The sequence below is a fragment of the Indicator indicator genome, chromosome 21, assembly GCF_027791375.1.
Source record: "Indicator indicator isolate 239-I01 chromosome 21, UM_Iind_1.1, whole genome shotgun sequence".
Lineage (NCBI taxonomy): Eukaryota > Metazoa > Chordata > Aves > Piciformes > Indicatoridae > Indicator > Indicator indicator.
The window spans coordinates 8,459,126-8,603,304 of NC_072030.1; the positions used below are offsets into that span (position 1 = coordinate 8,459,126).

The 144,179-nt window shown below is 40.5% G+C and overlaps 1 protein-coding gene across 1 annotated transcript; it reads right to left on the reverse strand.

Moving 5' to 3' along the window:
• Positions 1-4,475: 4,475 nt before the first annotated feature.
• On the reverse strand, positions 4,476-100,484 carry TEAD1 (TEA domain transcription factor 1). The gene is made up of 12 exons (XM_054390345.1): positions 100,337-100,484; positions 45,301-45,365; positions 42,417-42,479; positions 34,589-34,600; positions 33,261-33,395; positions 33,028-33,074; positions 32,072-32,133; positions 30,041-30,165; positions 17,978-18,151; positions 7,097-7,237; positions 5,567-5,719; positions 4,476-4,589 (listed from the first exon to the last, which is right to left on the reverse strand). The coding sequence occupies exons 1-12, from the start codon at positions 100,482-100,484 to the stop codon at positions 4,476-4,478; spliced, it is 1,239 nt and encodes a 412-aa protein (XP_054246320.1).
• Between the last annotated feature and the right edge of the window lie 43,695 nt (positions 100,485-144,179).

Genomic DNA, 144,179 nt, shown 5'->3' on the forward strand with positions numbered 1-144,179 from the left:
GGAACTGCTTCAGAAGGCAAGTATGGCCTAGGACTTGTAGTGGGAAAAATAAATAGGTATGGATTAGCACATCAAATGTTGTATCTGCCTGGAGCTGGCCAGTTACTTACATTCAACATTAATGTACACCCTTCATTATTTCAAATAGCCTATACCGTGCAGGTTGTAACGGAAGAAGCTACTGCCAAACTTAATGAGCTGTAGCTCTGGTAGAAAGGGAAGGTGAGCAATAGGCATTGTATCTGCAATTCCTTCAAAATAGTGGTGCAGTACCTAAACAAAATAATTTTGGAATTCAAGTAAGTAAAACTACATTTGTTAGTAGTAATTTTTGACAGCCCCAAATGGTACCATTATGCTTGGTTTAGTATTTTAATGAGGCACAAGTGTAGTTTATCACAAATGTCAACTAGTACAGCTGAAAGGTTTGGTAGGAACTGAAATGATATGCTCTACTTGTGGGGCAAAAGTGCCTTTGCCCTACCTCAGTCTCATTGAGTTCAACAGGATTACTTGTCTTTTAGAGGTAAGTGAGATTTAGACCTTGAAGGAATAACAAAAATAGTATTTTAGAGACAGGGAACTTGAATTATCACAATATTTACCACATAGTGTCACAATATTTCTATACATAAAAAGTTAATCTTAGTTTTCATCAAATACTTTAAAAATCAAGGTAAAATTGTATTCACAACTATATAATCCCTCTGCCAGCTTTTGGTTTTGCTGTTATTTCTCGTTTCTAACGTAGTTTCCTTAAAATCTTGCTCCTCTTCTCACCAGTTTTAGTTGCAGTGTACAGTATGGCCCCCGTTCACAGAAGGTATGAAATACAGACACTTTATTAAGAGGAGCTAGTTGTTTGGTTTTTTTTTTTTCCAAGACATCATCTGGGAGAAAAAAAACCCCAACAAAATAAAACAACCCTGTGTTTTGAATCATGCTGGCCAGAGTTCCTCTAACAGCACCTTCATCCACAATGCTCACGCTCAACATTTCAATGCTTAAAAGCACACGATTGCATTTCCCCTAGCTATTCTCTGCTCTCCATTTTCTTCTTGCTTCATGCATCTGACTTTCAGTGTAAACAAAATCTTCTGTCTAAACAAAAAAATCTTCACAGATATCAAAATATTATTAAAGGAGAACAATAAAGTCACATTTGTCCACTGTCTGAAATTCTGCAGTACACGGATCTCTCATTATGCAGATGCATGACAGGATGAAGGGAATATAAACGTGAATCATTTTCACTTTTATGTCACAGACAAATCAGGTGCTGGTTTGCAATGCTGTCAGAAATGGCAAACAGTAGATTATTCTTTAGCAGGCTGATCACTAGCAAAATTACTTTGCTGTGAATGGTGCTCTCTAGTGAATGGAGGCCTGTAGATTCAACTTATTCCAATAAACCAAAGGCATTACGGTGATAACTAAATATTTTTGGTCTCTACAAATTGTCATTATTATGGCAGCACTTTTCTAAGCTGGAATTTCAAACCAAAGGCACTTTCATGCTAGAGTGCAGAAGAGTCACAATTAATTATTTGGTCATGAAATTTAAAAAGGCAGCATTTATTAATACAATTCACTTTTCAGGGAGAACTAAGACTCTGTAACCTTTCCTTTTGGTATAGGCATTTAACTGCGTAGTTATGAGACTGACTTGTACAGAAGGTTGGTTTAGACCAAGCAGTCAAAGAGTGTTTCTGTGGGGAAAAAATACAGGAATTAAAAAAAATGGAACCAATTAATAAAACAATATATAAAATTTATGTTAAGAGGCTAAAGGTACTTCTAATATAATGCTAAGGCACTGCATATTGTAATGCTTTGGCAGCTCAATTAAAAGGTTCCTACAAAAAAGTAACAGTAACAAGATAAGTACTTCCAGCTTACAAAAGAGCTCACAGTTTACAGGCAGCCTGTTGGACTACATACCCCACACTGAACAGTTGAAGGATTAAGGCTTTTAAGAATGAACATATATAGGGTATGGATCTTTTACAGAAGTGTAAAGAAAAGACGATGGAAGTAGTTTCCCTAGCATTACATATGTGAACACCAATAAACGTAGTGACTTTTTATACCCTAGAGTCATGGCATATGTAGTGTGCCAGATTCTATTAAAAAACTGTACCTGGTTTTGCAGATTGACTTACATACTTTATATGCCTCAAAGAGTTTGCTTGTTATTAAAAAACAAAATCACCAAAACCACAATTCAAACCCTAAATAAAAGACAACTTTAGAACAAAATACAACAAAAAAGTATTTTTTGACTTGTAACACCAAGTGCTTAGAATAAAGGGCTACCGTTAGGCTGTTACAATGCAGTGCTTTTCCTGATGTGATTTGTTAGTGTTAAAAATGAGTGTTAAAAGAGACCTTACCATGGACATATTCCTCTGTTCAGTTCACAGAATATAAACTGAAAGATCATCAGCCCTAATATCCACAAGAAGGCAACAGCTAGACATCTCAGCAATCATCCACCTGCTAGAGGTGATCTGGAGTTAGATCAGAGGCAGGCTAAGGAATTTCAGCAGTCACCCTTCCCCTCAGTGATGTCTGTATTGTCCACTAACCTGAGTCCTCAGTAATGTCTGATGCAGAGGTACAGCAGCCCATTACCTCATCCAGGCTATGTGCTTGTCTAGATAATCAAACAGCAGGCAATTCTAACAGCAAGTGCTATGCAGAAATAGAATATAAAAAAATAAGACTGACTCTTTTGATGACTACAGCACTGTGCCTGGGCGTAAATTCTAGACTTAAATTGTGCATGGACACATATCAGTAAAGGGTAGGAAGGAGGGAACTGCTAAATGTTAACTTCTTTGACTCAGGGCTGCAAAAGACCTTCCCGTGAACACACTTCGCTGATACCTCATGACTGCTCTGTAAGGTGGCTTGTGCTTGGCTGGGCAGCCCTCAGCCTTTCAAATGTATGTTTCACATGAGAGCCTACTGCTGGCCCAGCACCTGCTGAAACAACTGCTGCCTAGACAACTGAGGGGCAGTGCTGGGTGTGCAGCAGAGCAACACTCTCTGGTGTAGCCAGGAGGAATGAGATTTCTCTCCCATATGCACACCTCAGACAATCACCCACACCCACATCCATGGTTCAAATCCTTACAGCATTAAAATATCTCCAGCTGTACTTTACTTCCTGGAGTCTTCCCTGAATATACCGGAAGGATGAATACTACCACATCTAGATGCAGAAGGACATCAGACCCCATGCGGTACACACGTGTTTGTCTCATATAAGGTCTTTGCCAGTTGACCTGGAGAGACAACTGGGAGAGATGTAAGAGCACCATGATAAAAGAGGAAAAAGAGAAAAAAAAATCTCCACTTCCCAATCTTCTTTGCCTGATGTTGGTGGTGATTTTTCTAGCATCTCATAGATATTAAAGCTGTTGATCCTTTCAGAGGTGTACGTATTCTTTCAAACACATTAGTGTTTTGCTTTCGGTTTCCAAACTACTCGATGCTGTTGCAGTGTCAGATGTTTCCATTCATCTGTTCATTTCAGAGTTGCAAGTTTGTCGTTCAACTTATTCAAAAACATAGTTGTCCATATAAAATATAACTGCACACACAAGACTACATATAATGCGAGTCTAAATCTTCAGTATTTACCTACTTATTGCAAAATGAACCATCTTTTTTTTCATTAAATAATCAAATTTTCATATTAGTACAATACAACTTTATACTCTTTTTAAAATAAACTAGATATGTTAGGGATAAGGGATGATGTTTTCTTTTTCTGCAATACCTGTTTGAAAGTTTAATGGATTAGAAGATTAGTTTTAGTGTTGAGAAAAAAAATACAAAATTTGCCTAATTTTAGGACCTGTCTGTTTCTATCAGGCATTTCTTAAGGCTATATTTTTCATTTGGTTTCAAACAGAAAAAAAATGTTTCATTTTAAAAAATAATTTAGTGAATTACATTCGTCCCATATCTTCCACCCTAATTAGTTACAAAGATAACTCTATAAAGGTTATTCACTTTGTGTACTCATTTACAGTTACAGCTAAAGATTCATTTCAGTTTCACTTGCATTGTAAAACAAGTATTTCATGTTGGAAAAAAACCAAAACAAACCAAAATAAACTCTTATAAATGCTGTCAATTTTTCCCCATGGCAAATGCTCTGTCATACATTTTTCTATCAGAATTAAAAATATGCCTCCACAGAAGAGGCGTCAGGTTCTTAAATACAGTCTTCCCAAAAGAACTGTGGTTTACAAATTTGAACACAGTTTTAGAAATAATTTTTACAACTGTACCAGAATTTCACAGCTACAATTATATATGAACACATTAAAAATGACTTCACTAAAACAGGCTTTAGAAAAATGTGGGTGAAAGTTGGGCCAGAGGCACTGCCACTTAGTGTTGAGGTTTACAGTCTGTGTTTTGATAAAGAAGTGAAATGAAGTGTATATATAAATAACTGCTCAGTCCTTTACAAGCCTGTAAATATGATGCTGTGCTCCATGTTCGCTGTTCGACACTTCAAATACACAAGCCATGCAGAGCAGGGTTTCTTGTGTATCTCTGTTTGTTACCACCTGTGTGAGGGGAAGGAAGAGGCAGACAGTATGTTACAAACTGGGAAACACCCAAATGAGAAATGACATTGGCTTGATTCAGACACTCTTTAACTGTGACTGACTGAAACGTGTCCCCTCGCTTGATGGCAATTCCAACTGACTTCCACGACACTGCTTGCATGCTGTGCTCTGGGGCTGAGCTGTGGGGCAGTCGCTCCCAGTGGAGGACACTGAGACAGCCCACCCCGGCTGCTGGAACATGAATTGCCATCGTGTGGTTTTGGCTCAGCCTTCCTCAACCTGAGCCCCACTTCAGGAAAGGGAAAGCAGCGCACCTTTGCTACCAAAGGCAGCTGAGGGGGAGCACATGGCTCTATGCTTGTGGCCCTGCCTCTGCCTTGGGCCACCAGCCCTTGGTCCTGCTTGAATCCTCTGGTAGCAGCAGCAGCGCATGGCTCTAGGTGCTTGGCTGATGTGTTGCTGCAGACACACAGCAAAAGCAAGCTGATTAGCTGGATGAAACTGGCTTAAAGGCCACTGTGTGGCCCATTCCTCAGGCTTTAGATCACCTGTTGGGCATGCCCAATTACTGCATGCTCTCCTGGCCCAGGAACCAATTCACACCACTGACGTTTACAGTATTATAACTGACAGCTCAGTAAGAGCACATTAGATGAACGGGAAGGTTCAAAGTTACTGCCTTGGGCTCCCTGCAAACGCCAAATAGAGCCCTGTATGCCAAAGAGAAGTAAGTTGAATTTTTGGAAAGTAACAAAGAAAGATGTTTGTTTGTATTCTCAGCCAGCTTGGCCTTTTCATCCTTAGCGTCTGTAGTGCACAATTCCAAGAGCATTACTCTGAAGTCAATAGGGTGATTTGTTTAGTAAGCAACATGACTAAGGATTCAGAAACTGGTTCTAAATAGTACCAGTTAAGCCAGACAAACAAAGCCTGAGAGGTTCTTAGAAATGCAAAAATAAAAAGTGAGTCCATACCAATAAAATTGTGAAGTTTTCCAACACACTGTTCATCATGTATTTCTCTGGTAAATGCTTCAGCTTGTGGATGAAGTTGATCATATATTCACACATTGGGGAGCGATTTATTCTGTATACGAATCGGCCGTTCTCAAACCTTGCATATTCAGTCTAAAAAGAACAAAAAGAGAGCGTTTAGAGTAAGATAATTCAGAAATAGGAAAAATTAAGAATTCTAAATCTGTGTAGACAGGAAAAAAGAGAGTGTGTCTCAGACACACACCCCCACTTGCTAACTTCCTGCCTGAGCTATGCAGTGTCTTGCTAAAAATGCAAGAGCCCTTAATTACTAAAAGCTCTAATAGAATGGCTTGTTCTCTAACCTGTGAATTAAAAAACTGAACAGATGAGAATTATACAAAGGTTAAGATCAAGTCAAGTAAAAATTAACTAAGCAGAAAACTCTGTGGTAAGATGGTTTTACAGTAGTTTCGAGGCAACTGTCTGCAAAAGGAACCACAAAAATAAGCTTACATATTTATGCATAAACATACAGATACAAACATAGCTGTATTACTGCATGATGTAAGAGGCAATTTATGAAGTGCAGAAAGATGCAAGACTACAGCTGGAAGAAAACCAGCCTGATTTAGATTGTGGGAGCTCACAGGGAGGATAAGGCTGTGACTCTTGGACTCCTGCTGCCCAGCCACCAATTGCTCAGATGTGGGGTTTTTGTTTTTGTTGTTTTTTTTTTTTTTTTAACCCTCTATAAGCTTGGGATTATGGAAATGATGGAAAACTTTATAGTCACCTGATTCAGAAAACATATTTAGTTAACCACGGACATGAACAAGTGCCTAGGACATATAAAGGCTCAACCTGCTTTTCTAGGCTAAAATTCCCATACAAAAAGTGTCTTGCAGACAACAGATGTGGGTGTGGGGCTTAGTACACTGAAGACAAGTGAAATAGCTGCAGTACCACTGCACAATAAAGCAGCTAGTGACCTGACCACACCATACAGTTCTGTGCTTAGAAAAGGTAAAAATAAATAAAAGTATTGCAGAGCTGCTGGTGTCCGGGCAAGGCATGCCTTCCTGTCCATGAGATAACATAACCATGGGTGTAGATGAAACATAATACCAGCAATGACTTTGGATGTTTACAAAATCTAGATGATAGATAGACTAGCTTGTCACTGCAGTATGGTTGTAGATGTGGCTGGTCAAGTGTTTGGAAATGGGAGCAAAAGATTCAGCTATTTTCTTGCCACATGATGAAAGAGGCAGCACTGATGTCAGCTGCAGGTTCCTGACTGTATGCTACCGGCAGAGTGGAGCAGGGTTTCCAATGCAACAGGTAACCTTAGTGTCACCATTCACGTGGTGATTTAAAAGGAATGCAGACACTACTGGGAAGGAAAATATTCTTCCAGGAAGGAAGGAAAAGCTCGATAAGAGCAAAGTAAAGATAAGAGAAAGAAAAGCCCAAGGAAAATGAAAGGGAACCAGAGAATCATCCCACACATCCCAGCACAACACCTACCTCTACTTTTTCTACTACTTGCTTTCCGAATGAGCAGACTTTGGTGGAACAGGTGATTGTCATGTTTTCTGAGCTCTCATACTGACTAGTGACTCCATAAAATGCTCCTGTATCATCTTGAATGTTGCAGTTTAAGTCAGCCTGTTGGGGAAAAGTGATAGCTGTTGATTTTACTTTCCATTTGGCAATGTCAGTAGCACACACTGTAATTAGCTCACCATTATTTTCAGAAATAAGGGAGAGAGGAAGGAGTTTTATAGTGACAACAGTGGAAAATGTCTGTCAGGAAAGTGGCAGTAAAAACCTTTGGGAAGAGGGCATTTCTTCAAACTTAAAACAACAAAAGACAATCCAGTATTTCTCTGGGCTGCATGTGATGTTCTCACCTGGCAGAGAGCTGATGAAGTCCCTGGAGCAAAGGAATGATCATTTGCAAGGAGCTCCAGAGCTGCCTCCTGGAGGGAGCCTACCCTGTGGCCTCAAATTCAAGCCATCCTGGTCCTGTGAGGTCATAATTCACTTTCTCCTTTTCCCTTCTTAAAGCAATAAAATCCTCATGGCAAAGGGAGACAGCTGCACAACATGGAATCAATGTCTGGTAAGACTCTGTCAAGCCATATGGCCCTGATTCAGCAAAATTCTTGACTTCATGGAGCTGCATGATGCAATTCACAGGCTGCTTCACCTGAGCTGTGTGTGCACAGAGCCGTGCCTACTCCACCACTAGAACACTATGGGAAGGGTTTGATTTCTTTCAGTATTTCTCTGCAGTCTGAAAAACTAACCAGCTGCCTTTGATATCAACCAACAGAGATTAAGACTTGGAGGATCAAGAAAGGAACAGTGCTACCTTGAATTATTTATAAGCAAATCCAAGTCCTGTGCACGGCATGATTAATTTGGCTACAAAGCAACAGCAGAGGTCACATGCTGAATCCAGCCCCCCCCGCCCAGGCCTGCAGCAGCACTGAAGCCGTTCTGCCACTGTGCTCTTTGTCATCATGAATTCATTTTCAAAAGCCCTCAACTTAAAAGCACACTAATATGGATACAGGCAGAGTCCAGGGATATCCACAGCTGGGTTTGTTGATTCAGGCATTAGCTTTGCTGACATCTTTGATGCCCAAGGGGAGAGTGGACAGGGTTGTCTTTTTATGTAGAAATAGCTGATCAGCTACTGCAGCGCAACATCTAAGAATTGCTTGAATGTTTAACTTACTCTGAGATGAGCATTTTAGCAGGGAAATGCACTTTGGCACCACCAATTTCACTTGCAAGCCTAGCTCTGCTTGCTTTTAGTGCTAAACAGGAATTTAACACAAAAATTTTGGCAGACACCTTCATGTTCTTTCTACCTTGAGACTTTTTGCAAACCCCGTCTACAGGTATGCTCATTTACTAGTTAGTGTAGAACATTTATAATCCTGCCTGCACTATAACTCAGGTCATTTGTAACTGCTATTTAATTTTTAACTAGGCAACAACTCATTAATTCCACTTAGTGTCTGCAGTCCTTATTTGTGGTACAATGCTCCGAGGCGATATGCTGATAATAGTGCACGCTGAGTACTTTGTGGTTCAGAGAAGACACAGGTCTAAGATTACTTCAGTCTGGCTTTGGTAAATTAATCAGTGGAGAAGTCTCCTGAGGTTTGCACACAGCAACACAAACAGCCCTATAGTCACGTCTTTTGCATAACAGAAAGAAATCCTATCGCTATTACACCTTGTTTCTTGCACATGTTTTGCATGAGGTCAGCAGTTAATGTTTAATGTACTGCTTTAAATCTAAAGCAGCGCGTTCCCAGTGAGCTGTAAGAAATTGTTCCAAGCTAATAGTAAATAAGCAATTTGCCATCACAGCTGGCTTGCAATTGAAACACAACAGACATCTAAACGTGACAAACTGTAACAGCCATCGGCCATGCCACAGCTGCTCCACTGGAATTTCTGAAGAATAGGGATTTCTGAGAAAACAGTTTCATTGTGGTAAATAGCAATAAATAATACCACTACTACTAATTTTAAAGCAAGTGGTGACTCCTGATGCTACCATAATTATATTTTTACTATCAATTTTTCTTTTTCCTTTTCAGATACAGGCAAAAAAAGTTAAGAAATTCTAACTAAAATGCAAACAATTTTATGTTGTCAAAGGAGTCAACCACACAGACCTCACAGTTCAAGCTGCAATAACAACTGTTGACAGACTAAAAAGAAAACCAAACAACTTTTTATCTGCTGTCTTCTGATTTGGAAGCCCACTGAAAAAAAAAAATTAATTGTTGTATTTACATGCTGACATTTAACCTGGAAAAGTAACACATATGGCCACCTGGCACCCTCTTCATCACTTTTACAGCTCTTCCAGCTCTTGCTGAACTGACCAGGAGTCCTGTGCACACAAAAAATACAGGCTGGGGGCATGATGTTTGAATGAGGAACACCTGAAATTATCACTCAAATGTCATGATTTACTCTTATGCAATCACAACATTGTTGCAAAAGCCTTGTGATAGTAAGATAGCTGTGAATTATCTTCGTTTGCTTTATTTCCCCTTTGATTTTTTTGAGTCTAGCACACAATAAATGTGTTTTCAGGGAAGGATGTGATCTTCCTTTTAAATAAAAGTTTCCATGGTCATCAAATTACAAACTGCTGAGAACTGAAGCTTTAGGACTCCTCCAAAAATTATAACAGCAACATAAAAACATCATTAAGAGTTGTCTACAGCAAATAGACACAAATGAAGGCTTCACCAAAGCTTCATTTAGCACTGAAAGAATTTTGTCTGGTCACACTTGCTAAAACAACTCTTTCCCCTCAGTCGAGGTTCAAACCTTTCACTAGCAGCTGCATACATGAACACTAGGGATGAGTGTATATCACCATGAAGAGGGAATAGTCACGTAAAGGAGTATTCTGAATCAGGTGCTGAAAGCTTTGTTCCATGCCAAATACCTTTAGAAATCAAGGAAAGAAAATCACTGCTAGTAAAGTACTGAAGGACTTGCTAATTCTGTGGTTTACAGAGTAAGGGGTTCAGCTGAACACAAATACCCGAAAGGAAAGTTGCATTTCTTGAAATGATGCAAGCTGATCATCATTAAAATTTGTTTGTTTGGGTTTTTTTTTTTTTTCCTCCTAAAAAGGTTGTGAGAATACAGCACTGTGTGCTGTGGCTATGAGAGTTGGAGATGTGGCTTTGAGCGGGAATAAGGTGATGCTTCAGTTTTAGCAGGCTCCTTACTAGAGTATTGATTCCAGTTTTTGTGTCTACACTTTAGAAAGGATATTGGAAAATTGGAAAGTGTTCAGAAAAGAGTTACAAGAATGATTTCAGGTCTGGAAAACATCCTTTGTAGTGAATGACTAATGAAACTCCATCTACTTACTTTTTCCAAGGGAAGTTTTTCCACCACTTTGTCATAGCCTACAAGTTGCTACATGGGGAAGAGTCTTCTGATAGATTAAATCTTTTAGAAACGGACATTAGAAGACAAAAAGCTAAAGCTATGCAAAAGCTAAATGAGAAACAAAGCAGAGGCTGGTAAGCCTGGTGGCAATAAAATGCTGGCATAATTTTCAAATGGTGGAATCACCATTGCTTAGGGTCTTTTTTAACCAAGCTAAATACCTAACTAGCAGGGATACTCTAGTTCAAATGGGTTTATTGTTTGGAGGCAGACATTACTTAGTGATGTTCACTGCCTACATTACAGAAGACACAAGACTAGATAAATATAACAATAGCAAAATTGAAATATAGGAGTTTATCTTATTAACCTTAATTAACCCTCTTCCTTATAATTTCCTTTTTCAAGGATCCCTGTGAAAAACATGACCAGTCAAGCTTCTGGAGTGCTGTGCTTGCAGCCTCTCATGCTGCAACGAACTTTGTCTCATTATTTCCTTGGTAGTCTGTCTCTAGATGGTCTCTTGCATTTCAGACTCTCATTGAAAATCTTTCCAGGCTCTAAAGCAGTTTTCCCTTCTGTACAGCTTCTCATGCAACTATGCTTGGAACCATGCCTCCAGGAATTGGGGTTAGTGAGCTCTGCTGCAGCATGTGCAGATATGCCTTTCGAATGGTGATTTCAAATTTGATGGCACTTCAGATATTACATGTGATGAGCAGAAGTCCATTTACTGATCAAATTTGTAAATTATGAGACCAATGCAATTTAGGGGAAAAACCCAACAACTTAAAAACAAAGATTTTTTTTTTTTCCTTTTGAGAGTAAATGTCTAACTCTGGTTTATTTCTAAGAGCTGAGATTTATATTAGCTGAATGCATTTGGAGGCAGGAGAGGCACTCAGCTTCCTGGCACCCTGTCTACAATGGTTGTGTAAGAGCATGATTAATTCATTAATAAAGCATAGCTTGTCAATGGGTGGCACTGAAAATATTACATATTAAGAGCACCAAGTGTTTGACACTGCATGGAGAAGCCTCTGCCAGTGTGCCACAGCAAGCACCAAAACAGAGCTCATTGCAACCAAAAGAAAGAATGAAAAAAAAAAAATCTTCACATTCACTTCAGAAGAGCTCTCAGGCTCTCTGCTAAAGACAGGGGGCAGAGGGCAGAGCGCTTGTGTAATACTAACAGCTTTGGCTAACAAAAAGGCAACTCCAGCAAAACTGCTGAGGAGAGTCTAAATCATTCCAGCTGAGTAGAAGGAAAACAGCACCTACTGAAACAGTGGGACTTGGGAGGGCCAGAACAATTTACACTGGCATTCAGTAGTTAACATTAAGCACATAAGGTCACTTATTAACAACATCTAGGTTTTAACAACTGCTGACTTCAGGGAGGTGTGTTACTCATATGACCACATCATGCCTCCCCTCCTCCTCTCCAAAGAGTGATCAAAGAGCTGAGATTCCAAATTGTGAAGCAATTTTTTCCAAGGGCAGCATCTGGGCTGTTGGCACGTTTCACCGCGCGTTACACAGCAGCGCAGGAATTGCGTCCAGGTCTGCCACATGGTTGGGCTCGTGATGGACAGGCCAAGCTGCTCCGGCTTCCCAGCTGCTCGGCCCCTTCCACTCATTATCCAGCCTCAAACGCTAATGCCCTCGCATCAGATTGCGAAAGGGTCCTCCACAAGCACCACGTGAGCTCCCTGCATCAAGAGGGTTGTGATGGGGAAAAGAAAATGGATGTCTGCTTTCTTCCATATCTAATTTGTTTTGCATACATTTGCATGCTGGCCATAGACCCATTCACATTACATTTGTGATTGCAGATCATTTGCCAGTCAAAGCTGGTGAGTGTGTGTGTGTGTGTGTGTGTGTAGGGAAATCCAAGATTCAAGATTGTGCAACATAAATTACATGTAAAAACAGAAAGGAGCAAAAAAAGAGGAAGACAGTGGCCACAATTGTGTGTGTGAATGAAGGACACAAAGAATCTCCACACCTTTTAAGACGGCTGTAGGCACATGAGGATAAATTCAGGAGGGAGTGGGAAGTGTAAGCCATTTCTGAACACTGATTACATGGGTAAATTGTTTGTTCCAGTATATCACAAAGAGAAAGAGCATTATTTTTCATGCCGCAGCTGTTTTGAATAAGAATAGGAATAAACTTAACCATCCTCCTCATGTTACTTACCAGTAATTATGGCATATATTTACATCTATAAAAGAGTGAAATTTTGGGGGGACATAATTTAATACCCCTTTATTGTGTAGATTCCTTTATTTCCATCCCACATTTGAATTTCAAAAATGTTTAGGACTTCAAAGCATCTTTAAAAGCTTGCCCTGATTATAATATGCATTACTTTCTAAACCTCCTAGTTTGCATTGCAGATTCCTGCAAACAGAGGCATTCATTTTAAACACCAATTAATATCATCCATGCATCTTCAGATGAGTTTGGGTCTTTATTTCAAAGTTGCACCGAGCTCTGACTAAGCTTTCCTCAGTTTGAAGAACAGTTCAAGCTACTGTAAACATTTAAAATGAAGCCAGTGGATCAGATCAGCAGAAAGCCTGACAGCTCAATATCACTTTCTATCTGCTGGTTTTCTCCTGTGTCACTAGTTAGAAAACAGCCCTCCTCCTTTCAGACATACTTGCTTCCCACATCTGTTCCTGCAGCTGCAGAAGTCAGAGTTCAGGCTTGGCACAGGGTGTTTGCCAGTGTCAGAGACACAAAATCCATGGCTACATTACTGCAAGGTATGCTTACACCAGCACTAAGGAGCCCAACAGAGGCATGGACCCACCGCATGGTACTATAGGTTATGTAGAAAAGTCATGTAAAAAGGAGAATCTCTGCCTCAGAATTTGCAGTCAAGGGTTGAGATGAAACAGGAGAGAAATAAGTAGTAATGCTTTAGACAGATGTTTTTGGGTAAAGTTGGATATGCAATCCATTGAGTTTGAACTCTCTCAGAAGGCCTAAGTGTATTACATAATGTAGGAACAGTAGTGAGTAATCAGTTGGGATAGCATTAGTTACTGAAGTGAGTAGAACTTCAACCAATAAAAGAAACCCACAGAGGCAATATCTGTTGGCTTAGCTTTCAGATAGGCTAATCAGAGCTTCAAAGACCAGAAAACGTTGGGGCTTTTCTCAAGTCAGAAAACCAGTGTAAGTACAAACTAACCAACAGGTATGTTGACCTTACTCAGATTAACGTTAGATGGCAAGAATCATATCTGAGATTTGGCTTATTTTTTGCTAGTGACCAAGGTAAGAGAGGCAGGGCTGTGCACTCAACTTGCACCCAGGGAAAGGTTTCATCTGCAGATATCCTGCAGTCTTGTTGAAATTCCTTGCCAGTGTTCTAGGAAATGACTTTAACATTTATTAAGAACACTTTTGTTGTTGTTGCTGGGTTTTTTTCATTTTATATCCCTGTAATCTCAAGTTCATATCGCTGTCACACATATTTCCTGTGTCGTGTTGTTACCACACTGTTCCTTGTTTTCTCATTGTACTGAGCACACAATATACCAAGTACAGCTCCTTCTATCTGTTACTGTAAAAGTCTGTCTCTGGAGTGACTTCTCTGAACCTTGGTTCTCAGTGACTACTTGGGATAAATTTAAGAGTCACTGCATTCAGGGTGGAAGACAAGGACCACGAAATTGCTTTGCATGTCTGTAAAGGCCGGTTGGTGGTGTAGAAGTCTCTTCCTTTTATAACTCCTGCACTACTAGGTAGGAAGAGGCCCAAAGGTGTGACATCCAGATGCGTCACCAGGGCTGAGGCCAGAAGCTCATCCATTCCCAGCATCAGGCTGTATTTCACAGGAGATATGATCTGCATGAACCAATAAATCTCTGCAAAGCAAAGCAATACTCCGTACCTGTGTTGCTTTGCAAAGTCAACTCAACAATTGCCAAATGTCTTCTTTCAAGATCTCAGACCTTTCCCTCCCACTGTTTTTGCAATTAAACCTTATTACCTTTATCACAGGGAAAACCATGCTGCTGAGAAATCTCAAGCAGAACTAAATGGGAAAAAGCAAGAGAAATACTTGTTCCAGAGTTCTACCAGAGCTAAGATGAATTCTGCCTTACTCATCCTCAATGTGAATGCTCATCTCTGGTCTTCCTGTTTCCCATCCTTCCTCCCCACACTAGATTTAATGTCTAACAAAATACCCTTTGTGCTGTCTGCAGCAACATGCCAACTCCTCTGTTTACAGGCTCACCATCCCTTCTGGCATCAGCTCCTCACCTTTGCTTTCAAGATTCCACATGCCATGACACCTGCCCGCTTTCCTTCTCTGGCTTCCCTTGACTTCCCTCACTCACAGTCCCTGGTTTTATTTTGCTGATCCTCCTTACAGTGCTTGCTCACCAGTATTTATTTGCCCAACACAAAATCATGTTCCTCTTTCACACACACTACAATCAAACTCCACTGTAAGGAGGACTGTCACTGGACACTGATGCTCAGATGCAGTCACTTACAGTGCTGAGCACACTATTGATTGTTAAATGATAATGAAGGGAGAAGACAACAGCAAGGCTGGGAAGGGGGAAGTGGTTAAATAAAGGGTGAGAGGGAGAATTGTGAGTAAACAATGACTATGCAACATGGAACAGAACCTGGGAAAATGCAAACTTTCAGAGGAGGAGGATAATAAGGAGAGAGTGGATACTGATTCAAAAGTAGATATTAACTTAAAAGGACAGGAATACAACAATTAATCTACTTTCACAGTAATAAACCTGAAGTTTCTAGTAAGATAAAAGGGATTGTCAGACTTTTACCAGGTTTACACTGGTAATATATGACTGTTTAAAACAGTTTAACACTCCCCAGAAAAACGTACTTTTTTTTCTCAACAAGTGTCCTATTGAAGTGAAGAAAATTAAGGACAGTGAGCTGACAGTTTAGGATCTAATTCTCATGACTTATTACTTCTGATTTTCCTGTACATATTTTTAGATGAAAGGTACTGGTGTGTAGTTTACTCTTATGAGGGGATTTGTTGTGACTGGTGCTATACCCAAACACTGCCCCAGCACCTTCTCTCTGCCTCACTCAGTGAGAGAGAAAATCCACTGGCCTGCTTTTAGATCATCACTCAGGAAGGCATTCACATCACATTTTTAATGTATAACTTAGTAGAATATTAGCTTTGTATGTTTTTTGATCTCTATGTTAATATAACACAAAATTGTATTATAAGACCATTATGTTGGAAGACACAGTGAGGGTAGGAAATGTTGAATTGGAGTTGCCTGCACAGCCTCACTGCTCAGCAGCATCTCTAGACTGCACACTCACCCTCTGAGCATCTATCAATATTTCTTTGTCTTCATTATCCAGCACAGCTCAATCCTTAGTTCCTGCACACTACTCAATATCTCTACTGAACACAGAATTATTAACTTATAAAGGTTTTCTTCATGGCATTATCTTGATTCTTTATAAACAGCCATGAGTTTGATTTCTCAGTGACCACCTGAGGTGAAGTGATGGTGCCACCCCCATATTACAGATGGGCAACTGAGGCAAGAGCGTTTGTAGGAGATCAAGCAGAGAAGGCTGGTGCTTGAATTTTCAAAGTTGTGAGTACAACACCGACTTTAATGATTCAAAGATCTCTACTGGCTTTAGATAGATTTTTGAGCATTTAGCACACCTGAAAATCCATTTCCATACTGAGAAAAAGCAGAACATACACCACCTCAATGACTGTTTAGCAAATCTCTGCTGCTTCCATGTCTAACATAAAGGCAGAGGCTTGTCATTCTCTGTGGAAGCTGAGAACAGGCAAGTGAGGTGACATTCTGTTTGCCAGTGGGTTTCACAGATATTTACTACACAAAGTGGATCAGTGAGATGAAGATGCTCAGTTCAAGCCCAAGTCTAGCCAGGAAAGGTCTGTAGTGGTCACAGACCCTTAACCTCCAAGCTCTATTCCTCTGCAGCCAGATTTCTTCTGCTCTTTTGCTTGCTCTGCTCCTGCCTCTCACATAACTATTTCAGCTGTGTGTCTTTACCTCTATGTTTCTTCACAAGTTCCGTAGCTCAAATGTTCCCTCTTCCCACTGCCTCCCTCTTTCTGACCCTACATCATCACTTACCTTTTCCAGGCTCCTGATGCCTGCTCTATCCCAGCTCCCAGTTCTCTGCTGCCTCCTGTTTCTGGCCTCTTTGCTCAGCCAGCCCTGAAATGCTTTGTCTACAGCTCCCATGCTCAGTATTAAGCCCCAGGAATTTCTCAACAGATTTCTACAGCAGTCCAGCAGAGCTCCTGCTAGGTGGTTTACCCTTCTACACCCAGATTTGAGAAAAGAGCCTCCCTCATTCCCAGTTTCCAGTTCCAAATCTGGTGCCACAGCAGCTCTTGGCAAGATATGACATCTGGGGTGGGTACAAGGTGGAGAGTATTTCAGGTCACATAGATAAACTTCAACTGAAAGTAATAAACACCAGGGAATCTGGTCATAAGCAGTGGTTCCAGATGAACCTTTTATGATTTCAGCCTCAACCTGTACTTAAACTCTAAATAGGCACTTTTCACTGAGGTTTTAAAAGACAAATTTAAAATGTTTAAGTGGTAATTGTTGCTATGAAAAGAAGTATAGCACAAAAAACCCTCCAACAGATTAATTAGTAGAAAAAGCTTTAGTATAGGTCTAAGATGCAGCCTGGAGATTTGATGATCCCTTTGGATGAATCTTTAGCATTGCTAAAGTGAAATTTTGTAAATACAGCGTGAAAAATCTGATGTATCAATGAAATTAATCACAACTAGATCAACATACGACACTTCAAACCTTCCATTCAAATTCTCTTTTCACTCTTGCTCACAACTGATATGAACAGATAAAACTTTTGGAGTAGAGTCCCATGGCTGACTGACAAAAAGGCAAGGGGAAAGCAGGTATGCTCTAGCAACCACAAAATGTGTAAGAAAAACTCTGGAGCTCTCCCAGGCTCACAGTCATCCCACTGCACACTTAATTCAAATCCTGCTTGGTCTTATCTGTGTAAGTGTGGAGTAATTGCAGGACTGGTACTTGTACTATTTGCATTTGGCAAGAGTTCAACATCTGAAACACCAAAAATCAGCTTCTCCATTCCTGCAGCTCCCCCGTTTTTCCCTGGACCACTAGATGGCAGTTCCCCATCTTCAAATGGGTCCTGGTACCTGCTTGCTCCTGCCCAGCAGGTTTGTCAAGCACAGCTGAGGCACACATATGCCTTTGCATATCATCTGCAACACAGACCTCTTGGGGAGCTGTCAACAAGAGTGGCTCTGGGCCAGCCTCCTACCTGAAGGATATACAGCTCTGTGTTTCTAAACGACAACAGAAGACATTTCCACAAGCACCCTGAAAGGTGCTAAACCACAGGCTTTATCAACAAGATAGGTTCTCCACATCATGTCTTACTCACCCAGAATTTTACAAGGAAGAAAGCATTTTGGGGCCCCTTCCCGAACAGTTCCTTGAGTCCACCCTTCTTTTCAGGAAATTTGTCATAAATCTGACGAATGTCCACGGATTCAAGCAAGGGGTCACTGTAAGAATGGTTAGCGTGTCCGATGTGTACGAAGAGGTGCTTATTGTACTGCAAGAAAGAAACAGGAAATTCAGTGCTGTACAAAACCAGAGGTTTATCATGGCAGGGGTCTGTGTGTGCTCCTGCGCAGGGCAGTTCACTTTGAGGGATTAAATGACTCACACATTACTCTGGGGACTATGATTTTCTGCACTATGATTTCCATGAACAACTTCAGTGATTGTACTGTAGCCCCTTGTGAACATGGGTAAATACCAAAAACCCTGCATCCTTACAGCAGACCACAAAATATGGCCATCTTCAAGGGTGTAACTGACCCTGAAAGGCACAGTGGCAGCATGGTGATGAAGAGCCCTTCACACAGCATAATAAGATGGATATGCTCACAAGGAGATCCTATTTCTACCTCTGTTTTAATGGCCCATGTCCTCAGAATCTGTATTTCAGCTAGCTCCACAAAGTACACACATCTCCTGTTAGCCTATTAAAGCCCCCCAAACCTCTACCTAGAGCATATGTAAATACCACTTAATGAAAAGAGAAGGAAGAGGTTTTAACTCCAGAATCACAATAATGAGAAGTTACTCTGTGTTACTACAGAAGGGTCCTCACTGTACTTCCTTCAGTACTTTAACCCTTGTAATATTAAAGAGACAAACATCCCTGGCTCTCTAGACGACCATCTCTGCCAAAACACCTTCAACTTTAATTTCCTCCTTTTTAACTTCATACTATTGCACATCATTATAGTCATGGAAATCACCTCAGCAATTCCTTTCTTGCCTGGGAGAAGTCCTCGGCCCACTGAAGTCCACAGCACCCCCTACTGACTCTAATTTGGTCTTTTAGGGGCTGACATTTTTCCAAGACAAGAGTACCTTTCAGCACCTGAAAGTGGAAGGATGCACCCCAAAGATTCTCCATCAGTGAATCAGCAGCTCACAGTGTCATGTGAGCAGAGAGAAGGAACTCAAGAGTCGCAGGATTAAACTCTGGGGTTTTTAACCATGCCAATCACAAAACATTTTGCTAACTCAATTAAAGGAAAGCTGACATGCAGTCAGTGAACGCTAGAAAATGCTGTCTTAGTGAACAGATGCTGTATATAAGGGGCAATTCCCAAAAGCTAATCACAAATAAAATACTTAAAACCCTAAAGCAGACCTCATTTAAGCTATTTTGTTTACAATATACCTGCTGAATGAACAAATTGAAACGACAAATCTAAATTAATTGGACAGCCACTCAGAGCTTTCCTTCAGTGTAAGCAGAGTCTTCCCTAGCAGATGTCCAAAACTCTGGGGAAAAGGAAAAGGACTGGCTAGATTTCTGCACTTAGGAAATTAAATTGAAATCTGTTTAAAAGTCATCTAGCACATCAAAATTTGAATTTACAATCAGAGAACACTCATTTGTGTATGGGGCCAAAAATGAAATATGGTCCATGCTTTTTACAGGGGTGCATTTCTTTTTTTAAATGTTGTGGAAGGACAAAGGAAAGTAGAACCCTTTATTGTTTGCACAAGCAAGCCCAAGTCTGAGAGCACCAGTTCCACAGATTTTCCTTGCAGTCCTCTTTCAAACTAATGCCATCCCAGCTTTATCTGTGCACAAGTGGAAAACTTGCCCAGCTTTTAGTTAGCTGCCCCAAAAGAACTGACCCAAAGAAGCTGTTTCTACCTTGAAGAGCAAAATGGTTGTGACAGAGACGTAAACAGGTGGTGGGGAACAGAATGCTTGTGTGCAGCAGTTGAGTGTGCCTGTGAATGTGTGCCAGCTAATCCTCACTCAGCGCCAGCTTGCACAACAATCATTCACACACAATAAGGGAAATCACTGTGCCTACTACAACAGCATCCGAGGGCAGGTTTTGTAGACGAAGGAGAGATTTTAACATGATGGAACAAACAAAAAGTAACAAGGAAAAGCACCACGGCTCCAACATTGTTTGGGGGGTTGTTGGTTTTTTTTTTAATAGTTGTCACCTGTTCAGTTTGCAGTACTGTGAGGAAATAAAAATGTTCAGCATGACTTTTAGTTACGTAGCTTGCTGCCCAGTGAAAATGTGTCAGTTCCCAATACACCTGGGAACCACCAGGAATGCAAGAAAGGGAGTCCAGAAATCTGCTCTTCTTGTGTTCCTAAGGGACGAGGGATGAAGTGCAGGATGAGGCACGGGCTGGGTCGTTGAACATGGCTGTCAATCGAAGCCTAAGACCAGGCAAACATCTCCATTTTTCAAGCAGAATTATGAATTATCCCTCGTTCAGAGTAAGGGCTTGAAAAAACATTTCCATTTATTTTGAGCTTGTTCCCTCTCACTCTTCTCTGCCGGAGTTTTTCCAGGTTGTGCAAATAACCAGATTTTTATAGGGACAGAGCTGAGAGCTCAGTTCTCCTACATCCAGGAAAGTGTCCTTCCCAAAAGACACTCTCCGAGGCCCAAAAGTGGCTGTGGAGTGAAGGGGGAATGGAGACCTATACTTTAGTTTGGCAACTGCAAATTCCCAAGACAATTCACACACTGTACCTTATTCTGCAAACCAGGAAAATACACAAATTGCTCTGTTTCCAAACTTCAGTAAAAGCAGACACATTTACAGGAACACGGAGCATGAAGTCTTAATACTGTTGAAATATAACAGCGAAGTTAAAGGCAGCTGTAAAGCTACCACAGTTGTCTGTTGAGCTCGCCAAAGTACCAGATGCTGCTGCAGCAAAATTTCCAAGTGGGTACAGTAGGACAGATGGTATGACATCACCTGACAACATTCTTAGGACAGAAATGTTTATTTTGATATTGCAATGTGTGATTATTTTCTCCTTATGTTGTAGCAATTCCTATGCTAAGCACAGTCATTACTGACCTAATTAGATATGGCATATTTCTGCAAACTAACAAATGATAATATAACATTCAAAGCAGGGTAAATAGACAATAAATGATCCCTATCTTTTTGTACAAACATACTCCATGACAGAAATTTATGCATAGATAAAAGCAAAAAAGCCAAGTTTTTCTGAGCCCGTTAGAGTCTGAAAAGCTTAAAAACATCCTCATTATATTAAGAATTCACTATTATTTTAGAATAAGTATTCCAGAGTCATTGAAGGTGCTGAGGAATTTACTACAGCATTTAAAGTATTTGCATCTGGCATTAGGGTAATAACATGCTTTAGATGATGTAAACATTGTAAGTAAAATCCTGTATTTTCTGAGGGTAAAAACTACATAAAAATACAAAGAATGTTTTCAGCTGTGTCTTCGATGTCTGCATTACACGACATGCCCTGGAGATGGCCATCTCTTACTGAGCTCCTTTCCTTGAAAACATTCTAACTATCCAAAGAATGCAGTAAAGCCATGAAATATGACTGTTGTCAAATAATACCAGAAAAATTATAATCCACTTAGGAATTTAAAAGAAGCAAGACAAATTGCCAATGGCAGGGGATGCAAGCACTTAAGTTGGTGCAGAACAAAGACAAACCACCTACATTTGTTTTATCAGTCAGCATATATAACAGCTCCTCACCAATTCTGCACTTACATTCTAAGACAAACGCCTCTCCAGTCCATAAAATGCAGGTTTGTAAATTGCTGCATCTCTCCCTGACACATCCCTGTGCTTTCTCACACCTGTGGAGCCTTGACAAGCCTGTATTGGACCAAGTCTTTTATTAAACAGTGATGGCCAAGATGGGGATGGCAGTGGTACCAACCCTCTCACACTCCTGGTGCAGGCAAGCTGGGTATACCAAGCTGCTGGGGTACCCTCCCTGGCACTGCTCCTGTTCTTTAGGGCTGTCAGGCCCTGCATAACTGTATTGAGCAGGACACAAAAGTGCAAGTGGGCCTGCTGAGGCTGGGTGACATGGATGCAGAGCAAGAGGGAAGGCAGATGGCCTGAGAGTGCCCTTGGCAGCTGCTTCTGCAGGGGTGACCTTGCTCATGGGCACAGCACTCTGACTGCAAGGGCACTGTGTCCTCCTGCTGCTCCCAGCGGCACAGCTGTGATTTAATCCCCAGGAATCACACTCATATGCCTCGGAGTCATCCCTACACCAAGGCAGGTGGTGTAAGCTCCTCTGAAAACACTTCTGGGCCTGGAGCAGAGCAGTAAGCTGGTGGTTTGCTGGACTTTGCACACCCATGGGACAGTTGAGAAGGGCAAGGAGGTAGGCAGCACCTTGCTGCCTTGTCTGCCCCACATGGTGTAATAACGCCTTGCTAGCTGGGCTGCTTCATGAGATCTGTGGGTTCCTGAAATGTCAAGCAGAGCCACCACAAGAGTGAGGCCATCTATGTCACTACTCGCAGCAAAGTACCATGGGGAGAAGCTGGCCACTTGAACAGAGCAGTTTTGTGTGACCAAAGACACTCCACCACCCAAAGGAAAAGTGCATTAAAAAGACTCTGCTGCAGGTCTTCTCTCTCCCTGACACAGGGACAGTCTCTCATCTCTCTTTGGACCAAATATAATCTGTACTGGAGGTCAGATGGACAACTGCTGCAGCTCAAAGGGACAGGTGCGAGGAAGGAAGTCTGAGCTTTCGCTGATAGGAGAGAAAACAACACTGCTCAAGTGCCTGGCATCATGCAGTGACTGCCTCTGTACCTCCACAGATCAGTCCAATCCATCTTCTAAAAAGGTACTGCTGCCTGTGCAGCCGCTGTGCTTTTGGAGAAAAAAGAAGACAGGTGGGGTAGACTAATTGAAAACCAATCACTAGTGTATCAGCAGTCTGCATGTGGCTTTAACCTGCACCCTACCCAGCCACAGCTCTGCTGTCTCACTGTATCTTGTAAATCTGACACTCTTTAATTTCCTGCTGATGTAAGAAAATCGCTTGGTCTGCCAACAACTTTTTTCTTGTTTCTACCAAAACATTAGTAACTGCATATTTCATTCCTATTGCTGTTCTCCCTGCTGATGCAGACTGGGAGTTACAACATTTTAATGCTATAACCAACTCCTGTAGTTAATCAAACTTTCTGTGCTTGAATGCTATGATAAATCTGCCTGGTCATCCCAGCCTTTCAAGGACCTCTACCCATTCAGACTCACGTCTAGATCTGCCCAGAGACTTAATCAGGAATGTGAAGTAAAAGGAGACATTTGGCTACTTCATGATGGCAGAAATAAGGACGAAGGTGGTGAGCAAAAGCAGTTCTCAACCTTGACAAATTAACATTGCCCAGCACTTCCCAGCTACTGCCACAGCAGTCCCAGTATGAAACTGGGATTTGCTGGTTAGGCAAAGTTCTCACATAACATTTTCATCAGCTTTCCTCCAACACTGAAGATGCATCCTTCAGTTCTGGCCTGTCTGATTTGAGACACTGCAGTCTCAATTCCACAAGTGCTGAGTGCTCAGATGGGGAAATTACGTCTGAATATAGGAAGCTCTCAATAACGCTAAGTATTCTGCAAAATCAGGCTCATGACAAATCAAAGGGGACCCTCAAAATCAGTGTTCCATTCATTCTTTTGCACCTGAACTTCTTGGTTTGTCAAATGTGAGTAATAATGGTCCTTCATCTAAAAAAATGACTGCTAATACATCTGTGAAATGCAAATGGGGCATTTATTAATTCTGTTTGGAGGAGAGGTTAGACAGAGCACAGGGAAAAGGGCACCGGGCCACGCATTTCAACAACAGAAGAAAACAAACTACTGAATAGTTGCTTATCAAAGAAGGGCCATCTACACTGAATGAAGCAGGAACAAATAAACATGTGAGCATGTAATTAACTGCTGCATCGTAGAACAGATGCATGAGGACATTTCCCAAATTCTGAGAGCTTGACTTTACAGCCTAGCTACACCATTTTGGGGTGGGTGTAGGGGTGGGGGAAGCTGCAATGGAATGAGATGGGAAGATGTGGGGCTCAGGCACAGCCAGGTGCAAAGCCCCTTGGGCCAAGCACAAGGGCAGATGCTTGGAGTTCAGCAGAGGCAGCTGTGGGGAGATGCACAGCTGCAGCCCACCACAATGCCAATGCCAGCCCAGCCCGCATGTTGTCCCACTCCTCTTGCCCCAGAAGCAACACAGTGCTGCGTGAAGCTCCCTACTAAGATGACTCCCCTGATTCTACAGCTCTCCTGGGCTCACCACAAGGGCTGTGTGCCCCATAGCCTCACTCTCTTGCTCTCTGATTCCATGTTTCCTGGGCCAGGGCCCTGTGTAACACTGGGCAGCTACCTCTATTGTGGCTATTTCCAGCTCCCGAGATTTGGGTGAATGAAGGTTGGGACACTGGCAGGGCTGGGCCCTGGCAGAGGGAAGCTGCCATTGCCACTCTTCTTCAGCCATGCAAAAGTGTCACTGAACATTTTCCTGGGGATTTCCAGCAGCAGTGGTGGGGTTTGAGGAGAGGGAAAGCAGTGGTGGGGTTTGAGGAGAGGGAAAGAGTGTGTGTGAAAGCAGCTGTGAGAGCGCAGCCTTTTCGCATCCTTGGTGCTTAACGTGGGCCAGCTTCGAGGAGTAAACTGTGCTCAGCCTCTCTTAGCACTCCACTGCATTTTCATCCCAGGACCCTCCTTTGAAGAGCTCATGTCTTGACCCTACAGCTAGGCTGGGGGAACTGGCCCAGGCTTCCTGCACCTCTCCATGAGGTCCCCTAGGAACAGCACCAGCAAGAGGTTGCTAAAGGCCATAGTTTCAGGATGGGGGCTGAAACTGGATCCTGTTAAAGTGGCTTCCTGGCACTTCCAACTAAGGACACCTGAATTTTACAAAGTAGGACATTCATTTCTCAGGGCCAACACGTAGCTCCCCACCACCACCACCAAATAAATGACCCTTGCATTCAGTTAAACTTTGATTTCAGATTAAAATTACTTCAAATCCTTAGACAGGCACTGTAAGACATTCATTCTAATGTGGGTTTGCTTCCTTTCCTTGTTTCCTTGTCCTTTCACATCACAAAGACACTAAACCAAGGACCTCCTTACAGTTGAAATGCTGAGCTGCTTTTTATACTGCTTCCAGGGAATAGGAAAAGATAAACAATGCTTGTAACAATGGATATTGTTCAAAGATGGAGGGCTTCTTTTGAAAAGATCTCATTTATTTTTCATCACTTAGGTGGTTTGATTAACTTTGTTGAATTTTACTGCATTTGGCTAACGATAGCAGGCTGGGTTTATGGCCCTTGAGCAATTGCTTTCACTTTCTGGTTCTCAGGCATAATTCTCCCTAGGCTCACAAAGCCCTTTTACAACAACAATAAAAACCAAATTAAAACATAAAGAATATTTTATTTCTTCACCACTTTTAAAAATACATTTGGAAATCTAGATCTAACACAATCTGATAGTTTGGATAGGTAGATTAATACTGAAAATGCCCATCAGCCATGTTCTTTATAGCCACATATATATATATACATATATTTTTAGATGTAAAGCTGCCTGAAATGCTCACAGCCAAAATGAATGTGGTGGCAAGAGTAAGGAACCTAAGACAAGAAAGTTTTTTTTTTAAGTTGGGTGGTAGCAGAGACTTTTCCCTAACTGGAAAGCATGCCTGAATCTATCAATAAATCTATCTATCAATCAAAATATATATAATTAAATGATTGAAATTACTATAATTTCAGTTTTACAGTCTTTGAATTTTATAATTACTTGTTTAACAGTCAATATTTTAGATACCTTTTAATCTGCTTGCATACTCAGTTGATATACGTTATGGAACATGGGATTACTAGGCTTAAGCATTTCTCCTGAACTTTCACAGAACTACAGTTACAGTAAAAATGGAAAGCCCCATTAAGGAAACGATGTCTTGAAAGCAAGAGATGGGTGCATTAATTGTTAATTTGTTGAGAATGTATAGGGTAGGCAACAATTAAAGGTAACTAAATTGCTAATGCTTGAATCTACAAGAGCAGCTTCTATGCAACATTTGGGAATTGTACTTGAGCACGAAATGCCACAAAAGGAAAGTACAGTTGGATATTTGTAAAATGAATTGATTTTCATGTAAAAGCAGGAGTAATTTTACCCATCTTTAACTGCAGACTCAGTATTTCATGATTTTGCAACTCTGCCATCTTTCATCTCCCAGACTAACTTCTGCCATGCAGAGTTATGGTGAGAGCTGCTTACTGTCTCCTTGATATTTTTCTTTTGTAAATGGAACAATTTTTATGGTTAGGCAAAGGAATTAAGTCAACAGCCCTCCACAAATGACAGAACTCTGCGGAGCACACTTCCAACCCACCAAAATGCCACTCTAAATTAACATAACTGCTGGACATTGAGGGGCTTTTGTACTTTTAAACACCAATTGCGATTGGAAGAACCCTGGAAATGTTTAAGGCAAAACTCCCACAATGAATTCCCTGTGGGTGGATCTTTGTGCCCATGCACAGCTCCACTGAAATCGCCAGGAGCCACCAAGGGCAGACTGACCTAAATTTTTAATTGCTGTATAGGAATATAGAGCACAAGGGACCTCCCAGGATCATTGAGTCCTGGCCCCAGGTGCCATTCAAATCAGCCTTTTTCAATAAACTTCCAGCTTACATTCTAAGGGAGAATTGGTCAAGTTGCATCTGTTACTATGAGGCTTTCTGGCTTGGCTTTTGTGTTGGAGGACAGAGGGAGGAAGGATAATATGCTTTTAAATAAAACATTGGAAATACACTTGATTAAAATATTATCTGATGTAATTTTTGGTAAAAAGCAGTGTAATGAACATGAAACTATCTTTTTTCAGAAGATGTGTGAGAACTCTTCCACAGCTCTCACCTAGCAGCGTGTGTGTGTATTCGTTTCTGAGGTCAGCAAAGGCATACACAGGACATGCTGCAACCACAGCACATGCCTACATGACATCACATACACATTGTGCAAAGCACACATCTTGCCTGGCTCACTGGTTTTGTTATTTAAAAAGTAATAACCCCTCATTGTTTCTATGCTGAGCAAATCACATCTGCAGTAAAATGTCACACCAACCCAAAGAAAGATGTAAAAACCACAGGCAGAATTCCCATTTTATCCAGCAGCACTAAGTGAGGCTAGTGGCTGGCTCCCACTGCCGAGGAGGACTTTCAGTGCTTGCTAGAAAAAAATCTGTGAACTAGAGATGGGGAAAGCTGGAAGGAGGCAGGGTGCTTCTGACCTGTCCCTGTGGAGAAGCGTGCACCAGTGCCTCTGCCCAGTGCCTCTTCAGCAAATGTCCTTCTGTGTTTGCCCTGGGAACTGGTCCCACTGCCTTGGTTTTTTTTTCCTATGACCTTGTTTAAGATCCAAATAATCAAATTTTATCTAAACAATGCTTCCCCTTCTCCTGACTCTCCTCTCCCAGCAGTGGTGGTGGCACATTGCCCATGGGGGCTCATCACTTGGCTCCCCATGGTGCCTGCCCGGCTGGATGAAGCTGCCCCCTGCACTTGAAGCATGGATGTAAAGAAAAATCTACGTTGGGAATAATGCATGACTAGGAATTGACTATTCTTTGTGTTTTGTTTTTGCAGTGTTACAGCACACAAGTAACTGTGTTTTAAAAACAAGTCTGAGTAGTTTGATGCTCTTGCTTCTCTGGTAAACTCCTGCATAAATGCTTTGCATTTACAAAGTGCAGTTTCTTAGCAGTATGCTCGCAAGCTGGGACAAGCTCTGATGGGCCCTGCTGCACCCTCAGCAATTCCAAATAATATTAGTTTCCTCCAAAAAAGGCTTTACAGTCTACAGGACTGCCCTGGGTAGCTGTGTTTCTATTTAGGCCTCCACTCTTCCTATGCAATGCAAGGGGGATGTGGTGCATCCCCCAGAGCCTGCACCTGCCTGAAAAATGAGAGTCCCAACACATTCCCAAGCCCTGTCTCAAACACTATGTGTGGGCATGACCAGCTCCAAGTTGTGCCATTGTGGCAGAGTGAAGCCCATGGCTCCTTCCCTTGCCAAAGTAGCACCTTCTCATTTTCAGTCTGTCAGAAATGTTGCAAATATATTCATGTCACTCAACTGGTTTCATGTCGCAAATACCAGTTGTGTGATGGGCAACTGGATGTGAGCTGTTCAGAGCATAACTTAGTTTGCTGAACTCTTGTTCACTCTCTTCTTCACAAAGCCACACAGATACTCTACACCATATTAGTCTCGCAAATTGTTTTGCATTATAAAAAAACAAGGAAAAAGGACAATTAGGTGGTATACTACCAAAACAATAAATCAGAATAGACTGAAATGCCATTTCATCCATACACAGCACAGTAATGCCGAGCATTACATGGCCACATCCTGTTTTCCCAATAACCTTGAGGCACACACGTAACATCCTGATGTGCAGCAGTCTGGATATGGCAGACCCCATAAATCTGCAGGACACATTACATGGGGTCAGCAAGCCAAGGACTCCAAACGCTGTGTATCGATAAGGATGGCTGATGTGAAAATCTGGAGGTTGTGTTTCTGCATGAGAAATACACACTGCTCTCTGGATGAACTTAGGGCTGGGGATGAAAAAGGTGCTCCAGCTATGGATTAGTCTGGAGAACACTAAAATAAAGCTTTAGCCCTCCAGAGCCAGGATTGCCAGGAATCAGGGCCATGGGAATCAGAGGGATTCCAGGGAAACTATGCAATACCTAGCAGTCAGGTAAGCACTGAGATACCCGTGCCAGCTGCCAAACATCTCCACCCTCACAGTTAATTCAACCTGGCAAAACATGACATTTAGTAAACCAACACACTGTCACGTATTTAGTATATGAATAGCTGAGATATGGTATATTTTCACTGGGATGTTTCTCTGCCAGGAGCATTCCTCTGTTGTAAGGTTTCTGGGCTATGTCTCCAATCTCCATTATGCAGGGTAAACACTCCCTGGATAACACCCCTGGCCAGACCCCATAAATGCTATGGTTTCCAGTGCTGAATTATAAAGAGCAAGTGATAGCTTCTCTCTGCTCCAAGCTGCTGTATTTTAGCAAGAATCTGAATAAGACTGACCCATATATATCATCCATTCATCACAGCATTTGCTTTTCAGAAATTATCTCAGTAAAAATTCTCATGTTTGAGCTGAAAAAAAGCCCTTTTGATTTATTTGCAATGCAGTAGAAACAGTGCTAGGCTACTAACAAATGTTCTTGGCAAACACATGATTACTAATATCAAGATTCAAGACTTACTGGAGTAACTGAAACAGCAGAGCCAACCTCATAAACTACACTTGCAGGTAGAGTATCCAGACTAAATATCAAAATAAAACAAAAAACTTCCTTAAAAAATACCAAAAACCTTTTTTCTAAACCTTGGATTGGACTCCACAAACAATTAAAGAACAAGGAAAATCGAATCATTGGACATTTAGATAGGTAATCTCAATTTGAAAAAAAACCAACCAAAACCAACCAAGAATAAACAACAACAACAAACCAACCAAACCAAACCAACCAAACAAAAACCCCAAACCCCCCAAAAAACCCCAACACCAAACCCACCATAAACCACAAACAAACAACACCCCTCTCCCCCCCAATGTGATCCAGTTAAATGGCACATACTTGAGAGGCTGGAATACTTAGAGGCTATCCCAAATGTCAGATACTGAAAATTGCATGCATACGTTCTATGCAAGTCCTTATTTTTGTTTCTGTTTAGGCTTCAACTTAAAGAACTGAAATGTTGCCAAAAACACAATGCAATTTGGTACAACTGCTAAATTAGGTTAACAGTGGGACAGGCACCACAGAGAAGTGTGGCTGCTTTCAAAGGGGGTTCCCACTTCTGCAAATGGTGGAAAAGTGGGCAAGAAAGGGAAACACAGTGCTACTGTGAAAAGAGTATTACACCGGGCAGTAGTGAATGCAAACTCTGGGTGTATTCCATCATGCCTAACCCTGGAAAACATCCTCAAAAGGTGGGGAGCAATGAAGATAAGCTGCAGATTAGCAGATGTGAGGGCAACACTTACTGATTCAGGATCCCTCTGCTGTTCAAGGAAAGCTGAAAACTCTACCAGCCTGAGCTTGGTCGTACCAATCGATCGGCCCTGCCATGCAGGGACTGATGGAGCTGGAGCTGACGTAGGCTCAAATCCTAAACAAAGGAGAAATTTCCATGAAGATGTTGACAATTCCTCAGTTTGTATTTTCTGAATTAAATATAATTGGGAATTATGCATGTAGCCCTTGGATGTTTATATTAATTATAGCAAATAATGAATTCAGAATGAGTTAAAATTGGAAAAGCAAAGAACAATATGCAGAAAAAGAGGTCCCCACCCAGCAAGCTAAAAGAGTGCAAATAAAAGATCTGCTGCTTTCTTTCCTTGGGGCTGTAACTCACTGTAGATTTTTTTGTTTATATTTTATACTAAATTATAGAGAGCTCCCATAGACTTACAGATGACCCTTCCTCGGAAACTGGCAGCTAGACTCACAGGAGATACCACTGTCTTGGGAGTCAAGAGAACTGGTCTTCATTTCTGGCTCCTAATGTGCCACAGTTACAACTAAATCACCTCTCTTTTTGCCTGTTTCTTCTGCCACTCTCAATTCCCCTCTCCTATTTAGAGTGTAAGGCTTACAAGGCATGGACTGTCTCTTTTACTACGTATTTGCACATTGTGTCTTTGACTTTTGGAGCTTTTAGGCAGCATTATATTACAGATAATAATAAATAATTACTTTAGAGAGCTGAATCATACCCTAAAAAGTAAAAGAACATCTTAAATTGATAATAAAGAGGGAATGACATGATCTAGACAGAGAAGAGATGTTAACCACCATGTCTAATTCGCTTCAAGAGAAAGAATAAATGCTATCTCTTGCTCCTCATCATGGAAAATTAGATAAGGAAACAAAACGGTAAAAGAAAAGGGGAAAAGCAGAAGCTCAAAGGCAAAACCAATCCTGGGAGAGACACAGTCACAAGGAAGGCAGAGGAGAGGCACCAAAGTTTAGTAAACAAAGATAACCCTGAACTAGATTGAGAACCAGTGAGAAGTCACAGGTAGTGTGTGTCCAAGTCTATCATAGAATCACAGAATTGTTTCTGCTGGAAAATACCTCTAAGATCATTGAGTCCAACCATCAACCTAAGACCACCATGGCCATTAAACCATGTCCTGAAGCGCCATATCTACCTGTTTCTCGAACACCTCCTTAGAAAACAATGTTTTCAAATATTTCAAGAAAAAGGAAATAATCAGGTATGCAGAAAGATAGCCTTAAGTTTCAAGCATTAAATAGCAGCAAGTTAGAAAATCATAAAAACTGAGTAAAAGTCAGAAAACTGCTGCTCAAACAGAGGCAGAAGCATGCTGTCATTTGGCAAGGGAAATCTAAAATTAGCTATCATCTGCGAAGAAATAATGACCTTTCCTGAAATTGCCATGAAACCAGCCTGGGAAAAGGGGTAGAAAAATAGCTATGGGAAAGGCTTGAGCAATGGAAGTCAGAATAAACACTAGGTACTTATTGAAGTGGTACCAGGCAGAGCAGGAACTTGAGGAGCAGCAAGATTTACCAACAACCAGACATACAGATATACCCTCATATTTTATACTTAAGGCTAAACAAAAACAGGTTTGTAGGAGTTTTCAGCCTCAGTTTAAAATAAATTAAAGCTTATTCTTGTTACAGATGGAAACAAGATTTAAGCTATTAAAAAAGAAACACGTATCCTATTACTAATTTTTTACTAAGTATTTTCCTACAATATGGAATGCTGACTGGAGATCACATATCAGAACTCCTTGAGTATGTATTAGTGCTTTCTACCTTAAAATGTGAAAAAACCTAACCCAAGAAACAAACAAAAAACCTCAAACCCAAAGATTTCCCCTCAGATATAATCAGATACTAGGACATTGGACTTGGTGTTTGGTTTGGCAATGGGGATCATTAGATATGGAGTAGTGGCTCTGTCCTCAGAAATTAATACATCACACTCAGTACACAATTCAAGTCTTTTTAAAGATGAGCAAAAACGGAAGAATTACCTGAAATGGGAGCTGTGACTGATGGCTGTATAGGATAGGCCTGCTGAACGAATGGCTTTACACTGCAATAAAGAGTTCACACAGATCATACACCATGCCATCCACAGTAAATCCCATTAAGAGTCACAAAGCATAAGAAAATAATGATTAGTGACCGTTGCCCACAAACATGTCTCTTCCTTAGCATAGTTAACAGACAGGCAGGAAAGAGGTAATAGAAAGAGAGGGATGAGAATTACACCCAACACCTTAAAGGAAAGACTTCATCTGTGCTCAGTCACACAACGGGAAGCCTGACCTGTCTGTTGCAAGTGTCACTGCAGACATGGATGGTGATTGCTTTGCCTCCTAATAAATCCAAAGGATACTGAACTACAGGGGCACAAAGACCCTTATGGACCTCATAGGAATAAGGTGAGGAGAAACTGAAAAATAAGTCTGGGAAACATGGCTCCAGAGACCACCACAGGGCTGAAAATGTAACACCTGACAGTGGGCAAAAGCTTCCTTCCCCGTGTGGTGCCATCACTACCACAGTGCTGAAGGGCAGTAACCCCACTAACGGGCCTCGTGTAGTCATCTCCTGGCCTGTAGAAAAATATGTCCCACTTGCCTCCAGTATTACTCATGTAATTTAAAAGAGGATGGAAATATTTGTGCTGGAAATTTATTCACAGGCAAAACCTTACCAGTTGCTTCCTTAGCATTATTATAGCATCTCACTATGCTGTGAGTGTCCATTAGATATTCAGCCTTGCCTTTTAGGTCTGGGATCCCTTATAACTTTCTGAACGCGAGTTCACATGACTGTAAAGGCTCTTCCTTTCCATACAACTACCTTTTCCTCCTTTTCAGGAAAATTTGCAAGTTCTTGCCTCATTGATATCTTCTGGCAGCAAACTGCACAAGCCAGCCCCACACTGCATACAGAAGCATATTTTAATTTTCAGACTTACTCTTGTGAGGATCCAGGCTGCCCCGTTTGAATCATGCCCGGCCAAAACTGAAAGAGGAAAAACAAACAAACAGACCCACAATTGTTTTCTTTGTTGAAAGATTTTGGGTATTTCTGAACAAGCATGATTCCTTTTGCAAAGTAAAAGCATTAATCCATTCATTCAGCCTTAGTTTTCCACTGAACATAGTTAGAAAACACAGGGATTTTTCTGGGACTTAGCTAACAACTTACCCCAGGTGCCCCAGGAAATGTAGGACGGGGAATTCCTGGCAGGCCCAGTTTGTTGTGAATAGCAGTAGCTGAGACTATCTGAGCTGATGACATTGCTGCCATGTGCTGGAGTGCTTTGTCCTTTGCTGTCTGATCCTTTAACATGACAATTACATGGAGTCTTAAAACATTTGGCACAACAAATGATGTTAAATAACTGCAGCTACAAGCACATAACTAAAAACTTAAAAAGCGACACAGATAATGCAAAAATAGCAAACCATGCAGGAAAAAAAATACAGCACGGAGGCTAACACTCCAACTACCTCAAGGCAAAACCTCCTCTCAGACATGCATGGTAGACCTGAATTCTCAGTCTCCTCTGCCAAGATGCAGGAAGCTCAGGGAGAGCAAACTACTGCCCACTTGTTTATCTGGGCAAATTCTGCTGATTTTAAGTCAGGCTGGACTAAATGAAGACTGCTGCTAAGACTCTGCCTGCAGGATAGGGAGCACTGAGATTTGAGCTCTATCATTTAGACCTAAGAGAAGTTTGCCTTCCATGTTACACTGTAAAATGAGAACTCAGGACTGTGATTGACTCGTAAACAATGATGGATTTTTTTCTTCATGTGTACAGATTTAGAAACATTTTGGATTCTGTTTTACAACAAGTTTTATAAAAGTTAGTTCACAAAACCGTGCACGACATTCTAAACTTCCAATTGTGTTATTTTGCTGATTTACAGTGTTCCCAAAGAAAACAATCAGCCATAAATTTTTTGCTGTTTTCAAGCATATAGGAACAAATTTAGGAAAAGATGAGTTATCGATTACTTCTATTAGAGCAGCACTTGGGAGTCCTAGTCACTGCACATCACATATGATCATAGAATAGAAAAATAAAGTCTCTTAAGGCAACAGAATTAACTAAATGGATACGTTAGGTCAGGTAAAATAAGTAAACAAGAGATTGTTACTATCTGGTAAAGTGAGGTTCTTCATCCAGTAGTACTGTATTAATAAGTGCTAATATTCAGGTATGTGGCTTAGAATGAAGGAACACAAGCAGTATTAGGCAAGGATATTTGGGGTTTTTTTTCCTGGTTTTATTTTACAAGCAAAGTAGCAAGCATGCTGGCAAGGGATGCATGCTCTTATATATGGTCTATGACTGCACATACGCTCCCCCTTAAAAGCTTATATGTAGTAGTACTATAGGTGAGCAGTTTCTTCCTTTGAATAGCTCCTTTAGAAACAGCACAGGCTGAGAGTACAGGAAAAGCTAGCCAAAAATTCTGCCAAGCACAGCTAAGGTACATAATACTTGGTTTAGTTAAAATACTTACCATGCTTGTTACCTGGATACAACAACAAACAGTTTATTAAAATGCTTGTGTAGAACAGTACATTTTTAGCAAAATATGAACAAAATAGTAAGAGACAAAGGAAGAGCAGTTTGCTCAGCATTAAATATCAGCTCAAAACAAATGCATTATTTTCACCTAGGGACTGATTCATTAAAAGCAAAAAGAAAGTATCAAAACCTAACAACAAAACACTGGGGGTTAGTAACTCCCAGCTCCCTGTGTGAAAGCTGCAGATACTGAATGAAGGGACTGTTGTCGAGCTTGTTTCCCTGAGCTGTCAAAGGAGCCCCTGTGGGTGCGCCTCTATGGGACGTAGCCCAGGAGAGCGGCAGGTGGAGCAGGGGAGTAGCTGCTCCTGCAGCACCTTGCAGGATGAGAGCAGGATACGAGCCTGAAGTGAAACCTGCTGTGGTGCTGCCTGCTGCAGCATCAATGCCTGCAGACTCACCTGCACTGCCTCCTGTGCAGCAGCACTGGACCCTGATGGCTGACCTGTCTAAGCCTTACAGAACAGCTTCTGTCCTGCTGCTGCGTGGCGGGTGGGAGCGCACATATTCATCAGGGCATGAGCAAAATGTGATCATTTCTTCAACTTGTAGCACCAAGCAAGAGCTGGAAGTCAGCTCTGGCTCTGTCTGCTACTGGCATTCTCTGCCTGCCCCATCACAGGAAGGAATACAGAGGTTTCTGCATGGCATGTTTTACTGGCTGCGTTTGGATGTCTGCAGACCACTGGGCTGAAAAATGCTTTGGTGGGTGTTAAGAGGTGGCAGCATCCAGAGATTCATGCAGCTCTCCAGAAACCAACCCCTCTACACTCCCACACACTAAGAAGGACTCTCCATCATGAAAATATGAGAATGAGGAGTTGTCCTTAAGTGACATGGAGATGCCAATCTCCTGAGACTTTTCTGTGCCTTCCCCCCCTCTTTTTTGTTAAGTCAGCTGTCTTGGAAATTCCAAGCCATGCAAGTCTCACCTGCAGTCTCCTGACACATAACTAAATCAAAACATACAGGGAGCTGATACCATGATTCAAGAGATGTGTGTCTCTGGTTCCTTGTAACTTCCAAAACTTCGTAAGCACTGTTTTTGTGGCTACCTTGTAATTCTCCAGAACTGCTGTGGCACTATAGCCTCCTCTCCTGCACTGCCTCCTGGATGCAAACAGCCATGCCAGGTCCACCACATGAAAGTGCAGCCAGTGCCTGTGCTCCTGTCAAGTTCCCAAACTTGTACTGTTCTGCTGCTATAATGGCCTTCAGGTAGATCTAAACTAAAGGAGAATTTACAAGTAAAAGCTTTGCTAGGGATATAAAAGTCCATACTTGGGAGCTGCATGAGCAACAAATTCATCTTGCTTTGCATTAGCCATCTAAAGTTTCCAGCCTTGCGACAGGGCTAGCCTTGGAGAGTTTCAATGACTCCAACAAAGTTTCCCAATGGTGACAAAGCTGCCAGCTCTGCTGAAGGTCAATAGATACAGGCCAACACAGAGCAGTAGGAGGTTTCCTCTTTTGTAGGCTTAGGAAACTGCATAATTGAAAGATTAGTTTTTCTCGAACTAACTGAAACTTCACATATGAATATGAAAGAAAACAAATTCAAAATCAAATACAAAAACATAAGAGGTCCTGACTTTCATTGGAAAAAGAGCATCTTCAGCTCCAGGAACATTTTGGAGAGCTGCAAGGTGTTGGCCTATGTTTCTACAATCAGGCAGACTTAATAGTCTTCAAAAACAAATGGGGAAAAACTACATTTAAAAGCCATTTATTTAAATTGATGTATTAGCTCGTCTGTCACTTTAAAAAGCCAAATATGTGTTGGGGGGTTGTGACATTGTAGTGTAGTGGAGAGCGATTTTAACCAGGAGGGAATGAGTCTTTCTACCTATCACTACAATAAGGCTGCTTCTGGGGTGAAACTTGGTAACTGATTAATAACACACAATAGTATTACATCACAGTTTAGGCAGCAAGAAAAGTAAATATATCCAATTAAAACGGCAGGGGTAATTTAAACAGGCAGATTACAGTAATTACCCGGGTTGGAATTGGGCCAGGACAAGTGGGTTAACCCTTCTACTCTAAACAGGAACGTTGTGGGATTTCTAATGACCACAAATAGTTAAGACTTTGATTTCCTATCTTGTCCAAAACAGAAAGAGTTTGTTTTTCCTCTCACTTCTGCTGCTGTGCAAAGCTGAGATAAATCCTTTCAAGTCAATAAGGTTTATGCTGATGTACATAAAATAAAACTTTGGCCCAGCGTGCTGCAGAGTTCCGTGTTGAGGTTCAGCAGAAGCTTGTGGGGACAGAATCTCCTACTGAATCATTAAATCCTACTGGAGTTTAAGGTATTCCTTGGATAGGTCCCATGTGGCCCTGACCTGGCTTGACCCTATTTAATTTATGAGCTCTGATGGGATTGCTACTGCCCAGGAATGACGCTGTAGTAAGCAACAGACCGCGCTCTTACGACTGTTGCCTTCCCCTTCCTTTTTTATAAGTCTTCTGTGCTGTGGTATGTAGTTAGTAATGAATGTTACTAAGGTGGATTTAGAGTACAATCAGTGGAAGTCTGGTCAAGTTCCACTAAATCCCTAAAATATCATCACTGTAATGGAGATCAGGATTTGCCTCATGTTTTAGCTGACTGCTTCCGGCAGCAGTAGCAAACACTTAGCTTTTGGAAGGCGCAAATGCTAAGAGTCTAATGCAATAGAACTTTTAATGAATCAGGCCCTCGAGGTTCACTTTACACCCATTAGTTTTGGAATGCAAAATACATAGTTAAAATAGACAATAATAATTTCCCAGTATCATCCAATTTTAAATCTTAGTATCTATAAAAGCACAACATGAAACAAGAGTTCCACATGACAAGCACAAAAGGATTTGTGCTTGACTTTCTTTTAATCCAACATAAACAGAAGAATAATTCAATCAATCAGTTCAAACAAGTCCTACAGCAAAAAAAGAAGCTGTTATCCTAGAATAATACATAGGGCTCTGAATACCATGTTATCTATTACTATATGGGAAAAAAAATAAAATCTAAGACAATATGAGGAGAAATAAGCACAACAGAACACAGTATTAATTCGAGAAGCCCTGAAACCTCTACCAATATTTAAAATACAGAACTTTTCTTGCAAGGAAAAAAAAAATTATGTAGGAGAAGGAACAACAATTTGCTCACAAAATGGATATTACAGTTACACTGACATAAAATAGATTCCTAATAAGCATTTTTGCAGATGTTATTTCTGTTCAGATCTCATATTGATTTAAATAACCTTTGCAATAATTAGCTGTAGCTCAAAAAAGATAAACAAATCATGAAAATATACAATTGTTGTGGACAAAAGATAGAGAGCACTTCAGTGTTTCTAGCCCTGATCTCCAATTTGCTTATTATTAGAGAAGACAGGAGTAAATACAAAAGCTGGCTATTTCAGCCAGGCAATAGCTAATGCCAAGAAGAGAATGCGCATTCAAAGCTGTCCCAACTTGCTGCCTAATGAGTAGCAATTAATCCATCTTATTGTATTTCAGAATGCTGAAGACTCCATTCACATCAAAGGGAATTTTTCAAGGCTTTTATTATTGTTCATTTAAAAAGTATAGAGCTATCTTTAGCATTTTATAATTGACAACAATATTTTCTTTTTATCCCTCAATGCAGAATGTAGAACAATGGATTTAAAACATGTAATACATATGAACTGTAGGTATTTTAATGTTTCTTTTTGTCTCTAATTAATCTTGCACTGAGAAAAAATACCTGGAATGAAAGTCTAAGATAGATTCCTGCTGTGAAGACCTGTACTCTCTACTTATGCACAACTTCCAATCTATCTTTTCTCCTGAATGGACAGAGGAGACTTTGGCTCCCTGTCAGTGCAAAGGCGGGAAGTGCTGCAACCTAACACTATGGACTGCTGTATTTGACATGGAAACACGATGCTAGATCATAAAAGCTCTGCTTTGCCTCCTCCAATCTCTGCATGAGAGGAAATGTCACAAAGGGGAACTGCCTTTCAGATCTGACTCCAAGGACAGCTTTAGCACAGCCTTTCAATTTTCATGAGGTGAAATTTCTCTAACTTCAGAAAGACTTCAACCGCTTTAGACAACTGAGACAGAAATACCTAACCCAAGAATATTTTCCTGCTGTAAAATGAATTAAAATGTGTAACATCCCTGGTAGGGCTGATGGGACATTCTTTACTGATGCTCTTGAAATGCAGCAACAGTATTTACAGGCAAAACTTTTATTTCTTGCAGGCTAAGGATCCATCCATCCAGAGTGACTGCAGGCATTTATCATCAAAGAAAAGGGACTTTGCTGGACCAAGCAGACTTTATGGAATGCAGGTGGGATTTTGGCTTATTCATAAGCTTCAGTAATGCTCTATCCCATGCTATGGGTGCAGGTTACTCTGAAATCCTTCCATCCATTTGGATTTTTTGCAAAAAATAAGCACTAGAAGATTTGCCCTTATCCTCTCCTTGTCATGAGCAGAATTCAGACTAAGGTAAGACAGAGATTTCTTGGTATAAAATATACCCAAGCAGGTACTTAATGAAGAAGAGTTATTTGTGCATGGAGGTGCACAGAGAGGATGTCTGGTGGGAAAGAAAAAGAACCATGGGAGATGGAGATGGCCTCAGGTCAGAGCTGATTGAACTCATAGCTACAGACTGCCAGGAAGGACCTCTGCATTAATACACAGAGTGCTTTCCCCTCGTGCCATAGGTAGCAAACTTGACAACAGAGGCATGTGGGGTTTTTTATGTAATAACTGCCTCCCAGGATGCCACCAATCACAGGTTTTAAAGAGTAATTGCAAGTGCAAGCTCAAAACCACAAGAGTGGGTTGTATCAAAAGCAGTGCTTTCCTTGGCTATCTTCTTCTTAGTCACCCCTTCACCAAGAAATGTGAGCAGCACCCACTCCAGGGGAAGGAGAGCCCATGATCTTCCTGAGAAGTCCATTATCTTCAGCCCAGGCTGCTGCCAAAATGGCCCCCAGTGAAACAACGGGCACTCTCAGATGCCAAAATGTATTCACTTTGCTCTCCTTTCACATAAGTGAAAGGACATTCAACCATAGAGACAGTTCAATAGAGGAATAGTAAGAGAAATGAGCATTAGGCCTAACAAAATATCTCAAGGAGGCCATGTTCCATCTTGGGCCCAAGACCAGTGGCTTCTTCCACTTCCAGGGAATAACTGCAGCCAAAAAATATGAGGGCTCTCTTTTCTCATAAAGGTAGCACCTTCTTGTGTCAAGGTTTCATATCTTCCATGAGGAGAGAAAAAGGTCTGCGGGAGGCTGCCACCTCTCCCAAAAGGATCTGTGCAAGGTGGGCAGATACCATTCCATGGCACTGTGTTCACTGAGACCAAAAATGGCAAGAAAAAGGGGAGGTAGATGGATAGAGCCTGGATCCTCTGCTATTCAGACTGGACGCGAGGAAGAAGTTCTTCACCATGAGAGTGGTGAGAGCCTGGAATGGGTTGTCCAGGGAGGTGGTTGTGGCCCCATCCCTGGAGGTGGATGAGGCTCTGGCCAGCCTGATCTAGTGTCCGTGGCAGGGGGGTTGGAACTAGATGATCCTTGTGGTCTCTTCCAACCCTGACTGATTCTATGATTTCTAGGCACCCCTTTAGGCTGAAGGTTGTGGAGGAGCCACCAGGGTCCTGTCAGGGCTCCTGGTGGAGCTAAATCCTGGGGACAGCGTGAAGATCCAGGAGCAACAACCCAGGACTCACTGGCCAGCAAGACCTGCAAGGGAAGGTCTGGGGCAGCTTTTGTCATCAGTGATGCCTGGAGGGCAGCAAGGACAGGTGCTGGCAAACATCTGTCATCAGTGTGCATTCTGTCCTCAATATGTCATCAGTACAGAGTAGAAGCAAATGCCCTTTCTGAGCATCAGGGGCGTGTTGGTGGGGGACTCTTCCTAAAGCAATCAATTCCTTGCACCAAAATGGCAGCTCCTCAGCTACGGAGGAGCTGCAACACATTGATGGGTGGGAAGGAGCAGCAAGGTCTGAAGTCCTTATAAATGTTACCCTATCAGATCTTCTATTTTTTTAGGTGACTTTTTAAAGGAAAAATCCCTCTGGATCTCTGTTTACTGCAAATCTAGGCTAGAGGTCTCAAATATATTTAGTGTTTGGCTATCTTCTTTCTTCCTTGGAAAGCTTTAATAAAAATCAGACAGCAGGTGCAGTACCTACAAAAAATTTTTGTTTTGTAATTCTCTTCACATTTTAAGCTATTTGGGGCATTCAGAAAGGGAAATATTTCTTAACAGTCAATCAAATATTTTTGTCAGGCTTCTAAGCCTGTAATTTAATATCTAAGTGGGCTTCCTGATTTTTGTAATCCTGAGTGCTCACCAGTCCTATAAAAGTTCCTGAGAGCTGCTGGTGCTGAGCACCTCTGAAAGTAAGGCCACCTATTTACTTAATCTTAGGCATCAAGGATTGACAATTTAAGCTTAAAATGCTACATATCTCTGTATTATTGCACCTTCGGTTAAAAAGCAGTATGTTTAAGTTGTCTTAGTTGTTCCTTACAAACCCCAACTGCTCAGCCAGTGCAGCTAAAAAGCCAGCCACCAACAGCCATCAAGCTTGCCAGCATGCTGCCCACTGCGGACGAAAAACCCAGTGCTTCTGTCAAGGAGGCCTGTTACAAAGCCAGGCTGTTATTTATATGCTGCAGTTCCAGGATTGTGGTAAGCATCTGCAGTGCTCACCCCTTAGCATTGTGAAATTACTTTCTGAAACAGTTATTGTTTTTTAGCTAGAACAAAAATGTGATTTGTTCTAAACTGGGGGGAAGGGGAAAGATAAAAAAAAGGAGGGAAGTAAAAGATTTACAAGTTCCTTCATTTTTCATTAAAAAGAAAAGAAAAAAAATCAACAGCAAAAACTGCAGAACTCCCTCTTCCACTTTTAAATAATGTGAAAACAATAAGGGTTCCAAGATCACTGCTGGAAAACTTGAAAAAAACCCAAGCAATCCAAGAAACCCCTATTAAGCATTTCCAAGAGTTTCTTTTTAGCCTTAGAATATATTTTATGGGAAGCAGGGAAAACGTGGACATGTACAATTCATCATGTCAGATTAAGCAAACATGCTTAATATTTCCTGAGCAGGACTCGGACTGAGACTCTCCAAAGATTAAATGTCAATATTTTACTTGGAGAAAAAAAAAATTAAAAAATCAGGGAATCTTGCAAAGAGTACATAACTTAGGTGATTCTAGATTGTACTCTAGAAACACCTTATAGTCAGAGCAATCTTGGTAAGTTGTGCTCTCTGGTAGTTGGAATAAATTATCTATTTTAAGTATTCTTGATAGTGTTTCAAAAGCACGGGAAAAAAAAAAAACATTTTGAAATGGAAAACAACTGCCCCAACTACCCCTCTGGAAAAAGCAAAAAATAAAAAACTTCTACACGACTGCATAAACCCCCGTGTATTTAAATACACTCTTAGCATTCAACTGTTAAAAAATAAATAGAGTAATGGGTTAAAAACCAGGTTTAGGTGCTGAGCTGTTATAAAGAGTAGTTCACTTTGCATTTGGACAGTGTTAAAATAATGTTTTTAATGTAGATGCTAGTGCAGAAACCAGAGATTAAACACAAAGAGACACAGACAGCTACCGCATGCAGGAAAACGAGGTTACAGGCACGGCAGCACCAGGCACTTGCCCATCACCACGGGGAGGAGGAAGGGACAGGCATAGCAACCACAAGCCCAAAAGCAGAAAAGCGCATACCTTCAGCTTGGAATGAAAATCACGAGATTTCCTTCTGGCAAGAACCTGAATGTGACTAGACACCTGCAGGGTAGGGGAAGGGAGGAAACAAAGGAAAAGCCTGTAACCATGGAGATGAAAAGCCCCCTACAACTGGGCAAGCCAAACGTACCTTAATGGCGGCTTGAATTTCTCGAACTTTCTTTCTTGCTAAGACCTGTATGTGACTAGACACCTACATTGTTCAGGTTTATAGGGAAAAAAAAAAACAACAAAACAAACAAAAGAAAAACAAAAAGCAAATCAAATTTAAAATGTCTAATTTTTTCTTTAAAAGAAAAAAATAACGTTTCCAAGGGAAGGAAGTTATTTGCATCTTCAGTAAGCTCTGCTGTTAAAGATACCACATTCCCAGCCAGATACCAAGCTCTTAGCACTGAGGCTTAACAATACAGGTCATCACTGCAGTGACTTAAGGGGGGGAAAGAAAAAAAAAGAAAAAAAAAAGCGTAACCCACCAGTCTGTGCAATCAGCTACAGGACAGAAGACACAGTTCACAGCTGGACACAGCCATGTGCTTTGGTACCGATCTGTGGCTAGGTCCTGCGCTCCTGCGTGGGCAGTCGACAGGATTTCTACCCCATCTGCTGGAGATGCAGATGCCCACTCTGACCACTTGCCACTAGCCTAACTTGGCACCAAGAAGTTTTATCCATTGTTTATTTTGTTCTGCTGCTCCAATGAAGAGCCTCAGGCTGCATTTTGACCCCACTGAAATGTTTTAAATTCTGGCACAAATGATAAAATACTGGCACAACACAGGTCCCTGAACATGTGCTGGCTTCCTCAGTAATCTTGGCACCAAGTCTGCTCACAAAACACTCATGAAAGTGGGGACCAGTAACTTGACATCAGCTTGAGTAGTCTCCAGGTTTGGCCCTTTATCATGATATTTTGTCAAGAAATTTGTGCAAACCCAGTCTTGCACTAGACCACTAATTGGTCAGAAGTTGTTGCCTCTGCAGTGAAGGACCTGGTCCCAGGTTCACTTTCCTGTCTACTTGGGTATATACTGAATTCTATGCTATTGATGATGGGGGTTTAATGATGCTGCCCAGCATCATCACATGGTAGTGCTTAGCATCCTACAGCCCTTTGTTGTGAAAGTTTAAAACCTTCAGTGATGGTAAAAATACCACTGAAGAGAAATCTGTTCTTGTTTGAGCTAGGGCATACCATATCAGGTGGTATACATATTCCCTACCTTAGCTACAAGTTCTCTCTGAAAAGAACAAAGCAAAAGAAAAGGTGAAACAAAACTTGACTTCCTTCCTCTATAAGACTATTTCATGACAACTGTACCAAAAAGCCTGTATTTTTCATAGGGAAGCAAACAGTATTGCATAAATGAGCATAGCCCCTGAAGACCACCTTGAGGGACTTCTTTGGGAAGCAGCTTTGGAACGAGTTTGCAGTAATTCAGTTATACTATTGCTTACTAAGCAATTTTGTAGTTAAACACATAGATCAAGTTTTTACACATCTTCATTTGTTTTGTTTTCAGTGGGATATTAGTGGTGTTAAAAGTTATACGAGATACACAATTGTAACATTTAATTGCTCAGTTAAAACTCAAAAGTAATGACAATCGAAGTTCTCTAAACACTCAGTATAAAGTGATTTATGAATCACTATAGAGGGATGGACATGTGCAGAGGTAGAACATCACCACAGCTTTACCAACACATGCTGGGCAAGGACCTAGCCCCAAGGTTTGCATTTTGACTCCTGATGTAACTTTGAGATCCCATCATAACTCCTGACTCTTGTGAGCTTGCTTTGGCATAGCAGGGTAGAATGTGAGACTTTGGATTTTGTTTCATATTTCTTAGCCAATCTTTTGTTTGTTCCTTCTTTATGTGCTGTGGTTTCTCTCCTTTCTCATGTCTTTTTTCATCCCTTGTACACAGGTTTTCTTCCTGACAAAAGACACCACCCAGGACAAAATATCAGCCAGTTCAAAGTGCTGGCAGCAGGCCATCTTTGTGTGTGCCAGCTCAGTGTCACCTTTCCCTGCACTACAAAACATGCATAGCACGCAAGTGTACAAGCCGCTGCCTTCCCTTTTGTCACACACATGGCTGAAGAGAAGGGGAATCTTGCACTTGATGTTACAGAGAGTGAGTGGACTCTGCAATTTGCAAAGCATTTTGAAACAGTATAAGATTACTAAGTACCACATAAACCACACAGAGTGTGCCTTCTGTGAGGCTTCTGATCACTGTGGATATTATAAATTACAGGATTTAGTCATATGAGGTAAGGTAATAGTGATGTGATAACCATCTGAAAAAGACTTAAGATTGGTTAGAGTTTTATTCTGACTCTGATGAATGAAATCTTACCACAGTCACAGACCAGGAGCCTGTAGTACCTTAGGAGAGTTTTAAAATTATAATTACAGTCAATTTTGCTAAAAAGTTTTTATTTAGTTACTTCTCATATCTAAGGATCATAACCTCTATTACACAGGCAAATTGGCTGGACTTTCAGAAGTTCCATTATTCACCATCTCAATATAATCATGATATCCTGTAACTATCCTTATAGAGAAATAAATGCTTCATACTTCTGCTTTAACTTTGTATATTTTTTCCCCAAATACAGGGGACAATAGCTTCCTATACACAAAGGTCAATAAAAACTATGTCCTCAAACTGTCACTGAAATGATGCACCACATAAAGTAACAGAGTTTTAAATATTTTCTAAACAGTATCTAATTAATCTGAACAGTGAAGTCACTACATCATCTCAGACTTGACGCTCAGAAAGTCCCTGCAGCCAAAAATGCCACTTTTTTGTCACTCACTGACATGCAAACTTTCCCACTGGGTTATTTTACCTGCTTCCTGGTCCGTGTCTTCCCTGTTCTAAGTTTGATGTATCTGGCTATCAATTCATTCCTACCTGAAACAAAGAAAAATTCATGATAAGGGACAAGCAGCACCACACCCATAAACACCATCAAAATACCACATTTAAACATGTGAGCTCTATGCATATGAGCCTCATGTCTTCATTTCATCTACTCCACTTTTCCTTTGCAAACTATTAAGCAGTATTTCTAATTGTTTGTCAGTACTCTCTTCCCTCTCTGTAACAGACACTCTATGTGCCATACAAACTATGCAGCGGGCTACAGGTTCAGTGGTTTCCCACCAAAGTCCTGCAGCTGTTTGCAGGTGAAGAGACACCTCCTTGACCAGGTGGCACCCAGGCTGATCTCTCACTGGAGAAGCCCCTGTGCTGAAGGCTGACATCAGTCTGGGCTCCTCTGGTTTTGTGTCTGACTGCATCAGAGTCAGATTTGCCCATGCAAACTCCTGTTGGCAGGATCAGCTGCTCATGAGAAGGTTGTGTGCCACCCAAGATGAAGTGTCAATCACCCAGGTGTTACAGTTTTACATCAGCTCCTCCCCAAGTTTTAATTCTACTAGGACAGCAAAAATCCATCCTTTCTGCCAGGAAGCACCCTGTCTCCTTCACTGATAGAAATCTCTGTCCCAGTTCAGGGGGTTATCACACACCCTTAACTTCAGAGGAGAGTGATCACCCTGCAGTGCCTAAGTTCCTGCAGCAGTGGGGCTGATCAACACTGTGGTTTGTTATTCAGAGCTCTATTTCTCTTGGAAACATACAGTATTTCCAAATTGCTAAAATGGCTATTGGGCTCTTCTTCACATTATGCTGCCTTGATTGAACATTTTCTTTCCAAATAATTTCCTTCCTAAATATTGTTGACATATAAGATAACACAGTTTTATGTGGTGTTCTGTTTGTTTTCACTGTACATTATGTTATTTCTCCATGACTTGTAATAATTTAAAGATACTTGCTCAACAAGTCCTATGTTATGAAGCTATTCACACTCAGCACAGCAGATAAACACCCATGAGTAGAAAATGAGAAGGACTGGTTCAGCAGCAAGCCGAAAACAAGGAGGTTAAAGCAAAAAGTACGTAAGTACATAGCTGAGGAGTGCATAAAGTTATTGTACCTATTGTATCAGCCAGGGACTCAAACCCTGTTTTGATGTTGTGGAGGATAGAAGGGGAAGCTGCAAAATACCCTGCCTATGACTGAAGGGCATTTTGTTGACTGGAAGACTGCATGAACACTATTGGTCAAACTAGACTTTTAGTCTCCTCCTTTTTTTCTTCTGTCTCTCCTCTATGGACCTTATTTTTACTCCCTTTGTATCAAATGCCTCACGGATCCTCTCTCTTCTGTGATTTGTTTGCAAAACAGGTACTAGAATATGAAATATCAACATGCTTCAGAGTAGAGTTGTGTTTTCTCCAATTCCTTTTTTGTTTTGGTCTGGACCATGTGCCAGGTTTCCTGCAACAGAATGTTGTAATGGTGATATGGGGTTTGTAAGGCTTAAGCAGGTCTCTTCAGGCAAACTTCAAGAGGTAAGTGGTGTGTGAGCAGCTACACAAACAAGCAATATTTCTGCACACAAATGAGGGATTTCCAATGTAAGCAGAGGACCAGCGAGTTACCCAATTTCATGCAAAGACCAAGTCTTTTGGTTGGACAGAAGTTCTGTAGCTTGTCATGGCCTCAGGGTTCTTACTTGCCATTTGCAGTGAACAGGAGCCTTTGTATTTATGAGGTGAAACTAGGAAATGCTCAATCTCTGTATTTCTCTCTTCTCATGTTCTTTCTCATAATCCAAACAGTTCACTTCAAATACGGTGAATTTTCATAGTGGTGACTGTCGCCCTATGTCCTTATGCAGTAATAGCAGCTACCTCTCAGTGACAGAATTGCAAATTCACTTGCAGGTGTTGGGTATGGACAGAAATGGAACTGCTCTACTCTTAATTAACATTTGTTGGAAAAATTCTACAGTTCACATAATTTGGGAAAGGAACTGACAGGGCAAGAGCCTGAGGCCATGGCAATGAGTAGGGAGAGGAAAAAGTACACCAATGATGGCACATCATACCAAAGGTGCTTTGAAGAAGATTTTCCCTAAATATTCTTGCTTGGTAATTTTTATGCCTCTGCAGTGTCCTTTTAGTGAGTACTAGGCTAACAGACAGCAAAGAGGTACACAAAAATTAAAAGAAAACCAAGAAGCTGTATTTTACCTGCCAGTGGCGAGCCTGAAGAGGTGTTAGCCTGCAAGAGCAGCCCTCTGCTGTGTGGTGAGATTCACAGATCACCATAGCCTTCCATCACTTGGTATGATAAGAAATCTGCACATTTTGATTCAATGGCACAACGGCTCCTTTCCAGAAAGTACCTTCTTTGCATATCGTTAAGTATGTGCATACATCGAGCACCTAGAATAGTTTTTCTTGGTGCAAAAAGCATTGTCAGGTTGTCCTTATCAGCAGACAGTGACTCTATAAGGTGACATAAAGGATGTATTGCCATCTTCTGTTCCTCCATCTATAAGTGGTCACAGCACATGTCCCTCCAGTCATCACTTGTCCATTAAGGCAGCCCTATGCAGCCCTCAGCCATAGTGAGGAAGGAAGAGTTAAAGTGTATGTTTCGCAGTTTGCTTCCCTGTCAAGAAAGCTAAAAATCTATTTTAAAAGGAACGATCAGATTCCCAGGCAGCTGCTTGACCGGAAAAGCAGCTTCGTAAAGGACAACAAGCACTGAAAGTCTAGACTGTATTATTCAAAATACCAGTCAAGTGCTGTCTCCAGTTGAGCCCCAGTTCATCCATGAAGTGTTTTGGCTTGAATTAGTATGGGGTTTCTCACTAGCTAGCTCAGCAGGGGTATGGCTAACAAGCCTGTTATTTTACAAAGTGATCTCTTCCCCTTAAGGTGAAGTCTAGCTAGAATCTAGCTCAAGAAGATCCAACAGTGGGAAAATCCAATTTAAGGTAGAGAGAAGGAATTCTACAAGGTACCATGCAAAGGGGCTTAGGCAACAGCCTCATGTTTTCTTTACAGTCATGCTTTCAACACAGCAAATAAACATGCATCAGTTTTAGCCAGAGCAGGAAAAACTGTAGCCTCATGAGGCTCACTAAACGAGCTGGGCTCTGCTCAGCCACAATGATCTGAAAAGACATAATCTCCTTTTTTGACTACCAAAAAGCCATAAACACAAACATAAACGCTGCCTGACAAATGCAAGTTAGACAGCCCCGACTAAATGTTTACATCCTTTATGTTATCTACCAAACACTCATGCTCTTCTTTACCAACTCTGGCTAATACTAACAGAAAAGATCTTATGTCTTGATCAGGTAAGGCCCAGAGAGGATTTTCAAGAATGGAAGGTCTAATAATCGCAAGAACTCAATTTACTGCTCTTCAGAATGAAAAGAGACTGAAACAGAGAGTCAAGGAACTTCTTTAATTTGCCATTAGAAAACATAGATTGAAAACAGCTCATTAATAAATAGATCTGTTTTCCTCTAAGGATAGCTCAACTGTGGAAATACTTTTCCACAGATGCTCTCCTTCTCTTTCCCTGTCATACATATCTAGGAAATTGCCTGGCAGGAGAGGTCAGGTTTATGAACTGTTAATGTTCAGCTCCTTCTTCTTGTCATCATACTTTGACAGTCTCTTACTTCGAATATTTTGGTACAGGTATCAAAGACAGGTGTGGGGAGGTGCCCTGTCAGATAAAACACATTCACAGCACAGGAATCTTTCCCAAGGATCTTGAAAGGATCAGGGAAAGATCCCTACAAATATTTAATATAAGCTGCTTCTTGTGCTTTTGTTTTGGGGTTTTTTATCCTTTTAAATTCAGGGTCTATTTGTCATGTCCCTCTCTACTGTCAGTGCAATTGCAAACTATAGGTCTCCCTGGACTAATGCTGAGGAAGAGGCACTGTACACAACAAAACATCTTTTATAATGCTGGTAGAAAGTAAAAAGGGAGTTCAACTAGAAAATAGCACAGATGCTAAAAAACCCGCAAGGCTTCACAGGTTGCCGAAGCTGCACTGTGGCCCCTCTGAGTGGGCAATGGCCAGGTCCCCAGGGCAGCCCAGCTCCTGCCAAACAGTGGGACACAGGCTCCTTTTGCCTTCCCAAATTAGTGCCCCCATCCCCGAGGGGCATCACCCTAAACAAGGGAGTGTGTGGACTCACAGGCAGCATGAGGACTGACATTTCTGCTCTTCTTAATCAAAATAAGTAGAAGCAGCTGCAAAGTGGGGAGGCTCACACCCGCCTCTCCCTGGGGGAGGCAGTTGTTGTTCTAACAGAGGGCCCTTGTGCAGGGAAGCCTCCTCCAAAACCGGCCTGAAGGAGACAAGCATTAGCCCTCACAAAGGCCTCCAGAAGGCTGCAAGACGCCCCCCTTGGTCACACTTGCCCAGCATGGACCACTTCCCTGAAAGTGAAAATCACTCCTGGGTGAGGAAGGCATAATCAGCAACCCTTTCTGGGGTTGCAAATGGCACTAACACCCCTGCAACAGAGCCACCACTGGCAGGTCTACCAGAATCTACACTAGTTATGGATGCGTCCCCAGCCATGGCAGGTCCCTTTCTACAGGTCCCAGCTACAGAGGACACTGCTCAAACCCAGTCCCTACCAGTGACAGGGCAGCGAGCTGGCACATCACGTCCCTTTGGAGCCACCAGCCACATGGCGGGCAGGCATCTTTATTTAGAACATTAATGACAGAAATTAAACCTCCGTCCTCCCAGCTCCCAGTAATAGGCGCCATCCATATGTGATAAAAATAGGCAAGTGTGGGAAATCAAGCCAGTTAGCAATTTGGAAATGAACAGCTCATTTTAAAAAGTTTTCATACTCCACAATGTAATTCCAGTAACAACCAAGCAGAAAAGCCTGTTCTTTTCAGATAATGACATGCTATGGATTTCTCCACATTCTATGACACTGGGTTGAAGCAGGAAATTCATATCCTAAGTGCAAAGCTTGGAGACAGACCTGCACAGGCATTCCATCTCACAAGTCTTACACATGCCTGTATTTTCACCATGGTACAGTTTTTCAGCTGGTTTTGGTAAATTCTGTTTCTGGGCGCCTCTGCTCAAAGTTGTTACAAAGGCCTGGTGAAGAAAAAATGCTGTACATGTGCCCAGGGGCCAAATTTGGTCAGCTAGTGGGAATTTTGCTTGCTGAGGAGCCTGCTGAGGAGCTTGCTGCACCTCAGGCAAGCACACTCCTGGACAGCCCCTGTGTGCAGCACTGAGCCCTTTGTCTCACTGCTGAGCATGGGCTGGATCCAAGATCCAGAACCTGTGTGCGGATACTGCCAGGTGGAACGGGCTGGTTTGAACACTTTCCTCTGTCAGAAGGTGGCCATGTGGCCCTTGGGCAGCCTGCAGAGGAAGAGCTGCTCCACTGCTTAGCTGTGGCGCTTTTCTGCTCCATTTTGCTTTGGGAGAGCTTGCTAAAATTTGCTGGTGCTGCTTTCTGAGGATGTTTTAAAGGTAAATTGGCTAACAAAAAGCCTCTTGTAGATAAAAGAGCTCTGCAAATCAACAACTGGCTAAGCAGTTTAAACCCCTAAGTAAGGCATCCTCTATTTAAACGTTATAGGCAAATCTAATTTAAGCTTTTAAAAATATTACGGGCAGGTGTTTAAGTCGTCCACACACTGGGTTTTGCAAGGGCTTCAGAGGGGGCTGGGCAGCGCTTCCCAGGCGGGCAGCATTTTGTTCAGACAAGCTTTCTGCAGCAGGCCACGTGACACAGGCCAAATAAACAGCATCTGGGGATTTTCAATTACAGACCTTCACCCAGCATGCCTGCACTGTAATCTCTACCAGATGAGGCTCAGGCCTCACTATTTTCAATAATTCACACACTGTGTACACATAACATGACAATAAGGGCATTCATGCAACCGCCTGATTCGCACATCAAAGCTCCCAAATGGCCAGCTGTAAGCATGCTTACTGCTGAATAATTCATTCTTTTCACAGGCTTGAAAAAACGCTCAGCGGGAGTTGGCAAGCTTGTGTTCTTTCCTGTGTGGTATGCTAAACTCAAATTTTGAAAGAGGTACAGCCCCACTAAAAAGAGTCAGAGATCCAACTATTTAAATGTGCATTTGCAAGCTTTCGGATGGCTGCTCACAATAAGAAAAAAAAAAGAAGAAGAAAAAAGAAGTGCTACATCTCCAAGTGGGTAGTGGAGATAAGATGAAATTGTCTACATGTTTTCTAGAGCAGGTGTTTAACAGAAATAAAAAGACGAAACTGTTTTCCAGATGGTAAAATGTTTGGTTTTGGATTTTTTTAAAATAGATATTATTTTTCACTAAATATCTTGGATATACCAGAGGTATAATAGTTAACAAGTTTAGCAAACTTGAAAATTCAACATACTTAGCATAAATTTTCTACTATAAAGCAAAAAAGGGTTTTAGCTAAGACTAACACACATGAAGAAGGCAAACATAGAATCACCAGAGCTTATTCTGTAACTCCTATTTACTGCTCTCACAGATACGGGTTGAATACTAATTTCTAGGTGATATTTTAACAACTCTAAATTTGCAGCCGTCTCTCTGAACACCTCGCTTGCAACCAGTCAGTGTTCCAGATTTTAAAAATACTTTGTCTTTACACAACAGAAGCATAATTGCTTTAAGAAAAAAAAAAAAATAAAAATTAAAAAAAAAAAGAGAGAAAAGGGTCTGCCTCTTGATATCAAGTTTTCTTGACTGTCAATCTAATGCCAGAACCAGTAGGATCAACTAGTCATGACCTCTCCTTATAGCAAACACATGCTGCTTACCAGCTGTGGACTGTGTTTTTTACACCCTTTTCTCTATCATTCAGAATGGCTTCCTCCTAATCACAATAATCCCAAAAGTGCTAAAACATATCAATCGTCCTTTAAGCCCTGCCTACAAAAGGCCAGCCGTCCAGCCTTTATGGGCTTGTCCAACAGCAGCTGATACTTCATTCAACTACAAATCCAATTTAGCAGTTACAAGAGGTTTAGCATCACTGGAAAAATATTGGTGTTGATCCTGCACTCTTAAGTCAGCAAATATTCCTTTGCCATATTGTTTAGCTTTTTCTGCCATATTTACACTTCTGATGGATTTCCCTGAATGACTTCAACAGCAGCATTTAACCTCTGAACTGGTAATATTTACTGTTGATCAAACAATGATTTCTAAAATATGTTTACCACAATTACAGAAACATAAGCCTATTTGTATTCCAACTGTTACAATTCTGAAACAAAACAAAACAAAACAACCCTAAAAACCCAAAATAGTTATTTCATTCAAAACCATAGAGAAGAATTTACGCACTAGTTAACCAGGATGTTATTTGTTATAGCCCTTTGGGCAAGTTCGTGGCAACTGTTTCACTCACATATTTTTAATTGCCAAATGCAAACAATTCCTTGATCCCCCTTCACTTTTCCTTTTTCTGTTGTTTTGTTTTCCTCTTTAAGCAGCAGCAGATGTGATGCCTTAAAATTAAAAGGGGAGACCCTGTCTAGGAAATTTACTATTCCCTAGCCCAAATCTGAAAATCTGTGGGACCATTAAGTTTGGGCAGCTTTTAATAATGGAAATATGTGGCAGGAGATAGCTCCTCAGGCTGTGTGGAAGAGAATGGGAAGCTGCTTTTCACTTGTTTTGTAGCATAAATAATCAGCCTCAAAGCTGCATCAAGCACAGGATTCCCATCTCTCTGCATAGACATGCATCAGAGGGTTGGGGCAAACGTAAGGATGCAGGCAGGTCTCCCCACAGTCCCCCAGGGAATGGGGTGGGGGCAAAAAAACCCCACCCAAATGAGTGTTTTAGACTTGTTGGAGCTTGTTGTTTAACTCTGCACCAAGCTCTTGAGCCAAGGCTCAGGCTCTGAATTTAGGTAGCGACCATGCACGAACATGGCCATCCCAGGACAGGACTGGGAGGAGGGAAAGACCGCAAGCTTCCTAAAACGGGTTGTAAGGGCTACCCGAGTGGTGTGTGCGTAAGCCAGCATACACTCACAAGATTACAATAAGCCACTTAAGTATTATTATACGCAAATTAACTGCTTGCAAAGTGTACAGTAACTGGTTTGCCCAAGAGGACAAGGAAAAGAAAAAATCCAAGAAACAAAATAACCTAAATAATCCTGTTGGATTCTAATGAGTCAACAATTACAATGGCTCATTGAAGTTATATCATAATAATACTTCCAAAGAAAATAACTTTTTGTGCATTGTATTAAAATCAACAACAATAAAATGATCCTAGATTGAAGCAATACCACAATTTAATTTATACAGCAAAAGGGAAATGATCTAATAGTAGCACGGAAAGACATTCTCCTCGTGCCAAGTCTCAAACTTGTGGGTTTTGTCCCAGCTCCAGTTTTAAAGAAAACAACAAAAAAGACCTATGGACAAATGTGGTTCAAAGTCTTCTTTGACTCTAATGCAATGCCTTGGATTCTGTTCGGCAGGTCTTCATACTGGGAAGTATTGCACATAAGCAATGTTCTTCTGAGTTTTTTAAAACACAGAACATATTTAAAAGAGAAGTGATCCAGAAATCTCTCTTGAAAATCCAATAATATTTTGTCAGTGTCAGAAGGTTTTACAATTCACCCTAAGCCCCATTTAATTAAACTTTAAATGTTACAAGAGTATATGGAAATATTTTACTCCCCTGTAATTATATTATTTTCTACTTACTGTATTTTACTGCAACCAAAAATGCATTTCAAAAAATCAGTGATTTTTTGGCTTCAGAATATACAAAGAAATGCCCATTGGAAAAAAAAAAAAAAATCCCCAAACTTGACCTTTGCCATGTCTCTGGATCAGCTACAGATGTTTAGTAGATTATACAAAACCCTACATGTCCTTAATCTGACATTCTTGAGTTTTTTTTCCCCTGCTCTGATAGGAACTCTTAGTAACCTATCTGCAAAGGCCCCGTGTGACTTCCACATGCATATGTAATTGCTGTGTTGTTTTCCAATGTAGATGCAATTTTTCTGAGACATGGGCAGTTCAGAAAGGAAAAGACTCTTTCCCAGTGCTACTGACAGAAAGTCTGATTTGGACAGGAATCCTTCAAATACACAGACAATGGGCTGCCTGACCTGTCATGCATGATGGATAAGTTAAGGGGATTAAAACCACTATTTGCATTAGAATAGACAAAAATTAGCAAAATAGAATTTATCACTAGGTGGCTTCGGTTCTGTTTGTTCTCTTAGGCAAAATGAAGTTCATTTTTAAAGGAATTACGATTAAGTAATGCTTATTTGCAGAGGAGAAATTCTGGATGCCAGTTTGCTTTCTAGTGTTTATTCTTTAAGAAATCCACTTTAACAATCACAACAGCAGATCCTTTTCTTCTTATGTTTAATAGTAAAACAACTGCAACTTTCTAATGGCTTTAAAGTGTATGTATATCTTAATGCTTACATACTGCTAAGCTGCATATACCCCAAAAAAAGTATTTTGAGTTCACAGAGGTGATCAATAAGACCAAAAAATTACTTTAAATTGTGTGTTGATGCTTCACTGACGTTCTGAGTACAAGCCTGTGACTCAAGAACACTAAGAGGCAGACACTTGAAATACTGCATGCTTCCTGTAACTAGATTTATACTGCACACAGTGATGGTACTTAGAAGAGTCCAAGATGGCTGCACAAAGTTACATAATGAAAGACTTGCCTTACAGAATAGCACCATATTATTTATACAATATAACTTTTAAAGAAATCCATATGAACAAGTCAGTAGACACAAGCAAGCAAGCACATGTAAAAGCTCCAGAAACATCATCTCCCCTCACTCCTGTAGAGTGCTATCAAGATTTACCAATCAAACAAGAGTTGCAAAGAAATGGAGGTCCTCCTCTCTGCAAGCCTCACACATTCAATTTGCAGACAGACAGCAGACTCCACAAAATCCAGCACATTTCAAAATACATCTGCATACTGCCAAGTAAGTTTCTGAATCCCTCACCCATTTTAACGGTGAACTGCAGTCAGACTGGTGATAGATTCCACTATGCCCTAAAGCGGCATCAATAGAAAGCAAAGCTGAGGCATTAAGGAGGTAAATTTCCTCCACTGATGACATTACAAACAGGAAAAGCTGTGACATGATTTCTCAACTCAGCATTTACTATAATGAGATTTTAAGAGAGCAGGTCTCTTCTCTCACTCAGTGATGGGGGTTCTGGCCAGATCCAGAGTCTGTATAAACCAGGCCAGTGCCAGAGCCTGCAGCCAGGGATGGGGTCTCACCACAGAGCTCCCGGGAGGGCACATTCATCTGCGTGCAAGGGAGGACCCCATGAGCTACCTTCATTTTCAGCTTCACAGGCCCTGTGCTGGCATTTCATTCAGTTCTTTGCAAAAATTGTTTATTTAGCTTATGAATCTATTTGCTACCTGTGTTCCATGCAGTTAAGATGCTTTGTTTTCACAGCAGGTGCAAAGAGAAATTTAAATCTGCATTATGTCCAGGGTACTTGGACTCAGTTTGTGTTAGATGACAGCTTCTGACAGCAGATGGGTCAAGTGGAGAAACGTTTGACTGGCATATGAAAGAGCTTGGTATACATCCAATACTAACCTTGGTTTCCAAGTTATTTCACAAGCACAATGTAACATTTTGTGGAGACTTTATAGCTAACAATGTCATTCTAGCTATACTACAATAAATATTTTCCTCCAATTATGAAGCCACAAGACAGACACAAAACATACTCAAGCTACAGGGTAAGTCATTCATTGCAAACCCAGTCTCAAAGCAGGCTTAAAATTTGCACTCCTTTAACTCACTTTTAGCCTGAAGAAAAACCCGTCCATGCTTCCAGATGTGATACAGACCTGTCCAGATCAGTTACGCATTCCTGCCTCGCTGCTGATCCCATCCGGGTCACTGGTGTTTGAGTTAAAGTGGAGAACAATATCCCTGCACTTCTGAAGGATCCCTGGGACACCAGCCCAAGGGTAGAAAAAGAAACCTTAATGTCATCTTGAAGTCAGGTATAAGAACACAACAGCTTATTTTGAAGCTCAGCTATAAGACAGCATTGAAGAGCAAGTAATCAAATAATAGTGCACCATAACACATTTTGTTTAAATTTGGAAGTGTTCCTCATAACCTACTCATTCATCAGAGTGAAAAATGCCTGCTTGACTCCTCCTGCACCTGTCTCCCAGGCTCCACAGCCTCCAGCAATTCCAGCAGGCCACAGTACATCCCAAGCAGTGTAAATACCATGTTGCTGATCTCATTATCATTGAAAATACCTACTTGTGCCTTTCAAAATCTGCAGCTTTATCTTGGAGAAGAGTAAGAAAATTTTGCTTTGTGTATCTGCCAAATGCAGTAGAGTCCTAATGTTTCTAATTTTTGCTATAAATTTACTTAAGAGTGGTTGCTTTGGATGATGGGAGGGCTCTCTTAAAAATACCTTTTAAGGTTTAGGACGTGTCAAAGAACCAAAATAAATTAGAGTTATTTATAATCTTTTTACCATTTATTTGTTTCTATAATAAATCATTACTTTTGCTTCCCTGTTCATACCTTTACATAACATTTATCCAAAAAGGATACATTTAAAAATCTTTTGTTTGTTTTGGATAAATGAGTAATGGAGTGCAGACAGAGTTTCATGTGCAATCCTTAATCCCGTTTGCTTTAGGCCTGATGTAGTAGGAGAGAGAAACTTTACAGCGAGGTTCTTTTGTGGCTGAGTATTGCTAATGTGGGACTGGGAGAAGAGACTGGGCTTCCAGCCACAGCTCTGCCACATTCAGGCTCCATACTCTCTTCAGAGTTTTTGCCTGTTATGGAGGTCAGCTCTCTCAAATTTGTGGCGAAAAAGGTACATAAAATATCAATCCCACTCTCTGCTTGATGTACCTCCCCTCCTACACCCACATCCATGCAAACATGGCTATCATTCTGAACAGCCTTAACTGTCAGTAGCTTCTAGTTCTGACAGCAACAACAGACATTTAATGAGGAACAGAAAGACTTCACTTCTCAGCTCCAACATGCTTCACTGGGGGCTGTGGTCCCAAGGCTGGCATTAGGACAAATCAGGGGAAACATGTCCCAGTGCATGCTCACAGCTAACATCACCAGACCCACAATGGGTGCAATGGCAGAAATTTTGAGCATGGCAACCTCATGGAGTAAAGCTTAAATACACACAGATTTGGAACTGCATTCAACATTTATTTATGTCACAGATTTCTACACTTACCAAGCTCTCCATTTGCTCATGTGATTTTATCACCTGTTTAGTCCAATCTGCCGATACAGTAATCTGGAGTCTCTGGCTATTCATGCAGTTTTCTCTCCTCTGCCTCCCTTTCTCTCCTCTCCTCAGACAGTAAAGACAAGTAACACCAATCCTTCCCCTTCTTCAGTGGTTTTCTCATATCAGTCCATCTTTAAAGTTCACTGCTCTTCTGCCCAGCCCATACTGCACTGACTCTCCCCTAGTGAACATACAGACTTGCACACCATGGGCAGGTTATTTTGCAGATGCTATTTCCTAATGGGCAAAGCCTTCAACAAGATTCCTGCATCCTCCTTCTAACATGGCCAGTGGCTGGCTGGCTGCATCCTGACACACAGAGAACTGCAGCATGGAATGCGGGGGCAGTCCTGAGCTTCGGCAGTGAGCAGTTGCAACAGACAAACGAAAAACAGTGTAAAATGTTAAATACTGTATAGTTTATTTCACTCTCCTGACATTGATCTGATTTCAGATAAGTCCCCTTGGCAAAGGGGTGAATATTTCAGATCAGTACCAATGTGATTAGCATCCTCCTTCCCATCCTCTGCCTATCAAGCACAGGTGTAGTCACTTGGTGCTCTTCTTGAACACAGACAGTGTACACAGTACTACACCATTCCTAAACTTCTGCCAAGTCCACCTGGCACCCAGTTTCTTAGTTGTACAAATATCCAAGTGCTCTACCATATTTGGTCTTTTTATAGTACACATACTGGTCATTAAGGCATTTTCACTGAGGCAACTGGCAAACCCATCTTGAACCTGGCAATCACACCAATATTATCAACATTTTAGCACAGACTAGGTTTTAGCTATTAAAAGACATAAAGAAATGGTCATTGAGTCAGCCAAAGAAATTCTACCCGACATCAGACATAGCTAGAACATGTGCACAAAGAGATTAAATTAGTGCTACAGACTTAACCCAGAGTGCTAGTGAGTGACATCCCTTTCCCCTTTAGTGAGATGCATATGAATAAATCAGCACCCACCCCTACAGACACTAAATTGAGCCATAGGATGATTTTCCATAAGAACTGAAGGAGTCGGTAGTGTTAGGTTAATGGTTGGACTTGATCTTAAGGATCTTTCCAATCTAAATGATTCTATGATGTAAGAACAAGAAGTAAAAAATATACTGAGTTACCTCTGAGGCTCACAAATGTTTATATGAAATTATTAAAAAGCTGAGATTTAAAACAAGACATTCATTTAAAAGAAAATGGAAGGCTATTTCTGGTATGGCTGAGGCAGTTGTGATTTCTGTTGGGGGAAATTTATAGCCATATTATTGCTGTCAAGGAGGGTAGTGAGCCACAAGGATTTCCAGATGCCATGTGTGAAGTTTCTCATTTCCCCAACCATACTAAAGTACATTATCACCTGAATGCAAACAAGCTTTTAAAAGTAACTTGTCATTGAAACATATGTGGTAGGAGAATTAAAGCCAGAAAATCTTATGTGTGAACTCTGTTCCCAACTGGATTTGTTTTTAAAAAAGAAAACACAGAATTTATGCAAAGGTCCAGCACCACGGTGCTAAAAAAAAGATAAAGTTGGAACTATCAGAAGGCTGATGCTGTATAGTCCAAACTGATGTTTTTTATTTATGGTGAAAGCCAAGTCTCAAAACATGTGTTTTGTTAAATGATGTTAAATGTTAACTTGAATCTTTCCCTGAAGATGAAAACTTAATGGGAGACATTGAGTCCAAACCAGAGCTGCTCCTTCTGACTCACAACTGGAAGCATACCAGCCCCAGGACCTTGAGTGGGAGCAAAAGACCCAGTTTTGCTCAAACTCAGAATGAAACAGGAAGTCTATTGAGGAAATAGGGGCATCCCGGCACCCTTCACTCCAGCTAGAGAAATTCCCCTCTTCTAAAGGTACAAAATTTCTGAGGTATGCTTAGCAGAATGAAGGCTGAGAAGGGCACCATGCCAATGCCAACCAAAATGATTGTATGCCAGTTTTATCACACAAGCTTTTGCCCATTATCTCGAGAAACAGTTTCCATGTCTCCAATCTTTCTTATAGTCCTCCTAAAGAGGGTATCCACAGCATAAGCCTTAAAAGCATTAAAGCAAATCCCTGAAACCGTTTTAATAATCACATCAGACACCTGGCTTGCAGTTATGCTACAGCATTTTCTGAAAGAAACTTAGATCTGAGTAATAAAAAATGGTCCCTCAGAAACTCTCGTGCTCCACATTGAGAAGAACTACACCTCTACTACAGCAACTGCTACAAACAGCTGAAGACTCAAGTGCAGAGCGTGCACATTTGATCAAACAGAAGAAAGCCAACACATTGATTTCCATAAACTTAAGACAAGTCAATATGGACAAGCCCCTTTGCAAATCTACACAGGGTAAATAATTGTCTTGCTGTAGTATCATAACAGAAGCTGAACTGCCTGAGTCATCATGGCACTCACTTACTAGCTAAAGAAACTCATCCAGAGTGCCTACTGCACCTGTTGGTTCTTGAAACTACAGCCTTGTCAAAAATCCAAGTTAATACATTGAAAACAAAAGTGTCATTACAGTGCTTCTGAAACAATCACCCTGGCTTCTCCTTCATCTTTTCATTTCCATGAGATTAATTAAAGACTTCAATTAAAATGTAAGCCAATTTACTGAAGTTTTTTAAATTCAATAACTCAGCTCTTTCTGTTCTAGTATTTATTTTGTATTGTAACATCTTCCATTAGGGCAGGCTTTTGTTTGCATCTTTTCCCATTCTTACCTAGACAAAGGGCTCTTTTTTATTCTCCAGATAAAACAATAACAACCAAACAAAACAAACAAAAAACTAAGCAAGTGAAGATGTCATAAGTTTTTCAGGGGTGAAAATGAGCTAAACTGCCTCGGCAGCTCTAAAAAGTAGTTTACAAACTTTTGTGCATGAATTACTTGCTGATTCTCTGAGCACCATAAATACTTTAACTAGTGCATGTGAGAAAGTGTATCTCCACAGAAATCAGATCTCAGTCCATTTTTTTTTTCCTACACCTTCCCAAGCAAGCCCCCAAAATGCTCCTGCCTGCCTGTAAAGAGAGAGGTGTAAATATCCAGGTATTTAAACAAGAGAGAATGCAGCCAGGCTGATCTATGTCTACCAGGCAGGCACCTGGTGGTGTGCAGGGGAGGCACAGGACCGTGCTGCGGCAGGATCAAGGTCTCACACTTCAAAACGCCTTTTCTTAGTCTCTGTCTCTGCTGATGAGCTGCCGACTTTTATCTTCCTCCCATAGTCCATCCTGCCAGAGTTATCTCTTAAATTAAGAGTTGTCCTTGTGTTGCTGCCAACAGGAGGTTTGAACAAGTACTTTTGTGAGCAGCAGAACAAAGGAGTCCTGGTTTCACATGGATCTGGGTCCCAACAATGAACTTTTGCATGGATCCTTGTGCCTTACCTCCCAGGGACCACCAGCCTTTCCCTTGCAAGATGCTCATAGGGTCTCTATACCATCTACCCATTTCCCTGTTTTCAGGGAGCTTCCATAGAAGTTTCCTAAAGATCATCACCTCTCCAGTTTCGTTAACACTAAGCAAAGGATTTGCAGAAGAGACTGGGTAGAAATGACAGGCAGACATCTACAAAAATATTCTCTCTTCTAAACTTGTACTTTCACGGTGGTGCTTGAGCAGAGAATGTAATAGAAACATGGGATAAAGCTCTTTATGCTGGAGACATTTGTGGGCAAAAATAACAAATTCAGTCCCAGTTCCATATAGCTGATGGTTCATAACACATAGCTCTTGCTACACTTGGGTTTAGAAAAGTTTAGGATTTCACAGAAATTATTAATATTTCACAATGCAAAAAATGTTAACAGGTGAAGTAAAATTGTTGACCAATTGTTGACCTTATAACATTATAAGGCTGAACAAATGTTTGTCCAGCTTTAAGAATGAGTAAATTGCACCAAGCAATATAAGCTATTATAATTTATTCTAATAAATTCTAATATTCTAATTTGAGAAGCTTATAATTAGTGCAATTTATATAATTTACACAAACTTAATACCTGTGCTTGAGCTCCCTTAAGGTCACTCACATCCTTTGGAAATGGAGAGGTTTCACTGAAGTTGTCATTAGCACTTCAAGGTATGTATAAAATGAAGAGCTTGATTTTAAATACACAGATTTTTTTTTAATTGCTATCACAAAATAAAACATATATTTTAAAAAAAAATCCTATTTTCTTTCACAAAAACGTATTTTGTTTTTCCTAAAATGTGGGAAGTAAAACCAGCTAGCATTCAATACCAGGCTAATTAGAAATCATTGGCCTGAAAGTTCAGCATTGCTTTCTACAACATAAAATTCAATACATCAAAGAACAGATCACATTAAATTTGATCTAACCAGTGACAGGGTTCTTTATCCAGAAATAACATCCTTTTGCTCAAAAAGCAGTATTTTGAAAGTGACCCATCGAAATAGAATGCCTCTTGTACTTCCAAGATTACACTAAACCAAAGTATTGTATGTGCTTACATGCCATAAGGCAGAAATATCTACTGAGCTGTGTAGGAACAGGCCTCAAGTACAAACACCCGGCACTTTTTCCACCAACAAAGAAAGTATGCCACTTCGTCTAGGAACAGTCTCGTTCAAATGTGTTTCGATCTCTAAGAAGAAATGGACTCAATTCATAAGAAATGGACACATTTCCAGAAGACTTTCTGTGGTCAAGATTTTCCCATTTTTCCTTTATCAATCCACTCAACTTGAAATGCAAATATAAGTTTCAGTTAAGAAAAAAAAAATACCAGCATGCTAAAGGCATCTGAGAGAGTAGTAAATTACTAGGAGATTGGAAAGATTGATTTGTGAAAAAGTTACAACAAAGTGGAGACATTGCAATCAGCATGTACATGGTGTAAAGGCTGAGTCTCGCAGCAATCTCTGAATGCCCTCAATTCCCACTAGCAAACTGAAATCAGTGGGAGCTCAGGACATTCAACAATTCATAAAAATTAAAGCAGGGCAGCGACTGTTTATATTGTTTGTTCTTGGCAGTGCCCTCTAAAAGCTAGAAGCAGAAGGAATGTATGATCTATGTTGTGACAAATTTGCAATTTAGAAAGATTTAAGCAAAAGGGATAGGGTAGTGAAAAGGGGTGTACCAAGTGAATAAAGTGATCAAAGCTGATGATGGCTGGCATCCTCTATTAAAACAGCAATCTCTGTATTATGGGTAGAGACTATTCCCAAAGCAGCTCACCCTACCCATTATTGACATACTCATTTCCTACAAATCACAGTAAAAATGCTTTGTGTGTGCTTCAGAAAGCTGTAATCTAGAGAATTGTGGGTGCTGTATGTGGAGAGGTTTGTGGGCCAGGTCCAGCAGCACACTGCACTTACAAGTGGAGCTTGCAGCAAGACGTACCCAGTGCAGGGGGGCAGTGAAAGAGGCTGATGGAGGGAGGTGGTGAAGAGCAGCACAGGGGCCAGGAGCTGCAGGAAGGGCACAGGCAAGAGTGCTGCAGGCTGCAGCATGATGGAAGATATCTGAGTTACATAAAGACAGAAGCAGAAAGAAGAATGAATCTGGGCAATGCACTAGAAAATATATGGACAGAAGGAACGTTTCGCCAATTTTCTTTTTTCCAGTACATTCATATTTCATACTTTCTTCCTGTATGACCTAAAAATCTACACCTATAAGACAGCCCCAGGCAATAGGCAAACCATAAACCACGTCATGGGCCTATAACACAAATATTCCTGAATCAGCCCAAACTCAAACACTCCACAGTACCAGTACTGTTTTTTACTTTGACTCATATGGTTTCATTTTAGGTAGTCTGCGAGAAGGAGGGAGTTGGACTTGATGATCCTTATGGATCCCTTCCAGCTCAAGATATTCTATGACTGTCTTCAGTTACATTCCTCTAAACCTGGAGTTTAACAGTCACACACAGAAGGACTTTTGGCTTATCTTCCTGGTTTTCTTACACAAAAGAGAGAGTAAGAAAAGTAGGAGGTGATAAATGACTGGATGGTTCCTCTTCAAGAATGGCTGTGGCAAGTTAGCATTATATTGATGTCACTTTTCCTGTTTATCTCACTTTTTCTAAGAAATTATACTTTTTAAGCACAGACTCTGCACTTATACACCCATAATATGCCAACACACGTCCACAAGTCCTCTCTTTTTCTTTGAAGGAAAAATAAAATAAGGCTCTAACATTCTGTGATTCTGTGTTCTACTGTAAATAGATTTGCCTCACCTTTAACTTCCTTCTACACATAACACCATGTTTAAAAATTGTACACAGAAGCTGAAACACCACAAACAGGCCTTCCATCTACTTTGCTTTACACATTAAACCACGATTCAAACGGAGTCCATTAAGGCATCTAAATGTGACTTACCACATGTGTTAATTGGGTGGGGAAAAGAAAAAAGAAAACACAACCCAACCCTCAAATGTGGACTTTTATGTGCTCCCATTATTCAGACCCTCTTGATGCCACAATCTCCCACTTCTATAGTTTATAAATGTTTGATTTAAAATATAGCCATTTTATCATTTGTACCACATTTACCTCATCTTACCACTATTCTGACTGGATGAGAAGCTAATGTAGCCTACACTGTCTGGTCAATTATTGCATGGACACCAGGGACCAATTAATGCTATCCATAAAAGCCTGAATCATTCTGTCAATTAACTAGAACTAACTATGTCATCAGATATATTACTGGTGAGCAAGTCTATTTGGTTGCAATATGTCTTGAAGGAGAGCAGTATCAAATGAATCACAATTGACTTGGACAACTGCTAGCATAATTTCAGAAGATGAAAAGACAAATGTGGTAGTTATTAGTGGTCCCCTGAGGAATTACGGCCAAGCAATTGTAATGTGCTAAGACTGTACTAGCAGGTGCCCACAGCACAAATCAGGCAGAGGGTTAAATCAATATTTTCAATTTCTCAGGATCAATCCAGTGTTTGAACAAGATGGAAACTTGTTAGCAATTGGCAGAATGTGTAAATGAAAAGTCAAACTTCTTATTATTTGTTAAAAAGGAATCGGTCCTCTGCATCATGCCCTTGGCACAAGGTAATGGTTTCATGATCCAGTTGCTTGGGCATTCACTAAAACTCTGGTAGTTCTTAAATTTTAATAGAGTGCAAAAGGTTACTTTAATACATGCCGAACATTCAAGATCTTTAAAAATGATTGAAGTGTCAATAGAAAAGTTTTTGAGCTGTGACAACAACACAGTTATTAATGATTAGTGCAAGAAGCAGAAGAAAACGTGATTGCTTTAGGAAACTCTCACCAGGAATGCAGCTTGATGTCTTTGGTACAACTTCACATTGAGTCTGTTTCATACAAATAACCTTAAGCTCATCAAGTGATCCATTACCAATTAAACATCAGGGGGAAAAAAAAAGAAAATATGTAGCCTCACGAATTTATTCCATTTATCAGAGCTGAGTTTAAAGATGCCTATAGCAGGACTTAAAATGTCAGCATCACATCCTTTAGTTTTAACACAAAGGTATCAAATGCGCTCTTAACGTTTTATAAAAAGAAGACTCCAGCTACTCTGACAATCAGGGTTTGGATAATACACAGATTTGAGTTAAGGAAACATACCCTTAAAACAACATCTTAGGGCACAGTCAGATCTGTGGGATTTGGAAGCAGAGAACTGGCAAGTAACATTATTGTACCTGGGGAAAAACCGGTGATGGCAGGGAAAGCTCTTTGTACTCCAACTCCATAAGCTCATTATTTCAAACAGATCAGAAACATGAACCATTTTTAATGTTAGAAAAATAATGCAATTTTTATTTGGAAAATAGAAAAAAAACCCTGATGACTAACTAAAAAGAGGAAATACAACATAAGAGTTTTGAAACATGTATGTCTAAAGAAAGCACCTGTGCTTCAAAAATGAACACATTTCTCTATACTGGCTAGTATAGGAATTCTCTGTATTGTCTCCAGTGTTTGGACTTCTACTCACAGACAACCAAAGAGGTAGGTGAAGCTCCTCTTTCACAATTGCCAGGGACAGAAATACTGTTTTGAATATTCTTTGTTGGCTGTTCTTTAATTGTGAAGATAACAATGATCATGGCACCGGAAAAATGGTTCATCTCACTGGAGTGTCTTTCATCCAAAGGATCTCAGGGCACTCTTAGTACCAAAGCAGGGAAATAATCTCTTGCTCATCAGATGTTCAACCTATGAATTCACCATTACAGGAAGTTATTAGCAATACCTCTCTAGCTAATGTTTTTAAATAAGAGTTGCAGCTTTCAATGATAGAGGTCAAAATAATAGAGCATTTGAACTTCAAGAATCTGCACACTCTTTTAAAGCTTTACATCAGATGTTGCAGATGAAGTAGGAGATAGTTCTTTCTCAGCCTTTGCTCAGGGTGCTGAGCCAAATGAAATTTAAAAAGAGCAAAGTGGATTTCCTTATTTCAAGGTTGATCCAGCTAATCTATTATCAATGTCTAACTCACTGCAGCTTTGTCTGAATTGCAGAATACATTTGTCAAGATGACCTTTTCTTCAGTGTACATTTAACACAATATGGGGGGGTGCTCCAGTGTAAGACAACTATGATGGGACTGTGGGAATGTAAAATGTTGCAGCACTTCCTACTAAATTTGCCCCTATTCATTACAAAATATAAGAGAAAGTACTCAGTAATGATATAGCTATTCTCTGAAGAATAATGTAGTGAAAGTAAGCCCTTTAATCCAAGATACACAGTCAATGGATTTCTTTTTCTTGCCTAACACCTCCAGCTATGTGGTGTGTATCAGTGTAACAATGTGTGTATTTGGTTCCCTTGGGTGAAAACTGTTAGTTGGCTTCATAGGAGATACAGTATACATGTACTTCCTTGTGTTGGCCTGGGGGATCTTGAAGAACCTAAGAAGCACAGTGAACAAGTGCAATCATTTGAAACCAAGGTTCAGCAAATAGGAGACAATAAAATACAGAGTAACTTGAAACCAGCCCCCACACTGCCCAAGAGAAATCTGCAGCTTGTCTCACTCTCAGACACACCCTTGCAGCTCTTCTGGAAAGCTGTGCCCTGTTCACCAGACAAGGAGCTAATTGATTCAATCGCCTTCTGTATGCGCAACTATAAAATAAAGTGCCTAAAGAACAGCATGGACATAGAGCTCAGCTGACTGCATTGACAGACTCTGCTGTCTAACAACGTGCCCATCACAGAACAAGCACCACAATTGTTCCAGCCAGACGCCACGGGAACAAGGATGCATAATTTCAGTACTTGTGTGTCCAACAGTAGGGTATATTGGCAGCAGAATAGCAAATCAGCTTTAAGTTCAGCTATCGTTAACGTTTTTCTTTACCATCTATGGAGTTACCAAGACAGTGCAGAAGTGGGGCTGGTCCATCCTCCACCACCAGCTCACACACCTGCCAGAATGCTTCTTCTTCCTGCACATAGCAACAGATTTTTGTCTTCACAAAGTGGCATTTTAGTTCCATCTAGAAATTATATTCTTTAACTTTCTCTGTAACAACCTTTTGAGTTGGAGTTCCCACAGTTACATAAAACCCAAAGAAAACAAAGTCAGCCCTTCAGACTGAAACTGCACCTCCATTTGATTTCTTTTACAGAGTGACTTATTTCACAAACTTTCTGGTTTTGACCCAGTAAAACTCACCAGGCTGAAAGGAAACTGACACTAGACCTGTATGAAAGCTCTTGGTGGTCCAAAGGGAGGGTCGTCTGCCACAGAATACCTCTGCTGTACTCGGCCCAAGGTGATAGATTTAAGGGCTCTACCATTCCAGTTCTTCTGAACTATATGCTCAATAGCAAAATGGTATGCGATACGTTTCAAACAGAGTAAGAAATGTGCTGTCTTTGTATTCATGTGGCAACCTTTCTGCTAAACGAAGGCATTAATCAATTCCACTAATGCTGAAGGAAGAAATTTTATGTCAAAGCCCATTCTGCAAACTCTGGATTTAAACGCTGCTCTTGGATCTTAAACATAACAGAACTATTAATTAAGAATGACTTATACAAAGCTGGATATGAAATAAGTCTAAAAATCACAGGGCTCAAGACATCTTTGAAATGTTGGGTTTTTTCCTCCAGAAATAATGATATGAAAAAGAATATATACTTATTTTCTGTATGAAAAACTGTATTGAAAATTCTGAAAATCTAGGAAAAACTATACAGAAGGAAAATAACCCTATGCAAGTTTCCACAAAATCACTGACCTTCTCATACCAGCTGTTCTGGTTTATGTATGGAGCAATTTTACCAAATGGGAGCAAAGTCAAATTGATGAAAGCCTGGTATCTGTCTGAGGAGGATCAGCTCTAAAGTGTTTGTCAGACTCCACAGATTTTAGACACAGTTTACAATCCCCACATGTACAAGTTAATGAGGAAATAGCAGTTCCCTACCAAGTAAAGAGGAGCTATGATTTTGGTCAAGCTAGAAATTAATTTCCAGGTCTTGGCTAGATAAGATGATGACAAACTTGTGAGTCCATGAATGTCATGCTCTCTGCTTTCTGACAAAACCAACACCTGGCCAGGCATCCCCATGGGCTTCAAAATAGGATTACACCTCGGTCTCATTTGTCACTGATAATCATCCAGGAAAGACACTAGAACCAGAAAAATCATTGCAACTAAATAACGATCTGTAACCAAACACAATCATTTTGTGATATATTTTGTCTCATGCATTTGATTAAAATAGTCATTAAAATATACCTGGTTATTTACAATTCAGATGTTGTATGCAAGGTCAGAATGGAATCTAGTACATTCTAATCTCTGCTTAAAGAAAAAGGAGACCTTGGTAGCTTTGAAATCAGTTGAGAAGTTACTCATGCTCCTGGATAACTCAGTATACAAATGCTGGTGAAGGCTGATTTTATTCACAAGGCCATGTCAAATTTGTGTTGCAAATTAACCCATGAGGTTGATGATGTTGAATTGCTGTATCATCTGGATGATGTTCGGCAAGACAGATGTATATAGCCTGCATGATTTAGGCTTAGCCTAATAAACACTGTTTTACAGATAGATAAGAGTAAATCAGTGAAATCTATTCTAAGTTTAAAGCAATGAAGTTGTCTCCCTAGACCTATTCACAGAAATACATCCAAACACTTTTGGATTCATGCAGATCTTGCTTATACAGAAGAGGTGACTTCCTGCTTAACTTTGCACAAGTTAAATCCCTGGAGATAAAAAAAATTCCATAATTATAGGTGCAGTATCATTCACTGAAGACAACAGCCTTTCAAATTTAATTATAAACCCTAAATGCACTTAGCTAATCAGATCAATTGCAAGTAACACTAAAGCACATTCTAATTTTCAAGACAGATGAGATTTTGCCACCTCTCAGCTGCTGTGAGAGCCAAGATCAGGTGAAAAGTAAGATAAACCAGACAAGCATGTCTTCCAAGCACCACATTACAGCAAATTTTATGGCTGTGTTTGCAGAGATGTTCCCTGCAGATCTTTGAATTGCTAAGGCTGATTTTATCTTGCTGACCCTCTACTGAGCAGCAACCACCCTTTTAAAGGAGGCAACAGTACTTTTTTGACAGGTCCCATCAGCCTCTCTTGCCCCAGGAATGCAGCAGACAAGTTCTCAGAGGCTTCCTTATGAATTTATGGGGGCAGAAATGGACTTCTACATATAGCAACATGAGTTAAATCTAAAAATAGGTCCTAAGAGATCCTGCTCCAGACCATGATTGCTGTGCTTATTACTGTGACAGACCTGTAGCACAGACTGAAGTAATGTCTTTCTTCAGGCACTTGTTCCAGCAACTGGACTTTGCCACTGTTCTCCCGCTGCTGCTGAGCTGGGGAGGCTGTCGTTTCAAGCCAGCTCTGTGTGATCTCACTGAATAACCAGCCCTCCTCACAGGAGGAAGGTGGCTGATGTGTTGTGATTCTGGATCATCAAACACTTCCGGCTTCCTTTGTCTTTTCTGTAATATCTCTTTTCTGGAGCAGTGAGTTTTTTGAGATGGAAACCACCTCCCCCTTGTGACTGTGCAGTGGTTAGCATAATGAAAAATAAGCTTAAGCGTACTGCAGGGCAATCATATTTTCAATGCTTCAGCAAGGTAACAAGCCAGCAGACCATGTGATACACAGCATCTCTCTTCACAAGCCTTGGGTAATTCTGCTTTGGTTGCACATATTGTCATTCATATGAATGTTGTCTGGAGGGTACTCTGGGGAAAAAAGGCAAAACTGAGTCCAAAACAAATGGTTTGTAAAAGCTAAGATCGTTACTGCAGCCAGTCTACTGTAAACAGACGGCAAAAAAATTAGCGTATACAATAATTGCCAGTTTGTTTCATGGTTGTGTTTCCCTTTATTGTAAATGTCAGCTTAAAAGCTCCTGATGACACAGCAGTTGCAAAATGAACTGCTCTAATCACAGCACACTCTCAGGTTGACACAAAGGCACACTTCAAAGGAATTAGTATCACATTATAATTACATAACTATAATGCTATTTATTATTTGCAATATATGCAGATACTTTGAGGTCTCAATTCCATGGTTCTGGCTGTTTAAAAATACAGTTTCTCAAAAACCTTGCTTAGCACAGAAAATCAGAGACAACAGGTAGATGTAATGGGCATATGTAAGGCACAGCAGAGAGAAAAGAATAGCCTGACAGCTGTGCCAGATAAAGTAACCAGTATTTTCCCCTTTTAAAATAAATTTTGGCACACATAGGGGCAGGCAAATCAAAGCAATTCAAACGCTGCCAGAGCCCTATTGACATCTATACAGTCTGCTGCTTCTCTATAAAAAAAAAAATTTCCTCCAAAACACCCCACAACTTCCAAGAACAGGGAACGTGCCCTAGCATCACCATCTCTAATCTCAAAGAAAGATGGGAAGCACGGACTGGGAGAAAACAGGCATGAGGATCACAAGGAACATCAAACAGGGGGATGATCAGGAGCAAGGAGACCACTGGTTGCACAAGAAAAAACACTGAAGAGCAATATAGTCCTACACATGTGAGATGGGGTGCTAGGCCTGGCCAAAGCCTGGCAAGTCCAGTGTCTCACTTTTGAGTAACAGAGGTTGAACGTGTGGATGGCTCAAGAGATTTCTCCCAAATTCAACTAACTTGCAGAAAAACAGCGTCTGGAGCCAGAAGCAGGGCCTCTGGATATAACGCAGGATTTTTCTTCTGTCCATTTACTTTCTGACACTACATAAGCATTTTGCTTCCACTGTATCTTCCAAAGAGTTTCATAGTTGAACTCTGTCTTGTATGGAGAGTTACTGCCTTTTGTTTGTTTTGACCCTGTCACCTAAACTTTAAATTGCTGCACAAACAGCAGTGAGCAGCTGCTCCTCATTCACCCTTTCAGTGCAATTTGATTTTACAGATTCTGACCCTATCCTGGTTTAGTCACCTCTTTTGAAGTAGAGGTGCAGTCCACTGAGTCACTGTCTGTGCTGAAACTGTTCAGAAGGAATTTTTTTGATCCTCCTTGTCACCTTCTTTAAATCTTATCCAGGTCTGCTGCTCTCCTATTTGAGAGGAGGAACGGAAGCACACAGCATATGTAAGGCTGCCCCGGCTTCCACAGAGCAAACTTCCCCAGTCCTGTAGCACCAAGGAAAAGCCAGACTTCTTGAAAACAATCCTGGAGCATTTTGTGCAGTGCTGCCACAAAGATTCTCACTTCTATCTCCTAATAAAATGTAAGGCTAAAAATCAAATCATCACTTGCCGCTTTTATTTCCTCACTTTTTTTTGCTTACTTGCAAGTATGAGAACATTAGCATGGACAGGACTGTTTCAGTCCTCTCACAAAGTCATTTAATGTTTTATGGACCTCCAGACATCTACAGGCCACATGCTGAGTAACAGAGCTTTTCAGTGCTTTAACAAACAGCCTAACGGGAGTTAAGGGGACAAACCAAATTTGACTCAAACTGCCCTCTACAGTAAGACTAACTGCTCAGGAATTTTTTGTATATATTCAAAACCACTTGCATATAATTGGATGCTTGTTTCCCATACTATAAATTTACACGTGTACACTTGAGTGTGGTTCACTGTCTTGGACCTGATGCATGAAAGAGATTAATGCTTGCTTGTGAAGATGCATCTTAATATGGAGGCAAACCCAAGAACTGTGGGGTTCATTGTTCATCTAGCTATGAATCTCCAGACACAGCATGAAAAATATGGCCAAAACCCTGTGAGAAACATTCTGCCTGTGTTTTTTAAGGCAAATAATAACAAACACCAACTATTTGTTCACAGTAGCTGACCTATGTGCAATTTTTTACGACTCACTGAAAACTTGGAACAGCTGTAATAAATGGTCAGTAAATTTAAGCAAGACCAAAGTGGATTAGCATTGTACTGAAACAAAATGTTACAAACCTGAGTGATAAATTGCATGATGCCCAGAATGGAAGGCTTGAGGCTGCTGCTGCAAAGGATCACCCATGAAGACAGAATCACTGGACAAGAAACAAAGTCAATATATTCCTGTGTATTTAACTACTTTATTGCTTCTAACTAGTCCCAATAACTTTGTTCATCATAAACTGGAAAAATTCTGACTGAATAAAAATTTTACATTTGTTTCAATTTATTACTAACTGACAACACAATTCCAGCAATTCATAAATTTCCACACTGGTCAGCACGCTATGACCCAACAAGGAAAATGTTATGCTGACCTCACTGCAACAGCAGTGCCAAAACCTGGGAGACATAGAATTACCAGTGTTTTAGCAAGGGCATTTAGATTGATTCAACTGCTTGAAAAACTAGTATGACACTCAAAGGTAGATGTTGGAGCTGAGGACAAGAAAATGATTGAGTCCATATGTTGTGTAAAAAATACACAGGATAAAAGCTCCTTGGGAGGAAGGCTGCAGAGACTAAATTTAATACTACAATCTATGTATCTAAATGTTATAAATATTTATTTTATATTATTTAGACATATTGGTAGATCTAAGGAACCCACAAAGAAGCTTACACTGAGAGAAAGCCTGGTGAAAGACAACAATCCAAACAAAATCCCCAGAACTCTACAATGTAGGATCATGGTAATATTCTTAGCATTTGATATGATGTATTCCCCTGGAAACACAAGAAGTCCTATTTCACCTCAGTAGCTCACCTAGCTTAATACCCTGTTTCTATTAGTTATGAGCTTTAGATGTTCCAAATAAGGTTTAAAACACAGAGTCACTTGTCCACAGCTTATTTCTAGTTTGTAACATGAAGAACTATCCTCATCAGTTCCTGGACATACACAGAGGAGAGCGAGAAGGGAACTGTGGCCCACTTGCTCCCAGTGAGCCAAAGCTCAGAGGTACAGAGAGGAGGAGCACCCAGCCTATGCTCCAGTAGGGCTGCGAGACTCCCTCAGCCTTCACTGCAGGGCTGAACACCTCTCTCCTTTTCATGAAGGTTTATGTGTGTTTAATTACAGGCAGGTGCCAGGAGAGAGCTTGGCATTGAGTTTCCCCCTTCCTTGCCTTGTTATATTTGCAATATGTAATGTTCCATAATTGATTACATGCAAACTGTACCAGCTGTACCTACAAGGTACTGCAGATTCACTTTGGATGTAGATGCTGTCAAATTAGAAATGGCCAGACCACAGTGCAATTCAGTGAATATTTGGCAAGACAGAAACAAACGAATTAGAGCACTGGAAACTAACCTTTCAGTAGCAAGACAGGTTTACTCTGAGCATTTGTTATGAAAGGAATGAGGTTGTAGCTTCAGCCTTTAATAGTATTCATCATAAAAGCACTACAGATAATATCCCATAATCAGTGGTTTCTGATCAGGAGAGTCCAATAAGCAATTTTCCAGCACATACTGGAACTAAAAAAGAAAACAAAACAAAAAAAAACCACAAGCAAACAAACAAACAAATTAAAAAAAAAAAAACAAACCAAAACAAAGCTCCAGTCTACTTATATCAACAGAAAACAGAGGCAAAACAATTTAAACGTTTTGGCTTTTGAGCCATTTGAGGGTCTAGCCACATCATCCATCAATATTAGCAGCCAAACCCTCCAGTTCTGTTTTGGAGCACTCACATTTAGAGGTTTTTTTAGTGTGTACAAAAAAATCATCTTTTATTGTTGCTTAGTAGTGCTGACTCCCTCAGTACCAATCTTGGTCCAGAAAAGTAAAACTATGTCAATTTAATGCAAATTAGTTTTTTATCTGTCTTCTTGGAAAAATTGTTAGGAAAAAAAAACCAGTTTGAATTAAACCTAGTTTAGCAAGAAAGTTCAATTTTACACCCTCTCTTTAAAATTAGTGTATATGGTTATTATTAATTCCTGAATCACACCATGTGTGCTTTCCTACAATAACTGCTAGCTGAAGCCAACAGCAGTACTGTCATCCATTTTAATGGGCTGGGATCACGCCACAAGACACAAAATAAAGACATTTCTTGTTTCAAAATGCTTAGGATCAAAACAAGAAAAACACAAGAGACACCCTGGGAAACTCAGGGGGATGAATGAGTAGGAATTTAATTTCTCGTTTATTGCTAATATTATTGTTGACTTGCTTGTTAATGTAACATAGCACTTACATTAACGGATCTGTGCCAGAGTGACCCACTAATGATGATTTGTATCTGCTGCCAGGAGAGGCGGACGTAGAAGAGACTATTTCAGTGGTGTTCAGGAGCTATTTCCCTGTCACTTAGGGGATTTAAAGCTCTTAAGGAGTTATAGCCTTGTTTATTTTTTAATAATTAGAGTTGGTTGAATTGTAAGTCCAAGAAGACAGAGGCAGCACACAAGGCTTCTGACATCCATAGTGCAATTGCAACACAAAGGAGAAAGCAGGCACTACACAATTGGTTTTCCTCCCCTCCTCACCAGATTGGGACTATGAAAGAACCTCCTAATTTCCTTGCACAGTGCCCCAGCCAGCATAGCCATGTCCCTCTGCAGGTGAAGGCAGCTTCTCAACCCCAAAGCAAAACAAACCACAGCCCTCTGAGTGTGCGTGACTGGTGTTTATTTCTCACACAGGACTGACCAGACCTCCCTGCTGCACCTTTTCTGTATGGCTCCATTAGGCACTGTCGCTAGCTGTGGACTTGGCCTTATGTTTCTAACGCAACCAAAATAGTCTGCTGGAACTGAGCTGCCACAGGAGCGCACGCTAGAGCAAGGAGCTCCCTGTTTATAAATGTATTTTTTTGTGCCATGCTGACACACCACCTTGGCTTCCAGGTTAGCATGGCCAGCACCAGGAAGCCCTGGCAGAGATTATCAAAGGCAGCTGGGGAAAGCGCTGTGGTGGGAGAGATGAAAGAAATACCAACTTTACTTAACTAAAGAAATACCAACTTTACCTAACTAAAGAAATACCAACTTTACCTAACTAAACTAGCCCCAACATTGGATCTCGTGAAGCCATAACTATCTAGCAAAAAAACCACTAGAGTGGGCACTTGGGTGTATTTGTCTGAAGTACAAGCATCAGGCAGTGGCAAATGCCCTCTTTTGCCAGAACAACCTTTGTTTCCCATGGAGGGTTCATTAGCAGAGCTGCACTAGCAAACCTCTCCTAGCATACACAAACCTAAAAGTCACAGGAATACACCTCTAGCCCAAGCTTTTCCAAACACCTTCCATCAAATTTATTCTTTATTAGGGGTCACTGATCATGACTGCATAACAAAAGGCACAAGGGGAATACATACTTGGAAATGTCAATTTGTAAGACAAGATAAAAACAGCTGCTTGTAATGGCAGGCATGGATGGATGCACAGGGAAGACTGCCCTAAAACCAGTTTGATTTGGTTTTGTCTGGTTGCTTTTCAAAACAGTATGCTTACTATTCCATCTAGGAAACTGGTATCATTTACTGATGAAATCTGTAACCCTTTACTACAGTGAGCATGCATGGATACAAGCATCCAAGCAGAATAGGCTGATTAAAATAGGCAGAACACAATTAAAAATATTTGAGTGGTAACTAAACAACTGCTGCTTTTAATCATGGGTGATGTTTATATCTGTGCAAGTGGGTGTAAAATTCTTTTGTTATTAAGGCAAAGCAGTGGGGAACCAAGCCTGTGGCTTGCACTGCAACAGCAATCACGTTACCCTGTCTCCCATCCTTGGCCTCCACTATGTCTAGGGAGAGCCAATAACAGCAATAAATCAGTAACTCTCTACTCTTCACATCCTTGTTTTTAAATCAGGATCATACAGAAGCCCTCATGTATCTGTAGCAAACACTGGAAGGAGAACCAGGCAAGAGATATTACCCAGGCTCTTGCAAAGCAGTTGCAAACCAACAGTGCTTCTTGCTGTTCTTTCCTCAACTGGGCTGGTGCTTTATCCACCCCATCTATGACTATTTAGACTGCAGGCTCTTCAGGCCAGGGACCACCTACTATGTGCATGTTCCTACAGTCTCTGGAACAAGGCTTCCATTTTTGCTGGTTCTCCCTAGGCTAGACCATAATAAATATGATTATTTTAACATTAACACACATTAATAATCGTTAATGCGTTGCTTGAATTTTCCTTTGAAATGCAATCTGTGCTCTCCTCCCTCTCAGAAGTTTAATAGTTGGCTGAACTTTTCTCAGTTAACTGTAAGTGCCATAGGTAAAACTTTTTCCATTATCAGCACTTCTCATCTTTGAGTAATTTAAAGCAAACACATCTTTCTCTATGATTGTAAATGAGTCCAACGGTTGGGGGTTTTCGTTCTGCTGGGTTTTTTGGTTTGCTTGCTTTGGGTGGTTTTGTTTTTTACTTTTCTGAACTTCTGAGTTATTTTCTAACAGCAACCTGTCCTGACAGCAGTAGCACAGACATGACATAATGCTGGCTTTTAATGGCTACCTCACCCTGACTGTCAGCACTCCCCATTTCAGTGAGCGCTCTCAGACCCTCTTGTGCCTACACCAAGCTCTCTGTGTTCCCAGGCTTGTATAAAACAGCTTCTTTCGAAGCCTGTGTCTTCCTGGGCTCAGAAATGGAGCTCTATCTCACTTCAGTGCACTGGGCTATTTGCTCTTTCACAGGCATCTTCAAGTTCCTGGGGCTGTGGGCTGTCATTCTCAGCTTTCCAACACGTCGCTCCAGGAGTGGGTCCGTGCCTGCAGCACTGGAAAGCGTGCGGGGGCAGTGGGGGTGCCAGGGAACAGCTGCATGGTGCAGAGCGATCACCTTTCTAGGCGGGCATCCGCAGCCAGAAAAGTCTGCATAAATGTTATGAACTTTGCTGGCATGCTGAGGAAAAAAGTCAACCAATGCCTCCCTAGCCCTGAAAGTAACCTCACAGCCAGGGCTGCTGGTTGGCCTCGGGCTCCTGCATGCCTGCAAAGAGCACAGTGGTGTCACAGGGCTGGCTGGGTCTGTCTACACTGTCCCAGAGCACAAGGCTCTGCCATGCCCATCTGTGCCAGTGGCTAGCTGTACACTACATGGAAAAAAGTCCAGTCCCCTCCAGGAGAAAATAATCCAGCATTTTAACTGGCTGTTTAGGTTTTAAAGAACTGTCCCCTCACACAAACAATTCCTCTCATCTCAGTTGACATCAAACACAATTATATGTAAGAATAGTAAGGATGACACAGGGACCGAGGGGCCCCATCACACACCAAAACCCCGCTGTGCTAAGCACTATACAAATACAGAGCAAAGAGATGATCCTTTCCCCAAAGAGCTTACATCTAATCATAAAATGAAAAAATCTCATTATTGACAGATTAATGACAATCTGTCAGAGCAACCGTTCCTATTAGGAAAGTCTTGTGCAGAAAAGTAGTATGGGACACCTATAATTAACCAAGCATAGCTAATCTCATGTGAAAATTGAACAGTTAAATTTAAGGACTCATCTCCATAGTAATATTACATTAAAAATGGTGAGAGTCTGTGATGGTTTAAAACTGCCTTTTTAATTTTTCTTCACAAGGTTCAAGCAGAGAAAGCAAAGGAATGTAAATAAGTCACTATTGGGTGTGAGAAAGAAAAATAATGATTGTTCTAAACGCTTCCATTGGATAGATAGAAATGTTTAAGAACCACTACTCAAAACAAAGTTGGGGCAGTCGGGGTCTGAGTTTGCAACTTGCTGGGCTGTCTGGCGGCTGCTTCTTCTCTTCTGGCTGAAGATAACACACTGACCTTGGCGAGCTAAGTTAGCAGCCTCTCTGCTGCTTAACTCTCTGCTTTCTGCCAGGGGGACCTGGGGGGAGGAGGCCCCTGGGAAAGAGGCCCCTTGAGAAAGGCCCCTTTGGGGCGGAAGCAAAGGGAGCTTGGTTGTGCTTTTCTGTTAATTGTACATATTTGTAAATGTTGTGAATTGTGTATATTTGTACATATTCATTGCATTTCATCATAGATTGTAGATTTGCTTGTAAATACAGCTTTCATTCCCTTTCAGACTGAGCTAGCCTGGTTATTTTCGGTGGGGTGGATTTCAGCTCTCTCACACTGATACAGAGTCATATAAGTACACAGAAATATTTTAAACATGACATACCGATGGGTAACTCCCAGTGGAGAAGCCAAGGGATGGATTTCTTCTGTGAACTTCACAAAAATATGCAACATGGTGTTTAAGTAACATCTGTGAATTTTCCTTTTCCAGCCCACGTTTCTGAACTATCTCTAATACTAATGCTACAAAGATAAATAAATCACTGATAGGCTATGGATTGGGTGTTTTTGCATATTAGTGCTATGTTAGATACATTTGCAAAAATATTTCCCTCAAATTAGTGCTTCTTTTGCTGATCATCTATAATTCAGTTATTAAATATTAGACAAACACAGTGCTAAACTTCCTGAGTCACATGGCTTTCATAATTACAAGATGTTAGTACAGAAAAGGTCATAAGTATTTCTTCCGCACATACAAATTGCATCCACACGCAGGGCTTGCAACAGCCTAAAGACAATTTCACACTACTCTTGTTCAGTCTCACAGTTGCCATCTGAGATTGAGAAGCCTTTTGATATTCAGTAGAATATTTGATAGTGTCAGCACTTAGATGATATCTAAGTATACGTCAAGAAACACAACTAGAAGAAGAAGCTTGAGAAAAAATGATCTTACATTCTCATGTGGTGTGGAAAAAGCATGCGCTCATGCAAGACAGTGAAAATCATGCTGATTTACATGATGTGAAGAGCTGGCTCTTTTCCAAGGGTAAGGACTTAACTGCCCAAGGGCAAGAAACAGCCCATGATGTTATTTCACATGAGAATGTGATTTTCCCCGCACTATTACTAGGCAACTCTCATCTTAAGAAAGGAAAGATTCTGACCTCAACTTCAAATGAAATCATTCAGATTGAAACTACCTTGGACATAAAATGTTTAGGCTACCAGCTAGGACACAAAGCACTATGGTTGCACCATCGATGTCTTAACTGGAACATTAGCACTTCTGAATTTTCACACATTTATTATGACCAGTCCTGCTATTTACTCCTGTTATGTGATCACCAGGATGCACAGCATTTAAGTCTAATCATGCAGTTCTCACACTAAGAAACACTCTGAACACTCAAAATTCAGTCTCATTAAGCTCTGCATTAAGCCCTTCAAGGAAGACTTGTAAAAGTTGTATAAAACCAAACATCAGAGCAACAAGCAAACTCTTTTATACTGAAATGAAAATACACACATTTTCAGCAGTTTATCAAAAACAAGGCAATAGTTCCAAAGTGCTTGCTGATCAATACGTCAAAATGAGTGTGCTAAAAATGAGAAAAGTGAACTTAGAATTAACTGAAAGAATGTGACAGAATGCAAATGGGGCAATTCTACTTCTCTGAAAAATACGATTTGTCAAATTTTGAAATGACAGCTGTTGGTACTGAAAGAATTGTATTTATAGCTTATACACTGCTTTAAAATACTTCCAAAAATGAAGAAGAAAGGGTTTTGGCTTTCATACAGTTAATACATTATACCAGAAAATGTCTATTATTGATGGTTTTCATTGACACACACTGATATACATTATGCCATTTGAAAAAAAACCTGACAGCTTTGTCTGTACTTAATAACTACAAGGCGTGAGTAAGAAACAGCTAAAGCTGTAAAACCCTAAGGAAAAGGCTTCATTGTGAGCATTAAATAATTATTACAATGTAAAATTAGTCAGAGTAATATCTCTGTTTTACTTCAAGCAATGTGAGGTCTAATCCAGAGCTGAATTTACGTCAATGGCATTTCACACTGTATTTTTTGCGTATCACTAAAGGGGCAAAATACATTTAATTTTTTAATCAACCAGTTTAATTTATTAAGTCCAGTTTCTGTGAAGAAATTGGTTTAGAATGTAAACTTGTCCTAGTTTTATATGTAAGTGTATTTGAATTTGTTTCCTATATAAAATACTCTTTTCCATAAGCAATTGACTATGTAAAGGAGAAACAGCAGGGTTTCTGTCTGTCTGCCCTGAAAAACGACATTAGGAATGCAAAATTAACAATTCTGAGAGGAAAATAATGTTCTTTTGATTACCATAATAATTTGTACACAAGAATAGGCGCAACATAGGGTCTTGCAGCTGGCACTATACTTCCAAATGATGCCTATATTTAAATTCAGTCAACTTGTGTATTTGCCAAAAGGAACCTGGTACATAAATTCTCCTTGGGAGACGAGCTGTTGAATCAACTTACAAAAAATGTTGCATTAAATTGAACGTTAGCATTAAGAAACCTGCCTCACACTTATTTGATAATTATTTATATTGAGTAGCACCCTCCATTTTTAATCCAAGAGCAGAACCTTACTGTGCTAGATTTAAAAAAAAAAAAAAGAATAAATAAATTAATAAATACACTGCAGCAGGTCCAACTGGCAGGGCCAGCAGGGCTAATTGCCTTATACTTCTGCCATGGCTTCGGAACAAAAAAATCCCATACCTAAAAGCAAGGCCAAGAAATCCTGTAAAGATCTGTCATGTGTGGCCCACCACCCAAAGCCTGTAGTACTGAGGGGTCTTGCCCTCCCACAGCACAGGTCTTTTCCTTGAGGAAACAGTTGTTTTTTTTCCTAGAGCATATGCAGATCCAAACCAATGACAGTTGAAACATATGTCATTCTAACGCGTTCTGTCACAACTGGGCGAAACAGAGCAATGTTAGAAAGCATTCATCACAGATACGACAGGGCTTTCAAATGATGCTGCCTTTCAACTCACTACTTAATAAAAATGTGCGAAGTGATACAACGTCACTAGCAGCAATAGACTTATTTTCTTTGGGAGCAGCTATTCAAAAGTATCTTGACTGAACTTCAGAGGCATCATTGTAGAAACTACAGCGGAGGGATTTAAAAAAACAACCACACCACCTGTGCGACAGAGTAGTTATATAAACCTATTATCTTTAAAGCAAACATCTCAGCTCTAGTAAAGTTGCTTGCTCTCCTTTCCCAAGATGAACACCCCTCCTTCCACAGCTCCAGTAAGAGGGGAACCTGGCCTGAGCAAGGGCTGCAGCATGGGTTCCTGACACCTCCACAGCACTCTTGCCATCTGAACAGGCTTGCATGGTAAACTCTCTTGAGCTTCATACTCTTCTTGGCATTTCTTATATGCTACCTTAGTACAAATAAGAATAAACAATATATTACTGTACATTTTCAAAACCTTTCTACAAGGATCACACCTTGTATGCCCTTAGAAATCAAGAGAAGTTTTTGCATTAGCTCAGCTGGGATCAGGAGTTAGGAAAGCTCACATGCCACTGAAGACACCGACAAGTTCTCACTAATCTCAGCTATGGAAAAAAGCCCCCATCTAGTGTCACCCTTCAAGTACACACCAAACATTCCTGTTTTCACACATACACAAGAAATCTCCTTCAAAGTTTAGATTTTAATTAAACCAAGAGCTCAAAAAATGTGTTTAATTCTGACAGACTGCAGTCCACCAAAGCATGCAAGAAGATGTCTCGCTTGGAAGTCTTCTGGCTGGCTTTTGGGGTGTCAAGTGTTCTCAGCTACAAGCCTGTACATAGCAGTTATTTGTGAAGTGCTGGTTAGTGAGGTGGCACATCAACTCACTACGAGCATCTGTGACTGGCAGGTCTTCTTTAGTTCTTGCCTCTTTGTGGATTTAGACATCTAGATTTAAGCAATCAGTTTTGCATGTTTTACCTTTTGGGCCTGAATCTGGCTGTTAGAACAGTGCATAAAAAAACCCTGTTTATATCTTACTTGTTACATATGAAGCACTCCACTGCTTACAAACACACTTATGTTTCCTTACCTAGCAAATTTGTGAGTCACAGACATCTTTCTCTCTGTTTAGTACCAACCTAAAGTTAAGAACCTTAACACCAAATTTCCATTGCTTGAGCTGCATTTATTTGCTTTACATGTCTCATAGCCATTTCACTTCCTGCCTTCTACTTACAGCACAGGAATAGGGCCAAAATCCAAATTCAGTTTCTGAAACTTCCTTCTCCAGTTCCCAATTCCTTATTTCTACAGTGGATTTTTTCAGTTTGTTCCCATGTTCCACACCTGAGAAAGCAGCCATTCCTGTTTAACCCGCTCTGACTGCTCCTGTAAAAGCCCTGCCATCCAAAGCCCACTAGTCTTTGCCCTCATTGCTCCTCACTGGTTACAAGTGAGAGATGTGATCCATCAGCTGTCACAGGGCTTTTTGCAGGCACCTATGTCACCTTCCTGCACGAACCAATACACCTAGATTCCCACTGTGGATGTTCCACCGTGGAAAGAAGTGACCTTCCTGATGCCATGGATGCACCAGGATGGTGAAGAGAACAGCATCGCTCTGAAAGGGCAAAATCTTCCCTTTCAGAAAACCAAGATCCCACCCAGAAATCTATGAAGCTGCCCATGCCACAGAGAACTCAGATACTTGAACAGATACCAGTATTACAAGCTTGAATTGGACTAGTACTAGATGATACACAGACTTGCTCTGTTTCTACACCTAGGCTTCCGCTTCGCTCTAAGGGAGGCACCAGTGCAGAAAACCCAGACACAAAATCTATGTCTCTCCCTGGGCTTTTACTTCTCTTCCTGGGTACCAGCCCATCCTGCCTCCAGTTCACCACACTCACAGACCTGAGGATTCACCACACCAGTACACTTTAGCTCCCATCTGGTATCACAGATTATGAATAAAGAGGGCAGTGCTGTAAAATAAATTCACCCATCAGATGCTTCTTCCTTGCTGATTTCTCTCAGAGCTCCTAATAAACCCCATTATGACAAAAGACACACAGGCGCACACAGACATGCACGCACACCCCTATTTATTGAGCGCAGAGGGTTTATGCTTAAGGTAGCACACCAGAGCCCCAAACATAATTTTTAATTCATATATTAAACAACCATTCCTTTGGCAAGACATTCATTTGAGGCTGTTTTCAACAAGTTACTGATTTCGTATGAGTTCTCCAGGGGTATTCAGACCAAACCATGCATGACACAGGTGTTCAGCCCCAGCTGCCTGAAGGGACCTCCGGTGGAGCAGCAGCTATCCAGACTACAGAACTGCTGGGCAGATTGTGCAGAGCGGACTGGGTTTCTCATGCATGCAGCACCTTCACATCCACAACCCTAATTTGGAGGGAATGCCATTAAAAATAACCCATGACCTCAGTTCAACCTTCCATGGCCACACAGGTTTTTTTGCCTGACAGTGGTCTTTTGCTTAAATTCAATGTGAAATAAAATAAGCACTCCGCCAATTTTTGTACAGTGTGGAATTCTGGCTTGTAACATTCTGCAACAGAGCAGTGAATATAAGCAAAAAAAAAAAATCCTTGTCAGCACTCTCCTAACTGCAGTGGCTATGGGCCAGATTTTTCATGATGCAATTTCCCAGAGGAGCTAGTTTTCAGGCCAGAATCTCACCTCATCTGTTCTGAAAGAAATCCAGTGGAATTGCACAAGTGAAACTAGTTTTTTTATACATAACCTGGTATCACATTTTTGTCCAGAGAATTTTGTTCTGTATTTTAGCGTTATTCTTTGTAACCACCTGCAAGACAATTTTCTTCAAAGAAAGCTCTTATTAGGCTTTATATCTATGACCTTAGGTTATCTTTTGCAGTTTAAACTACATAAGCTTAGAAATCAAGTTTTGGCTGTGGTAGCCAGCCCACCAATTCATTCGATTGTCCATTATAACTTCCGATTCTCACAAGCAATTTGAGAATTGCCAAGGATTTCATATTGCGTGTTATGGAGTCTAGAGCTGCAAAAATAACAAGACCTGGAATTACACAAAGCATTGCAAGTCTACTCATTTAACCATGAACTTCCAGGTAATTTAGATGTTTGATAACAAGCATACTATAGGCCAACCTCTCATATTACTCTTATCACAAAAATGTCATGTGTCTGTCTCCTAGCCTGCACACATGTCAACTCTCAGACGCTCATCAAACCTACCCTAATTCACAGGTTACGTACGCAAAATATATTATTTTAAATGTATGGTTTCATAAACAGCTGAGCACTCAAGCCACTAAATAGTGCACTCAAGAAATCTACTATGGTAGATGGGAAAGACAGAAGAAATCTAGGTAAACCTGGTCCACTAGAGGCACAGAGCTGGACTTTGTTCCTGAGACTTCTCTCACAAGCAGGTGAGGAGAGGTGTCCTGCCTTTCCCCCCTTGGTCCTCCACAGAAAGGCCCCTTGCTTGTCTATCCTGGAGTAAAATGACAGCGTAGGTTGGAAAGCCACCACCTGTGGCCACTCACTCCAACCCTTTGTTGGGGGTAAGGACACTTGTCACCAGCTCCTGACGAGTGGACTGGCCACAGCATATTTTATGCACATCTGCTGCTGCGAAAATAACTTCCCAAGGTCAAAGGTGGTCCATGAGGCAGAAGAGGGCAGTGATGGCCAGGAATTGCTTGGTCATGAGTCACCCTGGCAGGGCAGCAAGCCCTGGGCTCCTGGTGGGAACTGAGGAGGAGGCACCTCACCAGCTGCCAGAACAGGGTGCCCAGTTGCCCTGGGCAGGATCAGGGCTCCCAGCAGCAATGATACTGGGTGGTGGCACCATAAATAACATGAATTATAGACTGTGAAGAATTTTTTAATTCACATGATTACAGTAAATCATAGAATAATTCATAAAGAGTTAAAAAATAAAAAGACCAGAGAGCAGTCTGGGCTGACCACACTCACACAGTTATGTGTCCCGCATCACCGGATACAGTTTCTCTCCCACCTTCTCCTCCTTCACCTCCTGGCTAAAGCCCTGCCTGCCTGGGTGGGAACTGGGATAGGCTGCCCCCATGCATACATAGCTCAGTGCCTGCCCCAGGAATGTGACTTCACAACTGTTTGCATGGCCCAAGTTTAGCAACCTGTAACAATATCTTGAATCCCTCTTACTGCTATATTTAAAGTTAGCTTTACTTCTGAGTGCTTTTATTTCTGCTGTTAATCTGCAGCTTGCAGCCAGTGAACACTTGAAGCTTTACAATACGCTGTAGCATGGGGTTGACCTGCAGGATCTCCTTAAATTACATGGATGGTTTCATTCAAAGAAAAATAAGCAGGTACAGAAAAACCAGTCTGAAAGCAGATTGTAAACAATGCGTTGCTTTCAGCAAGTTCAATCCATTTCCAGTTCCAATCGGATATTTTTATAATGAATTTGTCAGGTTGATGCCATGCAATAGGATAAGTGAGCAGTCAGCTTTGTTGTTCAGGCTTTGTTTTCATGTTGCAAATTAAAATTTAAAAAAAAAACACCAAACAACAACCAACCAAACAAAAAAGCAATCAATGGGAAACATTAAAACGTAAGAATGCAACAGCTTTTAAACATATGGGAGCTCTCATCTGAGCAAGAATTTTCCCTGGAAAAGACTGAGGTGAGCTCACAACTTTCAATCAGCAAGATCTCTATTTGTACAAAACTCAGATGAGATTGATTAAAGTTATCACAGAATAGGTGAATTTATACATCTTTGGAGACTGGCTTTACAAGAATGAATTGTTCATATCGTACTCTCATAAGTGAATGACTTGCAAAAACCATCATACAGTGTTTCACTGCTGCAAGCTCTGCAGACTTGAGGCAGCTGTGGGAAAGCAAGTCCAGTTATTTCTCTGAAAGAACATCAATGAAAACAAGACAGTAAAGGATACAGTTACTTTGGAAACCGATCAGTCTTCAAAATGTTAAAAACAATTTCTGTACCTGAACCCCACTGATAATATATGTGGCCTTGTGACTGGTTTTCCTGTTTTCAGAAGTTTTTTTGTCTTCCTTGCTACTTGACAGAAGCTGAACATCTATTTTAGTGGAGCTCTGCCAGTTTATACAAGCTGAGGATGTGGCCCATATTTTTAAAAAGGGAGGTTCTTTCCACTCTTTTGCCATCTGCCAAGCTCTGCTTTGAGCTAATTAAATAATGTCAAGTTCTAGCAGGCATTTTCAGGCCATTAGAGTTTTCCGTTTCTGGGCCCCTAAAGGTGCCTAGCAAGTCTGGCTTCAGGACAACAGATACAGACTCAAAAGTGCTGACAATTCTGAAAGTCTTTTTAAAAGTCAGAAAATACTTAAATACGTTGGACACTCTTGGTGATTTACATCCCAAGTAAGCCTGTGTGAGATGTGAGCAAACAATTTTACACATTTGGAGTTACTAGAGGATTGCCTTCAAGTACCTGATGTTTCAACTCTGGCAGTCACTAACTTGGATAGCAAGGGAAACAAACTTGTGTGGTGCCTCATGGGTGCAGATAGCTTAGTCCTGATAAACAGTGAGGCTATTTATCACATTGAACTATTCTCCCCTTCAGTAGTCCTTGTTTTGCCAACCACGGTCCATTACCTCCACAAGCTGCTTTACCCATTGCCTCTCCCCACATTGAGTCCTCTGGCTTCCCCATAGCACCCCACAGCTGCCATGCTGGCTGCAGGGAGGAGCAGCAGCAACTGGTCACCCACAAAAAGAAAAGTATTTTACTTACCTTCTACTCTACAGTTACAAACATAACAAGCATTAAATGCCTCAGAGATACCTAAATGAACAGTCACTCCATGTAACCATGGATTTCCTATTCTTCATAGCATTTTCTTTCCCTCTTTGCTATTCATATGATAAATCCACTTATGCTACTAGTCTTAAAACAGCCTGTAAACAGCCAGAGCAGAGATTGTCTCATCTTGTGTGCACAAGACCTACTACAATGGGGCCTTTATCCTGCCTGCAGACTTTCAGCACTGCTATAATTCAAATACTACTAATAATGATAGTGAGTGTAGAATAGTATGAGCGAGACATTAGCATGAACAGAAAATAACCCTCTATCAACCAGAGGCTTTACAGGAATAATGGAGTACACTAGCAACACTGGCAGGGTTTGCACGCATCCTGCTTTTTATCCTGAAGGAGCCCAAAACACCTTATATCTGTGGAAAGACTGTTTCAAACACATCATACTGAATGATGCCTTTTTATCAAGATTCATCAGCCCCACATGCCATTTGGGGCTAAAAAGGAGAATGGTCTTTGCCAGCTGAAACTGTCACTGGAGAAGGCAATATGGAAGGCCAGCACACACCACCACAGCTGAACGACAAGCTCTGGCTTCTAGTCTGCCTAGGATAAAACAAGAATTACCCCAGTCTACATCAGCCTCTCATCTATTGTACTGCCAACTAATTAAAAACCAACCAACCAACAATAAAGAAACCCAAACCAACAAACCAAAATCCAAACAAGCCAAGCAACAATAATCAAAACATCCAGCCAACAAGAAAACGGTACCTCTCACCCAGCCTCTCCTGCCAGGAGCATCCTGGCTTCAGGCCAGACATAAATGTCAGATCAAGACACCAGTAAGGCTTCACCATTTCAGTGATGCACCCACACCTTCAAGTCAGCCTCCACAGAGATGTGTGAATGTGTGGACACACCTCTGTATAAAATTCAAAGATGATCTAAGTATGTCATCCCACACCAGCAAATGCACATTAGTACAAATCCACTGCTACTGTAACTGAATCATAGGAATACATAGCAGATATTTTAACACCATTTTAGTGGCTAATATAAATAAACCTAAATCTCCAGCATACTTTGATTCATATGACCACAATAGCTATTTTCCTTCCATTCCTAATTAATTTATCATATGGAACCAACACTCACAGATTTCCCTTGAAACTATGTTAATGTACAGGGAAAAAATAGTACTTTAATGACCAACACAACTGATCACGCTACAGAGAAGTCCTCTTAATGGACAAGCTGGAGCTGCCTGAATCTGCCCGGGTTGGAAGGGAGGCAAGTTTCCTCACAGACCTGGATGAAGGTCTGCCTGTACCTGCAAATGTATTACAGACAAGGGAACACCCCATGGGGCAGGCTGCAAGACACTGTAAAAAAGGCCCAGAAGTAAAGCAGACTTTTAAAATGCACAGTATTCTTGGCAAGTCACACGCTTTAAAACTGGATGTAAATCATTGCAAACTTCAACTTTTGTTTCCACAGAACTTTTTTAATGTTTTTACTTTCACACACAGGGCCCTGTTCAGCATCTTGCTGCCATGGTGTTTCTCTATCTTGACAATTCACTTCCGTGAGCAGGCATGCAGCCAACTCAAATGAGACTCAACACAGTGAAAAGCCCTTCAGGTAAACAGTGTGATAAGCTAAACTGCAAAAAAGGAGACAATGTTTTTGGACTATGAGGCAGTTGCTATGGAGACGGTTGCTAATTAACTGCATTCAACCAAGAGAACAAAGGGTTTAAGGGCAGACAGTACTCTGTATCTTAGAGTGAGCAATGCATAACATCTTATGCAATCTGCACAACTATCATATCTGGAATACCTGAGCCTTTGCTTAGGCTGCAAAATACCTCAAGAAATTACAATAGGGTGGTTTATTCCTTTAAATTTGAACTAATTTTTTGGTAATTAATGATCTATCATTATTTTAAAAACAAAATACATACTTAGAAGTCACAGGTATCATGATGCATGCATCAAGTCAGGACTCTACTAAACATTGAAATGATGTATATTCATTCGGAGTTACTGCTTTCAGAGCTAATAAAAATGCCATTGAAAAAATCACTTCTAAGAAAATATAATGTACCTAATTTATTATTCTCTCTTGCATCTTAAGCTTACAATGGTTGGAAAGCTTACAATAATTAATTCTTTAATTCTATCCTAAATGAAATTCTTAGCAATATAACTTGGACATAAATACTGTATTTACATTCAAATGGGCTGTTCTGAACAGACATTGAACTATATTATTTTAAAGGCCTTATATTTTGGGATAGCTATGTATTATAATTCTCTATTATTTCCAAAATGCCCTGTAGGCCTACAGTACTCTAGAAAACACACAAATTTGTCAGAAGTGGCAAAAACCTTGGAGCTGCTCAGTTCCAGCTTATGGGGTCCCCACATGTCACTGGGGAACTTGCCCATGGACACAGCAGCCCCTGCAAACCCAAGGACCATGGCATTCGCTGAGACTTGGTGAGAGCTGCACAAGCTGAGCTTGGAACAGACCAGACACCTTTTGTGGTAGATGGGCAGATCCTAGATCATTTTGCAGATGCAGACTGCAAAAGTTGACCTCTTCTCTTAAGTGAAAGCCGAGAAAACTAAAAAAAAAAGCCAGCTGCTTCTTAGAAAGCGCCTTCCATTAGAGATGAAAAGCCAATGGATAAAACACATCCGTACTAACACAAGATATCTTTAGGTCAGCATAAATAAAGCATCATTTTCCTTTAAAAACATGAAATACATGTATTTAAAGGAAAACAAAACAAGGTTTTTTAAAAAATTATTTAGATGCTGTTAGGATTTAAGGGGTCACAGTCAATTTTGAAATTAAGTCCTTACTAAGGGGAATGGGATGAGTTCACACCTCCTATGAGGATATTACTTCAGCAAAGCTTGCTGCATGTTGAACAAGCAGTATATTAATTTACTGCTCAAAGGCCTAAGGTTTGGGGTTTTTTTTGACATTTTAAATTATAAGGCATCTGTAAACAGATCCTAAATCTGAATTGCACATGGAATTTCCACACCAGCCAATTCAGATTGCCCCTAAACATCCCCTCCAGCTTTAATCATTCACCCACAAAACTGTAGTTCATATTTCTTTTACAGAAACAGAGGTCCACAAGATTCTTAAACTCTTGCCTAGAAAATAGAAATTATTACTTTTTTGGCAAACTAAGTTTTAAACATAAGGGACCCAATTCTGCCTTCAGTCACACTGTCATAAATCTTTAACAACTCCATTAGATTTATAACAGAGTAACTGAGGAGGAAATCGAGCCCAAGATATTTTCTAAATCAGTAATTAAATAGCAGAATTTTAGCTTGGCAGAGTAAAGACCTCTTAGATTATGTTTTTGGATAAGGCTACATACTTTTTTGTTCCTTGAATAATGATGTTAGGAACAAATTAAATCATCTTATTTTTACCAGCCCTTTACATTACTCTGTAGAAGCACCACATCACTTCATGGAGCATCAAACATCATCTCATGGAACATCAACATGGGGCTAAATGTTGTCTCACTTTCCCAGCATCTGTCTCTTCTCCATATAAATGTTGGAGCTGTTACAGCTGCCTGTTATTTGTATGTGGTATATGGCACCTCAAGGACTTTTTCTGATTTGGTTTCAAGGAACTACTATATTAAACAAAGGTATAATAATAATAAAATGGCATTCAGCCAGCTCCTTTAGCAAAGGTACAAGGCATCTTGTGGTCACATTATGTAAAGACTGTACTTTTCAGAAGACGCATGCAGCCTGTTCTCCTAGCGCACAGGATGTGGTGCAGGAAACATGATTTTGCCACAGTAGCCCTAAGCTCCCCAAAGGCCACTGCATAAACTGTGAAAGGGGCCCCTTCACTATTAAAACATAGATGGCACTGGGGGAAAGAGGGCTCAATTCCCAGCTCTGCCATAAAACTCTTGACGACATCGGACAAGTTATTTAATCTCTTTAGACTTCATTTCTTCACTGGGGTAAAGGCAGCTTGTAAAACTTCCTGTCTTGTAATTTTAATAGAAGTGGGGCAGTTATGGCTATTTCACTTAATTTTTATCTTTGCTGAGTATTTCCAATTCTAAAGCATCTTTCCTATTATTTCCCATACTGCTGACCTCATACCCCAGAGTCCACACACTCCCCATCAGCTCTGTGTGTGTCATCCTTGCAGAGGTCAGTAGGAGGCCCTAACTTGGGACAATTGCTACCAAATGGGGACTGAAGAACCCAGTAGCCTTTGGGGCATCCAGGGCAGGCTTTCTGAACTGTCCCACCCGCCACTGACACTCCCATCTATATAGCTCCAGTGGCCTTTTTTTTCACTGTCTCACAGGATGGAAAATTCTGCAGGTGGCTCCTCTGTACGTTATCCCTTACAGTAATTCTCCCTCAGCACTTTCACAGTCTCTGGTGATTAGACCTCCTATATCCAAAAATACATGATGCAGTCTATGTAACAGTTGATGTGTGCCTGCATACCTCACCTATCTAAACATATGCCTACATATCTATGTAAGAACTACTATGAATATGAATCACAATTCTTTGCAGATAACTCCCACAGTAGGTTGCATTCAGTCACCAAAGCAAAGAAGGTAAGTCCCAGCCAAGAGTTAGCCAAAATACCTACTATGCAGATCTTGCTGAGGTCTCTTAAATTTTACTTAGCTGGCAGGGAACACATTATATTCACATACATATGTTTGCACATATATGTCTGTGCACATATGTATGTAGCCATTAGTAAGCACTCATTTCACCATCAACTGTACTAAAGGCTTTATTGCTGACAACCTATCCAAAAAGAACTAAACAAATGAAAAGGCAATTATTGTTCAAAAAATTAAATGCTGAAGTTACTATGAGGGTACCTGTTAAAATGGTTCGAGACTACTTTCACTAAGGAAAATTACTTTGCTACTTATCTACCACTGTCAACAATACCCATAAAAAACAGTAAGTCTGCTATGCCCGACCACCTGTAGTTGGAACCTCTTCAGTTAACTTTTTTTTCCCCCCAGTGTCTAAGACACTAAACTAACCTGTTAGTTTAACGGTAAAACTGCTGCTGAATCCAAGTGACTGAGGATGCTTTTTTCATCAGTGTTCCCTATTCATATGCATTACTAGCATGACATAAAAAGTAATTTAAATTATGGTTTCTATTTAAGTAATGCTTTTCTTTTTCCAAGAGAGCAAAAGTGAAGCAGCTTTAGGCAAATAAGCTTGAAATGTTTCAGCTTTGCTTCAGTGATTAGGCATGCTGAAAAAGCATTTAGTTCCTTATCCGCAAATGTAGTATAATCTACCTCACCTACTCCCACACAGATGGCTAGAATATGCTCCCTAACAACCCCAGACATATATCCTGTGCTGCTGTCCCTCAAACTAGCAGACATCATCTGATACTGCTGTCTAGAGACAAACGAAGATTCAGCCTAACTCAAATCCATTGCTGCCTGTTGGGTATTCTGTCTATCCACTCCAAAGAGGGCAATGAGACAAGAAACTGGGTTGATGATCTGATCTTTTGATGGCCCATACACACTCTGGCAAGTTTACTGGCCCCTTACAAAGGCAGGTCAGGTTTGGTGTCAACTTAAATCCTGTGCCAAGTTCCTAAATTCTACCAGACTGTGTGGGTGCAACACATGGTAGCCCAATCACTGGATTTCTCTTCCCCACCAAGTCCCTTCTCCCCTCCTCCCTCTTTCTTTTTAAACAAGATGGATCTCAATAAAAGCAGATCTTGATAAAAGCATGAAATCTGCTTACAGCCAGAAAAGTCTTCAGGAGTCGTGACCTAGTTGGAGATGGTTGTTGTATGAAGGCTGTAATTAACCAGTTGCAATAGTGACACTACTCACAACAGAGGATGTCCGTGTTGACCGGTTTCCATTAATAGTGTTTCTTTGTGTCCTCTGTAGGTAAAATTGCAATGGTATTTTTCTGATATCCCAGCAGTTCCCAATGCTTCCTCAGGATTTTAATTTCCTCGTAAATTTGGGAAGCATTGTTACCCCTTTTACAATTGATCTAACAAGCCTAGCAGTCTACTTCCCTATGCTTCAAAGGGCATTCATGAGATGGAATTAGCACAGTTATGTTTATCTGTCTCCTCCTTTCCCAATTTGTATTATTTTTGCTTACAAAAGCATGTCCTTTAATTATCCAATGTCAAAATTTTAGTATGCCTAGAATAAAACAAAAAAAGCTTCAGAGAAGCCTTTTTCTGTTACCTAAATCATTACTTCTACTGAAAGTCTATAAATTGTTATCTATCAGTGCCCAGTTCCTTAAACAGTATGGTCAGATTAAAATCCTCATAAAGCCTGGACTCTAAAGTGTTTCTTTCTGATGTTCCAGACCAAGTGTCCTACAATAAATTGTTTGTAGGGTAGGAAAATATTCATACAGTGGTATGACTACAACATCTCAATGGCATCACACACACAAAAAAATCCTGCAAGCATCTGTGAGGAAATCCCTCGTAAGACACAGTTAAGATACATAATAATTTTGAATAGCATGGCCTCAGGGAATTGTGCAAGACTCATGTCACAACCACCACAGTATTTATTCTCCAACAGTTAGCCCAGGCTCACTCCTGTAGAGGTGTACAGTGGGATATAAGCCTACTTCTCAGGACACAAAGATGCTGTAAGATGATGCTCCTCCTTGTTCCCTTGTACTGTTATTCATGATTACACCTGCAGTGTGCAAATTCACTAGGAGAGAGGAGGCAACACTGAGATGAAGTTTCCTTCTCAACATGTTTCAGATGCCTGGCTTTCACCACTCATTTCACTGGTCCCAGATGAGCCTGGCTTGAACAGCTGGTTAGAAGTCTCCTATTCCAACAGCTCTTCAATGCTAGTGCAAGCCATGGTGATTGGTGCTTCTGGTGGTTAAGGGGTCAATTTTTGACCCATTTTTTTTTGTTACTGATCATGTAAGATACTTTCTGCACTGTACAAGTCTCTTCTTTATGAAACAACAGTTTCTACGTTTTCCTAGCTCTTCTGCTTCTGTAAGGACATCGAGAAGTATCTAACAAATATAACCCCCTCCTTCCACATCCTTGCACAAGTACTTCAGTGGGGATTCAGGGCAATGGCCTCTGCTATGTGAGATATTTCAGATGGTATTTGAAGCTAGTAAGAAAGAAGACACTTCTACCATAATCTCACACTGGTCTCATGAAGACAAATATAAACCTGACATGCTATCATAACCCCCAAGAGCATGTAGGCCTTACTTGTCTAACCAGGTATCTGAACCAGGTGTTCACCCTGACTAGGAAGGATCCCAGTTCTGCAAGGAATGAGAACAAATACATTAGCACTTCTTTTTTCTTTTTTTTTTTTTTTTTATATCTTCATGCAGGATTTTTCTATTACCTCAAGCTCTCAGTACTGTGCAACCAACTACCATACTACATCAGCCTGATCAAGGTTGTTTTAATTATCTCCTAGAGCAACAAAGCTATGCCTTCTGCAATTATAGGACCACAAGTTCATTTGTAAAATCAATGCTGGAAGAAAAATGAGCTAATATAAATCATACTAGACAATTACCTAAACATATCCTGGATGTTTTAGTGAGGTTGCATCACTTCAGTGCTCTCATGCTAACATGCGTCATTTCTAAAGAAGGATTTTACTAAAGGAACGATGCCATAATGGAAAAACATCTTCTTACTCTGTTTTGTATAGCCATCTGAACAGGACTAGCCTTTAAATGACTCTAAAGTGGTCAAATGTCTGATCTGAACCTACCCTTGTAGCTCTCACTTAGTTCCAGGCAAGAACAAATGTTGCTAGTAATTCATCTATAAAGGGTACCTACTAAACAGTGGAAGACTTGGGTAGCAGCTATACAGCTTTACCTGTCAGTGTTTCCTACAAACAGGCTATAAACAACTTTCTGCAACTTCTTCTTTACGGATAACTGAAAAGAATATACTTAATACAGAGAGGATAAAAAAAAAAGTGCTAAAAAAGCACTTCCAAAGGATGTCCTGCTCCTTTTGATGCATAAATTTTTAGCAAAACTTCCTACTATAACTTCCTGTTTCCTTTGGAATACATAATTCTCCTGATCCAATACAACCAAACTTGGTCATTGTGTCATATACTCACACATTACTCACACTTTCACATGTGGTGCTTCCCAAAGCCTGCTCTCTTCTGCTTGTTCCCCAAGTAAGAGCTGACAGCCTTTGTCATGCACAGCTCTTACAGTCCCACTTAGATTTTCCCTTGAGGATGGCAGAGGGGAAGTAAAATAGTAATAATAAAAAAATATCTCTCTCATGAAGATTTTGCCACTTTATCCCAAACCACTGACAATTTACTCTTGAAAGCCCAAACAGAAAAGTTAAACCCTGTTCCTTCACATTTCAGAAATTCTCAACAAGCCCCATATGCTTAATTTCAATGACAGCAGTGGCTATTGCTCAGCTCAGAAAACCAAATTGCCTTCTTGCAAGCACAGCACACCAATGTTGTAAGAACATTACTGGATTGCAAAAATGTTTACAGGCAGATTTTTTTCATAATCTGAGGAATTGAAGTAGTTACTTTTCAAACAGACAGTGTATCTGTGGACCTTCCTTCACTTTTAACTGATTGGCTCAGCACACGCTTGAAGCCTGCCTTCATGCATGCAGTGTGCTGTGACGTAACACAGTGAGCAATCAGAGGATTGCAAGCATGTTTCTAGACAGATTTGTTTACAATCTAAGAAACCCAAATAGTCACTTTCATAATAGAAGTCCTTAACTCCAATGCATTTTGTGTATGTTGCTGTGAGACCAAATAGAAAAAAATTTTAAAACCTTGCAAGAGCCTATCTTTGTACAATGATTGTAATAACACATGAATAAACACGCAATCTGATACTTCACATCTGGTGTTTCACCACTTCAAATACCTTATTCACATTCAAATAGATTTAATACTGTGGAAACTTTATACGGTAGTGATGTCTTTACAGAGGCAGCAGCTTGTATGGAACTTTCAAAATTAAAAGTAATACTAACAGTAATTTGCAACATTTTACTGTATTCTTCATAAAGCTAGTTCCCTTGCAGTCTCCTAACTCAGGAAAACTCAAGGAAAACACCAAATAATAGCAGTTAGCTACAGAACCACACAAGCCCGCAGAAGAGAATTTCTTTTGCTGATGTCCTAGTTCAAAGTTCAACTTGAAGATTCAATTTATACAAAGTGTTTTGGAAATTATAACTCTTATTATTCATCATGCAAAAATTCTATCATCTTAGCAGAAGATTGTATGAACACATCATTTTCCCTTTACTGTCATGATGACACATGCCAGGGGACTTTATGCATGACCTAAAAAGCATACGCAACAGTTTTGAAAGGCTGCTATGCACCTTCTCACGTTAATTAGATCTCATTCTTCTCTGTAAAACAACAGGCTACAAAATTTTCTTTTAAAACAATCATTAATATGCTCTTAGATAGTTTTAGTGCAAAGATGTATACCCCGCAAATTATGACTTATTACTCTTCATAACCGAAGAGCTGTTTATAGGTCTCAAAAGTTAGGATTAAACTTTTCTTGTCTTAAAGGCAAAAGCTACTTTTGCCACCTTGAGGCTAAGTTAGTAGTGTTGATAGTAACATGTACATAGGCATTATTACAGCTGCTTGCAACCTGTGTTTCTTTGGCATTGTCTCTGGAACTGCATTAAAACTACCTCTCACTATAGCTAAATTAAAAAAAAAAAGGAAAATGAAAACAACAACCAAACAAACAAAACCCACAAACGTGCACACTGGGACATATACATCCCCGTGGCAACTCCAGTGACTTCAGTGCTACACTAGAGATAAAAGTAGGGCTGCATTTCTCAACAGCTTTCATTCCTGTAATCTTTTCCAAAACACTCTCCCAGGAGCAAAAACAAGCACAAATATCCTGCCAATAAGTGAGTTCACAGGAATTGTTACAAGGAACTAAACTGTCAGCCGTAAAAGACCAACCATTGGAACAAAGTACAAATACAGGACAGCCAATGCCCTCTAATGGGCTGGAGTTTTTCTATGTGCAACAGGGACAGAGAAATTCATCAGAATTGATCTCTCAGAGCGAAGGCAGAGTATAGGGTGTCCCACTTCGAGCTAGTGAATATTTGTATTTTATTAATACTTCTTTTGAAACAGTACAGATGAAAAAAATCTTACCAGTACCTTGTAAGACAAATGAAAATGAGTCTAAGACTTGAGTCTTTCCTCCAGGGGCTACACACAACTGCTTCCACAAAGAGTGCAAGCATCAATTTATAGATATGCTCCTTATCCTCTTCAAGCTTTTGTATTTCTTCCCTCCTTGTTTCTTTTTATTTATTACTAGTCAGTACTTTACTAGGAGCAAAACCAAAACTGAAAGACTGTGACAAGCACAATCACATGCACAGAGGAGGGAGGGAAAAGGAGAGATGAATAGAGCTTTTCTGCTGAAACCTTATCACTGGTCCCTTGGCCTTACAGAGTACTCCCTTCTCTCATGAATTTCAGAACTAAGGTTCCTGGAATTTGCCCCTCTGAACCAAAACAAGCCTCTGTGCTTCTTGCCCAATAATTCCCTGTAAATTTAAAAACAATAGCTTCATTAAGTTTATATTTTGTTTGCTGAGGGTTTCTTCAAGGAGCCACAACCCTGTACTGGTGGCAGGGACAGCAGTAGCCTGAAATGCTCCTGTCCTACATACAGGTCACAACTTTGTCCTTACAGCCTGAGGATGCCCCAGGCCCCCGCAGCCCTTTTCTGTGGGAGTATGATAGCAAGTCTTTTGTTTTCACAGTCCTCTGGTGCCATAGGTTATTTTTTGGGGGAATGCAAGGGGAGAGGAAAACACCCTCCCCTTCCCTTCCTTCCTTCATCCAAGAGCACAGCTGTAGAGGAACAGCTGAAGCAACTTGGGCTGCCCAGAGAGGTCACACATGTTCCCCAGTACCACTGGGATGGCTCTGCCAGCATGAGCCCCACTTCTGCTACCCAGGTAGCACCACAGGCAAACGCTCCTAAGCCACCTGCCCCACACCCCCCAGATTTCAAACCCCCCAAGTCCTTCTCCAGCAATCCCCAAGGCAACTGACCAGGAGCCTGTGCATGGTCCTCTTAAAAACGCCACTTCCAAGGACAGTTTTAAACCACCCCAAAGAACAGTGAAGAAACTCTGGCTTCTGTTTACAAAGCTTATGTTGCAAAGCTCTCCTTAAATCAATGGCAGAGACTTAAAATATTTCTTCAAGCACAATCTCTCCTCTTTGTAAAGTCTCTCTCCAAAGATAAAAAACTACAATTGCTCAACATAATCCACACAGCATGATCATTGTATTTGCCTCTGTAAAGATCATATTTGTTTTACTGCCTATATCTAAAAGGTAATTTCAGTTAGAAAATGAAATTGTGCTCTCTCGACCTTTTGTCTTACATGGTTCATGAATTACTGACACATTACAATATCCCCCAACACTATGGAAGCTTAGAGATACTGGAATGTCTCTCTTTTAAGTGAAATAAACTTGGTATGCCACTAAAAGGCATTAAATTATTTTCATTATGCCACACAGAATCTGAAATACTTACACTGTTTTGATTTCAAAATCCTTAGAGAACAATTATGCTCTCAGGGCCATAAGACTCTATTAGAAAGTCCTCAGAAACCTAGCATGGTTTCAATAAATCCTCAAACACTACAAAGCAGTTACTCAGCTTGAAGAATGAAAACATGAGTTCACTCACTGCAAACTCAGGATATAAATTCTGCTCATACAAAACCCTACACTTCCTAATATCTTTTTTTCTTCCCTATCAGAGCAACGCTTTAAACCAAGTTTTCAGTATCAAACATGCACACCTCCTTTTTAAATTTGAAAATAAATAATATTTGAATTAGGATGAGAATAAATATATGAGATGTGCATATACACTTACACCAATACTAGCTCACAACATTAATCAGCAATTAGAAATGCATAAATATTTTTATACAGCTAAAATTTATCAAATGTTAACATTCAGGATTAGAGAGCCATCAAATCAGTGACTTTTTAAATTAATGGATAAATACGTTAATTTCTTTCACTTATATAACAGCACAAAGAATGCTTCAATATACTAAAAATTGGATTTGGGGATGATTCCTGTAGTTGTAGGATCCCCACTTAAAAAAATGCAGCCACCCTTATTTGGAATGATGAAGCTTTTCAAGCCTAAGTAAAAAAAAAAAATTAAGCATAAATCCACAAGAAGCTTGTTTGTATATACCCTTATGTCCTCCTAGAAAGAGCACAACCTTCTAATGAAGCAAACTATCTCGCCTTTCCAAAGGAAAACACCCCCCAACTGCAATCCGAACAGGCAGGGAGGGGTGAGCAGGAGAGGACAAGAGAAATTTTATTGCCCTGTGCAGGCAGAAAAGGGGAGGGGGGGGCGAAGAAAGAGGAAAAAGCCCAAACACCCGGGCAGGAAACTGGGGTCTGGCAGCTTTCTGCCACGGGCAGCTGAGATGTTTCATCCCAACTCGTCTCCAGACACGGCGTTTGGTGTGGCCGCAGAGTCCCATGGCAGCTGCGAGGGCCCCCTCGCCCCGCCCCGCCGGCAGCAGCAGTGTCCTCGTTGCCGTGACCTCGGGGCGGTGGGGGCCGGGGGGCACAGCTGGTGGCAGCTGCAGCACCATCTGCTCGGGGCTGTGCCCCGAGGCCCGCCACTCCCTGCTGCCTCTTCCCATCGCCCGGGCTCGGGATAGTCCGGCCAGGTAGGGGCAAGGCCGCCTGTCCATGTAAACGGGCCCCCTCCACACACCCGCCACAGCTTCCGCCCGTCCCTGGGGAGCGGGAAGGCGGGCTGAACCGCTGCCAAGGGGAGCCTGCGAAATGGGAAGGAAAAGGCGACGGAGCGAAAGAGCTGGGGCCAAAGGCTGCAGAGCCCCGGCCAGGGCGTGCAGATGTCAGCATCCCTCCCCCGAGCCTGTATTTATGTAATGCTGTCGGCACGTCATCTGATTTATAGCAGTGAGCACTGACAGAAGGGGAAAGGGGGGAAAGGAAAAGAAAGGCACAAAAGCATCCCTAACTCGTCTCTTTCCTTGAGAGGCTTCTGAATGTGACAAGAACTTTATCACTCTGCAATCTAATATTGCATGTTCTGCCATGCAGACTGTATTTCCCATTCACTTTCTTCACCATACATTGAAAAATGAGCTGCTTACTTTTTTCTTTCTTTTTTTCTTATGTACTGAAGTAGTGACACATTTAAAAACTTCTCTTAAACATTCCCATTCAGCCACAGCACAGCATTCACTAAAGGACAGAATTCTGCACCAATATTGCTTCCTAGTGCCAGTGTCAAAGAGACTGGTTCAAACAGTCCAAATCAATGCATCAGCCCAGCTGAGCTCACTCATCTTCACAGATTTCTTCAAGATTTAATGCAAAAGTACCAAAATCAGTGGTAGGGATTTTGTGTAAAAACAAGCTAGGCTTTTTATAGTTCTCATTGGAACAATTATTTCCAAAGGCTAAATGTGTACCACTTACCATACATTTTGCCTTCATCTGATAAGATGATTTTCCTCCTCCCACATGGTGGATAGATAGCTAGAGCCTCCTGAAAGCTCTGTTCAATGTCAGGGCTCCAGACACCTTCTGCATCATTGTCAATAGGTTTATCTGCAGAATCACTCATTCTTTCAATATCTTCGGCAGGACTCTCGCTGCCGCTCCAGCTGCTGGGCTCAATGGTGATGGTTGGGGTCTCCAAGCCTAAGCCTGGAGTCTCAAATGAAATAAACCTACAAAACAAACAAACAACGCCATAATGCATTAAAAACATGAAACTTCAGGAAAACATTTCTGTCTGCTTCTGATACTAAGTAAACAGCAGCTGAGCAGTAATGACAGCAGAAGCATGGGAAGCACCCAGGAAAAAAAATAACAAATTGTTCTACCTCAAATTGGCAGAGATGAAGAAGGGGAACTCTACCGCATTTACTGTGTGTGTTTACACAAAGGCATAAAGCGTCAGGTTATTTTTCACAGATAGTCAAAGTGGGTCTTAATATTGCAGATAACTGCAGCACATGATGTATTTCATCTGGCTGAAAACTGGCACCCTTAAAATAACAAGATCCTCAGGCAGGGGTAAATCAGCATACTTCCACTGGCAGGAAGGGAAGCACATCACTTTATGTCACAGAGACCACCAGAGCTTAAAACCCCTTAAACCTAAAAACAAAAGCAAAAACTATTGTTCACATTTGTCCGGATGTCAGTGGAGTAAATGGAATTACACTCGCAATGACACAGCTCAATGTGATTAACTGGAAAAGGCTGTGATTTTCAGACCTTTCCCAAACAAATAATACAATCAGAATCTGAGCTACATAGACCTCTTTACAGTGATAATATCAGAGAAAGAAATTATGAGAAAAGATATATACACTTTGACTGTTTTAAAAGGTATCTGTCACAGAACCATAGCAGAACAAAAATTACAAGCTTCAAGTTGCTGAATCAATTTAATAAGAAATAATTTAATATAGCTGCACCTGCTCACACCACCAGAACTGCAGATCTGTCAGTGTTCCTAATATATTTTTGAGAGAAATACAACTCTGCTATAAAGACTTGCTCCAGGCAAAAGAAGCTGCTATACCAGACCAAATTCACCTCTGGTGTAATTCTTCAGTAAATCAGAGAAATCACACCAGGAAGAGATCTGGCTCAACATGTCTAGGCATAATGCAATTTTGTTTTGAAAAACTAAGAAGTTTGGTGACTCTAACTGGTCTAGGTGGATGAATGTTCAAACATGCATGTGTGAGCTGCACACACTTAAAAATCCAGTTACCTGGCTAAATACTCAAAAAATCTTAAACTATCACATTTTTATCATGCTGGAGGAGATAAGAGCAGGCCCTTTTGGCATGCTTCCCCTCATGCACTCCTCCAACATCAGGATGATACACCTCTCTGTGGGGAGTCTCAGTGCATCATAATGTAACAGGTGAAGTGTCAGAATGGCATTCACCCCATGGATGAAGAAGGGGAGGCTGTGCAATGAAGACCATGACAGCTCTGATGAAATACCTTTGGGCTGGAGAAAACTCCCTGAAAGATGAAATACTTACAGCCCCCACCCAAACTAACCAATCAACCAATCACTAGAGATAACCAAAACCTGACAGTCCAGTCCCTCAGAGGCTAGTGTCTTGCAGGAAACAACCAGAACTGAAACTTGGGAAATGGAGAGTAGTCTCAGTCTTGCTAACCAACATTACTGGTCTGATGTCCAAAGTCAGACCAGTACCATGGGGTATTTCCACTTCTCCAAACTCTAACAGCAGCTTGGAGAGATCAGTACATGCAAAATGGGTGCCCAGGAACTTTTTATTATCCTGACTTTCTTGTGTGTTCCTACAAAGAGGCAGTTCTTAACTTTGCATTGATTTGAACATTTCAGCACAGCTTACGAAAATGTTAGCACCTACCCTCCGGTAATCGCAAGGCTCATCAGTGTCTCAAATGCCTTTTAATAACTGATAATGAGGGAGCAGATGGATTCACAGGGAACTACACACAAATGATAAACAAGTGGAAAGTCTAGTCAAATACACCACTTAGTCTGGGAAATACAAAAGGTACAACATTTTTTAAGTCTCAACACAAAAAGGGAGATGTAAACCTTTGTAAAATAGTGGGACACCATCCTTCATAATTCTCAGAAGGCTGAAGGATTGATTCATCTGAATCTTGTACACAAGATTTAGCCAAACTGTAAATAAAGCAAGACTAGGAAAGAACTGACAAAAACTCATGTCCACTTAAGGGGAGAAGCCAAGGGGGAATTCTAGGTAAATGAGAGGTGATTTAAGGTTGACTGAGATAATTAAAGGGGTTTCAATTTTACTGCTACAGTGCAGAGAAAATGGCTACTGAAGATTTTATTGGCCTCACATGGCTGAGACCACAGCTTAGCATTTCACCAGAAGACAGCACACAGTGGGACTGTTTGCTGGGTCAGTTCTTCAAAGGTGATTCAGGGAGGAAACCCTGCTCACCAGCCCTGGCACAACAGCATGCAGTGTACAGCATAGCCATGTGCATCTTTCGCTCAGCCCAACCACCCTCTGCTTACAAAATCTGCCACAGTCATAGCCTCAAGTCTTATTACTGTCCCATAAACCAGCCCTTGTTATTACATTATGCTGAAATAATAATTAAAATGCACACAAAGAAACCAGAGAGACTCTGAAGTAATTAATGTTACTTGATATTCATGTTAGATCTTGCATTGTATTTACTGGTGAATTTTCACTGGTGTGATATCTCCCTTCTCATTCCTTTTTACCTACTTGGATATCACCTTGAGACACTAGTAGCTACTATTCTGGCCCCTAAAATGTAAGGCAACCAAGTGTTTCTTACAGAACATCTGTACAAGAGGCGTGGGGAACACCTCCCCTACTAGAGGCTGCTTTTAGTGATTTCCATTTTGGTGAATGCTGACCCTGCAGATCAAGCTAGAGGACCAAGGAGTAAAAAACCTTGTACTGCAACCATTAAATGGTTCCCTCTTACTTCAAGAAAATAATGAGCTACTCAGTTTATCACTTCCAGCTCAGCTCTACATAGAAAAAGGTAAATCCACCTCTTCCTTAGCTTGAATTCTAAGGACCGAGCTGTGATGAAACATTTCAGATCTGTTATGCTGGGAGTTCATCATGATTATCAAAAATAATACAAGCTGTCAATAGATGAGTTTTGTTGCATGTTTCTAATGAGCTATAGATATTGTGGAAAATGTGGATTTACAGTCCAATTTAAGTTTATTAAAATATTTAAAAGAATTTTTTAAAAAGCAAGCTTCATTACATTAGCAAATTGTAAATCCTACAATACCAACTTGCAGTGGACAAAGAGTTAAACTTTTGGAGGCAATTAAGCCCACCTCCCCAAAAGCAGAGCTTTCACATATGACAGATCTTCAGTTTCCCTTTTAACACCAGCTTTTCTCACTTACATATTTCAAGACAACTTCTCCTGTGCATAAAACTTTTAGCTGCAAACTTCTTTCTTGCAGCTGGTTTCTACTCTTTCAAGCTATGTCAATTGTAAGTAAATCTGTTTTTCTCATGTAGTTAAGACACTTTTTCTAAACATGGCAGAGGTATGCTTCCCACCCCCCCCCTCCCCCAACACACTGTTACTTTTAGCAATGGAGAAACTATTAGGGACAATACTGGATTTTATCAATAGGTTTTGTAGCAAATCCATTCCATACAGCCTCATGAGGTACAAGACATGAGTTTTATTCCTTCAGAAAGCTATTTTAAAAACTCAGAGTAACAAGGATAGCTATTGTCAGAGCAGATCAAACCAATGAATTTAATGAAAACCAAATGATACTCGTCAAGGGAATGATTGCTTGCATAAAACATTCTCTCATGCCTTAATTTTTACAAGCAGTGCAAACCTGGACTTGCCCAGAAAGTTGCTGCTCACAGACCAACAACTGAGATCAATAGATCTTCACAGGAGTGTAGGACAAGCAGAGATTAAAGACCTTGATATGTTTCATGTCCTTCAATACTTGCACAACGAAGTAACATGGAAACATTGTCTTTCAGAAGTCAGAGCTGCATCTTATTTTACAACAGCTAGCAAAAGTTAAACCATTTTTGCTGTTTAATTAATTTACTTCCTTGAATTTCAGTGTACAGGTGCTGAAGGATGCCTTCACTGAGGTATCACATAACCACTGGAAGACAATTAATACTCTGCAGGTATTGGTGCAGGAACAAGAGAAAGACTTAAAACATGCCTGGATTCCAAGAGAAGCCTGAGAAGAAACAGTGTCGTGTCTCTAATCATCTAAATTGTGTCTGCTTGAAGGGGATCAAGGACAGGTATTTTTGAGATAATCTGCAATGGCACCTTCAAGAATTTTCAGGTAAGAAAGAAACAATATTGTTATATATGCTGATCTTTTGGCTACAAATGGGTGCAGGAGGCTACCAAATAATTCTTACAGCCAGCCCAATATTTGTAAAACAACGGGACCATGAATTCAACAAGCTTTTTATAAATGTCAAGACAATAATGAGCAGATGTGAGAAAAAACAATTAAATTTGTAGATGGCAAATTTTCTCTCAAGGCTTGAAAAGCTACAGGCCCATGGGATTTTCCTTTTGCTTTGTTCAGCCATGCAGATCCACAGCTGGAGCACTAAGACTTCAGGAAAGAACTGCTGGAGAGAATCCAGAGGAAGAAAGTTATCAGATCTAGAAAACATGACCTACCAAGAAAGGAATTAGGTTTGTTTAAATTTAGAGAAGACTGATGTGAGAAGATAACCACTTTCAAATAAGGAAAAGGTAATAGGAAAGCAGAGAAGCGGCTCTTGGGCTATTCTACCATGGGTAGGACAAGAAGCAAAGAACTTTAAGAAAACCATAGGATGGCCATTTAGAAGTCTGTTCTGACCTACCAACAGTCATACACTGGAAGTGATGAGTCTAGGGTAATGGAGAACCTCTCGGGGGAAAGAATGTGTTAAGAACAGGTGACACAAACATTTCTCAGGAATAATGCAGCTACGTTCAGCCCTAGCTGAGGTAGAAGAATGAACTAGATGATGCCATGAGACTCAGCAGACAAGACAGAATGCAAAAATTCCCAGAGGGAAGCCTGCAGTGGGAGCACATCTTTGACTAGGCATGGGGGAACCCAGATGCCCAAGAGGCTTCACAGATGTCCTAGTGACCAGATAGCTTTGTCAGCTGCAGGGCAGAATTCCAAAGGAAATGAGGAATCCTGCTGCCAGTGCCTGTGGAACTGCATGCTCCTTTGCTCTGCAAAGGTTTCCTTGCACAGCTGCTGGGCAGTCTGTTGCATGAACATTACAGACAATTGCCACCTATGAAGTAGCTCATCAACACAGGAAGGGTGAGGACGGAAAGCAAACCACCAGGCTGGGGAGAAAAGAGCTCTTTGCTGGTGTTCTTCATGGGTATTTGGGGAGATGAGGTTGCTTCATCCCCAGCCACCCTGCTCTCATTCCAGATTTTTGTTGAACTGAGGGACCCCTCTGTATCACATCTGGATTCTCAAGATCTTTCTGCACTGGTTAAATATGGAATTGATGGAAAGCTTGACTTTTACTAGGATCTTATATTTCTAGTTTGCCAGTAAAAGCATCTTTGTGGTGTTTATACATGTCAAGCAACATGCTCAAGCCTTAAAAAAAAAAAATCAATTACTTTTTTATTTAAAACAAATTCATACTCTGGATTTTGTAGCTGTGATGTGTAAGCACATGTGGATTTTTCTGACTCTTTGAGACATTCAAATGGCATTACTTTCAGGAAAACTAGCAGCCATTTTATATATAATTTAGTTTTATGAGGAAAGGATCTAACACAGTATGAGGAATCAAAATGTAAATCATTTACAGAGCATCCAGTGGCAAAATCATTAGCTTAAAACAACTCTTTATATTGTATTTTTTTACAAGGTCTATTTATCAATTATTTCCCTCTAAGAAGAAAGAGCACCAGGACAGAGAAGCAGCCCATTTCTAAGATAAAGTATTCCTTTAAAACTCAGCCAGACTAATTCAGCCATTCACTTTTGCCATTCAAATGAAATAAAAAGATTTCTTCCTCTGACTGCATGAACAGTTCAGGGAGAAATTCTGATGCTGTGCTTTTTTGGCAATCAAATAACTGCATGCCGTGATGCCTCCATGTATTTCCTATTACTCACATAACCTGAGTTCTCCTAGGATTGAAGTTGCCATTCCTTGCTTAGGATCCAACCTATTTACTAACCCCCAGCTACCTACTTCAGATTTGAGTCTGAGATCTGTGGTGGAGTAACATGATCGGTTCATCTACAGCTACAGAGCACGTGTGAAAAGCAGCACGATGTATTTCCTGAAGCCAGAGTGTCAGGCAGTGAGTGAATTCAGGCATTATTTTCTTCTCCTGAACTACTGCACTCAAGAGTATGCACAAAAGTAGCAGGAAAACAGTGCCATGCAGGTGTATAAAATACCAAAAATATGTAACTTGACTTCAGTAAAGTGATGGTTTCCTTCAAGTAGAACTCTGTACTCTGCTCATCTGCGATTTAGATGTATATTTTCCCAAACTGTAAGGAAATTTACTGAACAAAGAATTGTCTTAGATCTGCAGGAGTAGGGAACATATAGAACTAAACGTGAAATTAGGACTATATGAACTATTTCTAAGAAAGAAACAAAGCATTCTCCTTGAATTGCTCTTTTTTTTTTTTTGCTTGTAGAAACAGATTATTCAGCAAAGAACGGGCTAATGTTAATACATAAGAATTTTTCCCTTTGCAAACAGCATTCATCTCCCTGCACTCTTTATCCAACTGAAAAGAGTATTTTGTACCACTCTGAGGACCTAATGTATTTTTTCCCAAAAGCTACTTTTGCTGATATATAATTACTGTTGTAAGGATGCTGAGTCATTGACTCCAAACCAATTTTCTTTTCCATTAGTTTTAATTTCATACAATTAATAAAATGGTTTGTCTTCTCAGTGGGTAAACAACTGGATTCTGACTGTGACTATACCACACTCGAGGGCTCCATTGGGTTTGTGCCTGGCTCACCAGGATGCCTTCTGTAAGCAGCTACAGGTAGTGCCCAGCAATCCAGCACGCAAAGTGCTGTGTAAGGGGCTACACATGACTTGTGATCCATGGTCTGCACTGATTACCAAGTCATCAGGATAGGTGAATCTTTACATACACATTGTGAATCCCTATCTCATTATGGTCACAGCTGTTTGAGAAACAATTCCTTCCTCCTGATACTGAAGCAGTCACATTCATCCTAGGTGGAAGCACTCATTTATGCCCAGCTGCTTTCAATTATAAGAGTGTTCCCAGGATTTAACTCAGCTCAAATACTGCATTGTGCTGGGAACTGACAAAGATTATTCTAAATATGACTTGGCACTCAGTAGAGTGAAGAATAGCAAGCATCATCTGACTTGCTTTTCTTGATTACCAACATGAAGCAAAGGAAAGGATAAAATATTTACCAGCTCTCAGAAGGAGAAGCCATTCTTTCTGTAACTGCAGGAGGCGACTGTGCAACAACCCAGCTGCTGTGCTATGCAGCAGAAGCTGATCGTGCACCTACCATCACCCAACGGGGATGGCTTGCGAATGGTATTGGCAACATCTATTACCAGTGTAATGCTGTGGTGTGCTTACCCCAGCTGCATTCCAACTGTGACTCTTCCATGGCAAAAGCTGCTATATTGTGAAGTGGGGATTATTAATATTTCACCCATTTGCCAGTTAGTCAGGTTTTAGACCAATGGTCTGAGACTGAGCATACCTGGAGGAGTTCTGCTGTTAGGGTTTGGACTGGCTGGAGGACAATCTTTGCAACTCAAAATACCTATCCCCAAATTACCACACTGCAGCTCTGTAAGAAACACTCCCTAGCCCTGAGAGCTGTAAGTACAGGCCATAGTATAGACCCTCAGGACTGCAGCCACTGCTTCACTTGTGGCACGTTTAAGGAGCATGTGTTTGTCAGGTCACTATAATTCATGCTTCTGGCAACACATGTAAACAGAAAATAGAAACTAGCATATGCATCTATCAGGACAACAGGCACGTTTTATGTACAAGGCTAGAAAAGTGGATGCAAAAATAGATGCAATTCTTGCTACACACAACAATTCTTTATTCCTTGAATGCCTTAAGTTCAGTCACCCAGTGAAGGCTGAGGCAGGGATTCAGCCTGCAGAAGCTCTGTGCCTTTCCTGGTGACTCCACAAGTTATGAATTGCAGCATAAGGGCTCAAAGAAAACAGACACTGGCTCTCCCTTCAGCTCCAGTGGTGTTCATCTCTCTGTATGCCTCCAAACACATAACTTTTGCATCTAGACACAGACACAAACACCCTGAATACCTTCTGAGTTAGCCATTTTGCATTGTGCATTTAATGCTGGTTTTGCCATTGTTTCAGTCCCACCTACCTGGGACTATGTGAATGGTATAAATGTAGCCAATGGGGTTTGTGTGTGCAAACAGCCAGCCTCTTCTTCGTAGTCTCTAGTAACTGCCTTCCTACTGGGAATGACTAGTTACTTTGTACCCCAAAAGCAAAACTGGAACTATTAGTACCACATACCAAGTATTACAAATATTAGAATTAGGTAGGACCTTGATCTCTGGTGTGTTACTAGCTTCCTGCTGGGACCACATATGATTCATTGCCCATGCATGACAGACCTGGCAGCAAATCGTTCTGTCTAGCCCTGAAACCATTTATTCCCTTGATTCCTTAAGTCTCCCCAATTGTATTAGAGTTCCCTTGTCACACAGACATTTGCAAAACAAGATTCAATTCTTCATGTCCATAGCTCTCTTATTCTGTTCTTGGTATATGACTTACTAGTCTTCTGCTCTAATATTAGATAGACTTTTTTTTTAATAACTTGTTTTCAGGATGAAAGGGTTTTCTCCACAATGGCTACAAAAACACAAGTGTCACGCCAACAGCTCTAAGGGAGGTGGGAAAAGGGACAGAAAACCACCTGCTTGAACAACTTTATGTAAGATCAGTGAGGAAAGGGAAAACCAATGCTATTTGAAGGGTGGTCCAACATCTGACAGGCTCATACATAACATAAAACTTTCACCTATATAAAAAATATTTTATATAATCATTTAAATATTCTGTTAAAAAGGTACAAAAAAGTCATAGTAAAGTAAAAGGTTCATTCGTTTACTCAGGTGCATTTGTTTAAACAAGAAATAGTCACAAGATTAACTCTTTCCCTATTCCACACTGCAGAAGGACTCTTCCTTTATGAAACAGGAGAAAGGTGAATTTTGGACTAACTGCAACACCCAATTGGCCAAAAACACCCCTGGAATCCACTTGGCACCTTTTATCCCTCAAGTTCACTTGTTCTCTGCTTTGCAGATATTATTCAAACACTCCCGTGCCTAAGTGCAAACACACATATACACATGCTTTCTCAAATATTTGTTGAAAGAGCTAAATTTTAGCTAAAATTAATTTGACAAGCTAAGAAACTCTGACAAACACCATCTATAAGCTCCATCCCTCTAAAGCTGCTCCAGAAGGTTGTGAATGCCTCATGCTCACCTGAATGTGCTCATTTCATACCAGGCAAAACCAGGAGGAACAGTTTTATTCTGCTTTGGTGTTACTACTTGAACTACTGCCCCAGGCTCTGATTCTGCCAACACAGAGCTATTTTATACATTTGAATAATCATTCCAAATGTAATGAAGCTCCTCACATCTCCATTAGCAATTGTTTAGGCTGGAAAAAAGCCCTGCCTATCAGCCCTGAAGGAGCCTGGAAACAGAGAAGTGATAATACTGGGGGGCTCACTTTGGGAAAGACTGGTTTTCTGGTGATAGGACACAGAATCACAAGACAGCAAATAAGGAGGGGTGAAATCACAGCACCATGGCACTCAGCAGGTCTGGGACGCAAGCCCAGATTTCTGGCCTTGCTCTCACCAGCCCTAAACAGAAAGAGATTTCAGAAAACAGCACATGAGATCAGATAGGACTTGGGGTCCATGTCAACTAGTCACAACATGTCTAGTGTCTTGTCTTCATCACAAGCAAACACTGGAAACTCCACCTTGTGTTTTTGTGTACAAAGAAAAATTGGGGCAACAATTTTGTTTGCAAATGCACTAGCTGTCAAATAAAAACATTTTAACTCATTTTGTTTTCTAATTGCTAGCAGTAGCATTACAGGCAAACTATGAGCTGAATGAAATCTTAAGTCTGAGTTGTTTATCTGTGGTACAAAATAAGCCTCCTGTGTAAGGAAATGAGTGTTACCAATACAGCACTTCTACACTCAAGCTTCTATCTTCCATCTCACACTTGCCTCCAAAAGCTATACTTCCACAGGTGGTGAATGTATTGGCATAAGCTTTACTTTGTCATTCTGTCTTTTGTAGATAATGACAGATCTATAGCTTGCATTTTGTCCATAACTTTAAAAAAGTTAAAAAACCAACCAACCAAACAAAAAAACCCTGACATCTCAAGTAGGATTCTCCTGAGAAGTAAAGATGTTTTTATGCAACAAGACTTAGATCTCCTATAAGGCAGTAGAAAATGCTCTCCTGCTGGTATACAGAAACAATCCCAAACTGTGGCAATCTTTAATTGCTAAATATAAGTAGAATCTCCATTGGCTATGGCTATAGCTACAGCATTCTCAAAACTCAGTATAATAGTTACGTAGTTATTCTGCACTTCTCTTGTAGTTATCACTTGTTGAGGAAACAATTTCTGTCTTAAGATCTGACTTATGATTCCAGTCTAATTCAACTCCTTATTCACTGTAGTTTAATCCTGCTTCAGGAGGTGTCAATTTTCCACAAAAATAACTTTGCTGGCAACCATTAGAATTGTGAATTCACTGGATGCTGGCAGAGTTAAAAAAGAGATGGTGTGGAAAAAAGAGTATACATAAAAAAACCACACAAAAAGTACAAGCCTAGGAACTAATCCTTATAATTCTGCTGGACTTTAAAAATCTTGAATTTAACAGAAATATTGATTTCACAGCACACTATCATTTCTGCCACAGCATCCCTTCCTCTCCTCCGCTCACCGTTCACAATTTCACAGGCAATCATCACTTGCTTCTCATCCTACCTAAAACAGCTTGCCTGTCCAAGACCTCGTTTCTTATTTCCAGCTCTATCAGTAGGCCCAAGTGCCATCCACAAGCCACCCTGATAAAGGTGTGCATACCTTCTGGTGAGGCAGTGACCATAACACCAGGATCTCCCCAAGCTGGTTGGGTGTGTGAGAGCAAGTCCATGCCCAAGCTTAGCAGATCCCTGCCATTTTCCCTTACCTGAGTGAGGTCTTCTGCCTCACTGCAGCTAGAGCTGTTCTGTGGAAAGGCGGTGGACTCATCCAACCACACATGGAGGTCGCTGCAGATTTTCATTTCTATCTACTCACTCATGCCTGGAACTTAAGTCTGTCCCTACTACATGTGGAAGAGGGGCATGGGAAATAAGCACAAACAGAAAGTCTTGCAGGAAGAAGTCTGTCCAAGGCAATGAGAACAACCCACAGAGTATATTAGAGAAACAGAAAGGAAACACAAGGACATGTGTTGTCTTTTATTGCTCTTCACTTGGGAACATCCACCTTCTCCCTGTCAGTTGTCCTCCATTTGGTGGGAGGGACATAAAAGGGAAGAGTACCCTTGCAAGGCTGGTTTTCGTTCTCTCTGCATGGACAATCACCCCAACAGCTGGGTCATGTTTTCTCCATTTTCCAGAACAAAGCTGGCACTGAGCCCTCAGACATCTGTGTGCTGCAAGTCCAAGGCTGCTTCATCACTCACTTGTGAAGACCAAGTACGTGTCCAGGCTTCTGTGGCCAAAGCACACCCAGCTCTCCCACTCAGCACCTGCTCCTGCATGGAAAGGCAGCAAGCAGTCGAGGCGCTCACACAAGATGCATGGTGCACCTACACTGGAAGGCTGGTGCTGTCAGCAGGCTGATGTTAACTGCCTAGCGTGACTGTTTTCTCCATAAGACTCGAAGACCTGAAGCAGCTGTCAGCCACCAGTGTGTGTGCTGCTCCTGAACCGGTACGAACACCCAGCATCCCGTTCACTTCTGCGACCAACAGGGACAGAAATACCTTCCCAGAACAACACTGTTATTTAGACTGCAAGGTCTCTGAAGGAGATAAGATGGTGGTGTATCAAAAAAAAAAAAATTAATATAGTTTTACCCTAATTATACTTCAGGAGATTTTTTTTTTTTTTTAGTATGAAAATGGATTAAATTCTACAGATTCCCCAAGAGGAGAGTATGCTGTAAAATGCTAATAACATCTTGAGTGACAGAGGTGTCTCTGCCCACAGAGGTTGAGAATCTCTTGTTAAGACCAGCCGATAGTTGCACTGTCTGGTATAAATACAATGCTTCTAAGATAAGCATTATCTAGCATCTGAAGGTTAGACAGTATCAAAACCTCTCTATGAAGAGCACTCAATGATCATACAGGCACTTTTATGCAAAATGTTTGTCAAGCTCAGAAAGATACATACTCAATTATTTATACTTGCAAATTACACTAAATCAATTTGCTCTTCAAATTTACCTCTGTTTTTTATAATGTTGTCTATACACAAAATTTCCTTTAATTCAATAGATACTGTAGCATGGCTTCTCCAAAACATTTCAAAGTAGAGGTTAAGGGTAGTTTCACATGGATAGCTAAGACTACAAATGTTAAATTTAATTCACCACCACAAAACAACATTAAACTCTGCACTTTTTTCTTTTTAAATTCAAGCTTTCGGGCCTTCTAGGACCTTGAAGGATAGAGCCTTCTGGACAATTCTGGACCCTTCTGGACAAATGGCAAAATGGCACGTCTCTGGGAGATCTGACTATCAATCTTGAACTACCTAGTGGTGTTTCCAGTGAGTCTAACACTACATGAAAAGGTTTAGAGTGCCCTTGATTCTTCTCCTACTTAGCCACTAGTTTGCTATATGATTCTTTAAAGCTTTCCATGCTTTACCATTTGCCATACCCTCTTTGTCAAGAAGCTCAGTCAGGCTGTGATCCAGTACCTTCAAAACCAAGCAGGCTTTACTCTACTTACTGACAGTTAAATCCTTGGAAATCCTAGGCAAACGTATTTCATATGAATATTATTATTATTAAAGGAATATGAAGAAGAGAGTGTCCTGGGGGGGGGGGGGCAGGGAAATTACCCATAAAGAGAATATGCCAAGAAATGACCCAAGAAAAAGAAAGTATTTTGGCATCCTTCCTCAACCTAGTAGTTGGGTTTCCTCAGAAGACATTTAAAAAAATTTATTTGAAAGTATTTAAAAAAAAAAGCTGATGAGATTTACAATAGAAGCAAGCTTGACTCTTGGTAGAGAAACATTATGTCTTAGAGCCAGGGACATTTATTTTTCATATTTGAATTATTTTTTGAACTGCATTTCCTAACTCAGTGTCACTGCACCAGAGACAGATACGACAGCAGGTAGGCATATATGATTTTAGATCAACAAGAATGCTACTTGTACAAGTAATACGTTTGTAGTCAGAGCTCAAAAGTGGTTTTATTTCTGCTGTGCATGGACGATGTTTTATTACACACAGTTTTACTAATACACTTTTGTTTTTAGAACAGAATATAATTCAAATGTTCTGACACTGCAGCTGCAGTTTGATAGTTGGATTTGCTAACCATGTGGATTTACATTAACAAACTCTTCAATTTTCTTCCCCTCCCTAGCTCACCTTTCTGCCATTTTGATTTATTTCTGTTTCACAGCTGTGCCTACCAAAGGATCCTTACACTTTTCCACCTCTTTCTGCTACTGATCCAAACTAAACCACTTTTTTTTCCCCTTTCTTTCTTTTCACAGTATCACAGTATATCAGAGGCTGGAAAGGACCTCAAGAGATCATCGGGTCCAACCCCCCTGCTGGAAATGTGAAATTAAGGAGTTCTCACAGCAAGAATACAACAGCCAGAACTGCAGAGAACAATTTACCTGGAGTGGGGGAATAAAACCCAAAACCAAACCTGAAGGCTAAAGGTTCAAATTTAGAAAAGGCAAAAAACTTTCAGTTAGACTCCACCATCAGTAGTCATTACAGCACATCAGTAACTTCCCCACAGATTCTGTGGGCTTCATCCACCTCTGATATTTACAGCACTAAGCACTGTGTGTGGTAATTGCTTGAGTTACTTAAATATAGTCCCAAGCCCCAAACATTCCTCTCTTGAAATTGGTATTGCTACTGTTAAAACTGGCACCAGAAAACCCTAGTAGCACAAATATGATCCAAAATACAAACCAATCCAAACAAATAATGAAAACCAGATCAAAACAAAGCAAAGAACAAGAGAACACAGAGAAGCCACAAAATGAAATTAATAGGTACAATAATGAAGAAGACTGAGGCAGCCTGCTCTTAACTCCTTCTCCATAAGACCTCTCCCACAGGGGTACAGATGTGAAGAAGACCTGGATGCAGGTACAGGGAATGCCTCACTCTTCAGGCTTGTCCAGCCCCATGCCTCATCCAGCAGAGCTTCCTCTCCAGCATTACACAGGAATTCAAAAAGGCAGGCAAAGGATGAAACTGTAGCCCTGTGTTTACATATTAATTACTGAAAAGTTACTTAACCTTGAGCTATATCCTAATGTAATGAGCTTGGGCATTCTTAAGCGTCTCAGAAAGGGAGCTGAAGGCAAACCCTCTGACTTGTCTTTACTTTTGAGTAGCCCTGCCCCTGGGTCTTTCTTTATAGGTACTCGAGACACAACCAGTCAAAGGCAGGCTCTGACAGACCAGTAAAATGTGCAAATTTCAATTACAGGGGTTCTGAACTTCCAGTGCAGCCCAGCTGCCAACCACATAGAGATCTGCAGTGATAACAATTATACTTTAAAAGCGTCACTACATGTTTGAATGCATTTACAGATTCTCCTTTTACTCTCCATTTATTATTAATGGCAACTCAGCTAATACCAAGACCCCAGTGTGTTTGGCACTGTAGGTGTACAGAAGGACAGCAAGTTCTTGCTCTGAGGAGTTTACAGTCTAATTACAAATGACAGCAGATGCAGGGTAAACATTATGAGGTGTTCTGCTTTTCATCAGGAAATTTAACTTGGGTAACAATTTTTAACCAGATAGAAACAATTGCACATTAAATTGTGCACCACAGGCTAGGCTGCAGGCATATCCCAGTCAAATCTTATACACTGTGGTGACAGATAATCAGGTTACAGAAGATTCAGGGCTTTACAGGCATCCACCTGTACCTGCAGCAAGCAAATAGGAAATTTAGCTTTATTCAGTGAAGTCACATTGACCCTTACACAAAAGCATGTATTTAAATCCATGCCTATTGACCAAAGGCAAGCCCAGAACAAGCATCTGATGGCATTCTGCACTTCCTGGCATTTTCAGGTGTCATTTCAAAGTCCACCATAAATTAGCTGCCTATGTAATTTCATATTAATCCATCTAGGAGGTCAGAAAAGCCACAGGTGATTGTTACAGATCTCCACAAAGAAGGACTTTGAAGATGTAACTGATAAAAGTTTGTCCACCTGAGGACTCTACTGGCCATTCACCAGGAAACCGTGGCTTTATCCGTTTTACACACCCTGAAACCTTGCAGCCATCTTTGCTGTGGTGGCACAGTTTGCAGATCCTAAGAAGAGACACCAGGCCCTGTGATGCTGGGTATGAGCTGCACATTGCCATTTGAGGACCCCCTCAATAGAGACAGGGAACCACTAGGGACTGAGTTGGAGACAACAACAGTTGTGGCAGTACAGAGTTGGTGACACAGCAAATGAACACCAGAAACAGAGGGCAAAATCTCAAAGACAAGAAAGGTGTTTTTTTCTGTCTCCCACATTGTGTTTGAGAAGTAGATTTTCTAGGAAGCTCCTGCTCTGCTGTAACACACAAACCAATGCGTTGCAGCCCAGCTCATCATCAGGACTTATCCAGATGCAGTGTAACTTCACTTTAGCAGTTGTTAGCTAGGGGATGTCTCACAAAACCATAAAGCAGAGCTGCACAGTGTGACCTGGTAATAGAGATTAAGGAAGCCACAAGTGGCTTCTTGTTGCTCTGCACTCTCCACCACATCACTTAGAAGCTGGCAAAAAAACCCTTCCCCTCTGGCTTTCTCAGGCTTTCAATACACTCCAAGTGGGGAAAGGGCACTTTGGCTTGCAGTTTCACAGGCCTGGTCTCCTCTCTCTTTCACTCAGGTAGTGAAGTTTCTAAAGGACTATCAGCACAGTCAAGGCTAACAACACTAACTGTGTAACAGGGGAAGAATATGGACATGAGATGTCTGTCACTAGGCGTTGTGGGTCAGGGAGAGTTGATCCTGAATGATTCCTACCAGTTTCAGTGTGAATTGAAGAGATGATACAACACTTTTCAAAAGCACCCCCAAACACACAGGAGCTGTGTAAATGGCCTTAGCACAAGACACACCCCACCTCCACTCTTGAGGCACACAGCACTGGCAACACGTAAAGGCTTTCCTTAACATGCAGACTGGTTTCACAGGAAAATTAAGGAACAAAGGAAAACCAAATGCATACACACATTCATGTGCAGCTGGAAAATACAAGTTAAATCCTTGAAGTGAAGAAATTGTTATATCCTGTCAGCGACTTCATACTTGCTATGGAGCACAGAATATTTAATTTCTACATCATATTCTGACAAAGTTGCTCTGATTTGCAGCGAGTTTGGCTTTTACAATGGGATGGACATGATTATGAATGATTTGCACGAGGGACTTTCCCAGGCATGTTTTATAAGATCACTAAGATTTCTGAAATCATATTAGTCTTGTCTGTCCCACAGTAAAACTTTGAGATTTTCCCCAGGGACTCAGAACTGTGTGCACAGTATTTTGCTGTTAAGTGAAAACCTTGCAAAAATCAGAGCATCTGTATCTCCTTTCTCATCCTTCTAGTGTCTTTCTCCCACAGTTTTAATGTCATAAGTTCTGCAAACAAGTATTCTTTGGGCAAAAATTAGGAAATGTCTTTTCCAGGCAGGCACTTAGCACTGAATTTTATCTATGCTCTATGAGCCCACCAAGAGTTTCACATAAATTCCAATTGCTTTTCCACTGCTCATTTTCCATTCTTGAAGATGGTTGTTGCATAAAGGACTGTAGGGCGCTCTATTTTTTTTTATTTCCCTGCAATATAAATTATCTATGTCTGTTACTCTTTTCCTTTCAATTATTTATTTTCCTATGAAGGAGGGAGAAGGAAATAGCAAGTTTCAACTATGCAAGCAAATACCTAGATAACTGCAGAAATAGTCCAGTAACTACACAACAGGAGATGGAAATCAGAAATAAGAAGAACAGTATGTAGATAAAAACTGTCTGTTACTAGACACATCAGGAGGCTGCTGTGACCTCAGACCTATGGTCACAGAAGCCAAAATCAGTTAAAACCTGCAGAGTGGATTGCAGATTCTGTTTAAGATTTGCACTGAAATCCTGACATTATTATTATTTTCATTTGATTGATGTTTGAATGTTTAACTTAATTTTGCTTTTGCCTTTTTCTTTTTTTAAATGAACACCAACTAATGATTTCATTACAATTTTAAGGATGCTTTGTTTCATGTGCAAAGCAAACATTTAGTGAAGGGTGTGATTAAGGCCAAACAAGGAAATGTTGTACAGAGACACCTTAGAAGCTACAGCACAGCAAAAGAAGCAGTTATTTAAATGCTGAAAATCTCACCTGCGTGCATAGATGCCTGCCTTCACTCCCCCATCTTCTTTTTTATTTGTTCTATTCCTTTGCTTGCAATTTTATTTAAAGCCACAAAAAAAAAACATATTGGGAGAAAATAAATGTTTTCAATCCTAAAACAAGTCCTAGTGCCCAGTTGTTAAAGAGGATATTGTTAGTAGTAATCGGTCTAAATACAGTTTACTCTAATTGCCTTCAGTAAGTATGGCAGTGTAAAAAAGGGGTAAGGGCAAAAATTTGTGTATCTTAGACTTCCAGCAACTGCTGAAACAACAGAACATACTTTTACCTCAAGTGTTTACCCAATAATTCACCAGGAAGTAAACAAAAATTATGGCCTATCAAAGGGACATTTATGCCCAGACATCAAGTTATCAGAGGGAAGGAAGATTTCTAATCCACTTCATAGAGGAATACCCAGTCTTTGTTCAAGATACAGTCACAGAGCCAAATTACAGAGACAAGCAGCAGGTCTGGACTCTTCTGCAGCTATTTTGATCCGTCCCAAAGCAGGAGATGTTTTGCCAGCTCAGCACACCCCACAGCACAGGGTACACCTCCAGAGCCTGGCACTCAAGCCCAGGGAGGGGGCAAGAGGCTGGCAGGATTTTGTGGCGGGAATGCTCCTAGCACCAGGTGGTGGCTGAGCGCAGGCCAGGTACCAGCCTGTGCCGAGCCATCTGTGCAGTGAAGATACACCCATTGTACAGGAGCAGCGACCCAGGCATGAGATTTCTCTGTAGGAAAACTACTCTCAGGATAAAATGGGGTGGGTGTGGGTGTGTGTGTGTTCTGCTAAACTGAACAGAAAGTAATCATCAGGAGAAAAATCACTAGGACCTATTTACTGGATGCTTAAATCTAGGGGATTTTCTTCTCTCCTCAAAAAAGTGTCCACAAAATCCTTGCTGTTCCTATCTGTGACAGTTTACAGAGAGGAGGGAAAACATAGGACAGGCAGTAAATCAGCCTACTAACTCATGCAGAGTCTATTACCAAATGTTTTTCATTACAAGTATGGCTTCACTAATTCCTGCAATGCATTGTAGGCTATTTCTGGAAGCTTTAAAAATGCATGATGCTTCTGCATTGCAATACTTAACAGTATAGTTATTTTAGTTTATTAAACAAAAAAGGGGGAAATCTGCTTAACTGCAGCTGGCTTTCATGTCACAAAAGGGCTAAGCCAGTGCAAAAGCTGCCAAGCAGGAACCCTATTTAAGTCTACCATGAAGAAAACTTTTCCAACCTCTTACACCAATTAGGATAATCTGGGCCTTTTGATGTTACAATCCCCAGGAATCATATGGAAATCATAAAAAGAACAGTATTTAAAACAGATTCAGAACACAGATAAAATCATTTTTCCTTTTTAACAGTTTCAACAGTGCTGGGGGCACTCTCAGCTAACAAATTCTCTATAAAGCCTATGTCACTTGCAGTGTTTGCTTTTGGGCAAGGGAGATGAAGGAGGCCATTTCTAAAAGTAGCTACTCATAAAACAACAGAGCACCTGGGAGGCAAAGCTGAGACGGGCAGGCACTGGGGCGAGTGGCAAGACCAGGCCCTGTTCACAAGCATCTCACCAGGGGAAAGGTGAGTGAACAATCACACAACACGATCCACTGGCCAGCTTCTGGAGCCTCAGCCCTTGGACTCTTTGGTGGACATTTGCCCAGGCTTCCCTAAATGAACGGCATCCTTCATGAACATAAACAGAAGCTAGAGGCATTGAAATAACATGCCTGAAGCTGTGCAATGAGTTATCTTTAGGTGAAAAGCACTTAAGCCTTGTGGATTTTCTTTATATTGGACTATTTCTGAAGCACCCAAACTTCTCTAAGTGTCCTACTTTCAAGGAACCTCAGGGCAAGAATTCTGTTTGCCTTGACAATACAAAAAAGTATTATAGGCAGGAAAGCAGGATGCAGAACTGCAGAGCTGGAGGGATGTTCCAATTTCTTTAAATAAAATTCTAATCAACAGTATTTTGCTGTGAAATCTGACACAGCAGCAAACCTTTGCCAAAACCATATACAGAAAAGGAGAAAGAGAGACAGAGAAGGTAATTTTCTATGTCCTTCTAGACTGTAACACAGCATTTTCTGTAATGGGAGAGGTTGAACACAATTTCTTGTGCAATACAAAGCATCAGCATAGCCTCCCTATGGAACTAGTTACACACTCCTACTACATACGTGTAAGACATTGTACAACACAGTTCCCTAGAGGCAAGAGGACAAGAGCTGAAAAGACCAGGGTGGAGGGGCACACACAGCTCAAGAACCTTACACTGGCATTTGAATAAATTGAAAAGTAAGCAAAACTGTTCATGTTTATACAAGCAACTTGACTGTGCTCTAACAGAGGACAAGGGTATGAAACTATGTCCTTATAAAGTAACGCTCATCTTTTACTTATCTAACAAAAGGAAACACAGGAGAGGGTCAGAGGCTGCTGAAGGAAAAATCCCAAGTGTTAAGGCCAGAGAAATGGAAAACAAAGTTTAACAAAGACAGATGCATTTGCAGATAGACTGCACAAGAAAACAACCAAAAAACCAAACACTGATCATTTTTCTATTAAAATAAATATTGAATATTGTTGTCAGCGGTATATACATCTCTGTAAGAACTTGGTATTTAAATTGCCAATTTGAAAGCCTACAAAAATTATGTTAAAGACTAGCTTTACAATTCTGGTACAGCTATAAAAAGCAAATTCATAGTAGTGTTACATTACGAATGTGAAATCAGCCTAACTTATCATCCCGATTTTCAGTTATGTGTTCTGAAATTCTCATACAGATTCTGAATTTCCTTTCATGTCTTCTAGTAATACTAGAACTATAATTAACATTAATTACAACTTCCATAATTTCTCAGTGCCTAAATTGTTTGCTATTCCGACCATATGCAGGAAAGGAGTTGTGCAGTTCCTGACACAAATATTATTCCTTATTAGTTTTGCAGCTGAATAATATTCAGAACTGTAACAGAATCCTCCTAGGACTGAAAAGTACTCTTGTGCACATGGATACATGAACAAAAACAACAACTAAAAGCTAAAAGCAAACTTGCTGAGAACTTCTGGGTCAGCTTTTGACATCACCCATAGGAATGAAATCAGACACCCGCCAATCAGGCACCATGAGGCTGGCAGCACAAAATAAACAAAAGCTGGGCCCAGGGCTCTACAATGACCAAGGGAAGTGGAAGAGACCATTGTTCCAAAAGCTTTTAAATGATGTTGCTTTATTTATTTCTTTTGACAATGCCTGAACTGAATCTTTAAAAAGGGAAGGGACCCTCCCCCTCCCAGGATCTGTTAAAACAGAACTGGGGGGCACAGGGGTGCTGCCTTTCCCCTGTTGCTATTTGTTCTCTTTACCAATGTTTTGCGAGCCTTGTAAAGCAAACGGCACTATCCCAACGCGGCGTGTGGGAAGGCAGCGTTCTTCCCAGCATCTCCGCAGAGACTCAGCATCAACAATCAGTGCCAGATTTTCTGAAAAGCTGGGCAGGCTGGGTGCTAAGCTCTTTTCAAAATCTAATCCTTATGTAGGTGCCTTCCAGGAAGCTGATGTCTTTAGAATCCTGGGCATTTTGGGAAGCTGGGGCAAGAACTGCACAATGAAACCACCTATCTGTGTGCTCTCCCCAGAAGAAAGTGTCAGCTTTTTTGGGGCTTTTTGCACCATGCATTGCTGAACATGCCTAAGCTGAAGCTCCTGTGTGAGACTGTACTTATTCAGACAAGTGGGCTGAGGAGGACAATGCCCTGTGCAGCATCAGAGCTGTGGCTAGCATACAGCTGATGATTCACTTCTTGGACACTCTAACCTGTCACTAAACTCAAAAGATTTAGGATTAGGCCCAGAGTTCACTAAAAGCACACATGGTCTGTTTTTTCAAGGCTCAGCTCAGCTCAACAAAACTAGCTGAATGACTTCAATCCTCTCAGCTCTTCCCCAAGGGGGGGAAGAATTAAAAAAAAAAAAGGCAACACATCTACAATTTGGACTGGACATGTTGCCCCTTTCCCACTTCTAACCATGCCACTTAGTCAAGTGTGTAAGGAGAAGTAAACACATTCCAGAAGTAAAAGATAAACTCATAGGTCCTGGAGCTGCACAGGTAAAGAACATCAGTGTTTCTTACATCTTTAATAAAACAGACCTTTTTCTACTGTTGCCAAGAAAATTAGTCCTAAGGTTCACACAAATAATTACATATTGTGGAACAGTAAATTACTACAAATGCCATAGAATTCAGGCATCCCCAAGTCTGGGCCAGATTTTCAAATGTTTTGCAGATGTTTATAGTTTGCTGCAAAACTTTTGTCAAGTTACCCACACAACACAGCATTTACTGAATTATTTTGGCACATGGTAATTCATCTTTATGCAGGTGTTGCATTCCAGAAATATTTTGTCTTCTTATAGAAGACTGCTGGAACTCTACACTTAATAAAAACAAACAACAAACCTCATAATGAGAGAAACCAGATTCTCTAATCTAGGAGAGAAAAAAATGCACAACATCGTGCCCCCCACCCCTCCCCCCACTCAGCTCATTTGGCTTTTCTTCCTTTTCAGGTAACAGAAAACCTCCTTACAGGTAAAAATCTATTCAAAATGTTACAGTTGTCTGGTATTTCTGCAAAACTCACAAACTGGAAAACACAGTTCACCTCAGGATGAAGCCCCAGCTTGTCTCTGATAAAGAGATAATCAAAGCCCAAGTAATGTTTTACTTACTGGAAGATCAATTTGTGGGACTACTAAGGCCTAACCCTTCAAGGCCTGCCTAAGACTACTCTGTCTTAATCTAAACTCTGTTTGGGGCTTCCTTTGATTGCAGTAAACTCACCAAAGGAGACTTTGTTCACAGAGCTCCAGACAGAGCCACAGTAGCGACCTTGCAGGCACACAGACAAAGCGGCTGTAGGCAGCATCAGCATCCCCCCATGCATCCTTCGTGGTCTCCTCAACCTCACCACAAAGGCACCACATGCACTCCCAACGCTCCCTTTTGTCATAAGCTTTTATTCCACACTGCATGATGCAGGAAGCAAAACACAAAACGGGGTTGTGCAGCACTTTGGACCTTTCCTTGACTGATAAGTTGCCTGGAGGCAAAGTGAAATGAAACCCTTGGGATTTAACAACTTGCCCTTTTAAGCATATGGAAATTAAACATTAAACCTAAAAAATTTTCCAGGAGCAGATATGAATCCAGATATAATATCACTTTGTAGGTATGGAAAAATACAACCAGCCATCTTTGACTTCCTAGACATAGAAGTTTTCCTTCAGGGTAGGAAAGCAAAGACGAAAATGCCAAAGGACTGTTAACCTTTAGAGACACATTTTAAAAGATAACATGACCGAACCCAGATAAATCAGAATTAAATTTAATCAACCTCCCACTCCCTAGCTACGCTATCAGAGGAGAAAAATTTACAATTAGGAAAGAAACAGAAGGAAATACAGACATATTAAACTGAGCAAGCTCCCATTCATGCTGTGCAGTTTTACTGATGATACTAAATATTGCAATTCCCACATGCAGTATTACAGACTCGCTGTCTTAACAGTCCTCTTACAAGTAATCAGTGGAGGGGAATATTTAAATAATATTTTGCAGTGCATATTATCTAGATTTGGCTGTTGTTATCTCATTTAGAACAAAATGAATCCAAGTTTACAATTTGAATAATTTCCATCAAATCCTTAAATCACCTCTCATTCTGTGAATGAAGACGTTAACATCTATGTGGTAGCTATGGCCCACTAATTCATGAGCTCCACTATAGTGGCTAAGAATATATAATCCTTTAATCTTTTGTTCTGTGACTCCACCTACAGCTGCCTGGCACTAATTTCAGAATACAGACCATGATGTTTCTAATGAGCAAAACATTAAAGAAAGAGTGACTGTCACAGTCAACAATCTGTTGCTAAAGGTATATGTGAAAGTCACATAGGTGTGAAAGATAAATCTTTCTATGGAGTGCAATTTTTGTCTTTCTGAACAAAACCATTAAGCTATGATAACCTGTATTACATTTTATCTTATTCAAAACTTTCTTGGAAGTGTGATTTTATGTTATACTGAAGCTGTATGTGTGTCACTGTTCAACCTGTTAATTTTTCTGGAGAAAGCTAAACCACTGAACGGATAGCTTTCACTGCCGAGGCATCTAAACCAGTTTGCTGAAGCTTCACTCTTTTTTTCAATAGTATTTTTTCTGCAAATTGTAGCAATTATTCATTTTCAGCGAGTTCAGTTTATAATTATTTCATAATAAGCTAGGGAAATAATTAGGGATTCAGAAAGCAGGAAAGTTTGTTTTCCTCTTTCCATTCATGAATAAAATTGATATGTGCAATGATAGACTACTTAAGTAGTTCAAAAAACTTGAAGTACTTGGTGCCCAGAAACAACAGGCACAGCACATTATCTGTAAATAGTAATTTTGTGTAACAGATTGATTTTAAAAGCACGACACGTTCCAGTATAAATTTTTGCCTTGTATTCCAGAGCAAACATAGTTAAGCCACTAAAGCAGCTTAAAATGTCACTTTTTAGTATTTTAATTGAATTAAAACTACAACATTTTGCTACACATCAATCACATGAGATTAAAAATATTTGTTATTTCTATTAAGAAATGTGATTCACTACTTTTTAGCATAAGAAGAATGTAAAAATTTGGAACATGAGTACATGTATGTATGCAGCACACATGTAGAGAAACCCAATTGTGTACAACAAACAGGTCTAGTTAGTAAATGATATTGACCAATAAAACAGCCTTTGTTTAGGAAAGTAGCTGAAAAGCAAAAATGCAAACCAAGATTACACTTAATTATTTAAATCAAAGTGCTCTGCTTGTTGATTTAAATTGTGATTAAAATCAGGGATTTAAATTAATCTACTCTGGATTGCATAAACATCACATTAATAAGAGGGAGCTGTAGCCTCATCATGCAAGAAGTCATTCAGGAAAAGGATTGTGACAGAGCGCAAAGAAGGACTGAAGAAGTTCGTTAATAGATATCCCTCTGCTGCCTAAAGACTCCAGTTGCCCCCACAGAGAAAAAAAGCAAATATGTGAGTGGGAAGAAGTGTTTCCAGAAGTGTGCATGCATGAAAGCATGTACAGGTACTATGAGGTAAAATAACAATGATAAATTTTCATTAGAAGCAGGATTTCTCTCCTCAAACCTAACTGAAATAGATTACTCATGCATTCCAGTAATTTTTACTTATTTCTAGTGTCCCTAGGGTACTCCATGTTCATACTTTTGTGAAGATGGAACATACTCCCTGTTTACCTGATACTAGTATTAATGTGTTATTTAAATAGAAATCAATACTGAATATTATTCTGAAATGGATTTAGGTCTGCAATCAGATACCTACACCCAACTCCTGTTCGACTTCTACCAAATCCTGGACTTTGCATTTCTTCCTAGACAGCAGGGCAGTAACTATCACAAACCAAATGGTACAACTTAATGTTGGAGGAGATGTACTCCAGTTTAGCCAAAAGTCCAACACATTGCCGAGGTATTTAACAATGCAACCCATAGCATATTTACCCCAAAGGTGGTTTAATACCTCCCAAGAGAACAGCCTTTCAACCAATATGGTGACTCTCTCTCCGGAGATATTCAAGACCTGCCTGGATGAGTTCCTGTGTGACCCTACTTTGGCAGGGCGGTTGGACTAGATGATCCCTCGAGGTCCCTTCTAGCCCCTGACATTCTGCGATTCTTTGATTTCATCAGAGGTCCAATTACAATTGAAATAAAGAAAAGCAGTATGCCTTTCTGCTTTGCAGCTTGGTAGTGAAAGACAAACTACTCTATCTGAGCCCACTTCTAATACGAACTAGTTTTCTCTTTTGATTTTACAAGAAACTGTTTTACAATCCAGAGAGGATGAGTCATCAGAAAAATCCTTGTATAGTTGCCAAAAACCTGCCCCTCTTCATTATGAACATAAAGATAAAAGCTCTTACAGTACATTAGCTGGCATACGCCTACACAGACAGTAAATAAATTAATTGTGACTAGCCTCAAACATCCAAAGAGGTGTAGTAGGAGCTCAGTCCATCTTGTTTCATTAACAAATTAAACTGTAATAGAGCATCAACAGTTCTCTTACATACATAAGCTTAGCTCTTGTACAGAAGTTTTGCAAGCATCATGCTTTCTTACATACATAGCAATTCTTTTAATATTTATATTAGCTTGCATACAGTGCATAAATACTAATAAAAATAGTATGCATTGGGGAGAAAAATTATAAATTTTGGAGTAAGTCTGTTGGTCATCCTACAAAACTATTCAGAAACTGCACAGGTTTTCTGAACTGCAGACTGAGGCAGTGATGTTTTCACCAAAAAGGAATTTTTGAGTATGCCACTATTTCACACATGTGAAATTTACAAATTGTTTTGTATCTGACAAGAAAGGCATGTATATTTGCAGGGGTGAACGGACTGTGCCTGGGCTGGTATACTCAGGTTCCACTGAAAATTAAATAACTTGCAAATGTCAAGGCTATTACATAAATATATATATATATATGTATTTTAAAATCCAACCAATAAGAATACAGATCAAAGGGAAAGTCACTGTGTGAAGTACTGTACGTGGACATGGAACAGCATTACTGGAAATAATCAACATTTACCATCAAACTCCTGCTACAGCCGAACTCCTTTCCTTCTGGAATGCTTACAATCTTTAGCATCAGAAAGTCATACATAACCAACTTGAAAAACAAGTTTAACTCTACTCAGCCACAAGCTAAGATTACACCCTCCAACACACCTTTCTAAGATTTCTTAGGAGAGGTTTGTTTGTGCAATCCAGTTAAGGGCAATTTGTTAAAATTGCTCTGTGATTTTCTTTATCCTTTAACTGCATAATTTAAGCAACCTGCATTTTAAGTTCAAACATTTTGTTTTTTATAATGACATTTTTCTCTTTTTATCTCCTGAAAAATGAAAAGTTGTAGAGAAATGAGACAGCTAAAAGGAATGGAAAAGAGAAACTGAGCTCAATCTATCACAGAAAGCAATTTCTTAATTAACGAGAACAGAAAGTGAATTAATGTAAAACACAAGGGTTCAAAATTATCTGCTACCGCTGCTCTACCTTCTTAGCTGTAACCCCAGGCTGGAAAAAACCAGAGAGACTCTTCTGGAAGCTGCATACCACTGATACCTGAAGTCCAGCAGCTCCCACCTGTCCAAAGCTTAATGATCCATGTACACAGGATTCCATCCTCTGTGTTTTGGTCAGGCAGTTGTTAGGATCCCTCCTGGGTTATTAACATGGTTGTGACACTCTGGCTCCTTCTCAACCAGTACTTCCTTCCAGCTTTGTCCCCCCTTAAGTTTCATTTTCTATTTTCAACCAGAGGCAATATGTCTCTTCCTATCTCAGGAAAGCACACTGCTGCTCTCTCACGTTAGTAGCTGTTATGTGGTCTAACATCTGGACAAGGCCTCAGTGGTTATATTTGCAGAGCCCAGTGCTCCTCCTGAGGGGCAGAGCAGGAAGACCAAAGACATGGATGTGAACTCACAGCTGACTGTGCCTCACTACTCCCATTGCACATGTTGTTTTTTTCCAGAGATTGGTTTTGACAGGCACCAAGGCCAGAGCAGACATACTGGCCCAGACTCGTGACATCACCTGATTAATAAATCCAAGGAAGGCTTGGCAGTCTGGCTACAGGCAGCCAGCCTGTGGGTGAGCGGCTGCCACACATCAGCTAATGCAATGCTAACTTGCTGCTCTGTGCAGTAGTTCAATCAATAAACAACTTTCTCACAAGTGTCCTATACTAACTGGCAGTTGATACGGCCTCTCCTTTGGTAGGCCCCAAAGAGCTTGCCAAAGCACAAACCAAACTCCAACAGTCACCACAGCAGTGCCAGGGCTCCCACTTCTGCCACCCCAGCCAGGGGACACATGGGACAGTGAGGACATCGTCCTCGTGGTAGCAATGGCAGTACTAATGACAGGGAGGTGACAAAGAGCCCTGGGAATACAACTTTGTACAACTTTGCACTCACTGAGCAGAAGCCATGCTCTGCCCTGGCTCCACAGTGAAATGCTTGGAGCCTGGCTGAGCCCCCTCCACCCCGCAGCACCCAGCTGGGCTCACCGCCTTCAAAAGCGTGGCCACTATAGATACTGTTCTTTAATTCCTTTATAAATGGTGCCTCATTATTGTGGAATAATGCAAGTTCTTAATTAGTGCTATGAGTTAATCACTCTGCCTCAAGAGTTTCCCTCTCTTTCATAAATAAAGGAAGCCAGGACAGCTTCCCGTTATCCAGCTACCAGCACCAGCTCTAATAAAGCACCATCTTCAGCTGAAGTCAACCACAGCCATCACACAGATATGCAATGGCTGATGTGTAACTGTAGATATCCTTTCTTTTATGGAGTTAATACTTGCCCTTGGGGATAATTGTGCAGGACTTTAGATGGGAGATTTCCATAAAAGGCAGTAGGAGTCACCCAGCTAAAACCACACATAACTCAAGCTAGTTTACCTCTTTGCATTATTTAAATGTCTCCCTTTAATGTGAATGCATCAATTTAAAGGCACAGGGCTGTCAGTGCTTGGGGCAGACAGCTCTTTTCTGGCAACCCAACGTGTTTCTTCAGAATTTACATTTGCATGCACTTCAAAAACCTGCCTATTCCCAGTCCTCCTGGCTTTCACAAAGCAAGGTGTATGTCTGCTTTTCCTGCTGCTATTGGGGAAGGGTGCCAGGCTTACAGCACCCCTTTCCCTGGGTGCCAGGGAGGGGGTTGTGGCTGCTCTCTGCACCAGATGTGGATACTGAAACCCACCATACTGCCATGTCAAAATCCTCCTGACTCCAAATGAGCCCTTGGCAACTTCCTGAATGGACTCAGAGAAGGAAGAGGAACCACCGGCCACTCTGACAATTCCACTCTGCTTCCCTCTTCCTGGAGTACTGTCTCTGGCTCATGCCTTCCCTGCAAATGCTTCTGCTACATCAAAATTTACACCAGTACAGGCAGGTAACCAGAGACTTCTCCAAATTGCCTACATCCTGGCCTTCCATTTTAAGATTACAACTTTTTTTTTTTTTTTTTTTTTTTTACAGCTTTATTTCTAGTGTATATTTATACAAAGAACACCAGCAAGGTTGAAACTACAAGAATTAATGACAATTATATTAACATTAATTTTAAAAAACTATTTTGGTTTTAATGTTAAAAAAATGCAAACAGTAATAAGAGTAAGGTAGAAACACTTTCATTTGATTGCATGTTTCTTTAACTACATGTATGATCTTGTTTCCTGGTCAAGGGGAATTTCTGTGGGTAGGAAAAAATAATTCTGCCATGCACTCAGTCCCCAAGTATCTTGTTTTTATACATCACAAAGGTTTTGTCAGTCAGGTTACCTAAGAGTGAAAGTTATGTCTCATAATCCATAATTCTATTGCCCCTTACACACCATCTGGTGACACAGTCAAAGATAATCTGATTTTTGCCTTTTACAAACATCCCATAGCTGTATCATATGGTGCATGCAATATGATAAATTACTTAGGTACAGTGTTTCTGTATTGTTTGCACATCCTGCTGAACTGAAAGTAGTTTCAAGCAGGGCTTTTTTATTTGAAATATCCAAGTACCTAGCTGAGGTTTTTATCTATTTACAGTTACACCTAGAATTGTATAATTAAACAGCTAGCATCTAATCTAACCTATCTTTAAGAATCTGTTACTGGAATTTTTACAAGAGACTTTTTACAAGGGCTTGTAGTGAGAGGATGAGAGGGAACAGCTTTAAGCTTCAGGAAGGCAGATTTAGACTGGATACTAGTGAGTGATGAGACACTGAACAGGCTGCCCAGGGAGGTAATGAATTTCCTCTCCCCAGAGGCATTCAAGGCCAGGTTGGATGAAGCCCTGAACGACCTGGTCTGGTGGAAGGTGTCCCTGGACATGGCAAGGGGGTTGGAACTAGATGATCTTTAAGGTCCCTTACACAACCTAAACCCTTCTATGAATTCAAAGCTTTGCATCTCCAGTAGAACAAATATACTGAAAAGCCTGTTTCATATAAAAAAAGAGGCAATGTCTTATTGCAGTGCCTTTACTAGGAAGAGCCTGATATAATTTAACTATAAACTACTTGTCCCATGTGATGCAGGAGTTTGAGTATTTCAAGCAGATTCTGGGAGTGTAAAAGAGCTCCTTGCATGGTTTATCAATATATCTGCAGGTTTGCAGCAGATTTGCTTTTGTCACTTTATTTTCAGTCTCCAAAAGTAATCAAAATAGTTAGTGGGTTGCCAGAAGTGGTAACCCACAAAACAAATGAAAGACAGAATCAATCATGCTAGGGAAAAGAAAGTTCTCACACAATGAACTTGGTGAACGGGAATAGGCTGTTTGCTATTGCTCAACTCCTTTACCAAACTGTTTCAGTGGCCCTCACATTCTCCAAGGCCAAACAACTTCAAACAACAATCTCATCCCTTTCTGATGCACAAGACACACCCAAAACATTTTCTAGAGGGCTGGAAAGTAGTAAAAGATTTCTGTGATTTGCAGTCAAGTTCTTTTGGGAAGATTACATATTTCTAGGAGATTATAATGCACACGTACATCTGAACCTCTGATACAATCACACAATCAGTATTCAAATTTAGATAGCTATTTTTCCATGAAGTTTTTTATTTCTCTTCCTGGAATTCTTAATAACTTCAGGGATATTTTTTTTTAAACTTAAGTTAAAGCTTAATTTTCACTTGACTCTTCAATTACAATGCTGAATAATTCCCATTTTTCTTACAAGTCAGCTTTAAATCAGTCTATCAGGTTGTTGTGTCCTTTTTGCACTGGCAGATTTTGTTCCCACCAGAACCTCATGGCAAGCCAAAACCAAAGTATATGCCTACAATAATCTCATTTAGCGATGCACCTGCCTCACCACAAGTTTCCAGTCTCAGGCTTCATTTAGGGGGAAGCAGGCAGTAGTGCTCTGATGAAAGACAATCCCTCACAGAGTTTTGTGCTGGGTGATGGCTCACTAGCTGCTCAGCTGCTGGGATGCCACACCATGCACCATGGGGAGGCAGGGAATGTTTCTGAAACCTTGGCATCACAGAAATGGGACAGAACCCCCAGGTGCAAAGTCACAGGTATTCCATCACACCACCCCTCTCTCACCTACACCTACAGAGCCCTAAAAGTGCCAGTCCTCATCCACAAAGTGTGTAAAAATTGCACCATTTCCTCTGCCCCCTTGATCTAATTGTCCTGTTCTTGCTCGCTCTAAGCAGACTGTCTAGCTGCCTATCAGGTATTTTCTGCTACTAGAAAGGATATGAATAAAGCATTTAAGTATCTGGCAAGCATTTTCTTCAATGAAGAAATGCTATGAACTAGGCAACCATATTTTCAGCTGTCCTGCCTGCCAGAAAAGTGCACAAACTTCCAATAGCAAAGAAATGAGGTCAGTCTGGTCAACTGCCAAAATCAGCACATTTCCTCTTTTGGTTCTGGATACTGCACCTCTACAGTGTGACAAGTTGTGAAAGGAAGGCACAGTTTCTCAGAAAAGGAAATAAAAAATTAAACCAGTGGATGTTATTAAACAAAGGGAGGAAAAGAAGAGGGGGGGAAAAAAAGAAATCATGAAACATCCTGATGTCCCATGACCTCCTCCTGAAGATCTACATAACTGGATTCTAATACATTTCTAAGATGTCAGTATGTACACCTTGATATTGCAGAAATGTAAACCTCATCCTGTTAAAGGAATTTACATGAGAGATGCAACTCTTGGTTGGAAGGCTGGACTGGAATTTAGCAGATCAGGATTAAACCCTGGACTTGCTACAAGTTCCTATGGGGCTTAAGCAAAACTCCTAACTTCCTTCGCCTGAGACACTACCTTGTGCCTGGTCTTGTACCTGTAAAAACTGAGCTGGGAATAGGTATTTACAGTAGAGCAGAGTCTGGAACAGTAGATTTTGGATGCTCACTTGGGTCGTTTAATGCTAATGCAGCACAAACCAAAATGACAGCAGTAGTAGTAATAAGAATAATAATAGTAATTATCTCTGTGTCTTTATTTTCAAGTTAATGTCTGCCAAAAATTGTTAGAAAAATTTCTTATTGTGGCAAGTACTGTATTTATATATGTAATTTACAAGCAGCTCATCTGAATAATTTTAATTTTTTTATTAAGATTGTTTTCTCATTTTCCATTAGGAAGCCTTCTTACATACTGACTCACATTCAGCCTTGTAGGGAAAAGTGCCAAGCATTTGTTTTAATTATGTCTCCAGTAGTTATTTGACTCCTGCATCAAACTCAGCAAAGCCAAAACTGAATAGGAACAATCTTAATTTAACTATTAAATATATTTCAAGCTTCACTGTGATTTTAAGAAGATCTTTCATGTGGGGTAGTGGAAATATGCCAGGGAAATCTAAAAAACTCTGTAATACTTTCTCTCCACTCCTCCATTATTTCAGCCTCTCTCAAAAGGAGGTTAGGTGAACTCAAATCTAGCACAGCTTGGTTGAGCTAGTTTCATTTCAAGTTTGCTAGGAAAAAAAAAAAGTCACCAGGGCATCATGCCAAGCCTGCCACTTTTGAGATAAATATGACTTGCTTTCAGTGCAGTTTATGAGGGGCACAGCAAGAGGTTCATATACTATGGCAATTCAATTGCAGATTTAGCTATGCAGCAGCTGCCACTGCTTCATTATATACAACAGTTCACTCTGAAGTTCCCTTAAAGTAGTTTACAAAAGGGACAGTGTATTTGTCTGACGTCTGTTACAGTGGTGTGGAGATACACAGATGGCCTTTGACTCTCACCTTCTTCATCTCACAAAGACAAACCCAGTTGTACAGAAAGGGTTAGACCTTAAATTTGCCTGTTCTTTTCCTTATGACACTCCCCTTGTCTATTTGATGCTCAGAGTGAGCCTACTTTCCTTGGGAGGGTCAGATTGGCAGATGAACTACAGTGAGGAGAGGAAACATGTTAAGTATGAAAACACTCTCATAAGCTCTCACAGGAAAAGGATGTAGCTAACAATAAAAGAGGATACTGCATTTCTCTGCCAAACTTTATCATACAAGATTATGCATTTCCAGAGCTTACATTTATACCAGTTAAGTATCAGTAGTGCTACATCTACAGGAGGTAGAACCTGAAATCCCTTTCCTATAATCCCTATAGTAAATCAGTTCTGAAGATTTCTTTTTGAGGTCAGTAATAGACAAATGTATCACCCCCTCACTTCACTCAGGATACTACCAGAGTGCTGGGAGTTACGAAGCAAACCGTTTCATGCTGTTTGACCAGTCCTGCAAGTGACCACTCACAGGGAACACCTCCAAGAGCCACTCAGGCAAGGTTGTCAGACTGCTTGAAGCAAGCTTCATTCACTAGATCTTCACCCATAGTACTGATGGCCTGGCCTGCTGCCAGGCACAAATACTGTTTGCTGCACAGTTGGAAGGCTAATTACTTAAGGTTCATCCTTCCTCCTCTGGGGTTGTTCCCAGCATTTCTTCAGTTTTGCAAAGCTGGTACAGTAAAGCCAAAGATCTGATAGAGGTATGGTCTGGTCATGGCTTTGAACCACTTGCCTTTGCTTGGCTCAGCAACCACGTAATTTGCTGTTTCACTGAATAGCTTCAGCTCTGACTTTTCTGGCCCAGTTTCACAGCTTTCAGTACCTTTCCAGGGAGCAATCAGAACAAGATTTTTCATAGCCCATCCCTAGTACAAGCATTATTCCCAGAAACACATTAGCCAGCAGAGACCTATTGACCTCTGCTTGCTATGCTCAGTGTCATAAGGACAGCTGGTTTTGACTCATTCCTCATTTTGTTCACCTGTAAGCATGTCAAACAGGCAGTGCAGGTGAAGTTTCCTCCACAAAGGCTCCTAGGCAGTCATTTGCAGGCTGCCCTCAGTTTACATTCAGTATCTGATTGGTGGAGTGAATGCCCAAGGTCAGTACCTGTACTCAATTTTACAAATGCAAAAGAAGAAAAGCTGCTGGCAGCTCATTCTCAGAATGGGATACAGGGGGCTCTGCAACTTGCCTTATCCTCATGGATCTGGAACTGCTGCATGCTAAGAAAGCAGGTCTCTTAACAGTTCACCATAAAACATGCTCAGAGACTTTGTCTTAAATTATGTATATGATTGTTATTCCCGTTTGGTGACTGTTAGTATAAAAACAACAACAATAAATTGTTATTACATTTATAACTAAGGATTTTTTAAAATATTATTTTAATTTAAAAGGGGGAAAGAAAAGAAAAAAGAAAAAACACAAAACAACACACACCACCAAAACCAAAATCTTCAGCAAGAACATCTCAAAACCTTGTGATCATTCTGTGAGCAGCCTCAAATACTAATGTGGTATTTCTTCTGGCCCTGGGATACACTAGTTTCAGCATGTTACTTCAGAAGAGAATCAGCTTTTCAGCAAGTACCAAGACCTATGCATCAGTTGCACTGCTTAAAAATGGTTCTTTATATGCATTTTCATAATAAAGCACTTTATAACTATTATTGCTTACAGCATTAAGTAACAAGGTATTATTACTCCAATTTTACAGAAGGGAACAAATAATGAAATCTGAAATACTTATTCTGCTTTTGCGTAGGCTTTCTCATATTAATTAATTATGAGATGTAATTACACTCAATCTCACCACTCCAAGCCAATTACGGAAAATTGTAAAGCAAAGCAGGGAAATCTGTCTCTGAGACAATCACTTACACTGCCAGCACTTTCCACAAAGGTATATAAAAGGAATCATACACTCAATGCAACAGGATGGTTTTTTCCTCTAGTTTTTCCCCAGCTGCCCCTGCTCTAGTAATCTGAGCAAGGAACACTTCTCTCAGCTTCCTCACTCAACTCTGCCCCAGAAACCAAATGTAAATCTCTGCCCCCTGACTTGTGCCTTAATCACATGTTCACCTTTCTTCCCAGAAGCAGTAAAAAAAAATCCTCAGGCATGTTAAAAGCACCAGATTATAAGAGTTCTAATCCAGTTACTTTAAACATGGGGTGGCTAAAACTAGTATACTCTCTCTATATATATATATATATCTATATAAATATGTTGCAAAATATTTTTATGCTTTCTATTTATTTCAAATCTACAGCAATTTTATCGACTGAAGCTTATCTCTCAAGGGGAATGGTACATTTTCTAAAACATCACTTCAGAAGTCTTTACTCCACTGAAATATCTACGAACGCTTCTGCATCCTATGTTGAAATGTTAATTCACAATTTCCCACAGCACTTAGCTGCAGGGATTCACGACACATTTCAATGACTTCAACAGCAGCAGCATTCCATGGGGAACCATTCTGCTATTTCCAAGCCCTGTCTTTTACAAAGATGGACTAAACCAAGGCAAACTGGTCTTTTCATATTAGTAACAATCAATCCTCCCATAAAATGTGCACATGTAAAATCAGAGGAGAAACAAGAGCAATTATCATCTTTGTCAGTTTGTCTAAAGAGGGCTATGAGTTCAAGTAAATCCACTTGGTTAAAACCAGGGAGAGACATGCAACTGACAAATATTAATCTGAGATTTCCTTAATTTCTTCACTGTTTGCCAGTGAGTGAAAGCTGCTCTAAAAGACTCTGCATGTGTAAAGGTGTAAATGTGGAGAAGACTCCATTCATTTATGACTTTGACTCCTTTGGAGCCAAGTTCTCCCCCCAGCCTTCACAGTTATGACATTTTATATTCAGTCTGGTCTACTCCAGCAGAATATTCATTCTGTGCTTCTCACAATTATGCCTTGTTTGCATCACACCATAACAAGCCTGCTACAAGAGTTTCATGCATTGGAACCTAAAACACAGTGTATTTTAAATGTTTTCCAGTTGTCTAAGTCAGCCTCATGGCAGGGCAGCAGAATTAAATACAATGGGATCTGGTAGGCTGCACTCACAGGATTGTGTTGTAAAAAGGGGAAAAATAAACATTAACTTCTGACTGTTTCTTACAATTTTTCTAAATACTTTTAAGTAGAATGGAAGTACCTTGCTGAGCCTGAAAAACAAAGTCTGCAGATACAGTTATATCAGGCACCTTTCAAACACACCCTCCTTATTCAGCAAAGCTGAATAGACAGAACTAGAAACTTTCTTTAGTAGACTGGCTTACCAAGCACCACAAATTTAGCACCAAATTAAGTACTCAGTTCTCTTAATTAGGACAGTAACATCCCAGCTTCAGAACAGGCTTTTCTTGAAAATGCAATTTATAAACTGCAAGAGTAACATTAAGGCATTAACCTATATCTAACATAGTACTGTTAAAGCAAGTATCAGCACAAATTCTGTTAGTGACAGTCATGTGTTTTCCATTGCTTTTAATACTAACCCCTGAGCTTAATTACGATAGTCTATGGGGCAGCAACACTTCCTACCCAGCACCCATCATGAGTCCAGCAATTAATTGCACACCACTGACCTTTATAGAACACCACGGAAATTTTATTACCGTACAAACTCAACTGCCTTTCGTACAACACTGCCCCATAACTGTGTCGCCTTATAAAAAAACATGTGCTTACAAAAGGGATAGTTGAGCCAATGGAACTATTTATAATTTGCAAGAATAAAAAACATTTCACAAGGTTTGCAACACACACAGGAAAAAAAAAACTGCAGCCTTAATACAAGACAAATGTTACCAAGATTCACATTATAGACAAATGCGGAATGGAAACTATTCCCTGAAGTCATAATGGCAGGGTTATGCAGTGTGCTATTTAAAAGCTATTCACCAATGTCCTTTTCCTTTTAGTCAGAACCCCATGGTAGAAATTCAGCTGTAGAAAGTCAATTATTTGAAACTGTGGTTCTGCAACTGAGGAATTGGATATGTAAGATGAAGCAGTTGAAGGAAGGACATTTTGTATACTATTCAATACTAGAAGAGAGGGCTAGCAGTCATGGCCTTTGTCTCCTACCTTGGAGTTACTGCTCTACAAGTTTGACCCTTTGAGGGGGCTACATCCTGCTTATGTCCTGCCTTACACTCGTCTCTTGTTTTTAAGGAAATGCTATCACTCAGGACATTTCTTCTAAGTTCAAGAGTCCCCTTGTTCCTTTCCCAAGCCAAAGGGTTCACTGAAAAAAAAATACTTACTTCATGGCTATTCAAGTTTCAAATTGCCATGCTCATATAATTCAGGACAATGCATATGCCAAAACAGAATGTAATTCAGGGCAAGAGGACTTTCTACCTGGAATCAAGGGCTATGTCAAGGATGAGATAGCTTCCAAGTGCCCAAAATGACCCTGCAGGGGACAACCACACTAATGCATCTGTACCAGCCACATACTCAGAAAAGGAAAAGGAATGAGGCAGCAGGTGGCAATAGCCTTTGGAAGGCACACATGTGCACTGAGGAGCCCCAAGAGTTGCTGTTTCAGTTGTCTGCACTATCCCTGTGCACTTCTGAGTCATCCTCCAAATTTCTTACTAGAGGCAGTAGTAGACATTGTGCTGGCAACATGCCAGTGGGCACAGTGAGGGGGATCACCCATGCTCCAAAGTCAAAATCCTAAGAACATAAAGAGAGATCGATGAAGTAAGCTGGAGATCATCACCAAGCTGTCTCACAAATCAAATTAGTAAGATATTACAATTTTAAATATTGTATCTCCCAAATTGTTCAATTTTCCACAAGCAATGAAAAAGCTTCCTATGGCAAGTTCCACACATCTCAGGAAAGGCATTTCAATTCACCAAAACCCAGTTACAATTGCATTTACCATGTTAACCCAGCTTCAAACCTTTTTAGGTTAAAAATTTGTAACCCATACTGCCAATGACACTATTTATCTAACAAAACCTGCCCACAACACTTTGCTTTGAAGAATTGCCTATATATTGAATGGATGATGTCTCCAAGGAAATTCAGAGCCATATGATGGTAGGGGCTTTGGGTTTGCAGGGTTTGTTTTGGGTTGTTTTTTTTTTTTTTTTTAAGAAGTTCATTAAAATTTTTCAGTTGCTTTCAACAACATGTTACTGCCTGTTTTCAAAGTTTCTTTCATTTCTACAATACAGTGATAGAAAGCTTCATCATAATAAAAAAGAGACCTCGTGATTTAATTCACTTTTTCCCCTAGTCACAAATGCACAGAGAGCACAAACTAAGGAATATATACATAAAATGATGCTATAACCTAGCATGCACCATTTAAAATCTCGTTTCCTGTAGGACCATGCGTTACAAATTAAGACTGGAGAGTATAGAGGTTATTGAAACTGTGAGCAAGGCTATGATTTGGAGGCAACAACAGTGCTCTGTTTGAAACCAAATCAAAATTCCTATTGATTTTGTTCATATCTTGGCTTAGATACTATTGAGTCCTTATCACAGAGCATAATATTATATATAGATGCCTGGAATAACCTGCTATACGGCTTGATGTAAAAAGAAGTTACAGAATAAGTTCAAAGATGACAGGCAAGCCTCTCCTCTCCCAGCCAGGAAAGCTTTTATTGCCATCTCTTCAACACTTTCACTCCTGCCAGAACTCCCTTCTGCCCGCATGGCCCCTCCAGCTGTTCAAAGTGTCTCCCCTCCAGACAGTGCTGCTGAGCAGGCGGAACATAGATTAAACAGTATTAAATGTTTTTTCTGTCTTTACGTTTTCAGTAATTTAGAACATTATTTTTCTTGTTGGGGATATGCTTAAATGGGATAAAGAAGATGTTACAGAAAAAAAAAAATCACGAACCTCCAAGATCAGGCTATATCAGAAACTTGACAGTACTTATTATATCTGTGACCACGAATATGTACACAAACACACACACGCATGCACACACAGAGCAAGATTAAAGCCTTTTGGAGGAAGCTCACAAAAAAAAAAAAAAACGTTTTAAAGCCATGTTCAACAGGAAGAGTCCATTCAACGGAGGATTTAAGCAAGGCTCTATCATTTGCATAGATCACTTAACAGTGACAGTAATTCATTAAATTCTCCCATAAAAATCGTGCTATATTTTGTCCAAAGCAACGCATTCCTTGCAGATCACAGTGTCTTTCTCATGCTGTTAATAAGATAATCTGTTACATGAGGCTTACAAATCCATTTAAATTGATTTTAATTAATGAATCAATCACTAGCCACTGATGACTTGGTCTACAGACAGCAAGCAATTCGAAGCCCCAGGCCTCTAATCCCAAAGCAAAATCCACATTAGAGCAACAGGACATGCCTCTGTTCAATGGTAAGACAAAGATGTTCTGTTCATACACATTTAAAGTGCATGCACTTGATCAAAATGTATCTGAAGATCTTATGCATTACAATTCCCATATTCAGGACTGTTCAGCTAGGAAAACAATATGAAATCATTTACATTTCTTTGCAAGTGAAATAAATGAAATCAAGCATAACTATAACCTGCTTCTAAACTTTTAGATGCTTATACCACTTGAAGATTTGACTTTTGTTCTTAAACAATCAGTTGTTTAGCATTAATTAATATAAAATTGCACTTCATAAGGTCACAAATATGAACAAAACCTTTTATGTATGCTTTGATCTTGTGAAAATTCACTGCTGCTCTCCACTACTAAAGTGCTTAAATTTTCTTTTCAACAGAAAACAAGAAAGGAGAAATATTTCTGTCCCATAAGCAGGATGCAGAGGCAGCATGAAGAACATGCTTGCTATTTCAGTAAGTTAATTATTGTAATTGTTGTTATTATAAGTTAATTATAATGCAGTAAGTTAAAGCCACAATAGGTGGTGTGATGCTGAACGCTGCAATCCCTAAAGCACCAGCATGTGGTTCCCCATAGCAGAGGGGACACACCTGAGTGGGGCTTGCTTTCCTACATACACAAACAGCTGATAATCTAGAACAGCATCTGTGAATAAAGCACTACTTCAGAAAGGAGAAAGGAAGAAAGAACACTTGCCTCCTCATGAGCCTCCTTCCTGGATATAAGCATCTAGCCCTCCTTTCAAAGCCTGCTCCTTGTACTTAATATGTGACAGAGAAAGAAGGATGAGACAAGCCAGCTTGCCTCCAAAAGAGTCTTGCTGCTTGCATAGTTACACTCTGATAAACCCAAGCCCAATCCTCTTCCATGTTGCCTGACAAACATGACTCATGCCAAGTGTCAGGCTGGACACCAGTATGGAATCACCTGTGTCAGCTCTGTTTTTTTGGAGGAGGGTTGGAGTTTTTTGTTTCCCTTTGTGTAATCTGATATCTCTGCAACAGAGTAGTAAATTGTCCTTACCTCCACTGGCATTTTGGCTTTCCCTGCTCCTTTCCTCCTTGCCCACCCAGAGGGGAGTGGGAACAGGGTGGAGAGGGGAAAGAAGAAAACCCCTCTGTTGTAACTGCACTGCCAGGACTCAGCTGCCAGCTGAGTTAAAAACCAGGACAATTGCTCTCAATATTTGTGTTTTTCCCACTTTGCTATAAACAATTTTTTGGAGGGAAGAACAAAAAGAATAATTAAATACAGTAGGTTTGGCTCTTATGTGTTGCTAATTAATTCGAGAATTGAATTAACCAAATAGTAGGTACAAGATATCAAACTACCTTTCATAGTGTTTAAGAAAAACAAAGGGTTGAATACTTTCAGGTGTAAACATATTAAGATCAATCTTGTACAAAATCTCAATCTGTCCCAGTTAGCTCTAAAAAGTAAATAGTGCATGCTCTCATCACACAGACTGTTGTAGCGTAGAGGCCCTCCCCATTTAAAGAGACAGATTTTGCAGCAAACAATGCTCCACTGACATAGTGATAATCAATGTGTCCTTGATTATGAGGAGGCAAATAATTTTCATTACCAAAAAAAAAAAAAGGCAGACTGAAAAACAATTCATGTGTTTTGATTTTACAAGTTCCAAGTCTGGGTTGGGTTTTTTTCAAGGCCTTTTTGGAACACTGAAACAGAATAAAAATAGTTTGCTGCACAAGTATAAAACAAAGTAACTGCTAATAAACATTTTAATTTTACTCCTATGTGTTCAGCTCTTGGTGCCATTACTTTGGATGATATCACTAAAATATCTTCCTGTTTTCTGGTAAACTGATTAGATGGGTTTTGTCCAACAATTGTACCATAATGTGTTCCCTCTCTCATAGTCTGAATATCACTGCTGGAAAATGTACTGCAGCACAGAATGTAGTATATGCCAATATATCCTGACATTCAAATGAAGACCACAAATTATAAACAGTTTCAGCAAATTGACTTGAGTGCCTTTGTTCCTCAGACATACATCTTCCTATTGCTTACAAAAGCAGCATATACTAACCACTAACACTGCTATAGCCAGTACTGGGAAAGGAAGTTATTGAAGCCTGGATTTCCTGCTTTCAGTCGTAGCCAAGAACTGTGAGGCTTGTAGTGGTTTCAGGAACTGACTCATCTAATGATTCATGGATAAGATACTGGTTTTAATATATTTCTGATCATAAGACTTAAACTTCAAAACCAGTGATGCTTAATTTTTTAATTTTAAAGTTAAAAAAGTGCATAAATCAAGTAAACAAGTATTGTCATGAGACACACTGGCTAATAATTCTAAATGCATTGTACAGTGCACTCTGTTTAAAAAAAAAATAATAGTATGTTAAGCTTCCTGGAAATCCAAGAAAATGTTGACAATTAATTCAAAATCCACTGTCAAAAACCTGAGTACTTCTGTTGCTGTTCTGACACAGCTGAAATTCAAGTGGAGGACAGGTGGGATATCAATTGCATTTTTAGAAACACCCTTAGGTACCCATATATCTACTGCTGCATATTAATCAGTGAATCCAAGAGCTACTATTGTTAACACGTGGTATAATCAAAAGATCAACTGGTAACAATGTATTTGGGTTTTTGAAACAACAAGAAAGTTCTGTTTCAGGAATCACTGGAGCTGCAAGGTCAATCTTAGAGCTCTGACTAGCACTGGATCATAGGCACTTAAACACATGCATTTTGTGATAATTCAGAATTCAAAACCAGTCATTTTTACATGTTTACTTCTTTTAGAAGGAAGCATGCCCTCCAGTGCATCAAAATGACTTTTTTGCCCACAACACAAATCTCATCAGTATGCTGTAACTTGAACTACCAGGCTCTTGCACCTAAAAAATAGCTTGTGATGGAAGCATGATTCCGTTAGGCTCATGTATGGAAAAGTACTGGTTTACTTTTTAATTTTTGAACTGCAAGCTGCAGCTACTCACACGCTACGTGCAGTGCTGCAGGGAGGGAGGGGGGTGTTAGCATTTCTATATCTCACCATGTGCAAAACTAGAGAAAAAAAAAACAAAATGCATGTTGCTTGGACGGGAAAAAAAAAAAAAAAGGGAAAGGAAAAAAAAAAAACCCAGCAGTTAAAACAGTTGACAAGAAAAGGCCAAAGTGCGCTCAGTGGCTGGCAGTCATTTTATGGCTATAGTCCTACAGCAGATTTACTTAGATGACGTCAGTGGCTCAAATCCAGCTTTTCTTTGGTAGCATTTACCACTTGCCTCTTGAAGCCTCCACTACGCTACAGAGCAGTAGACCATAATCAAAATTCCCTTTGTGAAATAGAGTTTACCTCAGGGCACAGAGGCATTGCTAGCTGAATTGCAGGCTCTTCACCCTGTACTGCATGCCCAGAAATAAATAACCTACAATACTGTACTTTCCTTAATACAGAAGAACCATTAAAAGCAGCCTGCTACCTAAAAGGGTTCTTTAATTTGTTTCCAAAATCTCAGAGGCCAGAATATTAGTTAGTTTTCCAAGCAACCAAGAACTATGATAATTCTACTGCTTTGGATTTCTTCGTATTGTTTTCACAGATTTTAGAAGATAAAGTTATTTATGGGTCATCATTTCACCACCAAAAAACTCAAAAGCAACCAAAACTACTAATGCTAAAGGCTGAAGATAATTGGTGAATCCAACTGCATGAACCACATCATGGATCTGAACTCTAAATCCAAGTTTAGAACATTTAAAATTTTAAGTGACCACCAAACTGTTCGCTGCCTGCCAGGTTGGCCTCTGCCAGCTCCTGCTTCTTCCAAGCAGTTCAGCTGGGTGGACTTCAGTGAATACTAAAGAATGGCCACTCTTTCACAACTGTAATACTGTGCTCCGAAAGGATTGGAGAAAATTTTTCTTCTCTTTGGCTTCCTTTCATTACTAAAGAAGTCGTGTCAGCAAACAGATTTAGGAGATGATTGTACATTTGAGAGAAAATCTGGTCCCTTTTATTGGTCAATAAGGACCCTGGACACAAAAGACATTGTACAAGCACAAGCAATCCTTTCTTTTCAATAGCCAGGGCAAGGAAAGAGTCAAAGCAGCAAGGTGGTCAGGATGGGCAAAGAGACACAATAGAAAGACCACATCTGAGTGCAGCAGAGATAGGATAAGGAGTACCTGGCAAGATGGATAACAAATGGAGGCAAACAAAAAGCCACCAGCATCCAAACAAAAGAGACCTTTATCAAGTGCTGGCCAAGAACAAGTCAGTGCATACCCAAGGAAAAAAGTCCAGGCAACCAGAGACAGATGCAGTGCCCTATAAGGAACAGCAAGACACAGCCTGTAGGGCAGAAGACACAGAGGAATGTGCTGCAAGGTCAGAGAGCAATGCAGACAGATGCCTAAGGACATCACTGCAGCATTGAATGGAAGACTCTATGTTTGGGACTTTTTCTGCAAGAAAATAATTACAGGCAAAGAAAAGCAGGGGTAGGGAGAAGATGAAAGAACCTCCACTGACTCTTGAAGTCTTCTACAAGGCCTTCAGTTGACTGTAGAAAAAGCAGAAATAAATAACTTTAAAGATCAGTTGATGGCAAATACAGGGAGGTGATTGGTTTTAAAGGTTAATTTTTTAAAAAAGAATAAAAGTAAA

Excerpts from the sequence above, each read along its gene's own strand:
- TEAD1 (XM_054390345.1), bottom strand. The coding sequence starts at position 100,484 with ATGAGTGATTCTGCAGATAAACCTATTGACAATGATGCAGAAGGTGTC. Across the intron at positions 18,152-30,040 it reads AGCAGAGGGATCCTGAATCA|TACAATAAGCACCTCTTCGT; the intron begins GTAAGTGTTGCC and ends TCTTTCTTGCAG. Across the intron at positions 7,238-17,977 it reads TCTTCCTTGTAAAATTCTGG|GCTGACTTAAACTGCAACAT; the intron begins GTGAGTAAGACA and ends TTTCCCCAACAG.